Genomic DNA, 115045 nt, shown 5'->3' on the forward strand with positions numbered 1-115045 from the left:
CCTTCATGATTTGCCCAAATCAACCTGGGGACTTTTTCATTCACTTTTCAAGTTATCCATCTGAAACTTTGCACATACACCGCTGCCATCTTGTGGACACTATCAGAATTACAACCAGAGTGATGGCCAGAATGACGACTGATCTCTTGCATTTCAAAGATGGTGGTATAAAAAGACCGGTTGTTTTTCTTCTTTGTATTTTCTTCTACCAGATCTATTGTGTTATTTTCTCCTACATTCAATTCACATTTATACAAACTTCAAAGTGTTTCCTTTCAAATGGTACCAAGGAAATATCCTTGCTACAGGCAGTTAGATTTGGGTCATTTAGGGGAACATTTTTAAAAAAGGAGCCTATCCCTAAGAAGTTTAAGCATGTCCCAGTTTAGTGTAAGGGTCTAGGAGAGAGGTTAGGGCAGGTAGGGTACAGGCTGGTGCTGATGGAGGACGATAGCACTCAGCAACAGTCAACAAAACATTTTAAAGTTTAATGATTAAAACCAGCAAATCAAATTGTTTGGGGACAGACTCAGTTGGGACAACCGAGCACTGAAGGTGATCCTTGGTAAGGATTGCCACTCCACCACCTTTGGAAAATCTGTCTAGCTGAAAAAGGTTTTAAACAAAGGTTAACATCAGTATTCAAAACACTCTTCCTTAACCAAGTCTCAGTAATGACCAACACATCTGGATTGGAGCTGTGAACCCACACTTTAAATTTATCAATTTTAGGTAATAATCTTCTAGTGTTAACGCGCCATGCTGACATGCTAATTAGCCTCTAATGTGGCCATCATACAGAACCACACATCCTGTCGCACGCTGTGATGTCATCACTCAAGGCCGGAAAAACCTTTCTCCATGCAAACGCTCATTGACAAGTAGCAAGTAACCTAGCGAGTAGATATTATAGACTTTTTACTTTGTTGTGTAAATAAATTATATAATGAATTAGTACCTTAGCATTTTTTAATTGCTATAATTTTTTGAATGACCCTGGCCTTTGTAGCTAACGTTAACCTTAGCTCTCTCCGTCGATCAGAAGCAAGGATGTTTCTGTGCTATGTACCGGCATGTATCCACTACTCCGATAAGCACACATGCATTTAATAGTTTTCCGACGTCTGTAAGCGAGAGGCGTCGCTGGAGCTGTGTGATGAGGTAAACCTTGTTTGCTAGCTGCTAACAAGCTATTGTGGTGAAGTCATAGTGTTTAACATGATGACATGCTAGCTAATGTTAGCCCACAAGGGCAGAGATATAGCCAGCTAAATATTGCCTGGTGTGCTAGCAAGTTAGGCACCTTAGTTGGCTACATTAGCTTACGTTAACTAGATAACGTTGCGGAGTATCTCACTTTGGTGTAGTCAGACTATCCCAATAGGCTGTGATATGCCTAACGTTAGCCATATTAGCTTAGGTTCCATCCCTGCATGTCAGTCCCTATCACTGTTGGTCCTCCTCAGTGACTTCACAGCTGAGGGTTTTAATTTTCTTCTTGAGAATTAAAATCAGAAGTACAGTCGTGTAGCTCATCACAATACTTCACCTTTTCAGACAAATAGTACCCTTGACACAATGCTGCTTAACCCAGAATCCAGCCACACCAATGTCAGAGGAAACACTGTACACCTGGTGACCGCTAGGGCGTGATGGGACAAGGACATCCCTGCCGGCCAAACCCTCCTCTAACCCGGATGACGCTGGGTCAATTGTGCGCTGCCCCATGGGTCTCACAGGAGCGGCCAGCTGCGACAGAGCCTGGACTCGAATCAGGATCTCTAGTGGCACGGCTAGCAACTGCGATGCAGTCAGTGCCTTAGACCACTGCACCACTCGGGAGGCCTGAATCTAGTTGATGATCCCTCTCCTAGACTGTCCTGATCATCTAGTTGATGATCCCTGTCCTAGACTGTCCTGTTCACCTAGTTGATCCCTGTCCTGATCTAGACTGTCCTGATCCAATGGATGAACCCTGTCCTAGACTGTCCTGATCCAATGGATGAACCCTGTGCAAGACTGTTCTGATCATCTAGTTGATGATCCCTGTTCTAGACTATCCTGTTCACCTAGTTGATCCCTGTCCTGATCTAGACTGTCCTGATCCAATGGATGAACCCTGTCCAAGACTGTCCTGATCTAATGGATGAACCCTGTGCAAGACTGTCCTGATCTAATGGATGATCCCTGTCCTAGACTATCCTGATCTATTGGATGATCCCTGTCCTAGACTGTCCTGATCTAATGGATGATCCCTGTCCTAGACTGTCCTGATCTATTGGATGATCCCTGTCCTAGACTGTCCTGATCTATTGGATGATCCCTGTCCTAGACTGTTCTGATCTAGTTAAGTGGAAAAGAGAAATGGTCCTGTATTTACCAGAAAGGGTAGCTCATCCACCGTGACAGAAGAGGATCCAGACTCATCCATCGTGACAGAAGAGGATCCAGACTCTTCCACCGTGACAGAAGAGGAGGATCCAGACTCCTCCACCGTGACAGAAGAGGAGGATCCAGACTCCTCCACCGTGACAGAAGAGGAGGACCCAGACTCCTCCACCGTGACAGAAGAGGATCAAGACTCCTCCACCGTGACAGAAGAGGATCCAGACTCCTCCACCGTGACAGAAGAGGAGGATCCAGACTCCTCCACCGTGACAGAAGAGGAGGATCCAGACTCCTCCACCGTGACAGAAGAGGAGGATCCAGACTCCTCCACCGTGACAGAAGAGGAGGATCCAGACTCCTCCACCGTGACAGAAGAGGAGGATCCAGACTCCTCCACCGTGACAGAAGAGGAGGATCCAGACTCCTCCACCGTGACAGAAGAGGAGGATCCAGACTCCTCCACCGTGACAGAAGAGGAGGATCCAGACTCCTCCACCGTGACAGAAGAGGAGGATCCAGACTCCTCCACCGTGACAGAAGAGGAGGATCCAGACTCCTCCACCGTGACAGAAGAGGAGGATCCAGACTCCTCCACCGTGACAGAAGAGGAGGATCCAGACTCCTCCACCGTGACAGAAGAGGAGGATCCAGACTCCTCCACCGTGACAGAAGAGGAGGATCCAGACTCCTCCACCGTGACAGAAGAGGAGGATCCAGTGTTTTCTGTCCTGATAATGATGTTGATACGGCATTGAAAAATACTTACCGCTGACCAAATGTGTCTGTTTTCCAGTCCAACAGGACTGAACCCCTCAGGACATCCTGTGCATGGACATCCTGTGCATGGACATCCTGTGCCAGTGGGATCCGAGCGCATAAAGACCCTGTGGATGGACGGTCAGTAACTCATGAAATACAATAGTGTAAAACATTGAATTTCTAGATGTCCAGTTTTCCCCCATGTTTTAGGCATGATGTATTTATTAGGATGCCAAGGCAGCAGCTACTCTTCCTGGGGTCCAAACATATTAAAGCACTTACATTACTTCTAAAACAGTACATCATACTGTATATTATTACACCACTACAGATCCAATACCACCATTACAACAATATGCACGTGTCTGTACCTTTGTGTTACGTTACATTGAGTTGCATTCACGAGAAGCAGTGGTGATCATCCCTCTGCAAGGAGATCTGCTGGAAGCGATGTCCTCACTGGGGGTAAGACCTCATTTAGACATCGCAGATAGAAATTCCCCCCAGCACAAGGTGCACCTGTGTAATGATCATGCAGTTTAATCATCTTCTTGATATGCCACACCTGTCCGGTGGATGGATTATCTTGGCGAAGGAGAAATGCTCACTAACAGATTTGTCAGAAATAAGCTTTTTGTGCCTATGGAACATTTCTGGGATCATCCGGTGAGCCACCCAGGATCCCAGACCCAAAGCCCTGACTCCTGCTTGCCCCAGGTGCCCTTGTTTTTTAACAATGCCCGGTACAGACAGGGATGACTGGGAGGGTAGGGGATTTTCTGACTCAGGTTCAAGGAGACGGGGCGGCAGGTAGCCTAGTAGTTAGAGCGTTGGACTAGTAACCGAAAGGTTACAAGATCAAATCCCCGAGCTGACAAGGTCAAATCTGTCGTTCTGCCCCTGAACAAGGCAGTTAACCCACTGTTCCTAAGCTGTCATTGAAAATAATAATTTGTTCTTAACTGACTTGCCTTGTTAACCTCTTACATCTATGGGGGCGCTATTTCATTTTTGGATGAAAAACGTTCCCGTTTTAAACAAGATATTTTGTCACAAAAAGATGCTCGACTATGCATATAATTGATAGCTTTCGAAAGAAAACACTCTGACGTGTCCAAAACTACCAAGATATTCTCTGTGCGTGCCCTAGAACGTGAGCTTCAGGCAAAACCAAGATGAGATGGCATCCAGGAAATGAGCAGGATTTTTGAGGCTCTGTTTTCCATTGTCTCCTTATATGGCTGTGAATGCGAGAGGAATGAGCCTGCCCTTTCTGTCGTTTCCCAAGGTGTCTGCAGCATTGTGACGTATTTGTAGGCAGATCATTGGAAGATTGACCATAAGAGACCACATTTACCAGGTGTCCGCCCGGTGTCCTGCGCCGAAATTGGTGCGCAAAAGTCACCTGCCAGTATTTTTCCATGCGATACAGAGAGGAAAGCAAGCTTCCACGAACTGCATATCAATGAAGAGATATGTGAAAAAACACCTTGAGGATTGATTCCAAACAACGGTGCACCTTTGCCATGTTTCGGTCGATATTATGTAGTTAATCCAGAAAAAGTTTTACGTTGTAGGTGACTGAATTTTCGGTTCGTTTCGGTAGCCAGACGCAATGTAGAAAACGGAACGATTTCTCCTACACACAGACGCTTTCAGGAAAAACTGCGCATTTGGTATGTAACTGAGAGTCTCCTCATTGAAAACATCAGAAGCTCTTCAAAGGTAAATGATTTTATTTATTTGGTTATCTGGTTTTTGTGAAAATGTTGCGTGCTAAATGCTACTCAAAATGCTATGCTAGCTTTGTATACTCTTACACAAATTAGTCAATTTCTATGGTTCAAAAGCATATTTTGAAAATCTGAGATGACAGTGTTGTTAAGAAAAGGCTAAGCTTGAGAGCAGACGCATTATTTTCATTTTATTTGTGATTTTCAGAAATCGTTAACGTTGCGTTATGCTAATGAGCCTGAGGCTTTAGTCACAAACCCGGATCCGGGGTGGGGAGTTTCAAGAAGTTAAATAAAGGTAAAATTAAAAAAAGACATGCCAATCCACTGAGCCTTCCCCAGAGACGGTTCCTTACCCTCTGAAGATCCTCCTCTGTGGGATCTCAGGACAGAGGATTGTAGTCTTCGCCAGGTACAGGTCCTCTACTGATGGCACCTGGTTGGGCACGGCTGGCTTCCTCCACATTCCACATCCATATGTCAGATATTATGAACCCCCAAAATAGGCTCCATGGCACCGCTAATGAGCACTATGGAGGCATTCACATGTGGTAGAGAGAATCCCCTGCCAACAGGAAGTGGTCACCTATAGAGACCTGCCAACAGGAAGGAGGATGACGGCCTACCCCAGTCAAACCCTAACCCGGACGACACTGGGCCAATTGTGAGCTGCCCTATGGGACTCCCAGTCACGGCCGGTTAGGATACATCCTGGAATCAAACCAGGGTCTGTAGTGATGCCTCTGAGATGCAGTGCCTTAGACCACTGCGCCGCTCGGGAACCCAGCTGTAGAATTTTTAAGCACATTTTCACATCAGGACAAGTGCAACTTTTCCATAACTTGTAATTTTATCAATTAAAAGTTTATCACTTAATCCTATAAATTCACTGTATGAATTAATGTACCACTCTGAATAAATAAACACTATGCTTTTGAAGATTTGTTTCTGCTCATGAAACTACAATACAGACTGGATGTCTAAACAAAGGCAATTCTGAATGTCAATAGACTTTTAGATTCATTCTCATTAATGACAACAATCTAGAACTGAGTTATCAGTCATCTAAGTCTGGTATCTGGGGTAATCTGGTTCATCATTATATCATTGATTAAGTGACTCTTTCCTTGTAGAATGTTGACAGCTGAAATGAACACATGGTATTGCTGAGATGCTCAAACTTAACTTAACAGCTACACTCACCGACACAGGATAAAAGTTATCCCTCATGCTGGCACAGACCAAACCCGCTCGATTGCCCCTCACTATAGCTGCACTTCTCCACATGGCCAGACTTCTGGTATCTTCTCCACATGGCCAGACTTCTGGTGGTCTTCTCTTCACATGGCCAGACTTCTGTTGGTCTTCTCCCCTTTTAATGCTCTTATGAAATAGACACAAGTCGACATACTGTACAAACATATCCAGACGAAGTCATACAAAAATATATTTTGCTCTCCGAACTAGCAAGCTAAAGTGTAGTCAGTGGCTAGCTAAGAGAGAGAAAGGGGATGGAAGAAGTTCAACACTTTAGTCAATTCATTTCAATACAGCTCATGGATTGGGCACATCTCTCTGATTGCGCTGGTGAACAGTAGCTGACTGTCAGCTAGAGATGATGTGCAGCACCTCCCTGCAGGAATTTGTAGTCTTGCTGAGGTCTTCTCTGTTGCTAGTTAACATTTCAATTGTTTTAGAGTAAATTGAGGCGAATATATTGACAAAACTCATATTGTCCGAGAGAGAATTACACTGTTATCAAAACATCACGCCAAGGTAAGCCCACACCAGACTCACAACTTTATCGGAGTTGTCCCTGTTGATATTCAAGACTGGCTATGCATATCATGAGGCTAGCATAACATCTCACTCTCCATTGAATACAGGTGGATGATGTCAGCACCCCTCAAGTATAAGGTTGAGACCAATCCAAAGAGAAGAATTGGTGGGAGCTTCTGAGTTAGAGGCTTTACAATCGTTTGTGTACAGTGTCTGTGAAAGTACGCAACCTTGAGGGGCTCCCGTATTCACCGTTCTAGATGCAGAGTTAGACTTCACTTGTTGAGTACTGTTCACAAGGAAACTATTTATCCACTTGCTCAGTTGAGAGTTCACACCCAAATTCACAAGCTTATCCACAAGTAGGTGGGGTTGGATGGTTTTAAACACACTCCAGAAGTCAATGAATACAATTTTCACTAGGCTATTTGCCTTTTCTAAATGTTGGTAGATATTGTTCAGCATGAACAGTAACTCATCATTAACACCTCTGGAGGCACGGTATGCGAATTGGTTTGACTCTAACTGGGATGAGAATTTAGAGAGAATTTGTTATTTAAATAATTTTTTCAAAACATTTCATAGGTACAGATGTCAGAGCTCCAGGACGTAAATTGTCGTCTGGACCATATGGTTTTCCTGATGACACGTTGAAAGGATTGCTTGACGTCATTCACAGAGATCTGTATATCAACAGCTGTCTATACTGTCTATACACTCTATACTGTCTAAGGCCACTTTCTGCTGACATGTAAAATCACACGTCAAACCTGCAAGTTAATTTTCGATGGTCTCTGGTTTGTAATCCTTGCCAGGCTTTCCTACCGTCTTTGTCCTTAAAAAGGTTTTCTGTCTTTGTATGCTGCCTTGCACTAATTCATTTTGCTTATGACATGCCTCTGAATGTGTCCTTTCCTCTTTACTACCACCTGATTTAAACACGCCTTTTCTCTGGTTGAGGAGCTCTTTTAATACCTGAGTTACCCACACTATATTACTGGGGATGATGTTGACTTTCTTTTTGGTAATAATGAGATCCTCACAGAAAGGGATGTACTTCCAGGTCATTGGTCCAGTCAGGCGCTTCAGGAGTCCAGCTTTAAATCTACACCTTTTTATCTTTCGCTCACAAACCCCATCTACACCCGTGCATCAATGTAAGTAACATAATAAAGGTGACACAGCCAGAGCGGTTTGTCAGACCATGAGACAGCCCATCTGCGGTGAAAGGTGACACAGCCAGAGCGGTTTGTCAGACCATGAGACAGCCCATCTGCGGTGAAAGGTGACACAGCCAGAGCGGTTTGTCAGACCATGAGACAGCCCATCTGCGGTGAAAGGTGACACAGCCAGAGCGGTTTGTCAGACCATGAGACAGCCCATCTGCGGTGAAAGGTGACACAGCCAGAGCGGTTTGTCAGACCATGAGACAGCCCATCTGCGGTGAAAGGTGACACAGCCAGAGCGGTTTGTCAGAACATGAGACAGCCTGAAAATTTGTCTTCTCATGAAAAAAAGTTTGTAGCTCCAGAACAGTTTGGCCTAAAAACTGTACTGAACAAAAAATATAAACGCAACATGTAAAGTGTTGATCCAATGTTCCATGAGCTGAAAGAAAATCACAGCAATGTGCCATACGCACAAAACGCTTATTTCTCTCAAATGTTTTGATGTGTTTCCATCCCTGTTAGTGACTTCATTGACATGGATTGAATAGCGCCTTATGAACACACTATTTCTGACATTACGCTCCTTGACCTTGTTTTGTAGCATCTGTGGAATATAGTTGACTATTTTGGCTTCTTAATGCCTTTTTTAATAACCTCATATTTTAACGGTTGGCCATTTAATAGTCTCCATCAATGTACTAGTGTGGTGACTGGACTTTATATTACAGTGATTCAATATAATTAATGTAATGTAACTGTGTGGGAGCAGTCATTTATGAACTAGCATCTAAATGAGTGGCAGGACTTCCAGTATCAAACCCTCCTGTAGAGGGAAGTATGTAGGACAGAAAAAACAAAACATGATATTTTTAGATAAAATATTTTATTGACTCCACACTAAAATAAGAAAGCTATAAAAACACATCATCTAGATCAGTGGTTCCCAAACTTGTTTTAGTCCCCTACCCCTTCAAACATTCAACCTCCAGCTGTACCCCCTCTAGCACCAGGGTCAGCGCACTCTCAAATGTTGTTTTTTGCCATCATTGTAAGCCTGCCACACACACACACTAGACTATACATTTATTAAACATAAGAATGAGTGAGAGTTTTTGTCACAACCCGGCTCGTGGGAAGCTCTTATAGGACCAGGGCACAAATAATCCTATAATAATAATCAATAATTTTGCTCTTTATTTAACTAACTTACAAATAAAACCTTATTTGTTCACAAAAATTGTGAATAACTCACCACAAGTTAATGAGAAGGGTGTGCTTGAAAGGATGCGCATACCTCTGCAATGTTGAGTTGTTTTGGTGAGTCTGTCTTAAATCATTTTCCACACAGTCTGTGCCTGTATTTAGTTTTCATGATAGTGAGGGCCGAGAATCCACTCTCCATAGGTATGTGGTTGCAAAGGGCATCAGAGTCTTAACAGCGCGATTTGCCATGGCAGGATACTCTGAGTGCAGCCCAATCCAAAAATCTGGAAGTGGCTTCTGATGAAATTCTGTTTTCATAGAACCGCTTGTTGCAATTTCGATGAGGCTCTCTTGTTCAGATATCGGTAAGTGGACTGGAGGCAGGGCATGAAAGGGATAACAAATCCAGTTTGTGTCTTCCATTTTGTACTGTACCTGCGTAACTGTGCACCCAACTCACTCAGGTGCTTTGATAAATCACATTTGACATTGTCCGTAAGCTTCAGTTCATTTGCACAGAAGAAAATCATATAATAATGGAAATAGAAGAGCTCTAACTTCTTAATCATAGTCTCAATTGTATCCCACACATTGAATATAGTCTGTATGTTATAAAAGCATTACATGCCCATATCATTGCATAGTGCAGAAAATACACGATAGTTCAGGGGCCTTGCTTTAACAAAGTTAACCATTGTCTTGTCCAAAATGTCTTTCAAGCGGTCAGGTATTCCCTTGGCAGCAAGAGCCTCTCGGTGGATGCTGCAGTGTACCCAAGTGGCGTAGGGAGAAATTGCTTGCATGCGCGTTACCACTCCACTGTGTCTCCCTGTCATAGCTTTTGCGCCATCAGTACAGATACCAACATGAGCAGCAGCTACGTTTGGCTCCATGCAGACCGTTAGTGGAATTCCCACGAGAGAGTAACGGTTAATGTGATTGGATGTTAATTATTTGACTCGGCTACCTGTATTTGACATTGTGTTGTTATTTCGCTGAACACTAGATGGTTTAATTTTATTTTTGGCAGTGAAACGAGGCTACTTAGGCGAGGAGAAAAAAACTCGCCCAAATGTATCGCCCCATTGGAAAATATAAATGGACTGTTTGAAAATGTGAAAAAAAAAGTGAATCACATTTTTATTTGGCGTACAGTGAGTACCCCAGTTATGGATTAGCTGATCTAAATGGTAAGGGCCTGTCTCTTTGACTTGCAGGTGTCATGTCCCCTGAATTACAGCACAATACAACATCCACATTCTGAAAGCATCCTTGTGTTTTTGGCTTAAGTGCAGGACATGTTAAGTTCTTGTCAGTGGCATGTCTACTGCAGAAGTCCCTGTATGTGTTTGCTGGTTCCTTTTCAGTCGGTTAACTTGGTACAACACAGCTATGGGGAGTTTGCGCACTAGATCCTTCTACTGAAAAACATTAGAATCACACCTGACAAGGTGAATGAACACCATGCCTCACCGGAAGCCCCGCCTTCCACAGGTGAAGAACATTAGAATCACACCTGACAAGGTGAATGAACACCATGCCTCACCGGAAGCCCCGCCTTCCACAGGTGAAGAACATTAGAATCACACCTGACAAGGCCAATTAACACCATGCCTCACCGGAAGCCCCGCCTTCCATAGGTGAAGAACATTAGAATCACGCCTGACAAGGCCAATTAACACCATGCCTCACCGGAAGCCCCGCCTTCCACAGGTGAAGAACATTAGAATCACACCTGACAAGGCCAATTAACACCATGCCTCACCAGAAGCCCCGCCTTCCATAGGTGAAGAACATTAGAATCACACCTGACAAGGCCAATTAACACCATGCCTCACCAGAAGCCCTGCCTCCACAGGTGAAAAACCAGAGGAACGTTCTTCACCTCCAGCTGAACAGAACAATTCACACATTTCTTTAAAATGCCTACAAGCTCTCTCTCTCTCCCGAGGAGCGTGTAGGCTTCCTTAGAAGGCTTTGTGGGACTGCATTTGTCTTTCCTCTCCTGGGTGCCTATAATTCGGCGGAGTCTGAGTTGCAGTATACGGGGTTGATCTGGACTCACTTTCGAATGATGATGCTGTTGTGTCTATGGTCTGTTCTAGGGGGGGTTCTTAAAAGAAGATTGAGGGTTTGTTTTCCGGGCAGCCACACGTCCTACTGAATCCCTTGCTTCTAGTGCACCGCTAATTTATTTAATGTCTCAGAGCGGCTGTCAACGGAGGGGCTGTCCTCACCCCGCGGTGGAAGGCGTCAAGGTTTGGTGAAATTCCTGCTACTGGTGTTATCCACAGTACAGCTACTGGTGCTATCCACAGTCCTGCACCGCAACTGGTGCAATCCTCAGTCCTGCACTGGTGCTATCCACAGTCCTGCACCGCTACTGGTGCAATCCTCAGTCCTGCACTGGTGCTATCCACAGTCCTGCTACTGATGCTATCCACAGTCCTGCTATGGATGCTTTCCACAGTCTTGCACCGCTACTGGTGCTACCCACAGTCCTGCTTCTGGTGCTATCCACAGTCCTGCTACTGGTGCTATCCACAGTCCTGCTACTGGTGCTATCCACAGTCCTGCTACTGGTGCTATCCACAGTCCTGCTTCTGGTGCTATCCACAGTCCTGCTACTGGTGCTATCCACAGTCCTGCTACTGGTGCTATCCACAGTCCTGCTACTGGTGCTATCCACAGTCCTGCTACTGGTGCTATCCAGAGTCCTGCTACTGGTGCTATCCTCAATACTGCTTCGGGTGCTATCCTCAGTCCAGCTACTGGCGCTATCCACAGTCCTGCTACTGGTGCTATCCACAGTCCTGCTACTTGTGCTATCCACAGTCCTGCACCGCTACTGGTGCTATCCACAGTCCTGCACCGCTACTGGTGCTATCCACAGTCCTGCACCGCTACTGGTGCTATCCACAGTACCGCTACTGGTGCTATCCACAGTCCTGCTACTGGTGCCATCCAGAGTACTGCTACTGGTGCTATCCTCAGTACTGCTTCGGGTGCTATCCTCAGTCCAGCTACTGGTGCTATCCACAGTCCTGCTACTGGTGCTATCCACAGTCCTGCTACTTGTGCTATCCACAGTCCTGCACCGCTACTGGTGCTATCCACAGTCCTGCACCGCTACTGGTGCTATCCACAGTACCGCTACTGGTGCTATCCACAGTCCTGCTACCGGCGCTATCCACAGTCCTGCTACTGGTGCTATCCACAGACCTGCTACTGGTGCTATCCACAGTCCTGCTACTGGTGCTATCCACAGTCCTGCTACTGGTGCTGTCAGCAGTCCTGCACCGCTACTGGTGCTATCCACAGTCCTGCTACTGGTGCTATCCACAGTCCTGCTACTGGTGCTATCCACATTCCTGCTACTGGTGCTATCCACAGTCCTGCTACTGGTGCTTTCCACAGTCCTGCTACTGGTGCTTTCCACAGTCCCGCTACTGGTGCTATCCACAGTCCCGCTACTGGTGCTATCCACAGTCCCGCTACTGGTGCTATCCACAGTCCCGCTACTGGTGCTATCCACAGTCCCGCTACTCTGTGCTATCCACAGTCCCGCTACTGGTGCTATCCACAGTCCCGCTACTGGTGCTATCCACAGTCCTGCTACTGGTGCTGTCAGCAGTCCTGCACCGCTACTGGTGCTATCCACAGTCCTGCTACTGGTGCTATCCACAGTCCTGCTACTGGTGCTATCCACAGTCCTGCTACTGGTGCTATCCACAGTCCTGCTACTGGTGCTATTCACAGTCCTGCTACTGGTGCTTTCCACAGTCCTGCTACTGGTGCTATCCACTACTGGTGCTATCCACAGTCCTGCTACTGGTGCTATCCACAGTCCCACAGTCCTGCTACTGGTGCTATCCACAGTCCTGCTACTGGTGCTATCCACAGTCCTGCTGCTGTGCTGCCATCCGCAGTCCTGCTACTGGTGCTATCCACAGTCCTGCATCCGCTACTGGTGCTATCCGCAGTCCTGCTACTGGTGCTATCCGCAGTGCCTGCTACTGGTGCTATCCACAGTCCTGCTACTGGTGCTATCCACAGTCCTGCTACTGGTGCTATCCGCAGTCCTGCCTGCTATCCGCAGTCCTGTGCTATCCACAGTCCTGCTACTGGTGCTATCCACAGTCCTGCTACTGGTGCTATCCACAGTCCTGTCTGCAACTGGTGCTATCCACAGTCCTGCACCACTACTGGTGCTATCCACAGTCCTGCTTGCTACTGGTGCTATCCACAGTCCTGCCTGCTACTGGTGCTATCCGCAGTCCTGCTACTGGTGCTATCCGCAGTCCTGCCTACTGGTGCTATCCGCAGTCCTGCCTGCTACTGGTGCTATCCGCAGTCCTGCCTGCTACTGGTGCTATCCGCAGTCCTGCCTGCTAGTCCTGCTTGCTACTGGTGCTATCCACAGTCCTGTCTGCAACTGGTGCTATCCACAGTCCTGTCTGCAACTGGTGCTATCCACAGTCCTACACTGCTACTGGTGCTATCCTCAGTCCAGCTACTGGTGCTATCCACAGTCCTGCCTGCTAATGGCACTATCCACAGTCATGCACCGCGACTGGTGCTATCCGCAGTCCTGCTGCTGGTGCCATCCACAGTCCTGCTGGTGCTATCCACAGTCCTGCTACTGGTGCTATCCACATTCCTGCTGTTGGTGCTATCCACAGTCCTGCTACTGGTGCCATCCACAGCTGTTGGTGCCATCCGCACCTGCTACTGGTGCTATCCTCAGTCCTGCAGCTGGTGCTATCCACAGTCCTGCTACTGGTGCTATCCACAGTCCTGCTACCACAGTCCTGCTGTTGGTGCCATCCACATCCTGCTGTTGGTGCCATCCGCATTCCTGCTCCTATCCGCAGTCCTGCTACTGGTGCTATCCACAGTCCTGCCTGCTACTGGTGCTATCCGCAGTCCTGCCTGCTACTGGTGCTATCCACAGTCCTGCCTGCTACTGGTGCTATCCGCAGTCCTGCTACTGGTGCTATCCACAGCCTGCTACTGGTGCTATCCGCAGTCCTGCTACTGGTGCTATCCACAGTCCTGCCTGCTACTGGTGCTATCCACAGTCCTGCCTGCTACTGGTGCTATCCACCTGCCTGCTAGTCCCGCAGTCCTGCTACTGGTGCTATCCACAGTCCTGCTTGCTACTGGTGCTATCCAGTCCTACTGGTGCTATCCACAGTCCTGCTTGCTACTGGTGCTATCCACAGTCCTGCTTGCTACTGGTGCTATCCACAGTCCTGCTACTGGTGCTATCCACAGTCCTGCTTGCTACTGGTGCTATCCACAGTCCTGCCTGCTACTGGTGCTATCCGGTCCTGCCTGCTATGGTGCTATCCACAGTCCTGCTACTGGTGCTATCCACAGTGCTGCTACTGGTGCTATCCACAGTCTACTGGTGCTATCCACAGTGCTGCTACTGCTGCTGCTACTGGTGCTATCCACAGTCCTGCTGCTACTGGTGCTATCCACAGTGCTGCTACTGGTGCTATCCACAGTGCTGCTACTGGTGCTATCCACAGTCCTGCTACTGGTGCTATCCACAGTCCTGCTACTGGTGCTATCCACAGTCCTGCACCGCTACTGGCGCTATCCACAGTCCTGCACCGCTACTGGTGCTATCCACAGTCCTGCACCGCTACTGGTGCTATCCACAGTCCTGCACCGCTACTGGTGCTATCCACAGTCCTGCACCGCTACTGGCGCTATCCACAGTCCTGCACCGCTACTGGTGCTATCCACAGTCCTGCACCGCTACTGGTGCTATCCACAGTCCTGCACCGCTACTGGTGCTATCCACAGTCCTGCACTGCTACTGGTGCTATCCACAGTCCTGCTACTGGTGCTATCCACAGTCCTGCACCGCTACTGGTGCTATCCACAGTCCTGCACCGCTACTGGTGCTATCCACAGTCCTGCACCGCTACTGGTGCTATCCACAGTCCTGCACCGCTACTAGTGCTATCCACAGTCCTGCTACTGGTGCTATCCACAGTCATGCACCGCTACTGGTGCTATCCACAGTCCTGCTATTGGTGCTATCCACAGTCCTGCTTACTGGTGCTATCCACAGTCCTGCTTACTGGTGCTATCCACAGTCCTGCTACTGGTGCTATCCACAGTGCTGCTACTGGTGCTATCCACAGTCCTGCTACTGGTGCTATCCACAGTCCTGCTACTGGTGCTATCCACAGTCCTGCTACTGGTGCTATCCACAGTCCTGCTACTGGTGCTATCCACTGGCGGTGCTATCCACAGTCCGCTACTGGTGCTATCCACAGTACCGCTACTGGTGCTATCCAGGCGGTCTTCTGGTCACTTCCTAGCACAGTACCGCTACTGGTGCTATCCACAGTCCTGCTACTGGTGCTATCCACAGTCCTGCTACTGGTGCTATCCACAGTCCTGCTACTGGTGCTATCCACAGTCCTGCTACTGGTGCTATCCACAGTCCTGCTACTGGTGCTATCCACAGTGCTGCTACTGGTGCTATCCACAGTGCTGCTACTGGTGCTATCCACAGTCCTGCTACTGGCGCTATCCACAGTCCTGCTACTGGTGCTATCCACAGGTGCTATCCACAGTCCTGCCCGCTACTGGTGCTATCCACAGTCCTGCACCGCTACTGGTGCTATCCACAGTCCTGCACTGCTACTGGTGCTATCCACAGTCCTGCACCGCTACTGGTGCTATCCACAGTCCTGCTATTGGTGCTATCCACAGTACCACAGTGCTGCCTGGTGCTATCCACAGTCCTGCTACTGGTGCTATCCACAGTCCTGCTACTGGTGCTATCCACAGTCCTGCACCGCTTCTGGTGCTATCCACAGTCCTGCTATTGCTATCTGTACCGCGGTGCTATCCACAGTCCTGCTACTGGTGCTATCCACAGTGGCGGTGCTATCCACAGTCCTACTGCCCACAGTGCTACTGGTGCTATCCACAGTGCTGCTACTGGTGCTATCCACAGTCCTGCCTGCTACCACAGTGGCTACTGGTGCTATCCACAGTCCTGCTACTGCTGGTGCTGTCCTGCTACTGGCGCTATCCACAGTCATGCCTGCTACTGGCGCTATCCACAGTCCTGCCTGCTACTTTTGCTATCCACAGTCATGCACCGCTACTTTTGCTATCCACAGTCCTGCCTGCTACTGGCGCTATCCACAGTCCTGCCTGCTACTGGCGCTATCCACAGTCCTGCTACTGGCGCTATCCACAGTCCTGCTACTGGTGCTATCCACAGTCCTGCTACTGGTGCTATCCACAGCCGCTATCCACAGTCCTGCCTGCTACTGGCGCTATCCACAGTCATGCACCGCTACTCGCATCCACAGTCCTGCTACTGGCGCTACCACAGTCCTGCTACTGGTGCTATCCACAGTCCTGGTGCTATCCACAGTCCTGCCTGTGCTATCCACAGTCCTGCCTGCTACTGGCGCTATCCACAGTCCTGCTACTGGTGCTATCCACAGTCCTGCTACTGGTGCTATCCACAGTCCTGCTACTGGTGCTATCCACAGTCCCGCTACTGGTGCTATCCACAGTCCTGCTACTGGGTGCTATCCACAGTCCTGCCTGCTACTGGTGCTATCCACAGTCCTGCCTGCTACTGGTGCTATCCACAGTCCTGCACCGCTACTGGTGCTATCCGGCCTGCTACTGGTGCTATCCGCAGTCCTGCTACTGGTACTATCCTGGTGCTAACTGTCTTCCGGCGCCGACAGAGATGGCCACCTCGCTTCGCGTTCCTAGGAAACTATGCAGTTTTTTGTTTTTTTACGTGTTATTTCTTACATTAGTACCCCAGGTCATCTTAGGTTTCATTACATACAGTCGAGAAGAACTACTGTATATAAGATCAGCGTCAACTCACCATCAGTACGACCAAGAATATGTTTTTCGTGATGCCGATCCTGTGTTCTACCTTACAAACAGGACAACGGAATGGATCGCATGCAGCGACCCAAAAAAACGACTCCGAAAAAGAGGGAAACGAGGCGGTCTTCTGGTCAGACTCCGGAAACGGGCACACCGTGCACCACTCCCTAGCATTCTTCTTGCCAATGTCCAGTCTCTTGACAACAAGGTTGATGAAATCCGAGCAAGGGTAGCATTCCAGAGGGACATCAGAGACTGTAACGTTCTGTGCTTCACGGAAACATGGCTCACTGGAGACACGCTATCCGAAGCGGTCCAGCCAACGGGTTTCTCCACGCATCGCGCCGACAGAAACAAAGACCTTTCTGGTAAGAAGAGGGGTGGGGGCGTATGCCTTATGGCTAACGAGACATGGTGCGATGAAAGAAACATACAGGAACTCAAATCCTTCTGTTCACCTGATTTAGAATTCCTCACAATCAAATGTAGACCGCATTATCTACCAAGAGAATTCTCTTCAATTATAATCACAGCCGTATATATCCCCCCCCAAGCAGACACATCGAAGGCTCTGAACGAACTTTATTTAACTCTTTGCAAACTGGAAACCATTTATCCGGAGGCTGCATTCATTGTTGCTGGGGATTATAACAAGGCTAATCTGAAAACAAGACTCCCTAAATTTTATCAGCATATCGATTGCGCAACCAGGGGTGGAAAAACCTTGGATCACTGTTACTCTAACTTCCGCGACACATATAAGGCCCTGCCCCGCCCCCCTTTCGGAAAAGCTGACCACGACTCCATTTTGCTGATACCTGCCTACAGACAAAAACTAAAACAAGAAGCTCCCATGCTGAGGTCTGTCCAACGCTGGTCCGACCAAGCTGACTCCACACTCCAAGACTGCTTCCATCACGTGGACTGGGACATGTTTCGTATTGTGTCAGATAACAACATTGATGAATACGCTGAATTGTTGTGCGATTTCATTAGAACGTGTGTTGAAGATGTCGTTCCCACAGCAACGATTTAAACATTCCCTAACCAGAAACCGTGGATTGATGGCAGCATTCGCGTGAAACTGAAAGCGCGAACCACTGCTTTTAATCAGGGCAAAGGTGTCTGGTAACATGACCGAGTACAAACAGTGCAGCTATTCCCTCCGCAAGGCTATCAAACAAGCTAAGCGTCTACAAAGTAGAATCTCAATTCAACGGCTCAGACACAAGAGGCATGTGGCAGGGTCTACAGTCAATCACGGACTACAGGAAGAAATCCAGCCCAGTCACGGACCAGGATGTCTTGCTCCCAGGCAGACTAAATAACTTTTTGGCCCGCTTTGAGGACAATACAGTGCCACTGACACGGCCTGCAACGGAAACATGCGGTCTCTCCTTCACTGCAGCCAAGGTGGGTAAAACATTTAAACGTATTAACCCTCGTAAGGCTGCAGGCCCAGACGGCATCCCCAGCCGCGCCCTCAGAGCATGCGCAGACCAGCTGGCTGGTGTGTTTACGGACATATTCAATCAATCCGTATACCAGTCTGCTGTTCCCACATGCTTCAAGAGGGCCACCATTGTTCCTGTTCCCAAGAAAGCTAGGATAACTGAGCTAAACGACTACCGCCCCATAGCACTCACTTCCGTCATCATGAAGTGCTTTGAGAGACTAGTCAAGGAACATATCGCCTCCACCCTACCTGACACCCTAGACCCACTCCAATTTGCTTACCGCCCAAATAGGTCCACAGACGATGCAATCTCAACCACACTGCACACTGCCCTAACCCATCTGGACAAGAGGAATACCTATGTGAGAATGCTGTTCATCGACTACAGCTCGGCATTCAACACCATAGTACCCTCCAAGCTCGAGACCCTGGGTCTCGACCCCGCCCTGTGCAACTGGGTACTGGACTTCCTGACGGGCTGCCTCCAGGTGGTGAGGGTAGGTAACAACATCTCCTCACCGCTGATCCTCAACACTGGGGCCCCACAAGGGTGCGTTCTGAGCCCTCTCCTGTACTCCCTGTTCACCCACGACTGTGTGGCCATGCATGCCTCTAACTCAATCATCAAGTTTGCGGATGACACAACAGTGGTAGGCTTGATTACCAACAACGACGAGACGGCCTACAGGGAGGAGGTGAGGGCCCTCGGAGTGTGGTGTCAGGAAAATAACCTCACACTCAACGTCAACAAAACTAAGGAGATGATTGTGGACTTCAGGAAACAGCAGAGGGAACACCCCCCTATCCACATCGATGGAACAGTAGTGGAGAGAGTAGCAAGTTTTAAGTTCCTCGGCATACACATCACAGACAAACTGAATTGGTCCACTCACACAGACAGCATCGTGAAGGCGGCGCAGCAGCGCCTCTTCAACCTCAGGAGGCTGAAGAAATTCGGCTTGTCACCAAAAGCACTCACAAACTTCTACAGATGCACAATCGAGAGCATCCTGGCAGGCTGTATCACCGCCTGGTACGGCAACTGCTCCGCCCACAACCATAAGGCTCTCCAGAGGGTAGTGAGGTCTGCACAACGCATCACCGGGGGCAAACTACCTGCCCTCCAGGACAGCTACACCACCCGATGTTACAGGAAGGCCATAAAGATCATCAAGGACATCAACCACCCGAGCCACTGCCTGTTCACCCCGCTATCATCCAGAAGGCGAGGTCAGTACAGGTGCATCAAAGCTGGGACCGAGAGACTGAAAAACAGCTTCTATCTCAAGGCCATCAGACTGTTAAACAGCCACCACTAACATTGAGTGGCTGCTGCCACACACTGACACTGACTCAACTCCAGCCACTTTAATAATGGGAATTGATGGGAAATGATGTAAATATATCACTAGCCACTTTAAACAATGCTACCTTATATAATGTTACTTACCCTACATTATTCATCTCATATGCATACGTATATACTGTACTCTATATCATCGACTGCATCCTTATGTAATACATGTATCACTAGCCACTTTAACTATGCCACTTTGTTTACATACTCATCTCATATGTATATACTGTACTCGATACCATCTACTGTATCTTGCCTATGCTGCTCTGCACCATCACTCATTCATATATTTATGTACATATTCTTTATCCCCTTACACTGTGTATAAGATATTAGTTTTGGAATTGTTAGTTAGATTACTTGTTGGTTATTGCTGCATTGTCGGAACTGGAAGCACAAGCATTTCGCTACACTCACATTAACATCTGCTAACCATGTGTATGTGACAAATAAAATTTGATTTGATTTGCATGGATAATTCCCACTTCACGGATATGGAGGGGGCGGGGATGGATGAGAAGCTAGCTGGCTACCTTGACCCGTTGGCTAACAAAGGGATGACTAACCCCAGCACTGTCATTTTTTTTTAGGACGCAGCTGGACAAGGTGTACTGGGCCCAGGGGGTGGTGTACTGATCAGTAGAGGGCGGGAACTCCCCATAGCTGTGTTGTACCTGGTTTCCCTCTCTCAGGGAACAGAATATACAGTAATGAGTACATGTTCTTCTGAGTCCTGGTGGTACTTGGAAAGAAGGCAGGAAGGACATCAATGCAGCAGCTGAAACCAGTTTCTTAAAACTTGTGTGTTATCGTGTGTTGTGTGTGTTACTCTGTGTGGTGTGTGTGTTACTCTGTGTGGTGTGTGTGTGTTACTCTGTGTGGTGTGTGTGTGTGTGTTACTCTGTGTGTGTGTGTGTTACTCTGTGTGGTGTGTGTGTTACTCTGTGTGGTGTGTGTGTGTGTGTTACTCTGTGTGGTGTGTGTGTGTGTGTGTGTGTTACTCTGTGTGTGTTACTCTGTGTGGTGTGTGTGTGTGTGTGTTACTCTGTGTGGTGTGTTACTCTGTGTGGTGTGTGTACTCTGTGTGGTGTGTGTGTGTGTTACTCTGTGTGTGTGTGTGTGTGTGTGTGTGTGTGTGGTGTGTGTGTTACTCTGTGTGGTGTGTGTGTGTGTGTCTGTGTGGTGTGTGTGTGTGTGTGTGACTCTGTGTGGTGTGTGACTGTGTGTGTGTGACTCTGTGTGTGTGTGTGTGTGTGACTCTGTGTGGTGTGTGTGTTATTGTGTGTTACTCTGTGTGTGTGTCTGTGTGTGTGTGTGTGTGTGTGTGTGTGTGTGACTCTGTGTGGTGTGTGTGTGTGTGTGACTCTGTGTGGTGTGTGGTGTGACTCTGTGTGTGTGTGTGTGACTCTGTGTGGTGTGTGTGTGTGTTACTCTGTGTGGTGTGTGTGTGTGTGTTACTCTGTGTGGTGTGTGTGTGTTACTCTGTGTGGTGTGTGTGTGTTACTCTGTGTGTTCCTCTGTGTGTGTGTCTGTGTGTGTGTGTGTGTGTTACTCTGTGTGGTGTGTGTGTGTTACTCTGTGTGGTGTTTGTGTGTGTGTGTGTGTTACTGTGTGTGTGACTCTGTGTGGTGTGTGTGTCTGTGTGGTGTGTGTGTGTGACTCTGTGTGGTGTGTGTGTGTGTGTGTCTGTGTGTGTGTGTGTGTGTGTGTGTGGTCTGTGTGTGTTACTGTGTGTGTGTGTGTGTGTTCCTCTGTGTGGTGTGTGTGTGTGTGTGTGTGTGTGTGTGTTACTCTGTGTGGTGTGTGTGTGTGTGTGTGTGTGTGTGTGTTACTCTGTGTGGTGTGTGTGTGTGTGTGTGTGTGTGTCTGTGTGTGTGTGTGTGTGTGTGTGTGTGACTCTGTGTGGTGTGTGTGTGTGTGTGTGTGTGTGTGTGACTCTGTGTGGTGTGTGTGTGACTCTGTGTGGTGTGTGTGTGTGTGTGTGTGTGTTATCTGTGTGGTGTGTGTGTGTGACTGTGTGTGGTGTGTGTGTGTTACTCTGTGTGGTGTGTGGTGTGTGTTACTCTGTGTGGTGTGGTGTGTGTGTGTTACTCTGTGTGGTGTGTGTGTGTTACTCTGTGTGGTGTGTGTGTGTTACTCTGTGTGGTGTGTGGTGTGTGTGTTACTCTGTGTGGTGTGTGTGTGTGTGTGTGTGTGTTACTCTGTGTGGTGTGTGTGTGTTACTCTGTGTGGTGTGTGTGTGTGACTCTGTGTGGTGTGTGTGTGTTACTCTGTGTGGTGTGTGTGTGTGTGTGTGTGTGTTACTCTGTGTGGTGTGTGTGTGTGTGTGTGTGTGTTCTGTGTGTGTGTGTGTGTGACTCTGTGTGGTGTGTGTGTGTGTGTGTGTGTGTGTGTGTTCTCTGTGTGGTGTGTGTGTGTGTGGTGTGTGTGTGACTCTGTGTGGTGTGTGTGTGTGACTCTGTGTGTTATTGTGTGTGTTCCTCTGTGTGGTGTGTGTTGTAAGTCTCTCTCAGCCTCCCCAGAAGCTCCTGCAGCTCCTCCATGTTGTGATTCTTGTCCTCCAGCAGCTCATAACGCAGACTGGAGATATCCTGCTTGATCTCTTTGGTGTGCTCACCTACACACACACACAGACCACACTGTTTGCGTTGAGTAAAGTTTCAAAACTACTCGGCATTTCTTATGACTGAAGTGTGTGTGTGTGTGTGTGTGTGTCACCTTGTTGATCTCGTCATTTTCTTTGTCCGTCTGGGCTTTGATGATGTAACGTTTTATAAGGCGCTTCATGATCTTCTGCAACACACACACACACACACACACAAACTGAACAGATAAACTTACAAAATATACATTCATTATTGTAACCTGTAAGTGAGTGAGTGGCGATTCCTCAGAGGAGGAAGGGGAGGACCATCCTCTTCAGTGATTTTCATAAAATGTAAATAGTGAAACATATATATATATATATATATACTAAATACTGCATATTCACGTCACCAAATAATTGATTAAAACACACTGTTTTGCAACGAAGGTCTACAGTAGTCTCAACAGCACTCTGTAGGGTAGCACCATGGTGTAGCCAGAGGACAGCTGGCTTCCATCCTTCTCTGGGTACATTGACTACAATACAAAACCTAGGAGGCTCATTGTTATCACCCCCCTTCCATAATTATGACAACTTCCGGAAGACGTCCTCTAACTTATCAGAGCTTTTGCAGCATGAACTGACATGTTGTCCACCCAATCAAAGGATCAGAGAATGAATCTCGTACTGAAAGCATAAGCTACAGCTCTCTAGCACTGCAGTGCATTACATGTGGTGAGTAGTTGACTCAAAGCGAGAGAATGGAAATAGTTGAACAGTTTTGAACAAATACATTTCTTAAATTATTGAGAGGCAAGAGAAAGGGAGAGAGTGAGCTAGCTATATTTCGTAGTATTTTTTTCTCACTTTTACTTAGTTAGCTACTTTATCTGTGCTAGCTTGTTTAGCCTAATCAAAAACCCAGCTCAAAACAGAGAGGAATGTTACGTTAGCTAACTGGCTATGGCTATCTGTGTGTGGTGGAACTCTTAAGTCAAGGTAAGCTTTTGGTTGTATTCATTTATTGCCACCAGGGCACTCTGTGTGTGTGTGATAAAATGCTTGCTGACTGTACTACATGATTATTGCAAGTTTGACTCTGTGTGTGTTACTAGTGCATTAGTTATGTTAGCTATGTTGACTATGACGTTAGATAATATGGTGACAACAATGTAGGCTGTGTGTAGCATTTAGAGGGTATGATATCTTTGGCTTGGAAAGGTTTTTTGTGTGACTCTGTGTACCTGGTGTTACTCTGTGTGGTGATGTGTTGTGCACTGAAGTCCACAAGCGAAGGGAAAAGGTGAGAGGATGAGAGCAAGTAGATCAGAGAAGGATTTACAACGTGAAAAGTGATAATGCTGTTTGTATGTGGCTGTGTGTGTTATTGAAATGAACTGTGTTTGTGTGTGATTAGGGGTGTATTCATTCTCTATATTCTGTTGAAAAATGTTTCTTAAATGTTTCTTCTTTGTGTTAAACGGAATGAAATGGGGATAAACATAGCTGAATTGGTCCAATAGAAACTCTCATTTGCAACTGTTGTACTAATGCTTGCATTTTAGATGGGGTGGCAGGTTGCCTCTGTGGTTAGAGAGTTGGGCCAGGAACTGAAAGGTGGCTCGATTGTATCTGTGTGGTGTGTGTGACTCTGTGTGGTGTGTGTGTGTTACTCTGTGTGGTGTTGTGTGTGTGTTATTGTGTGTGTTCCTCTGTTGGTGTGTGTTGTAAGTCCCGCCTCCCCAGCTGTCCTGTTCTGCCCCTGAACAAGGCAGTTAACCTCTTGAAAAACTCTGGGGGCGCTATTTCATTTTGGATGAAAAACGTTCCCGTTTTAAACAAGATATTTTGTCATTTTCTTTGTCCGTCTGGGCTTTGATATAATTGATAGCTTTGGAAAGAAAACACTCTGAATTTTCCAAAAACTGCAAAGATTATTGTCTGTGGGTGCCCAGAGGAGGAAGGGAGGACCATCCTCTTCAGTGATTTTCAAAAATGTAAATAGTGAAACATATATATAAATATATAACCAAAAATCAGCAGGATTTTTAAAACACACTGTTTTGCCATTGTCTCCTTATCTGGCTGTGAATGGTGAGAGGACAGCTGGCCTCCCTTTCTGTCATTTCCCAATACAAAACCTGCAGCATTGTGACGTATTTGTAGGCATATCATTGGAAGATTGACCAAGAGACTACATTTTCCAGGTGTCAACCTCCGTTGAAATTGGTGCGTCATTTTCAGCTGTTGGTATTTTTCCATGCGATTCTGAGGGGAACTTAGCAGGCTTCCAGCATGAACTGCATATCAATGAAGAGATATGTGAAAAAACACCTTGAGGATTGATTCTAAACAACGGAAATTTGCCATTTTGTTTTCTTGATATTATGGAGTTAGGCAAGAGAAAAAGTTTGACGTTTTGGTGACTTTTTTCTCATTTTACTTAGTTAGCTATTTATCTAGCTAAATGTGATGTAATCAAAAACCCATTTCTCAAAACAAAGGAATGATTCTTTCAGGAAAAACTGAACATTTGTCAAGGTAAGCTTTTGGTTGTAATTTATTGCCACAGAGCACTCCTCATTGAAAACATCCTGACTGCTTCAAATTGTAAATTTATTTTATTTATTTGTTATCTGGTTTTTGTGAAAAATGTTGTGTGTAGCATTTAAATGGTATGATCAAAATGCTAAGCTTGGAAAGGTTTTTTCATACTCTTATACAAATTAGTGATTTGCTATGGTTCAAAAGCATATTTTGAAAATCTGAGATGACAGTGCTGTTAAGAAAAGGATAATGCTGTTTGTATGTGGCGCATTATTTTTTTTTATTTGTATTCATTCTCTATATTCTGAAAAATCTTAAATGTTTCTTAACGGAATGAAATGGGGATAAACATAGCTGAATTGGTCCAATAGAAACTTATGTTGTACTAATGCTTGCATCTTAGATGGGGCGGCAGCCTGGTTAGAGAGTTGGGCCAGGAACTTTATTCACGATCCCGATCCGGGATGGGGTTCTGCCCCTGAACAAGGTTTTTAACCTCTTGAAACTCTAGGGGCAGTATTTCATTTTTGGATGAAAAACGTTCCCGTTTTAAACAAGATATTTTGTCACAAAAAGATGCTCGACTATGCATATAATTGACAGCTTTGGAAAGAAAACACTCTGAATTTTCCAAACTGCAAAGATATTATCTGTGAGTGCCACAGAACTGATGCTACAGGCAAAACCAAGATGAAACTTCGAACAGGAAGTGAGCAAATTTTTGAGGCTCCGCTTTCCATTGTCTCCTTATATGGCTGTGAATGGGCCAGGAATGAGCCTACACTTTCTGTCGTTTCCCCAAGGTGTCTGCAGCATTGTGACGTATTTGTAGGCATATCATTGGAAGATTGACCAATAGAGACTACATTTTCCAAGTGTCCGCCCGGTGTCCTCCGTCGAAATTGGTGCGTAATTTCCAGCTGCTGGTATTTTCCATGTGATTCAGAGGAGAAAGCAAACTTCCACGAACTGATATATCAATCGAAGAGATATGTGAAAAACACCTTGAGGATTGATTCTAAACAAGGTTTGCCATGTTTCAGTCAATATTATGGAGTTAATTTGGAAAAAAGTTTGACGTTTTGATTACTGAATTTTCTGGGGTTTTTTGTAGCCAAATGTGATGTACAAAACAGAGCGATTTCTGATAACACAAAGAATCTTTTTTGAAAAACTGAACATTTGCTATCTGAGAGTCTCCTCATTGAAAACATCCGAAGTTCTTCAAAGGTAAATGATTTTATTTGAATGCTTTTCTTGTTTTTGTGAAAATGTTGCCCGCTGAATGCTAGGCTAAATGCTATGCTAGCTATCAATACTCTTACACAAATATTTGTTTTGCTATGGTTGAAAAGCATATTTTGAAAATCTGAGATGACAGTGTTGTTAACAAACGGCTAAGCTTGAGAGCTAGCATATTTATTTCATTTCATTTGCGATTTTCATGAATAGTTAACGTTGCGTTATGGTAATGAGCTTGAGGCTGTATTTACGATCCCGGATCCGGGATGGCTAGTATCAAGATGAACTGACTTGCCTCGTTAAATAAAGGTTAAATAAATAAAAATATATACTATCAGCTAGATGCAGACAAGATGGTATTGAATATGTTACTGTCTGTGACCTTGATTGTTAAGAATTCTCTTGACCTGTGAACCTACATTGTAAACTTTCATTCATAGGTTAGGTTCTATCAACGTCATGATAGGTTTAGGGAAAATTACAGTATCATGTAGTAGCCTAAACCTATCGTTGTTACATTGAGCGTTGTCCATGGAATATGAATGACAGTCATCCAATATGCTGTAATATAAATAAGGCCATGCTCATTAAAATAATAAAATAATCCTGGTGTACCTGGTATCTGGTGGGTCTCGGAGAGTTGCTGTATCCTGAAGCTGTACTGTCTCCCAGCTGGAACACACAGAGACACAGTAGAAAATACTTATTACGATTGCTATATTAATACTGTTTACATACCTATATAAATACGTATTACCGTTAACACTTTACAGTAAGTTTTATAATTATGTTTTTAATGGTTATTTAATCATTTGTAAATGCATTATAATCCAGTGAAAAACAGGTTACAATGCATTGGTCAAAATAGTGTGATCGGCAGTCAGTGCTTGCCTCCAGTTAACCATTTATAAATGCACTTACAAATGCAATAATAGGAACCCTTATGTAGCATCATGCAACATTATTTTCTATAGTTGCACAGTTGAACGTTATCTTTTCAAATTTGGGTGTGGTGCATTGTTGCTCTGCCCCAGGAAAAGAAATGATTGGTTTTTAGACCAGTGGTCAACTCCTATGTTGTGTTTTGCCCCACGTTTGAAACCCTGATGATGATGATGATGAATTGGTGCGCTTTATCCCAGTCTAATACCCTCATAAAACCATGTATTATAAACATTACCCTTTACTACAGCCTTTGTTGATGAGCATATGATGTTTTCTATTGCATCAAACACTTGTTACTTTCATGTGCAAACGTAGAAGAAACAACATTTCAGGGTCAATGTTAAATTTTCTATTGTACCATTCACTTAAATATTTTGACCTTTTATGCTGTAGTCAACTAAAGTAACCTATTTTGTTTTAGCCAATTAGAAGCCTTGCTAAGTCATCATTGCTTCAATAATTAGCCTAGCTTCTTCAGAGGAAGAGTTGGAGAGGACAGCTTTGTTCCAAGATGACTTTTTTTGTGACCTGGACTTCTCTTCTGTTGCACGCAAGGTATTTTCCTCCATGGATTACAGCATGCAGGGCATTCTAGCATGTTGAGGACGCGGCTAGGGATGCCGTCTGGGCCAGCAGCCTTGCGAGGGTTAATACATTTAAATGTTTTTCTCACATTCTCTCAAATGGAGAAGGAAGGAGGGGGGGCGCAGTCCTTGTTAGTGGGGCGCGACGGAGGCACTGTATCCTCAAAGCGGGCAAAGAAGGTGTTTAGTTTGTCTGGAGGCGTGAGGTTGGTGTCTGTGACGTGGCTTTTTTTTGTAGTCCATTATTTCCTGTAGACCCTGCCACATACGTCTCGTGTCTGAGCCGTTGAATTGCGTCTCCACCTTGTCCCTGTACTGGCATTTCGCTTGTTTGATTGCCTTGCGGAGGGAATAACTACACTGTTTATATTCAGCCATATTCCTGGACATCTTTCCATGGTTAAATTGAGTTTCTGCCTATAAGACGGTAGGAGCAAGATGGCGTCGTATTCTGATTTGCTGAAAGGAGGGTGGGGGAGGGCTTTGTATGCATCGCAGAAGTTAGAGTAGCAGTGGTCAAGTGTATTACCCCTGCGCGTAGTGCAGTAAAGAAGCTGATAGAATTTAGGTAGCCTTGTTCTCAAATTTTCTTGTTAAAATCCCCAGCTACGAGTCCAGTGATGTTCCTTGAAGGCCGTCTTGGTGTCTGCTTGAGGGGGAATGTACACCGCTGTTACAACAACTGATGAGAATTCTCTTGGTAGGTAAAATGGCCTGCATTTGATTGCAAGGAATTCTAGGTCGGGTGAGCAAAAATACTTCAGTTCCTGTATGTTATGATTACACCATGAGTCGTTAATCATGAAGCATACACCCCCGCCCTTCCTCTTCCAAGAGAAGTGTTTATCTCTGTCGGCGCATGGAGTAGGCTGGTGGCTGAAACGATTCCAACTACATACCCCGAGAGAGTCATGTTTCCATGAAACAGAGAATGCTACAATCTCTGAGTTCTCTCTGGAAGGCAACCCTTGCTCGAATTCCGTACTGTATACAGCTGTGGCCAAAGGTTTTGAGAATGACACAAGTATTCATTTCCACAAAGTTTGCTGCTTCAGTGTCTTTAGATATTTTTGTCAGATGTTACTATGGAATACTGAAGTATAAGCATTTCATAAGTATCAAAGGCTCTTATTGACAATTTCAATCAATGAAGTTGATGCAAAGAGTCAATATTTGCAGTGTTGACCCTTCTTTTTCAAGACCTCTGCAATCTGCCCTGGCATGCTGTCAATTAACTTCTGGGTCACATCCTGACTGATGGCAGCCCATTCTTGCATAATCCATGCTTGGAGTTTGTCAGAATTTGTGGGTTTTTGTTTGTCCACCCGCCCCTTGAGGATTGACCACAAGTTCTCAGTGGGATTAAGGTCTGGGGAGTTTCCTGGCCATGGACCCAAAATATTGATGTTTTGTTCCCCGAGCCACTTAGTTATCACTTTTGCCTTATGGCAAGGTGCTCCATCATGCTGGAAAAGGCATTGTTCGTCACCAAACTGTTCCTGGATGGTTGGGAGAAGTTGCTCTCAGAGGATGTGTTGGTACCATTCTTTATTCATGGCTGTGCTCTTCGGGCAAAATTGTCAGTGAGCCCACTCCCTTGGCTGAGAAGCAACCCCACACAAGAATGGTCTCAGGATGCTTTACTGTTGGCATGACACAGGACAGATGGCAGCGCTCACCTTGTCTTCTCTGGACAAGCTTTTTTCTGGATGCCCCAAACAATCGGAAAGGGGATTCAGCAGAGAAAATTACTTTACCCCAGTCCTCAGCAGTCCAATCCCTGTACCGTTTGCAGAATATCAGTCTGTCCCTGATGTCTTTCCTGGAGTGAAGTGGCTTCTTTGCTGCCCTTCTTGACATCAGGCCATCCTCCAAAAGTCTTCGCCTCACTGTGCATGCAGATGCACTCACACCTGCCTGCTCCATTCCTGAGCAAGCTCTGTATTGGTGGTGCCCCGATCCCGCAGCTAAATCAACTTTAGGAGACGGTCCTGGCACTTGCTGGACTTTCTTGGGCGTCCTGAACCCTTCTTCACAACAATTGAACCGCTCTCCTTGAAGATCTTGATGATTCGATAAATGGTTGATTTTGGTGCAATCTTACTGGCAGCAATATCTTTGCCCGTGAAGCCCTGCTTCCTTGCAGGTAACCATGGTTGACAGAGGAAGAACAATTATTCCAAGCACCACCCTCCTTTTGAAGCTTCCAGTCTGGTATTCGAACTCAATCAGCATGACAGAGTGATCTCCAGCCTTGTCCTCGTCAACACTCACACCTGTGTTAATGAGAGAATAACTGACATGATGTCAGCTGGTCATTTTGTGGCATGGCTGAAATGCAGTGGACATGTTTTTGGGGGTTTCAGTTTTTTTGGGGGGGTTTCATGCAAATGAAGCATGGCTAAAAGGGACTTTGCAATTAATTGCAATTCATCTGATCACTCTTCATAACATTCTGGAGTATATGCAAATTGCCATCATAAAACTGAGGCAGCAGACCTTGTGAAAATGTATATTTGTGTAATTCTCAACTTTCGGCCACGACTGCAGTTTCCTAAGAATTCGAAGCAAGGCGACCGTCTCTGTCGGCATCATCTTACACTACGTCTACCATAACTAGAGGCAGATACAGGACCAAGGTCTACCATGGTTCATAACTACAGACAGATACAGGATCAAAGTCTACCATAACTAGAGGCAGATACAGGACCAAGGTCTACCATGGTTCATAACTACAGACAGATACAGGACCAAGGTCTACCATAACTACAGACAGATACAGGACCAAGGTCTACCATAACAGAGGCAGATACAGAACCAAGGTCTACCATGGTTCATAACTACAGACAGATACAGGACCAAGGTCTACCATAACTAGAGGCAGATACAGGACCAAGGTCTACCATAACTAGAGGTAGATACAGGACCAAGGTCTACCATGGTTCATAACTACAGACAGATACAGGACCAAGATCTACCATAACTAGAGACAGATACAGGACCAAGGTCTACCATAACTAGAGACAGATACAGGACCAAGGCCTACCATAACTAGAGACAGATACAGGACCAAGGTCTACCATAATTAGAGACCGATACAGGACCAAGGTCTACCATGGTTCATAACGAGACACACATACAGGACCAAGGTCTACCATGGTTCATAACTACAGACAGATACAGGACCAAGGTCTACCATAACTAGAGACAGATACAGGACCAAGGTCTACCATAACTAGAGGCAGATACAGGACCAAGGTCTACCATAACTAGAGACAGATACAGGACCAAGGTCTACCATAACTAGAGACAGATACAGGACCAAGGTCTACCATAACTAGAGACAGATACAGGACCAAGGTCTACCATAACTAGAGACAGATACAGGACCAAGGTATACCATAACTAGAGGCAGATACAGGACCAAGGTCTACCATGGTTCATAACTACAGACAGATACAGGACCAAGGTCTACCATAACTAGAGACAGATAGAGAACCAAGGTCTACCATGGTTCATAACTAGAGACAGATACAGGACCAAGGTCTACCATAACTACATACAGATACAGGACCAAGGTCTACCATAACTAGAGGCAGATACAGAACCAAGGTCTACCATGGTTCATAACTACAGACAGATACAGGACCAAGGTCTATCATAACTAGAGACAGATACAGGAACAAGGTCTACCATGGTTCATAACTAGAGACAGATACAGGACCAAGGTCTACCATAACTAGAGACAGATACAGGACCAAGGTCTACCATAACTAGAGACAGATATAGGACCAAGGTATACCATAACTAGAGGCAGATACAGGACCGAGGTCTACCATGGATCATAACTACAGACAGATACAGGACCAAGGTCTACCATAACTAGAGACAGATACAGGACCAAGGTCTACCATGGTTCATAACTACAGACAGATACAGGACCAAGGTCTACCATGGTTCATAACTTGAGGCTGAAACAGGACCAAGGTCTACCATGGTTCATAACTAGATACAGATACAGGACCAAGGTCTACCATAACTAGAGGCAGATACAGGACCAAGGTCTACCATAACTAGATACAGATACAGGACCAAGGTCTACCATAACTAGAGGCTGATACAGGACCAAGGTCTACCATAACTACAGACAGATACAGGACCAAGGTCTACCATAACTAGAGGCAGATACAGGACCAAGGTCTCCCATGGTTCATAACTACAGACAGATACAGGACCAAGGTCTACCATAACTAGAGGCAGATACAGGACCAAGGTCTACCATGGTTCATAACTAGAGACAGATACAGGACCAAGGTCTACCATGGTTCATAACTAGAGGCTGAAACAGGACCAAGGTCTATGGTTCCATGATTCATAACTACAGGCTGATACAGAGCCTAAGTCTACCATATCTAGAGACAGATACAGGACCAAGGTCTACCATAACTAGAGGCAGATACAGGACCAAGGTCTACCATAACTAGAGATACAGACCAAGGTCTAGGACCAAGGTCTCATAACTAGAGACAGATACAGGACCAAGGTCTACCATGGTTCATAACTAGAGACAGATACAGGACCAAGGTCTACCATAACTAGAGGCTGATACAGGACCAAGGTCTACCATGGTTCATAACTACAGACAGATACAGATCCAAGGTCTACCATGGTTCAAACTAGAGGCAGATACAGGACCAAGGTCTTCCATGGTTCATAACTAGAGACAGATACAGGACCAAGGTCTACCATAGCTAGAGACTGATACAGGACCAAGGTCTACCATGGTTCATAACTAGAGACAGATACAGGACCAAGGCCTACCATGGTTCATAACTACAGACAGATACAGGACCAAGGTCTACCATAGCTAGAGACAGATACAGGACCAAGGTCTACCATAACTAGAGACAGATACAGAACCAAGGTCTACCATGGTTCATAACTACAGACTGATAAAGAGCCTAAGGTCTACCATAACTAGAGGCTGATACAGGAACAAGGTCTACCATGGTTCATAACTAGAGACAGATACAGGACCAAGGTCTACCATAACTAGAGGCAGATACAGGACCAAGGTCTACCATGGTTCATAACTACAGACAGATACAGGACCAAGGTCTACCATAACTAGAGGCAGATACAGGACCAAGGTTCTAACCCATGGTTCATAACTACAGACAGATACAGGACCAAGGTCTACCATAACTAGAGGCAGATACAGGACCAAGGTCTACCATGGTTCATAACTAGAGGCAGATACAGATCCAAGGTCTACCATGGTTCATAACTAGAGGCAGATACAGGACCAAGGTCTACCATAACTAGAGACAGATACAGGACCAAGGTCTACCATGGTTCATAACTAGAGACAGATACAGGACCAAGGTCTACCATAACTAGAGACAGATACAGGACCAAGGTCTACCATGGTTCATAACTAGAGGCAGATACAGATCCAAGGTCTACCATGGTTCATTACTAGAGGCAGATACAGGACCAAGGTCTACCATAACTAGAGACAGATACAGGACCAAGGTCTACCATGGTTCATAACTAGAGACAGATACAGGACCAAGGTCTACCGTAACTAGAGGCTGAAACAGGACCTAACCATGATTCATAACTACAGGCTGATACAGAGACCAAGTCTACCATATCTAGAGACAGATACAGGACCAAGGTCTACCATAACTAGAGGCAGATACAGGACCAAGGTCTACCATAGCTAGAGGCTGATACAGGACCAAGGTCTACCATGGTTCATAACTAGAGACAGATACAGGACCAAGGTCTACCATGGTTCATAACTAGAGACAGATACAGGACCAAGGTCTACCATAGCTAGAGGCTGATACAGGACTAAGGTCTACCATAACTACAGACAGATACAGGACCAAGGTCTACCATGGTTCATAACTAGAGGCAGATACAGATCCAAGGTCTACCATGGTTCATTACTAGAGGCAGATACAGGACCAAGGTCTACCATAACTAGAGACAGATACAGGACCAAGGTCTACCATGGTTCATAACTAGAGACAGATACAGGACCAAGGTCTACCATAACTAGAGGCTGAAACAGGACCTACGTCTACCATGATTCATAACTACAGGCTGATACAGAGCCTAAGTCTACCATATCTAGAGACAGATACAGGACCAAGGTCTACCATAACTAGAGGCAGATACAGGACCAAGGTCTACCATAGCTAGAGGCTGATACAGGACCAAGGTCTACCATGGTTCATAACTAGAGACAGATACAGGACCAAGGTCTACCATGGTTCATAACTAGAGACAGATACAGGACCAAGGTCTACCATAGCTAGAGGCTGATACAGGACTAAGGTCTACCATAACATACAGACAGATACAGGACCAAGGTCTACCATAACTAGAGGCAGATACAGGACCAAGGTCTTCCATGGTTCATAACTAGAGACAGATACAGGACCAAGGTCTACCATAGCTAGAGGCTGATACAGGACCAAGGTCTACCATGGTTCATAACTAGAGACAGATACAGGACCAAGGCCTACCATGGTTCATAACTAGAGACAGATACAGGACCAAGGTCTACCATAACTAGAGACAGATACAGGACCAAGGTCTACCATAACTAGAGACAGATACAGAACCAAGGTCTACCATGGTTCATAACTACAGGCTGATAAAGAGCCTAAGTCTACCATAACTAGAGGCTGATACAGGACCAAGGTCTCCCATGGTTCATAACTAGAGACAGATACAGGACCAAGGTCTACCATAACTAGAGGCAGATACAGGACCAAGGTCTACCATAACTACAGACAGATACAGCACCAAGGTCTACCATAACTAGAGGCAGATACAGGACCAAGGTCTCCCATGGTTCATAACTACAGACAGATACAGGACCAAGGTCTACCATAACTAGAGGCAGATACAGGACCAAGGTCTACCATGGTTCATAACTAGAGGCAGATACAGATCCAAGGTCTACCATGGTTCATAACTAGAGGCAGATACAGGACCAAGGTCTACCATAACTAGAGACAGATACAGGACCAAGGTCTACCATGGTTCATAACTAGAGACAGATACAGGACCAAGGTCTACCATAACTAGAGACAGATACAGGACCAAGGTCTACCATGGTTCATAACTAGAGACAGATACAGGACCAAGGTCTACCGTAACTAGAGACAGATACAGGACTAAGGTCTACCATGGTTCATAACTAGAGACAGATACAGGACCAAGGTCTACCGTAACTAGAGGCTGAAACAGGACCTACGTCTACCATGATTCATAACTACAGGCTGATACAGAGCCTAAGTCTACCATATCTAGAGACAGATACAGGACCAAGGTCTACCATAACTAGAGGCAGATCCAGGACCAAGGTCTACCATAGCTAGAGGCTGATACAGGACCAAGGTCTACCATGGTTCATAACTAGAGACAGATACAGGACCAAGGTCTACCATAGCTAGAGGCTGATACAGGACTAAGGTCTACCATAACTACAGACAGATACAGGACCAAGGTCTACCATAACTAGAGGCAGATACAGGACCAAGGTCTTCCATGGTTCATAACTAGAGACAGATACAGGACCAAGGTCTACCATAGCTAGAGGCTGATACAGGACTAAGGTCTACCATAACTACAGACAGAGACAGGACCAAGGTCTACCATAACTAGAGGCAGATACAGGACCAAGGTCTTCCATGGTTCATAACTAGAGACAGATACAGGACCAAGGTCTACCATAACTAGAGGCAGATACAGGACCAAGGTCTTCCATGGTTCATAACTAGAGACAGATACAGGACCAAGGTCTACCATAACTAGAGGCTGATACAGGACCAAGGTCTACCATGGTTCATAACTACAAACAGATACAGTACCATGGTCTACCATAACTACAGACAGATACAGGACCAAGGTCTACCATGGTTCATAACTAGAGACAGATACAGGACCAAGGTCTACCATGGTTCATAACTAGAGACAGATACAGGACCAAGGTCTACCATAGCTAGAGGCTGATACAGTGGATGAACAGAGGGTGTGTTTGTATGTGTACCTGGTTGAGCTGCGCCCGATCAGGTGGCTGTGTGTGGCTGTGTAGCAGCAGCTCTCTAACAGCAGTGGCCAGGCCCAGCACTGCTTTAGGACTAGGAACCAGGTTAAATGGGACGGGCAGGGTCCTGCCTTCCTCAAAGTAGGAGAACCACAGCTTGGCACGGGCAAACTTCCACTCCACATCAGCATCATCCTGTAAACAGGTAGAGAGAGAAAGAGAGAAGGAAGGAGAGAGAGAGCGAGAAGGAAGGTAAGAGAATGAAAGAGAGAGAGAGAGGAGAGAACAGGGAGAGAGAGAGAGAAGAGAACAGGGAGAGAGAGAGAGAAGAAGAGGGGACAGAGAGAGGGAGAGAAGAACAGAAGAGAGAGAGAAGAACAGAGAAGGAAGGAGAGAGTATTAAACAGGTTTAGGAGAGTCTGACTGATGAGACCTTACAATGCCAGGGCCTCGATCCTGTGTGTGTGTCAGGCATTTATTTAAGTGTGCGTATGTGTGTGCTTGCATGGGTGCGTTTCAAGTTTTATTTATCGTACGGGATACACATGGTATACATCGTCCAATGAAATGCTTACTTCCGGGTTCCTTCTCAACAATAAGAAATAACAAAAGATAAGAATATGAACACAAAGTAAATGGCTCAGTAGAATAGAATAAACATTTTAACATCAGTATAATACAGGAAGGTACAATTAATAGTCCAATATTTACACGTTTTGGACAGGGGGATTGGGGGGCAAGTTCTTAAATGTTACAGTATTTACCAATCATATTAAGCGTCTGGTAGCATCAGTAGTGGGGTGTGTACCTCTATCTCCTGGAAAGAGCTGTTTATCATCGCGATCAGCATGTTGAGAAGAACGATCACCATGGTAACATTGTAAACACCATACAGCACGTAGCCGATGTTCTCAATGAACTTGTGATCGTTGTTAATGACTACCGACTTCACCTCCGACAGGCCGAAGATCGCCCAAAACAGAGTCTTAAAGCTCTCCTCGAGACTGGAGGGAGGGAAGGGGGAGGGGAAATAGAAGGGAGAATGGTGGAGTTATTTGAAGCACCACTGGAAATAAAATATCAATAGAATGAAAATAAAGCCCTATGTAATGGACTGGGTTGAAACCATCTGAGTTAGCCTGCTGAGCTAAAGGCTGCACGGAAGTTGTTACTGTGTGTGAATGTAATGCGTGATAAAGGAGTCATTCTGCTTGGCCCCCAGGTAGTAGGACTGTGTGTGTGTGAATGTTTTACGTGGTAAAGGCATCGTTCTGCTTGGCCCCCAGGTAGTAGGAGTAGAGGTTGAACATTCCGATCATAAACGCCAGGAACACCAGGATAAAGATCACCATGAACTTCAAGATGTCTGCAACACACACACACACACACACGGGACGGGTGAGAAAGTGATATCATCAGGTATGTTAACAGAGTGGTTACTGTTGTGTTTGGGTGATGAGATTATCAGGTAGAGTAACAGAGAGGTTATTGTGGTGTTGGGGTTATATAAGAGATAATCAGGTAGAGTAACAGAGAGGTTATTGTGGTGTTGGGGTTATATATGGGATAATCATGTAGAGTAACAGAGAGGTCATTGTGGTGTTGGGGTTATATATGGGATAATCCGGTGTGAATGTTAATACAGTAGACAAATAATTAGTAGTAAACAACTTTGCCATCATTATGATGTCGGCAATTTTATTTTAGAAAGATGGCAATGTTGTTATTAGCTATCAAGGTTTGTCAAAAGTACTTAGCAATGCTTAAGTTAGCGAGCTAAAATCCTGTGCTCTCCCCTCAGTCTTGGCTAAATAGTTAACGCTAAACTACGTCTAAAGACATTTCGACGACATCACAATGACGACAAGGTTTTCCTACTAATGATTTGACTCCTGTAGAAATGTTATTGTTTTTCCAAGCCACTACAATGCACTTTAGACTAATTCTTTATCAACTCCAATTGAGAAGGCATTGTGTAGAACATTTTGTCTGAAGTCAGCCTTCAAAACAATATTGTGACGAAACATGCAACCCATTAACCTACCAGGTCTCACAGTCTCACGTCAGAATTAGACGTTCGTCCACGTTTCTCAAATGTCAAATTTCAATTTTTTTCCAAGAATAACACTTGGAAGTGTTTAAGGCTAAGTTTAGGCATTAAATCTGCATTTTTAATGTTGGAGTTCAGTTTAGGCATTAACTCAAAAGTCTTAGGCATTAACTCTGGTTGGTTAAGGTAAGAGAAGGTTTGGGATAGGCTTAAAACAAAAATACCAAAAACAACTTTATATCACTGGACTCAAACTTGCAAACTTCGGAATAAGAGGCAGATGCTTACGCCCATCCGCAATCCCTGTCCACAACACCCTAGCAAAACCAAAAACCTTGAAGGTAACACCGCTCACTGTTGCCTCTAGCAGCCGTTTTCCACGCCATCTCCCGACATCCTTAGACATGGATGGACGTCAAATATTGACTTGTGTCACTGGGGACCTGCCTGCATAAATAGCAGTTAGTTTGGTGTGTGTGTGTACCTTTAACAGTGCGTCCCAGTGATATCTGCAGTGGTCCGAAGCTTTCATTGGCTGGCAGGATGTAGGCGATGCGGCTGAAACTGAGCACCACGGCAACCGCATAGACCCTCAGATATCAGCTGGGGGTCAGAGGGCAACCAGGATAGACGAGCTGGGGGGATTGATTGATTGGTTGGTTGGTTGATTGATTAAGTGAATGATTGACTCAAGTCCAAGCTCTGTGTATGTGTGTGGTGTGGTGTGAGTATACTCACCCAGTGTGTAGTAGTGTACGTGTGGTGGAAGGGTGATGTTGTCCAGGGTAGAGAGGTGAGTGTAGTGTGTGTGGACGTATAGCTGGGCTGAGTGGGTGTGGTTATACGCAGAGAAGCGGGAACTGAAGGACGCCAGGAAGATGGCCAACATTCCGAAGTCCAGGAAGTTCCATGGTTCTAAGAGGTATTCTCCCGCTCCCTGGGACCAGATCTCCTTTACCTCTGCCCAAATCATACCTGAGGGAGGGAGTTAGAAGTTCATAGATGCTCCTTTCACCCCAGTTCAGATCATTCTGCTGGACTTACTTTACATTTAGTTGTGTTACAGCCTGAATTCAATGTAGATTAAATAGATTACAGTACACCATAATGACAAAGTGAAAACATGTTTTTAGAAATGTTTGCTAATTTATTGAAAATTAAATTAAGAAATGTGTCATTTACGTAAGTATTCACACCCCCGAGTCAATAGATGTTAGAATCACCTTTGCCAGCGATTACAGCTGTAAATCTTTCTGGGTAAGTCTTTAAGAGCTTTTCACACCTGGATTGTACAATATTTGCAGATGTTTATTTGTAAAATTATTCAAGCTCTGTCAAATTGGTTGTTGATCATTACTAGACAGCCATTTTCAAGTCTTGCCATAGCTTTTCAAGACGACTTAAGTCAAAACTGTAACTCGGTGTTATGTACTTGAGTGAAGACCCAAAAGCGGTTTTAACAGAAAACAGAGTTCTTTAATGAAAAACAGGAATGGCATAAATCCTCTTCCAACGTTGACAATGGAACAAAAAGAACGTAGTATAGTGCAGGATGCACCTGCCAGGCAGACTCCGACAGGATAGGACAAGGTGGAAGCAAACGAGACGACAGCTTGCTTCTGGCATCAAAAACACAAACAAGAATCAGACACTGAAAGTAGCAGGAACAGAGAGAGAAATAGAGCCCTAATCAGAGGGGGAAGAGAGAACAGGTGTGAAAGAGTGAATGAGCTAGTTAGGGGAGATGTAGAACAGCTGAAGAATGAGAGACAGAGAAGGTAACCTAAAAGACCAGCAGAGAGAGACAGAGTGAAGAGAAAGGACAGGAACAGACATAACAAGACATGACAGTACCCCCCACTCACCGAGCGCCTCCTGGCGCACTCGAGGAGAAACCTGGCGGCAACGGAGGAAATCATCGATCAGCGAACGGTCCAGCACGTCCCGAGAGGGAACCCAACTCCTCTCCTCAGGACCGTACCCCTCCCAATCCACTAGGTACTGATGACCCACGGCCCGAGGGCGCATGTCCAAAATCTTACGAACCCTGTAGATGGGTGCGCCCTCGACAAGGATGGGGGGAGGGACGAGCGGGGGCGCAAGAAGGGCTTAACACAGGAGACATGGAAGACCGGGTGAACGTGACGAAGATAGCGCGGGAGAAGAAGTCGCACTGCGACAGGATTAATGACCTGGGAAATACGGAACGGACCAATGAACCGCGGGGCCAACTTGCGTGAAGCTGTCTTAAGGGGAAGGTTCTGAGTGGAGAGCCATACTCTCTGACCGCAACAATATCTAGGACTCTTGGTCCTACGCTTATTAGCGGCCCTCACAGTCTGCGCCCTATTACGGCAAAGTGCCGACCTGACCCCCTTCCAGGTGCGCTCGCAACGCTGGACAAAAGCCTGAGCGGAGGGGACGAGGACTCGGGAGCTGAGATGAGAACAGCGGAGGCTGGTACCCGATCTCTGAAAAGGAGATAGACCGGTAGCAGACGAGGTTAGCGAGTTGTGGGCGTACTCTGCCCAGGGAGCTGTTCTGACCAAGACGCAGGGTTACGAAAAGAAAGACTGCGTAAAATGTGACCAACAGTCTGATTGGCCCGTTAAACTTATTAGACTGGGGATGAAAGCCGGACGAGAGACTGACGGAAGCCCCAATCAAACGGCAAAACTCCCTCCAAAATTGAGGTGAACTGCGGGCCTCTGTCGGAAACGACGTCAGACGGAAGGCCATGAATTCGGAAAACATTCTCGATAATGATCTGAGCCGTCTCCTTAGCAGAAGGGAGCTTAGCGAGAGGAATGAAATGAGCCGCCTTAGAGAATCTATGACAACCGTAAGAATAACTGTCTTCCCGCTGATGAAGGCAGTCCGGTGATGAAATCTAAGCGATGTGAGACCACGGTCGAGAGGGAATGGGAAGCGGTCTGATATATGGCAGGAGGAGAGTTCCCAGATTTAGTCTGCGCGCAGACCGAACAAGCGGCGACAAATCGTGGCGCGTCACGTTCCCGAGTGGGCCACCAGAAACGCTGGCGAATGGAAGCGATACCCCGAACGCCGGGGTGGCCGGCTAACTTGGCAGAGTGGGCCCACTGAAGAACGGCCGGACGAGTAGGAATGGGAACGAACAGAAGGTTCCTAGGACAAGCTTTGGCGACGGAGTGTGAGCGAAATGCTTGCTTTACCTGCCTCTCAATTCCCCAGACAGTCAACCCGACAACACGCCCTTCAGGGAGAATCCCCTCGGGGTCGGTGGAGACCTCAGAAGAACTGAAGAGACGAGATAAAGCATCAGGCTTGGTGTTCTTTGAGCCCGGACGATAAGAAATAACAAACTCGAAACGAGCGAAAAACAGAGCCCAACGAGCCTGACGCGCATTAAGTCGTTTGGCTGAACGGATGTACTCAAGGTTCCTATGGTCAGTCCAAACGACAAAAGGAACGTTCGCCCCTCCAACCACTGTCGCCATTCGCCTAGGGCTAAATGGCGAGTTCGCGATTACCAACATCATAGTTACGTTCTGAATAGCGATGAGAGAAAAACGCGCAAGGATGGACCTTGCCGTCAGAGAGAAGCGCTGAGAAAGAATGGCTCCCACGCCCACCTCTGACGCGTCAACCTCAACAACAAACTGACTAGAGATGTCAGGTGTAACAAGAATGTTGCGGATGTAAAACGATTCTTAAGAAGATCAAAAGCTCCCTGGGCGGAAACGGACCACTTAAAGCACGTCTTAACAGAAGTAAGGGCTGTGAGGGGAGCTGCCACCTGACCGAAATTACGGATGAAACGACGATAGAAATTAGCGAAGCCCAGAAAGCGCTGCAGCTCGAGCGTGACTTAAAACAATCAATGACAGCCTGGACCTTAGCGGGATCCATCTTAATGCCCTCAGCGGAAATAACGGAACCGAGAAAAGGGACAGAGGCGGCATGAAAAGTGCACTTCTCAGCCTTCACATAAAGACAGTTCTCCAAAAGGCGCTGGAGGATGCGTCGCACGTGCTGAACATGAATCAAGAGAGACGGTGAAAAAAATCAGGATATCGTCCATGTAAACGAAAACAAAAATGTTCAGCATGTCTCTCAGGACGTCGTTAACTAGTGCCTGAAAGACAGCTGGAGCGTTAACGAGGCCGAAAGGAAGAACCCGGTATTCAAAGTGCCCTAACGGAGTGTTAAACGCCGTCTTCCACTCGTCCCCCTCCCTGATGCGCACGAGATGGTAGGCGTTACGAAGGTCCAATTTGGTGAAAAACCTGGCTCCCTGCAGGATCTCGAAGGCTGAAGACATAAGAGGAAGCGGATAACGATTCTTAACTGTTATGTCATTCAGCCCTCGATAATCCACGCATGGGCGCAGGGACCCGTCCTTCTTCTGAACAAAAAAACCCCCGCTCCGGCGGGAGAGGAGGAGGAGACTATGGTACCGGCGTCGAGCGAAACCGACAAATAATCCTCGAGAGCCTTACGTTCGGGAGCCGACAGAGAGTATAATCTACCCCGGGGGGAGTAGTTCCCGGAAGGAGATCAATACTACAGTCATACGACCGGTGTGGAGGGAGAGAAGTGGCCTTGGAACGACTGAACACCGTGCGCAGATCGTGATACTCCTCCGGCACCCCTGTCAAATCGCCAGGCTCCTCCTGTGAAGAAGAGACAGAGGAAACAGGAGGGATAGCAGACATTAAACAGGTCACATGACAAGAACTTGTGTCACATTCCAGGATAGGATAGTATTACTAGACCAATTAATAGAAGGGTTATGGCGCACTAGCCAGGGATGACCCAAAACAACAGGTGTAAAAGGTGAACGAAAAATTAAAAAAGAAATGGTTTCGCTATGATTACCAGAGACAGTGAGGGTTAAAGGCAGCGTCTCACGCTGAATCTTGGGGAGAGAACTACCATCTAAAGCGAACAAGGCCGTTGGCTCCCCTAACTGTCTGAGAGGAATGTCATGTTCCCGAGCCCAGGTCTCGTCCATAAAACAGCCCTCCGCCCCAGAGTCTATCAAGGCACTGCAGGAAGCAGATGAACCGGGCCAGCGGAGATGGACCGGAAAGGTAGTGCGTGATCCAGAAGGAGAGGCCTGAGTAGTTGCGCTCACCAGTAGCCCTCCTCTTACTGATGAGCTCTGGCTTTTACTGGACATGAGGTGACAAAATGACCAGCGGAGCCGCAGTAGAGACAGAGCGATTGGTGATTCTCCGTTCATTCTCCTTGGCCGAGATGCGGATACCCCCAGCTGCATAGGCTCAGCATCCGAGCCGGCGGGGAGGGTGGCAGTGATGCGGCAGGTGGCAGTGATGTGGAGAGGGGAGCAACGGAGAACGCGAACTCCTTTCCACGTGCTCGGCGACGAAGATCAAACCGTCGCTCTATGCGAATAGCGAGAGCTATTAAGGAGTCCAGACTGGAAGGAACCTCCCTGGAGAGGATCTCATCCTTAACCTCGACGAGGAGACCCTCCAGAAAACGAGCGAGCAAAGCCGGCTCGTTCCCAGTCACTAGAGGCAGCGAGAGTGCGAAACTCAATAGAATAATCCGTTATGGATCGATTCCCCTGACATAGGGAAGACAGGGCCCTGGAAGCCTCCTCCCCAAAAACAGAACGGTCAAAAACCCGTATCATCTCCTCCTTAAAGTCCTGAAACTGGTTAATACACTCAGCCCTCGCCTCCCAGATTGCCGTGCCCCACTCACGCGCCCGTCCGGTGAGGAGAGAAATGGCGTAGGCGATGCGGGCTGCGCTCCTGGAGTAAGTGTTGGGCTGGAGAGAGAACACCACATCACACTGAGTGAGGAATGAGCGGCACTCAGTGGGCTCCCCTGAGTAACAGGGCGGGTTGTTGATCCTGGGCTCCGGAGACTCGGAAACCCTGGAAGTGGGCGGTGGATCGAGGTGGAGTTGGTGAACCTGTCTTGTGAGGTCGGAGACTTGGACGGCCAGGGTCTCAACGGCATGTCGAGCAGCAGACAATTCCTCCTCGTGTCTGCCTAGCATCGCTCCCTGGATCTCGATGGCGGAGTGAAAAGGGTCCGGAGCCGCTGGGTCCATTCTTGGTCTGATTCTTCTGTTATGTACTTGAGTGAAGACCCAAAAGCGGTTTTAACAGAAAACAGAGTTCTTTAATGAAAAACAGGAATGGCATAAATCCTCTTCCAACGTTGACAATGGAACAAAAAGAACGTAGTATAGTGCAGGATGCACCTGCCAGGCAGACTCCGACAGGATAGGACAAGGTGGAAGCAAACGAGACGACAGCTTGCTTCTGGCATCAAAAACACAAACAAGAATCAGACACTGAAAGTAGCAGGAACAGAGAGAGAAATAGAGACCTAATCAGAGGGGGAAGAGAGAACAGGTGTGAAAGAGTGAATGAGCTAGTTAGGGGAGATGTAGAACAGCTGAAGAATGAGAGACAGAGAAGGTAACCTAAAAAGACCAGCAGAGAGAGACAGAGTGAAGAGAAAGGACAGGAACAGACATAACAAGACATGACACTCGGTCACTCAGGAGCATTCAATGTCATCTTGGTAAGCAACTCATATATATTTGGCCTTGTGTTTTAGGTTATTGTCCTGCTGAAAGGTGAATTTTCCTCCCAGTGACTGTTGGAAAGCAGACTGAAACAAGTTTACCTGTAGGATTTTGCCTGTGCTTAGCTCTATTCTGTTTTTTTATCCCAAAAATCTCCCTAGTCCTTGCCGATGACAAGCATACCCCTAACACGATGCAGCCACCACCATGCTTGAAAATATGAAGAGTGGTACTCAGTGATGTTGGATTTGCCCCAAACATAACACTTTGTATTCAAGACATAAAGTGAATTTCTTCAACACATTTTTTGCAGTTTTACTTTAGTGTCTTTTTGCAAACAGGATGCATATTTTGGAATAGTTTTATTCTGTACGAGTTTCCTTCTTTTCACTTTGACATTTCAGTTAGTATTGTGTAGTAATGGTAGACTTCCGGTCAGGCGATGTAAGAAGACGTGTTTGAGAAAGGTACCCAATTAAACATTTATTTTTAAGTTTTTACACTGTCAGTTTTTATGTTGATGTATCAGTTTGTTATATTCTTTTGATCACTTTTTATGGTAGCTTGAACAAGACCAACCCAAAGAGAACTGCTACAACCAACACACCGAACCAACTACTGTAAATGGCTGCCAGCCCTGCTGCAGAGTTGGAGGCCTTGTATATGACCACGCTTGTAGCTGAGGTAGCTAAACAAATAAGTAGCCTAAAAGAGGATATGGCTTGTCTCCTCAGCACTTGGCTTGCACCTCTCCAAACTTCCATTGACGCCTTTTGCGAAACAGTCAACACGTTTGGGCGATGCTTCACTAGCAGGTTTCTCCATTGACAACACCGAGCGGATTGCTGAGCTGTATCTCATATGGAAACAGCCAACACAGCTCTACTTTCCAAGGTAGATTCGCTGGTGAATTATGCCAGAAGGGAAAACATCCGATTGTTGGCGTCATGGAGAGAATTAAGACTGGCGTCAACCCTGTGAAATTTGTCTCCAACATGCTGGTGGAAGTGATGGGTAAAGTTGCCTTTGACAAGCCATCAGAGCTCGACCGAGTGCACAGATCCCTCTCCCCTAAACCCAACTCAGGGGAGCAACCTAGGTTAATCATAGCCCGCTTTCATTATTACCAAGACAAGGAATGTGCAATGTGCTGGGCAAGGTAACATGAACCAAAATTCTGTGGCCAAGATATATGATTCTACCCGGACCTGAGTGCCAACCTTGTGAAGAAATTAGTTGAATTCAAGGACATCAAAACCGGTCTCAACAAGAAGGGGATCAAGTTTCAGCTCCGACACCCTCCCCGTCTTCTATGCGCATAGAGTAAAGTTGATCGAGGAAGGCTAGCAGTCAGGCTGGAGGAATTTATGGCTGGCTGGCTGGCTAATTTGCTAGCTGACAACGGACTGATTTTCATGACATCGACTTGGATATTACTTTTCACATGAAAGCAATGTTGTTTTATCTTCTCATTGCAGGAGCACATACTTATTTGTTTGTTATATTTGACTGAGACTAATGGCAACTAATACAACACACTCAAGCGGGAGCTGGCTGGAGACACTTGACTGTTTACTATCTAGCTACGTTTATTTTGGGATGTGTTTCTACATGGCTCAACTCCAGGAGCACCGAGGGATATCTTGGGGCGGCAGGGTAGCCTAGTGGCTAGAGTGTTGGACTAGTAACAGAAAGGTTGCAAGTTCAAATCCCCAAGCTGACAAGGTACAAATCTGTTGTTCTGCCCCTGAACAGGCAGTTAACCCACTGTTCCTAGGCCGTCATTGAAAATAAGAATTTGTTCTTAACTGACTTGCCTAGTTAAATAAAGGTAAAAAAAGAAAAAATAATCTTCACTACGTCTATACTTGGCTGAGAAGATTTCAGACAACAGGGACATTCGTCTGACTTGCTAGCATTGCTAGCTATGCACAGCAAAAACAGGAGTGCTCAAGCACTGACTGGGCTATTTGAATGTGGCGGTGGATTTAGTTAAGCACTTCTCCTCCATTTCTAGCGGTTAGCAAGCTGAGATATAGCTTGACATATGGACAACTACCGAGCTAGCTACATTGACAATCAACTGAACATGACCTGTATCCATATACGATGCTGGCACTAGTAACACATGTTAAATATCCAACATGGGTTTTTTATGTTTCAGCGATACTTAAATACTAATTTCTACCAGCATGGTAAATGTGCAACCAGAGGGAAAAAACCTCTAGACCACCTTTACTCCACAAACAGAGACTCGTACAAAGCTCTCCCTCGCCCACCATTTGGCAAATCCTGATTCCTGCTTACGAGAAAAAACGAAACCAGGGACTCACTCCAATAAGGAAGTGATCATATGACGCAGATGCTAAGCTACAGGACTGTTATGCAGGCACAGACTGGAATATGTTCTGGGATTCTTCCGATGGCATTGAGGAATACAACACATTAGTCACTGGCTTCATCAATAAGTGTATCGATGACGTCATCCCCACAGTGACCGTACATACATACCCCAATCAGAAACCATAGATTACAGGCAAAATCCGCACTGAGATAAAAGGTAGAGCTGCCACTTTCAAGGAGCGGGACTCTAACCCAGACGCTTATAAGAAATCCCGCTATGCCCTCCAACGAACCATCAAACAGGCAAAGCGTCAATACAGGAATAAGATTGAATAGTACTAAACCAGCTCCGATGCTTTTTGGATGTGGCAGGGCATGCAAACTATTATGGACTACAAAGGGAAGCACAGCTGCCAGCTGCCCAGTGGCACGGGCCTACCAGATGAGCAAAATGGCTTCTATGCTTGCTTTGAGGCAGGCAACACTGAAACATACATGAGAGCATGTTCCGGATGACTGTGTGATCACGCTCTCCGTAGCCTTTAAACAGGTCAACATTCACAAGGCTGTAGGGCCAGACGGATTACAAGGACTTGTAGTCCGAGCATGCGCTGGCAAGTATCTTCACTGACATTTTCAACCTATCCCTGACCAAGTCTGTAATGCTAACATGTTTCAAGCAGACCACCATAGTGCCTGTGCCCAAGGAAGCAAAGGTAACCTGCTTAAATGACTACCGACACGTAGCACTCACGTCTGAGGTCATGAAGTGCTTTGAAAGGCTGTTCATGGCTCACATCAACACCATTATCCCAGAAACCCTAGACCCACTCCAATTTGCATACCGCCCCAACAGATCCACAGATGATGCAATCTAGTATTGCACTCCTCACTACTTTCTCACCTGGACAAAAAGAACACCTACGTAAGAATGCTATTCATTGACTAGAGCTCATCGTTCAACACCATAGTGCCTTCAAAGCTCATCGCTAAGCTAAGGACCCTAGGACAAAACACCTCCCTCTGCAACTGGATCCCGGACTTCCTAACGGGCCACCCCCAGGTGGTAAGGGTAACAACACATCTGCCACACTGATCCTCAACAAGGGGGGACCTTCAAGAGTGCGTGCTCAGTCCACTCCTGTACTCCCTGTTCACCCATGATTGCATGGCCAAGCACAATTCCAAAACCATCATTAAGTTTGCCGACGACACAACAGTGATTGTCCTGATCACCTACAACGATGAGACAGCCTATAGGGAGGAGGTCAGAGACCTGGCCGTGTGGTGCCAGGATAACAACCTCTCCCTCAACGTGAGAAAGAACAAAAAGAAAGAAAGAAACAAAAAAAATGATCGTGGACTACAGAAAAAGGTGGACTGAGCACGCCCTCATTCTCATTGACGGGGCTGTAGTGGAGCAGGTTTTATGAGCTTCAAGTTCCTTGGTGTCCACACCACCAACAAACTATCGTGGTCCAAACACACCAAGACATTTGTAAAGAGGGCACGATAACGCCTATTCCCTCTCAGGAGACTGAAAGTATTTTGTATGGGTCCTCAGATCCTCAAAAGGTTCTATGGCTGCACCATCGAGAGCATCCTGACTGGTTACATCACCGCCTGGCATGACAACTGCTCGGCCTCCGAACGCAAGTGCGTACGGCCCAGTACATCATCGGGGCCAAGCTTCCTGCCATCAAGGACCTCTATACCAGGCGGTGGCAGAGGAAGGCCCATAAAATGATCAAAGCATCCATATATACAGTGCCTTGCGAAAGTATTCGGCACCCTTGAACTTTGCGACCTTTTGCCACATTTCAGGCTTCAAACATAAAGATATAAAACGGTATTTTTTTGTGAAGAATCAACAACAAGTGGGACACAATCATGAAGTGGAACGACATTTATTGGATATTTCAAACTTTTTTAACAAATCAAAAACTGAAAAATTGGGCGTGCAAAATTATTCAGCCTCAAGTTAATACTTTGTAGCGCCACCTTTTGTTGCGATTACAGCTGTAAGTCACTTGGGGTATGTCTCTATCAGTTTTGCACATAGAGAGACTGAATTTTTTTCCCATTCCTCCTTGCAAAACAGCTCGAGCTCAGTGAGATTGGATGGAGAGCATTTGTGAACAGCAGTTTTCAGTTCTTTCCACAGATTCTCGATTGAATTCAGGTCTGGACTTTGACTTGGCCATTCTAACACCTGGATATGTTTATTTTTGAACCATTCCATTGTAGATTTTGCTTTATGTTTTGGATCATTGTCTTGTTGGAAGACAAATCTCCGTCCCAGTCTCAGGTCTTTTACAGACTCCATCAGGTTTTCTTCCAGAATGGTCCTGTATTTGGCTCCATACATCTTCCCATCAATTTTAACCATCTTCCCTGTCCCTGCTGAAGAAAAGCAGGCCCAAACCATGATGCTGCCACCACCATGTTTGACAGTGGGGATGGTGTGTTCAGGGTGATGAGCTGTGTTGCTTTTACGCCAAACATAACGTTTTGCATTGTTGCCAAAAAGTTCAATTTTAGTTTCATCTGACCAGAGCACCTTCTTCCACATGTTTGGTGTGTCTCCCAGGTGGCTTGTGGCAAACTTTAAACAACACTTTTTATGGATATCTTTAAGAAATGGCTTTCTTCTTGCCACTCTTCCATAAAGGCCAGATTTGTGCAATATACGACTGATTGTCCATAGGACAACAGTCTCCCACCTCAGCTGTAGATCTCTAGATCTCTGTATGAGCTGAAAGTTTAGAGGGACGGCCAGGTCTTGGTAGATTTGCAGTGGTCTGATACTCCTTCCATTTCAATATTATCGCTTGCACAGTGCTCCTTGGGATGTTTAAAGCTTGGGAAATCTTTTTGTATCCAAATCTGGCTTTAAACTTCTTCACAACAGTATCTCGGACCTGCCTGGTGTGTTCCTTGTTCTTCATGATGCTCTCTGCGCTTTTAACGGACCTCTGAGACTATCACAGTGCAGGTGCATTTATACGGACACTTGATTACACACAGGTGGATTGTATTTATCATCCTTAGTCATTTAGGTCAACATTGGATCATTCAGAGATCCTCACTGAACTTCTGGAGAGAGTTTGCTGCACTGAAAGTAAAGGGGCTGAATAATTTTGCACGCCCAATCTTTCAGTTTTTGATTTGTAAAAAAGGTTTGAAATATCCAATAAATGTCGTTCCACTTCATGATTGTGTCACACTTGTTGTTGATTCTTCACAAAAAAATACAGTTTTATATCTTTATGTTTGAAGCCTGAAATGTGGCAAAAGGTCGCAAAGTTCAAGGGGGCCGAATACCTTCGCAAGGCACTGTATATATGTATGTGTATACGTTTCACTTCAGTTTATTTTAGTAAATAATTTCTTAACCAACAACGCAGTTTTAAGAAAAAAGTGTTTAGGGCTTGTAGGTAAGCATTTCACGGTGCTTGTGACAAATAACAATTGATTTGATTGTTACACATTCTACTTCAACAGTATGTTGCCTAATGTTGTTTTTTTTGTCAGTGGTCTTATACAGGGCTTTCATCTCTATTCCAGTTTTCTTTTGATAACTGACAATTCAGATATTGGGGTGGGAGTTGGGGTCAGCTATTAGGTTTGCAAGCCGGAACGTCAAGCAAATGAACGGCCCAGTTAAACAGGTTAGAGTTTTTGCTCATCTTAATTTAAAACCAGATATAGCATTCTAACATGAAACACATCTGTGTAAGGCAGATCATGTTAGACTCCGTAAAGCTTGGGGATGACAAATATTCCATTCAAAATGCTAAGGCAACATAACAGAACAGGGGAACAGCAATACTTATTCATAGGAAAGTACAATTTATAGCTGCTGACATCATCTCGGATACACAGGGGTGTTTTGTTATGGTGTCAGGTTCTCTTTCACACCTCTGTTTTGCTTGTAAATGTTTCTGCTCCCAATTGGGATGATGTTGATTTTATTAACAAATATATTTCTTTGCTGCCCAATCTCAACTCACACTATATCATTTTTGAAGGTGACTTGAATTGTGTGATCAACCCTGTCTTCCACCATTCAAACTCTAGATCATTATCTGCCTCTAAAATGTTCAGAGCTTTGTCTGCGCAGGATGTGTAGATCCATGGAGATTCCTTTTTCCCAGTAACAAAGATGTTCTTTCTTTTCACGTGTACCACTCCTATTCCAGAATATACTACATTTTGTAGATAAAGCTCTTCTCCCCACTGTTAAGAAAGTAGAATTCTCTGCCACTGTTGTTGGTGACAATGTTCCTCTGTCACTCAACCTCTCGTTGAACTTTACAGATCGCCCCCCATGGAGACTTAACTCATCTTTACTTTCAAACAATTAATTCTGCACCGTTCTATCGAATGCAAATTATGTCATTATTGAGACAAATAAAACAGATTCGATCTCTCCAACTACACTTTGGGAAACACTTGAAGTTGTTCTTAAAGGCTAAATCATTTCCTATTTCTCTCTAATAATTTATTTTATTTTATTTATTTTTTATTTATTTTACCTTTATTTAACCATGTAGGCTAATTGAGAACAAGTTCTCATTTGCAACTGCCACCTGGCCAAGATAAAGCAAAGCAGTGTGACACAAATAACAACACAGAGTTACACATGGAACAAACAAACATACAGTCAATAATAAAATACAAAAAGTCTATATACAGTATGTGCAAATGAGGTAGGATAAGAGAGGTAAAGCAATAAATAGGCCATAGTTTCGAAATAATTACAATTTAGCAATTTAAACAATGGAGGGATAGATGTACAGAGGTACAGCTCTTTCAGAACATCAGCAATCTGGATTTGGGTGAAGGAGAAATGGGGGAGGCGTTCGCAAGTTGCTGTGGGTGCACGGCAGTTCACCAGGGTAGGGGTATACACGTGGAAAGCATGGGCAGCCGTAGAAAAATGCTATTTGAAATTCTCAATTATCGCAGATTTATCGGTGGTGACAGTGTTTCCTAGCCTCAGTGCAGTGGGCAGCTGGGAGGAGGTGCTCTTATTCTCTATTGACTTTACAGTGGCCCAGAACTTTATGGTGTTTGTGCTGCAGGATGCAACATTTGTGTTAGGAAAGCCAAGGCTAGCTTTTTCAAACTGCCTGTGTATATTGATTCCTAACTTCCCTGAAAGTTGCATATCGCGGGGGCTATTCGAATGTAAAATGCCACAGGATGTTTTTGTGCTGGTCAACGGCAGTCAGGTCTGGAGTGAATCACGGGCTATATCTGTTCCTGGTTCTACATTTTTTGAGTGGGGCATGCTTATTTAAGATTGTGAGAAAGCACTTCTAAAGAATAACCAGGCATCTTCTACTGACGGCATGAGGTCAGTATCCTTCCAGGATACCCGGGCCAGGTCGATTAGAAAGGCCTGATCGCTGAAGTGTTTTAGGGAGCATTTGACAGTGATGAGGGGTGGTCGTTTGACCACAGACCCATTACGGACGCAAGCAATGTGGCAGTGATCTCTGAGATCCTGGTTGAAGACAGCAGAGGTGTATTTGTAGGGCAGGTTGGTTAGGATGATATCTATGAGGGTGCCTGTGTTTACGGATTTGAGGTTGTTCCGGGTAGGTTCATTGAAAATTTGTGTGAGATTGAGGGCATCAAGCTTAGATTGTAGGATGGCCGGAGTGTTAAGCATGTCCCAGTTTAGGTCACCTAACAGCCGAGCTCTGAAGATAGATGGGGGGCAATCAATTCACATATGGAGTCCAGGGCACAGCTGGAGGCAGAAGGTGGTCTATTAGCAAGCGGCAACGGTGAGAGACTTGTTTAATAAACAATGACAAATTAAACAACATTCTGGGATTAGGACAACAGTACTACACCTCTCCATCACCAGAAATGTATAAATAAAGGCTTAGTCTTCAAACATCGCTTTGCCTTCCTGTTGGCCCGCAGAAGGATTTTATTGGATTGGAAATCTATCTATCCTCCCTTAACCTCTCTTTGGCTCAAAGATATGATGCTGTTCCTAAAATTAGAAGATATTAAGTATACTATCTGAGCGTCAAGCAACTCATTTTATTCCACCTGGGACCCGATAATATCCTATTTTGAACAGCTCCAAACACTTCCTTCAGATTAGTACTCTTGGCCTCACCCCCACCAATTAAGATATATAGTCCTATAAAATCACCTAATCATCTAAAATTGTTAGGCTATTATGTTTTCGCTTGTTTTGAAGTAGCGTTGTATCATTTTGTTTTCTGACATGTAACTCAATGACTAGCCTTTCTTTTTAAATGTGTTTGGAGGAGGTTTGAAGGGGGCCAAAAAGGGGACAATGTGTCTTTACATTGTATCTTTCATTCAGTGTGAACAAAAATATTATACCAATATTTGGAGTAACTACACTGTTGTTTATCCAGCCTCAGTTCTCTTTTATTACAGCCATAGGCTGAAATCCTTGAGAGGTTTTCTTCCTCTCCTGCAACTGAGTTGCTGTAACAAAGGGGTTGAATCCTTATTGACTGAAGACATTTCAGCTTTTCATTTTTTATAAATTAGTTTTTTTTTAAATCTAAAAGCATAATTTCACTTTGACATGATGGCGTATTGTGACACAAAATCTACATTTAATATTTTTTTATTTAGGCTGGAACGACGAAATGTGGAAAAAGTCAATGGATGAGATGACTTTCTGAAGGCACTGTACTTATTGCAGGGAGAGAGAGGGAGCGAAGGATAGAGGGAGCGAAGGATAGAGGGAGGGAGTTAGTAGCCAGGAAATTATGTTATAGCAGCAGGATATGATGTCAGACTGACCAATGACCCAGGATATGATGAGAATCTCCATCCAGGTGAAGGGGGTGGTGGTCATACGATACAGCATGGTGGGGTCTTCCTCTGGAGAGGAGAAGGAGGAGGAGATGAAGAACAATTAAAGTTGCAAGCAGCAATGCTGGGATTCAAGCTGTGGGCCCACTGTTCCACCATCAGGTGTAATTGGCCACATCGCCCTAGAATGGGGTCAGTCTGTTATATCTGGTGTAAATCTCCTGTCTTATCTGGTGTCCTGTGTGAATTTAAGTATGCTTCCTCTAATTCTCTCTCTCCTGGAATAACTGAGCACTAGGACCTGGCCTGATGACTCCTGGCTGTCACAAATCCATCTGGTCGTGCGGCTGCTTCAGTTTCAACCCTGACCTGTTCACTGGATGTGTTACCTTGTCCCGGACCTGCTGTTTTTGACTATGTCTCTCTCTCTCTCTCTATCACTCACGCACCTGCACCTGCTGTCTCAACCTCTGAATGCTCGGCTTTGAAAAGCAAACTGGCATTTACTCCTGAGGTGCTGATCTGTTGCACCCTCTACAACCACTGTGATTATTATTTGCTGGTCATCTATGAACGTTTGGACATCTTGAATAAGAATCTGGCCTGAATGGACATGTACTGTTATAATCTCCACCCGGCACAGCCAGAAGAGGACTGGCAAACCCTCAGAGACTGGTTCCTCTCTAGGTTTCTTCCTAGGTTCTTGCCTTTCTAGGGAGTTTTTCCTAACTACCGTGCTTCTACACAAAATCAAATCAAATCAAATGTATTTGTCACATACACATGGTTAGCAGATGTTAATGCGAGTGTAGCGAAATGCTTGTGCTTCTAGTTCCGACAATGCAGTAATAACCAACAAGTAATCTAGCTAACAATTCCAAAACTACTACCTTAGACACAAGAGTAAGGGGATAAAGAATATGTACATAAAGATATATGAATGAGTGATGGTACAGAGCGGCATAGGCAAGATACAGTAGATGGTATCGAGTACAGTATATACATATGAGATGAGTATGTAAACAAAGTGGCATAGTTAAAGTGGCTAGTGATACATGTATTACATAAAGATGCAGTAGATGATATAGAGTACAGTATATACGTATACATATGAGATGAATGATGTAGGGTATGTAAACATTATATTAGGTAGCATTGTTTAAAGTGGCTAGTGATATATTTTTTCATTTCCCATCAATTCCCATTATTAAAGTGGCTGGAGTTGAGTCAGTGTGTTGGCAGCAGCCACTCAATGTTAGTGGTGGCTGTTTAACAGTCTGATGGCCTTGAGATAGAAGCTGTTTTTCAGTCTCTCGGTCCCAGCTTTGATGCACCTGTACTGACCTCGCCTTCTGGATGATAGCGGGGTGAACAGGCAGTGGCTCGGGTGGTTGTTGTCCTTGATGATCTTTATGGCCTTCCTGTGACATCGGGTGGTGTAGGTGTCCTGGAGGGCAGGTAGTTTGCCACCGGTGATGAGTTGTGCAGACCTCACTACCCTCTGGAGAGCCTTACGGTTGTGGGCGGAGCAGTTGTCGTACCAGGCTTTGATACAGCCCGCCAGGATGCCCTCGATTGTGCATCTGTAGAAGTTTGTGAGTGCTTTTGGTGACAAGCCGAATTTCTTCAGCCTCCTGAGGTTGAAGAGGCGCTGCTGTGCCTTCTTCACGATGCTGTCTGTGTGGGTGGACCAATTCAGTTTGTCTGTGATGTGTACACCGAGGAACTTAAAACTTACTACCCTCTCCACTACGGTTCCATCGATGTGGATAGGGGGGTGTTCCCTCTGCTGTTTCCTGAAGTCCACAATCATCTACTTAGTTTTGTTGAAGTTGAGTGTGAGGTTATTTTCCTGACACCACACTACGAGGGCCCTCACCTCCACCCTGTACGCCGTCTCGTCGTTGTTGGTAATCAAGCCTACCACTGTTGTGTCGTCCGCAAACTTGATGATTGAGTTGGAGGCGTGCGTGGCCACGCAGTCATGGGTGAACAGGGAGTACAGGAGAGGGCTCAGAACGCACCCTTGTGGGGCCCCAGTGTTGAGGATCAGCGGGGTGGAGATGTTGCCTTCCCTCACCACCTGGGGGCGGCCGTCAGGAAGTCCAGTACCCAGTTGCACAGGGCGGGGTCGAGACCCAGGGTCTCAAGCTTGATGACGAGCTTGGAGGGTACTATGGTGTTAAATGCCGAGCTGTAGTCGATGAACAGCATTCTCACATAGGTATTCCTCTTGTCCAGATGGGTTAGGGCAGTGTGCAGTGTGGTTGAGAATGCATCGTCTGTGGACCTATTTGGGCGGTAAGCAAATTGGAGTGTGTCTAGGGTGTCAGGTAGGGTGGAGGTGATATGGTCCTTGACTAGTCTCTCAAAGCACTTCATGATGACGGAAGTGAGTGCTACGGGGCGGTAGTCGTTTAGCTCAGTTACCTTAGCTTTCTTGGGAACAGAAACAATGGTGGCCCTCTTGAAGCATGTGGGAACAGCAGACTGGGATAGGGATTGATTAAATATGTCCGTAAACACACCAGCCAGCTGGTCTGCGCATGCTCTGAGGGCGCGGCTGGGGATGCCGTCTGGGCCTGCAGCCTTGCGAGGGACACGTTTAAATGTTTTCCTCACGTCGGCTGCAGTGAAGGAGAGTCCGCATGTTTTGGTTGCGGGCCGTGCCAGTAGCACTGAATTGTCCTCAAAGCGGGCCAAAAACGTATTTTGTCTGCCTGGGAGCAAGACATCCTGGTCCGTGACGGGGCTGGTTTTCTTTTTGTAATCCGTGATTGACTGTAGACCCTGCCACATACCTCTTGTGTCTGAGCCGTTGAATTGAGATTCTACTTTGTCTCTATACTGACGCTTAGTTTGTTTGATTGCCTTGCGGAGGGAATAGCTACACTGTTTGTATTTGGTCATGGTTCCGGTCACCTTGACCTGATTAAAAGCAATGGTTTGCGCTTTCAGTTTCACGCGAATGCTGCCATCAATCCACGGTTTCTGGTTTGGGAATGTTTTAATCGTTGCTATGGGAACGACATCTTCAACGCACGTTCTAATGAACTCGCACACCGAATCAGCGTATTCGTCAATGTTGTTGTTTGACGCAATACGAAACATATCCCAGTCCACGTGATGGAAGCAGTCTTGTGTGGAATCAGATTGGTCGGACCAGCGTTGAACAGACCTCAGCGTGGGAGCTTCTTGCTTTAGTTTCCGTCTGTACGCAGGGAGCAACATTGCATTGCTTGCTGCTTGGGGTTTTAGGCTGGGTTTCTGTACAGCACTTTGAGATATCAGCTGATGTAAAAAGGGCTTAATAAAAACATTTGATTTGATCTAATCCTTACCATACTTGGCCAAACATCAGAACTCAACATCAAACAAATCATGCAATATGCCTTTGACATGTTATTTTCAGAACAGCTGGGCTGATCGAACCCAAATGTTTAAATGAAACATTTTCCATTGGTCGATCTGAATGTACTTACATATGTCGAGTCTTGGCAATGTTTGGAACCAAGTTTTGTTACAATACAAAAATATCTGTGTGTGATTTATGTATTCTGATTTACGACAGAATAATAATAATGAACCCAAACAAATACAATAGGTTTCACCAGCTTCGCTGCTGATCCCCTAATAATAGTAATAATTATAGCCACAAGCTGTGTTGTCGGGGTTTAAGCTAGGTACTGTTATTCATTGTTGGTAAATGTTGAAGTGAGCTGAGCAGTTGTAATAAGATGGCAAGAGTTAGTGGTACCTGAAGAGGGGCATTAGGAGTATTGATAATGTTTTGCAAGCAAACATTTCACATAGTCAAACACACCAACATTATATTGCAGTATTCCAATGTTAGGATTATTTGGCTGAAATATGGCACGATTCCACAATTGAAATCAATTAGCATCAGTTTCACTGAGGGACTTTTATTTTTAAGGCAAACCGCAAAATTAACTATTATGGCTGACTAGTGGTTATTGTGGTTAGCATCACATAGCTCAGTTCTCAGTTTAACAACAGTCTCTTTTAACCCACTGTAAATGTTGTGTAATCTGAGCCTTAGTGAAAACTGTACCCTCGTGTCTAATCTTCAATTCAATTAGCACCCTATGCCTACATGAAGTTTGGTGTTCTGTTACAAATACATTTAAAACAGACTGTAGGCCTGAGCAACGTGAAGTAACGTTCGGCAGCTAACGTTACTACACATGTAGAAACTGATGAGGGGAACCGGGAGTAGACGTGACACAATCACGTGTCTATGAACCAGAATTGTGCTGCTAGGACTGAGGCGGTGTGCCCTAGTAGGAAGTCCACTGTGTGCAGCTCACTGTGCACTAACATAAAAAAACACGAACATATCTACTTCTGCTAAGCTTCCCAGTAAAGCAATGAAAACAAACAAACATTTCAGAAAAGTGCTCAAAATAGCCTAAGCTAACATATGTAGCTTAAGAAACAAGGTTCATGAATTGCCACTTCTATTTCCCATATCTTTAATTTAAGCCTACTAGAAAGTGTGTGCCCTCTGGCCTGGAGGAAAGCTAAAGTCATTCCGCTACCTGAGAATAGTAAAGCCCCCTTTACTGGCTCAAATAGCCGACCAGTCAACTTGTTACCAACCCTTAGTAAACATCTGGGAGAAAATTGTGTTTGACCAGATACAATGCTATTTTACAGTAAACAAATTGACAATAGACTTTCAGCACACTTATAGGGAAGGACATTCAACAAGCACTGCACTTACACAAATTAATGATGATTGACTGAGAGAAATTGATGATAAGATTGTGGGGGCTGTTAGATTTCAGTGCGGCTTTTGACATTATCGATCATAGTCTGCTGCTGGAAAAATGTGTTGTGGATAAATAGTTAACTATCAAATAGAACACAGAGGGTGTTCTTTAATGGAAGCCTCTACAACATAATCCAGGTAGAATCAGGAATTCCCCAGGGCAGCTGTCTAGGCCCCTTACTTTTTAAAATCTTTACTAACTACATGCCAGTGTATCTATGTATGTGGATGACTCAACACCATACACAGTATTCCACAGCACTACATAGAGCCATGACTACATGGAACTCTATTCCACAGTACTACATAGAGCCATGACTACATGGAACTATTCCACAGTACTACATGGAACTCTATTCCACAGTACTACATAGAGACATGACTACATAGAACTCTATTCCACATTAGGTAACTGATGCAGCAGCATCAGAATCCGATTTTTTTTAAACAGGTAAAAATACACCTTATGGAAAGCGGGGACTGTGAAGCAAGACAAACAGGCTCAGACACATGCATACACACACATGATAACATACACGCTAAACACACGTACACATGGATTTTGTGTTGTACATATGTGGGTGTGGAGTATGGGCCTGAGGGCCAACAATGTGTTGTGGATTCTGTAATGAATGTATTGTAATGTTTAAAAAAATGTATAACTGCCTTAATTTTAGCCTTGTTAGCATCTAATGGGGATCCATAATAAATAGAAATACAAACACTATGGCTGCCATATTGGACACATTGCTGTAGTGTAATCCTTACCAGACCTTGTTGTTGGTTGTGATTGGGTTGGGGTCATGTGGGGAGAATTAAGGTTAAGGTTAAACAGACCTTGTTGTTGGTTCTGTTGCGGTCGTGTGGGGAGATGTGTGGTCATGTTGGGTAGCAGTGTGGTCCCAGCGAAGCGGTCGGCAGCGTTCAAGACCAGCAGACACAGAAAGATGGAGAAAGAGGAAGCGTGGGCCACGAACTTCATGAAGGGACTTCTCATCACCTTCCCTACCTGTGGGAGACAGGTGACCACAAGTAGTTTAACAGCTGTAGGGTGGAGGGGTTAGGCTGTAGTGTGCGTAGTGGAATGTGTAGGGTACCTACCCTACTGCAGGGGGCCACCAGGTAAGCCACAGCTAGTCCTGGTAGTCCAACAGCCACTCCCAGGACCACTAGTAGTTTAACAGCTGTAGTCTGCTGTCTCAGACCTGGTAGGTTCTCATACCAGATAGACAACAACTGCTGTTGACAGTTAGGATGGGCTACAAACTGGAGAGATGAAGGGAGTTAAATTAGACTGATATCCATACGCACATGCAAGTGTGTGTGTGTGTGTACTGACCTTCTTGAGTTCATATTTGATGGCCAGTTTGAGTCGCATGAGTGAGGGTCGGCCAGGTGGATGGTACTTCTCCTCTGAGTCAGTATCTCCACTAAGTATAGCCTCCACCTCCTCAGTGCTGCGACAGAGATCCAACAGACCTACCACATAGTCTTTACACTGCCCAGACAGACGCCGGTAGTCATTCTACAGGGAGGGAGGGAGGGAGGGAGGGAGGGAGGGAGGGAGGGAGGTGCGGAAGTAGAGTGGGAGATAGTGAGAGAGAGTTGGGGTAGGGAGAGTGGGAGAGTGGGAGAGAGACAGAAAGGGGGAGAGTGAGAGGGGGGAGAGAAGGTGGAGAGAAAGAGAGGGAGACATTAATGTCGTTTATGCAAGTTCTTTCACTTGTCTGTGCATAATTATATGTGTGTGTGTGCATGTGCATGTGCATGTATGTGTGGTATGTACATTTTTACCTTCATAAATGCATGGTTGTGTGTATAGAGCACAGGTGTGTATAGTACCCGTGTGTGTGTGTTAGTTAGAGCCTGTGAGTGCTCCTCTGTGTGCACCTTGAACTCCTTCTCGATGTTGGCCAGGACAGCTAACTCGTTACTGAGCTCCAGGGCGGCTAATACTGGATCCTCATTGGACAGCGAGAGGTAGGCGGGGCTAGCCAGGCCACGGTAAGCGTTAATCCTGGACCGTGAGTGGCTGAAGGAGTCATATTGCTGCTGGTAGTTGCACGAATCACAGCAACAAAAGTAGTCGTGGGGCGGGTCTATACGAGCTCCTTTACCCAATAGGTTGTGGACAATCTCATATTCATGACAATGGGCAGCAAGAATCACTGGAGTCACATCATGGGAGAAACTATAGAGAGAGACAAAGAGAGAGACAGTATCAATAAATTGGCGAGGGCACTAGAACAGTCTGCAGCACCCGGCCTCACCCTACTCGCATCTGATGTCAAATGACTCCTGTTTGCTGACGATGTGGTGCTTCTGTCCCCAACCAAGGAGGGCCTACAGCAGCACGTAGATCTTCTACACATATTCTGTCAGACCTGGGCCCTGACAGTATATCTCAGTAAGACAAAAAAAATGCTGGTCCAGTTGCCAGAACCACAAATACAAATTTCATCTAGACATCTCTACCCTTGAGCACACAAACTATACATACCTTGGCATAAACATCAGCGTCAGAGGTAACATCCACAAAGCTGTGAACGATGTGAGAGACAAGACAAGAAGGGCCTAATATACCATCAAAAGGAACATAAAATTCAACATACCAATTAGGATCTGACTAGAAAATACTTTAATTAGTTATAAAAACCCATGGCTCTTTCCGGTTGTGAGGTCTGGGGTCCGCTCATCAACCAAAAATTCACAAAATGGGACAAACACCAAATTGAGAATTCTGCTGAAATATTCTCCGTGTACAATGTAAAACACCAAATAATGAATGCAGAGCAGAATTAGGCCGATACCCATTAATTGTCAAAATCCAGAAAAGAGACATTATATTCTACAACCATCAAAAACAAAGCGATTCACAAACCTTCCATAACAAAGCAATCACCTACAGAGACATGAACATGGAGAAGAGTCCCATAAGCAAGCTGGTCCTGTGGCTCTGTTAACACAACAGACCCCACAGAGCAACACAATTAAAACCCAAAAAATCATTAGAAAACCAAAAGATAATTACTTGACACATTTGAAAGAATGAATTAAAAAAACAGAGCAAACTAAAATGCTATTTGGCCCTAAACAGAGAGTACACAGTGGCAGAATATCTGACCACTGTTAGTGACCCAAACTTAAGGAAAGCTTTGACTACAGTTGAAGTCAGAAGTTTACATACACCTTAGCCAAATACATTTATAAACTCAGTTTTTCACAATTCCTGACGTTTAATCCCAGTTAGGATCACCACTTTATTTTAAGAATGTGAAATGTCAGAATAATAGTAGAGAGAATGATTTATTTCAGCTTTAACTTATTTCATCACATTCCCAGTGGGGCAGAAGTTTACATATACTCAATTAGCATTTGGTAGCTTTGCCTTTAAATTGTTTATCTTGGGTCAAACTTTTTGGGTAGCCTTCTACAAGCTTCCCACAATAAGTTGGGTGAATTTTGGACCCTTCCTCCTGACAGAGTTGGTGTAACTGAATCAGGTTTGTAGTCCTCCTTGCTTACACATGCTTTTTAAGTTCAGCCCACAAAATGTATACAGGGTTGAGGTCAGGGCTTTGTGATGGCCACTCCTTGACTTTGTTGTACTTATTAAGCCATTTTACCACAACTTTGGAAGTATGCTTGGGGTCATTGGCCATTTGGAAGACCCATTAACAACCAAGCTTTAACTCCATTACTGATGTTTTTAGATGTTGCTTCAATATATCCACATCATTTCCCTACCTCATGATGCCATCTATTTTGTGAAGTGCACCAGTCCCTCATGCAGCAAAGCACCCCCCCAAACATGCTGCCCCCGTGCTTCATGGTTGGGATGGTGTTCTACGGCATGCAAGCCTCCCCCTTTTTCCTCCAAACATAAGGATGGTCAGTATGGCCAAACAGTTCTATTTTTCTTTCATCAGACCAGAGGACATTTCTCCAAAAAGTACAATCTTTGTGCCCATGTGGAGTTGCAAACCGTAGTATGGCATTTTTATGGCGGTTTTGGAGCAGTGACTTCTTCCTTGCTGAGCGGACTTTCAGGTTATGTCGATATAGGACTTGTTTTACTGTGGACATACAGTGAGGGAAAAAAGTATTTGATCCCCTGCTGATTTTGTACGTTTGCCCACACAAAGAAATGATCAGTCTATAATTTTAATGGTAGATTTATTTGAATAGTGAGAGACAGAATAACAACAAAAAAATCCTGAAAAACGCAAGTCAAAAATGTTATAAATTGATTTGCAAGGGCCTCCCAGGTGGTGCAGTGGTCTAGGGCACTGCATCGCAGCGCTAGCTGTGACACCAGAGACTCTGGGTTTGCGCCCAGGCTTTGTCGCAGCCGGCCGCGACTGGGAGGTCCGTGGGGCGACGCACAATTGGCCTAGCATCGTGCAGGTTAGGGAGGGTTTGCCCGGTAGGGATATCCTTGTCTCATCGCGCACCAGTGACTCCTGTGGCAGGCCGGGCGCAGTGCACGCTAACCAAGGTCGCCAGGTGCACAGTGTTTCCTCCGACACATTGGTGCGGCTGGCTCCCGGGTTGGATGCGCTCTGTGTTAAGAAGCAGTGCGGCTTGGTTGGGTTGTGTTTCGGAGGATGCACTCTCGACCTTCGTCTCTCCTGAGCCCGTACAGGAGTTGTAGCAATGAGACAAGATAGGAACTACTAATAATTGGATAGTACGAAATCGGGGCGAAAAAGGGGGTAAAATTCAAAAAAATAATAATAAGTAAATACAATAAAATTTGATTTGCATTTTAATGAGGGAAATAAGTATTTGACCCCTCTGCAAATCAAGACTTAGTACTTGGTGGAAAAACCCTTGTTGGCAATCACAACCCTTTGTTGCAATCACAGAGTTCAGACGTTTCTTGTCATTAGCCACCAGGTTTGCACACATCTCAGGAGGGATTTTGTCCCACTTCTCTTTGCAGATCTTCTCCAAGTCATTAAGGTTTCGCGGCTGACTTTTGGTAACTCGAACCTTCAGCTCCCTCCACAGATTTTCAATGGGATCAAGGTCTGGAGACTGGCTAGCCCACTCCAGGACTTTAATGTGCTTCTTCTTGAGCCACTCCTTTGTTGCCTTGGCCGTGTGTTTTGGGTCATTGTCATGCTGGAATACCCATCCACGACCCATTTTCAATACCCTGGCTGAGGGAAGGAGGTTCTCACCCAAGATTTGATGGTACATGGCCCTGTCCATCGTCCCTTTGATGCAGTGAAGTTGTCCTGTCTCCTTAGCAGAAAAACACCCCCAAAACATAATGTTTCCACCTCCATGTTTGACGGTGGGGATGGTGTTCTTGGGGTCATAGGCAGCATTCCTCCTCCTCCAAACACAGAGAGTTGAGTTGATGCCAAAGAGCTCCATTTTGGTCTCATTTGACCACAACACTTTCATCCAGTTGTCCTCTGAATCATTCAGATGTTCATTGGCAAACTTCAGACGGGCATGTATATGTGCTTTCTTGAGAAGGGGGACCCTGCGGGCACAACAGGATTTCAGTCCTTCACGGCGTAGTGAGTTACCATTTGTTTTCTTGGTGACTATGGTCCCAGCTGCCGTGAGATCATTGACAAGATCCTCCCGTGTAGTTCTGGGCTGATTCCTCACCGTTCTCATGATCATTGCAACTTCACGAGGTGAGATCTTGCATGGAACCCCAGGCTGAGGGAGATTGACAGTTCTTTGGTGTTTCTTCCATTTGCGAATAATCGTCCCAACTGTTGTCACCTTCCCACCAAGCTGCTTGGCGATGGTCTTGTAGCCCATTTCAGCCTTGTGTAGGTCTACAATCTTGTCACTGACATCCTTGGAGAGCTCTTTGGTCTTGGTCATGGTGGAGAGTTTGGAATCTGATTGATTGATTGCTTCTGTGGACAGTTGTCTTTTATACAGGTAACAAGCTGAGATCAGGAGCACTCCCTTTAAGAGTGTGCTCCTAATCTCAGCTCGTTACCTGTATAAAAGACACCTGGGAGCCAGAAATCTTTCTGATTGAGAGGGGGTCAACTACTCTCATTAAAATGCAAATCAATTTATAACTTTTTTCACATGCATTTTTCTGGATTTCTTTGTTGTTATTCTGTCCCTCACTGTTAAAATAAACCTACCATTAAAATTATAGACTGATAATTTCTTTGTCAGTGGGCAAATGTACAAAATCAGCAGGGGATCAAATACTTTTTTCCCTCACTGTAGATGCTTTTATACCTGTTTCCCCCAGCATCTTCACAAGGTCCTTTGCTGTTGTTCTGGGGTTGATTTGCACTTTTCACACCAAAGTACGATCATCTCAAGGAGACAGAACGCATCTCCTTCCTGAGTGGTATGATAGCTGAATTGTCCCATGGTGTTTATACTTGCGTACTATTGTTTGTACAGATGAACGTGGTACCTTCAGACGTTTGGAAATTGCTCCCAAGGATGAACCAGACTTGTGGAGGTCTACAATTTTTTTCTGAGGTCTTGATTTCTATTGATTTTCCCATGATGTCAAGCAAAGAGGCACTGTGTTTGAAGGTAGGCCTTGAAATACATCCACAGGTACACCTCCAATTGACTCAAATGATGTCAATTAGCCTATCAGAAGCTTCTAAAGCCAGGACATCATTTTCTGGAGTATTCCAAGCTGTTTAATAAAGGTACAGTCAATTTAGTGTATGTAAACTTCTGACCCACTGGAATTGTGATACGAAGAATTCTAAGTGAAATAATCTGTTTGTAAACAATTGTTGGAAAAATGACTTGTCATGCACAAAGTAGATGTCTAAACCGACTTGCCAAAACTATAGTTTGTTAACAAGAAATTTGTGGAGAGGTTGAAAAACTAGTTTTAATGAGTCCAACCTAAGTGTATGTAAACTTCCGACTTCAACTGTATGCTGAAGAGGGTGGGGCTTAAGCAAAATCCCTGTCTTAACAATCATAAAGCGTGGATTCCGATTGGTCAGACCAGCATTGAATAGTCCTTAGCACGGGTACCTCCTGTTTGAGTTTCTGCCTATAGGAAGGAAGGAGCAAAATGGAGTCATGGTCAGATTTGCCGAAGGATGGCAGTGGAGGGCCTTACAGGCATCCCGGAAGTTGGAGTAACAGTTGTTGAGTGTTTTGGCAGCACGAATCTATGTGTTGATAGAACTTCGGCATCTTTTTTCTCAAATTTGCTTTGATAAAATCCCCAGCTACAATAAATGCATCCTCAGGATATGTGGTTTCCTGTTTGCATAAAGTTCAGTGAAGTTCTTTGAGGGCCGTCGTGGTATCAGCTTGAGGGGAATATACACGGCCGTGGCTATAACCGATGAGAAATCTCTTGGGAGATAATACAACATTTGATTGTGAGGTATTTTAGATCGGGTGAACGAAAACATACAGGAACTCAAGTCCTATCACAATTACACCATGAGCCATTAATCATGAAACATGCACCCCTGCCCTTCTTCTTACCAGAGATATTTATTCCTTTCTGCGCAAAGAACTGAGAATCCAGCTTGCTGACCGATTCTAACAGTATATTCCGAAAGAGCCATGTCTCCATGAAGCAGAGTATGTCACAATCCCTGATATCTCTCTGGCTCTTTCCAGACTCGGGCTCTGAGCACGTCAACTTTGTTATCCAGAGACTAAATATTTGCGAGTAATATACTCGGAGGTGGTGGGTGGTGTTTTCGCCTCCTAAATCAGACTAGAACCCCACTCCTTCGCCGGCGATGTTTTGGGTCAGCTTCTGGAATCCTTTCAATTGCCCTGGTGGTTGCAAACAAAGGATCTGCTTCAGAAAAGTCATCCCTGCTCGTGATGCTGGTAGTTCTGGTAGTGCTGGTGAGTTACCAGCACTCTGATATCCAATAGTTCTCCCCGGCTGTATGTAATAACACAAAAATATTCTGGGCCAATAACGTAAAATATAATACATTGTCTAATTTATGTCTAGGTAATCCTGTTTAATGCAGTTTTTAAATGTATCATGTAGTAAAACTGCATAAGTGTTGCTCTCCACTTTCTGGAGGACCAACAGGTCAATCTTAGGAAAGTTTTCTTAATGTTTTGTACAATCAGTGTTAGCTGGTAGAATTTTTTATTTGACTTTTTTATTTAACTAGGCAAGTTAGTTAAGATCAAATTCTTATTTACAATGATGGCCTTGGAACGGTGTGTGAACTGCCTTGTTCAGGGGCAGATTGATAGATTTTTACCTTGTCAGCTCGGGGATCGAGCTAGCAACCTTTAGGTTACTGGCCCAACGCTAGGCCTAGAATCCCTGGGGTCACGTCACGGGAGAAACTAGAGAGAGTTAGACATACACGTACATAGACACACACACACAAACACACAGACAGACAAGCATTACACACACACACACACCCCTCTCACCGTGTCCCATCCTCATCATAAGCGTAGAAGTCATCCAACATGTCCACCTGGGCAGGGCTTGCTGTCAGGCGCTGCGCGTCACTGAACGAACGGTGGCCTAGCAACACCTCCGTTATACGCACATAACCTTTACCTAGGATACACACAGAGAGTAATGGAGTAAGTGTATCTCTCTCTCTTTCTCTCTCTCTCTATCAATCATCAATCAATCAATCACTCACTGATGGCCAGTAGCAGAGCGTCTCCCACCCTGGATAGCTCCACTCTCCCAAGCAGCAGCTCAGTCACCTCTAGATGCTCATTGGCCACCGCCAGCTGCAATGCATTCTGGCCCATGTAGTCTACTGCGTTCACGTTGAGACTGGGCATGTGTAGGACCATGCGTCGTACCTCGTGGGAGAAGTAAATGCTGGTTAAAAAACAGCGATATAACGCACTGTGGTGAATTTAAGCCTGGTCCCAATGTCTGAAACAGATACACAACGCACTGTGGTGACATTAAACTAAAGTCCCCTGTATAATTTGGCCTTATAAAGAGTTTTATGGTAAAGGTCTGTAATATCATGTAAAGGTCAATGTCCGAGCACCCATGGAAAATCTATTTGGCAAAATAAAAAATTCCCTATACAAATCTGTCAGTTTAAACGAGAGAGATATCGCTTGTTTCGCATTGGAATGCGTCTCAATCCACTGCATCTGCCGATGTAACACTTCCGCATCTGCAGTGAAACGTGATATAGAGCTACAGCAGTGTTTGTGAGACCATGAGACATCCCGAAAATCAGTCTTCTCACAAAATCGTCTGTAGCTTCCGAACTGCCTTCAAACTATTATGACCTGTCATGACGTGACTATCATTAATGTGATGACATGCTATTTATCGAATAATTAACAATGTTGAATTATTATGTGATTAAATTAATCATATAACAATCAACCCATTAGTATCTTGGGGCACCATGGAAAAAGTTTGTTTAATGAGTTACCGTTTCCCGAATTAACTCAAGACTACAGTGGGACAAAAAAGTATTTAGTCAGCCACCAATTGTGCAAGTTCTCCCACTTAAAAAGATGAGAGTGGCCTGTAATTTTCATCATAGGTACACTACAACTATGATAGACGAAATTAGAAAAAAAATCCAGAAAATCACATTGTAGGATTGTTAATGAATTTATTTGCAAATTATGGTGGAAAAAAGTATTTGGTAAATAACAAAAGTTTGTTATATACCCTTTTTTGGCAATGACAGAGGTCAAACGTTTTCTGTAAGTCAATCAGTCAACCAATTTCTAAAGACTGTTGACATCTAGTGGAAGCCATATAAACTGCAACCAGATACCTCAGAAATCTAGATTCCCATAGAAAACCAATTGAAAACACAGTCACCTCAAAAAAGAAAATTCCTGGACAGTTTGTCCTCGGGGTTTCGCCTGCCAAATAAGTTCTGTTAAACTGACATACATAATTTTAACAGTTTTATACATTTTAGAGTGTTTTCTATCCAAATCGACCAATTGCGTTCATATCCTAGCTTCTGGGCCTAAGAAGCAGGCAGCTTACTTTGGGCACACTGTTCATCCGGACGTGAAAATAGTGCCCCCTAGACCGAAGAGGTTTTAAAACATGTTGGCATTACAGACTCAAACAGAGAGAGGTTGAAAATGTCAGTGAAGACACTTGCCACTTTGTCAACGCGTGTTCGCAGTAACACGTCCTGGTAATCTATCTGGCCCTGCGGCCTTGTGAATGTTGACCTGTTTAAAGGTCTTACTCACATCGACTGCAGAGAGTGTGATCACCCAGTCTTTCCCAAAACAGCTGATGCTCTCATGCATGTTTCAGCGAAGGTTTACCTTCTAACAGGACAACGACCCTAAGCCAAACCTACACAGGAGTGGCTTTGGGACACGCCTCTGAATGTCCTTTAGTGGCCCAGCCAGAGATTGGACTTGAACCCGATCGAACATCTCCAGAGAGACTTGAAAATAGCTGTGCAGGGACGCTCCCCATCCGACCTGACAGAGCTTGAGAGGATCTGCAGAGAAGAATGGGAGAAACTCCCCAAATACAGGTGTGCCAAGCTTGTAGCGCCACACCCAAGAAGACTCAAGGCTTTAATCACTGTCAAGGTGCTTCAACAAAGGATTTGAATATCTCTTTTTTATTTTGAATAAATTAGCTACATTTTCTAAAAAACGTTTTTTTGCTTACGGGGTATTGTGTGTAGATTGATGACGGAAAAACACAATTTAATAAATTTTAGAATAAGTCTGTAACGTAGAAAAAGTCAACTGAAAAAGGACTGAATACCTTCCGATTAACTGTATATGACCCCTCTGTGGAAATGTGAGACTCTACTGTACATTTTGGTGTTTTGCTCGAGAATGCCCACAGGACTCACAAGACTCATCTGAATGTCCCCCGTGCCAGTTGAAAAAATTACATGTTTCCTGATCTTTCTTATCTCTCAGATATAGTACAGACATTTCATAACAAACTTCCTTTAGATTTTTTTTGGGGGGGGACTGTATCTGTTGTTTTATGTGGTGAATCTGTTATTCAATGAGTTTGTATGGGCTAATTTGGGATATAAGGAGTCTTCTTAATCAAAATTATCCTTGGTATGACCTTCTTAAAACAATTCCATATAGCTTAGTAGAACCCCTCCCCAGCTTAGACAGGGCTTAGACTTAACTGACAGGGGTGTAACATTTTCATGGTAACAGTTCCTTATTGTGGATCCTTATTCTTGAACTGCATTGTTGAGTAGATTTAGCAAGTAAGCATTTCACTGTACCCTTTACACCTGTATTTTGTGCACGTGACCAATAAACATGTATTTTATTTGACAGGGCTGTAATGCTGTCATGGTAACTGACCTCTGGGATATTGCCATACTCTGCCGCCTCCAGGAAGCGCTGTTCTGCATCCGAGAGGCTGATGGGCGGATCCGAGAACATGTAGGCGGGGCCTCGCAGGACCTGTCGTCGCTTAGCAACCGCCTGACGTGCCAGGAGCTGTCGCTCTGCACTGCTGCGACTGACAATTGAAACACAAATATACAAATGTAAATACACACACACACACACACACACACACACACACACACACACACACACACACATACATATACAAACTGAAACCCCTACCTATATGTACAAATTACCTTGACTAACCTGTACCCCTGCACATTGACTCGGTGCCGGTACCCCCTGTATATAACCTCCACATTGACTCTGTACCGGTACCCCTTGTATATAGCCTCCATATTGACTCGGTGCCGGTACCCCATGTATATAGCCTCCACATTGACTCTGTACCGGTACCCCCTGTATATAGCCTCCACACTGACTCTGTACCGGTACCCCTGTATATAGTCTCCATATTGACTCTGTACCGGTACCCCCTGTATATAGCCTCCACATTGACTCTGTACCGGTACCCCCTGTATATAGCCTCCACATTGACTCTGTACCGGTACCCCCTGTATATAGCCTCCACATTGACTCTGTACCGGTACCCCCTGTATATAGTCTCCATATTGACTCTGTACCGGTACCCCCTGTATATAGCCTCCACATTGACTCTGTACCGGTACCCCCTGTATATAGCCTCCACATTGACTCTGTACCGGTACCCACTGTATATAACCTCCACACTGACTCTGTACCGGTACCCCCTGTATATAGTCTCCATATTGACTCGGTGCCGGTACACCCTGTATATAGTCTCCACATTGACTCTGTACCGGCACCCCTGTATATAGTCTCCATATTGACTCTGTACCGGTACCCCTGTATATAGTCTCCATATTGACTCGGTGCCGGTACCCCCTGTTTATAGCCTCGTTATTATTATTTTAGTGTTACTTCTCTCTTTTTTTAACTTAAATTTATTTAGTACATTTTTTTGAACCGCATTGTTGGTTAATACGGGCTTGTAATTAAGCATTCACGGTAAGGTCTACTACACTTGTTGTATTCGGCGCATGTGACAAATAAAATTTGATATGACAAACACACACACAATATAAACAAACAAACAAACATGGGTCGATCTATGGCTGGGATAGAGGGAATAGGTGTTTGTTTGGGAGTGGTAGGGTGAGTGAGTGTATGCATCCCACATCTGTTGACAAAAATGTAGAATTCCTACTGCCGGTCCTTGTTATCGACAACAATCCTTCATAGAAGTGCTTATATTATTACGCATATTATTCGTCAATTGTGGGAATAAATAAAGATATGCAAGATTTTTTTATATATTTTTTAAAGGCCCTAGGACCCATCTGTACTTTTAAAGGATGGGCCCCCATCCCTTAAAGGCCCTAGGATATATCTGCTATTTTAAAGGATGGGCCTCCATCCCTTAAAGGCTCTAGGATCCATCTGCTCTTTTAAAGTATGGGCCCCCATCCCTTAAAGGTCCTAGGACCCATCTGCTCTTTTAAAGGATGGCCCTCATCCCTTAAGGGCCCTAGGACCCATCTGCTATTTTAAAGGATGGGCCCCCATCCCTTAAAGGCCCTAGGATTCATTTGCTCTTTTAAAGGATGGGCCCCATCCCTTAAGGGCCCTAGGATCCATCTGCTCTCTTAAGGGCCCTAGGATCCATCGGCTCTCTTAATGGCCCTAGGACCCATCTGCTCTTTTAAAGGATGGGCCCCCATCTCTTAAGGGCCCTAGGATCCATGTGCTCATTTTAAAGGATTGATCCCTATCTCTTAAAGGTCATAGGATCCATGTGTACAGGGATGGTCAGCCAGTCACTGGGAGGACAACCCAACTTGGGATGAGGGGATGTTTTAGCGGGTGGAATATTGGAGGACAAATAGTTTTACTTAGTTGCAGCTACAGCGTAACAGTGCAACCAGCTCGATTCGGGTTTATGTACCAATATTTGAAACTTTGTTTTATACATTGGAAAAAAGTAGAGACTCAGAGCAAAAAAATGGTATATCACACAACTACAGTTGAGGAAACAATGGGAAAGTAATTTTGCTTTGAAAGTTGATAAACGTGTAACTTCACTGAGAAAATGGCCTTGAATGTTTAGGTACACCTACTGGAGAGCTCTTCTTTGTCTACACCCATTCAGCATTGTTCTCAACCTCTAAAGCCATCTCTTTAAGGATTCACATGTGAGGCCAAGTACTAAATAACCAAAGATTTCAAGACTAAAGGCTGGTTTATACTACGGGTGTATTCATAAATTTAATCTGGAGTGGCAGAGTGTGTTCAGAGTGCGCTCAGTATGTGTTGTCAGATTGTCCATTTGTAAACTCAGAGCGTTTCACTCTGGAGCATTCAAAGCCACACTGGACGCTCTGGCCGAGGAGTAGAGTTGATGAGCCTTCTGACCTAACAATAGCAGTCAAGCTAACTGGCTAACGTTGGCTAGATTGCTAACTACTTCCAGACACAAATGAGAGAACTGCTCACTGACCGTTTTACTCACCCTAGCAGAGCTGGTTAGGCTGTTTTTATGTTATCGAGAGCATTGGTGACTGCAACTGTGCTGCTGGAAACAAATTATTTACACTTTTTTGCCAACGTTATCTGACACCGGCCATATTCAACGGGTGTTGAGCGTTCGTAAATGCATCAGTTATTATGCCTTCTGACACACTTAGACAAGAATTCTCTGAAATCGGAGTAGATAGCCAGAGCGAATTTACCAGCTATGCCTATCGACACTTGTCGCAGTGATATCATGAAAGTTGCACTGAAATGGTTACTTTTTAACCTCTTACATCTATGGGGGCGCTATTTCATTTTTGGATGAAAAACGTTCCCGTTTTAAACAAGATATTTTGTCACAAAAAGATGCTCGACTATGCATATAATTGATAGCTTTCGAAAGAAAACACTCTGACATGTCCAAAACTACCAAGATATTCTCTGTGCGTGCCCTAGAACGTGAGCTTCAGGCAAAACCAAGATGAGATGGCATCCAGGAAATGAGCAGGATTTTTGAGGCTCTGTTTTCCATTGTCTCCTTATATGGCTGTGAATGCGAGAGGAATGAGCCTACCCTTTCTGTCGTTTCCCCAAGGTGTCTGCAGCATTGTGACGTATTTGTAGGCAGATCATTGGAAGATTGACCATAAGAGACCACATTTACCAGGTGTCCGCCCGGTGTCCTGCGCCGAAATTGGTGCGCAAAAGTCACCTGCCAGTATTTTTCCATGGGATACAGAGAGGAAAGCAAGCTTCCACGAACTGCATACCAATGAAGAGATATGTGAAAAAACACCTTGAGGATTGATTCCAAACAACGTTTGCCATGTTTCGGTCAATATTATGTAGTTAATCCGGAAAAAGTTTTACGTTGTAGGTGACTGAATTTTCGGTTCGTTTCGGTAGCCAGACGCAATGTAGAAAACGGAACGATTTCTCCTACACACAGACGCTTTCAGGAAAAACTGCGCATTTGGTATGTAACTGAGAGTCTCCTCATTGAAAACATCAGAAGCTCTTCAAAGGTAAATGATTTTATTTATTTGGTTATCTGGTTTTTGTGAAAATGTTGCGTGCTAAATGCTACTCAAAATGCTATGCTAGCTTTGCATACTCTTACACAAATTAGTCAATTTCTATGGTTCAAAAGCATATTTTGAAAATCTGAGATGACAGTGTGGTTAAGAAAAGGCTAAGCTTGAGAGCAGACGCATTATTTTAATTTTATTTGCGTTTTTCAGAAATCGTTAATGTTGCGTTATGCTAATGAGCCTGAGGCTTTAGTCACAAACCCGGATCAGGGGTGGGGAGTTTCAAGAAGTTAATTTATTTTTATTTTTTATTTCACCTTTATTTAACCAGGTAGGCTAGTTGAAAACAAGTTCTCATTTGAGACTGCGACCTGTCCAAGATAAAGCATAGCAATTTGACGCATACAACAACACAGAGTTACACATGGAATAAACAAAACATAGGCAATAATACAGTAGAACAAAAGAAAACAAAAAGTCTATATACAGTGAGTGCAAATGAGGTAAGATAAGGAGTTAAGACAATACATAGGCCATAGTGGCAAAGTAATTACAATGTAGCAATTAAACACTGGAATGGTAGATGCAGAAGAGGAATGTGTAAGTAGAGATACTGGGGAGCAAAGGAACAAGACAAATAAATACAGTATGGGGATGAGGTAGGTAGATAGATGGGATGTTTACAGATGGGCTATGTGCAGGTGCAGTGATCTGTGAGCTGCTCTGACAACTGGTACTTAAAGATAGTGAGGGAGATATGAGTCTCCAACTTCAGTGATTATTGCAGTTCGTTCCAGTCATTGGCAGCAGAGAACTGGAAGGAAAGACGACCAAAGGAGGAATTGGCTTTCGGGTTGACCAGTGAGATCTACCTGCTGGAGCGCATGCTACGAGTGGGTGCTGCTATGGTGACCAGTGAGCTGAAATAAGGCATGGCTTTACCTAGCAGGGACTTGTAGATAACCTGTAGCCAGTGGGTTTGGCGATGAGTATGAAGCGAAGGCCAACCAACGAGAGCGTACAGGTCGCAATGGTGAGTAGTGTTTGGGGCTTTGGTGACAAAACGGATGGCACTGTGATAGACTGAATCCAGTTTGTTGAGTAGAGTGTTGGAGGCTATTTTATAGATGACATCACCGAAGTCGAGGTTCGGTAGGATGGTCAGTTTTACGAGGGTATGTTTGGCAGCATGAGTGAAGGATGCTTTGTTGCGAAATAGGAAGCCGATTCTAGATTTAATTTTGGATTGGAGATGCTTAATGTGAGTCTGGAAGGAGAGTTTACAGTCTAACCAGACACCTAGGTATTTGTAGTTGTCCACGTATTCTAAGTCAGAGCCGTCCAGAGTAGTGATGCTGGATGGGCGAGCAGGTGCGGGCAGTGATCGGTTGAATAGCATGCATTTAGTTTTACTTGCATTTAACAGCAGTTGGAGGCCACGGAAGGAGAGTTGTATGTCATTGAAGCTCGTCTGGACAGTGTCCAAAGAGGGGCCAGAAGTATACAGAATGGTTTGTCTGCGTAGAGGTGTATCAGAGAATCACCAGCAGCAAGAGCAACATCATTGATGTATACAGAGAAGAGAGTCGGCCCGAGGATTGAACCCTGTGGCACCCCCATAGAGACAGCCAGAGGTCTGGACAATAGGCCCTCCGATTCGACACACTGAACTCGATCAGAGAAGTAGTTGGTAAACCAGGCGAGACAATCATTTGAGAAACCAAGGCTGTCGAGTCTGCCAATAAGAATGTGGTGATTGACTCAGTCGAAAGCCTTGGCCAGGTCGATGAATATGCCTGCACAGTAATGTCTCTTATCGATTGCGGTTATGATATCGTTTAGAACCTTGAGCGTGGCTGAGGTGTACCCATGACCAACTCTGAAACCAGATTGCATAGCGGAGAAGGTACGGTGGGATTCGAAATGGTCAGTAATCTATTTGTTAACTTGGCTTTCGAAGACCTTAGAAAGACAGGGTAGGAGAGATATAGGTCTGTAGCAGTTTGGGTCTAGAGTGTCACCCACTTTGAAGAGGGGGGTGACCACAGCAGCTTTCCAATCTTTGGGAATCTCAGACGATATGAGAGGTTGAACAGGATAGTAATAGGGGTTGCAACAATTTCGGCAGATAATTTTAGAAAGAGAGGGTCCAGATTGTCTAGCCCGGCTGATTTGTAGGGGTCCAGATTTTTGCAGCTCTTTCAGAACATCTGCTATCTGGATTTTGGGTGAAGGAGGAATGGGGGAGGCTTTGGCAAGTTTGCTGTGGAGGGTGCCGGACAGTTGACCTGGGTCAGGGTAGCCAGGTGGAAAGCATGGCCAGCCGTAGAGAAATGCTTATTGAAATTCTCAATTATAGTGGATTTATCGGTGGTGACATTGTTTCCTAGCCTCAGAGCAGTGTGCAACTTGTAGGAGGTGCTCTAATTCTCCATGGACTTTACAGTGTCCCAGAGTTAGTACTACAGGATGCAAATATCTGTTTGAAAAAGCTAGTCTTAGTTTTCCTAACTGCCTGTGTATATTTGTTCCTAACTTCCCTGAAAAGTTGCATATCACTGGGGCTATTCGATGCTAATGCAGTACGCCACAAGATGTTTTTGTGCTGGTCAAGGGCAGACAGGTCTGGAATAAACCAAGGACTATATCTATTCCTGGTTCTACATTTTTTTAATGGGGCATGCTTATTTAAGATGGTGAGGAAGGCACATTTAAAGAATAGCCAGGCATCATCTACTGACGGGATGAGGTCAATGTCATTCCAGGATATCCCGGCCAGGTCGATTACAAATGCCTGCTCGCAGAAGTGTTTTAGGGAGTGTTTGACAGTGATGAGGGGTGGTCGTTTGTTCGCAGACCCATTACGGACAAAGGCAATGAGGCAGTGATTGCTGAGATCTTGATTGAAAACAGCAGAGGTGTATTTGGAGGGCGAGTTAGTTTGGATGACATCTATGAGGGTGCCCGTGTTTACGGATTTGGAGTTGTTCCTGGTAGGTTCATTGATAATTTGTGTGAGATTGAGGGCATCAAGCTTGGATTGTAGGATGGCCGGGGTGTTAAGCATGTCCCAGTTTAGGTCACCTAGTAGCACGAGCTCAGAAGATAGATGGGGGGCAATCAATTCACATATGGTATCGAGTGCACAGCTGGGGGCAGAGGGAGGTCTATAGCAAGCGGCAACAATGAGAGACTTGTTTCTGGAAAGGTGCATTTGTAGAAGTAGAAGCTCGAATTGTTTGGATACAGACTTGGATAGTAATACAGAACTCTGCAGGCTATCTTTGCAGTAGATTGCAACTCTGTCCCCTTTGGCAGTTCTATCTTGGCGTAAAATATTATAGTTAACAATGGAGATTTCAGACACAGCGCAGACATCTGGGTTGGCAGAGTGTGCTAAAGCAGTGAGTAAAACAAACTTAGGGAGGAGGCTTCTAATGTAAACATGCATGAAACCAAGGCTTTTATGGTTACAGAAGTCAACAAATGAGAGCACCTGGGAGTGGGAGTGGAGCTAGGCACTACAGTACCTGGATTAACCTCTACATCACCAGAGGAACAGAGGAGAAGTAGGATAAGGGTACGGCTAACGGCTATACGAACTGGCCGTCGAGCACGTTCGGAACAGAGAGTAAAAGGAGCAGGTTTCTGGGCACGATAGCATAGATTCAAGGCAGAGTATACAGACAAAGGTAAGGTAGGATGTGAGTACATTGGAGGTAAACCTAGGCATTGAGTAATGATGAGAGAGATATATTCTCTAGAGACGTTTAAACCAGGTAATGTCATCGCATATGTAGGAGGTGGAACCACATGCTTGGTTAAGGCATATTGAGCAGAGCAGGGGCTCTACAATGAAATAAGACAGTAATCACTAACCAGGACAGTAATGGACAAGGCATATTGATATTAGAGAGAGGCATGCGTAGCCAAGTGAACATATGGGTCCAGTGAGTGGTTGGGCTGACTGGGGACACGGCGATTCAGACCGTTAGCAGGCCAATGCTAACAGTTAGTAGCCCGGGGCTAAACAAGCTAGCAGTTAGCAGACCGGGTTAGCAAGCAAGCATAGTGGAATCTTCTGTTTTGACATGTATCTAGCTAGCTACACAAAGAACCATAATCCCAACTCATGGTTACTAGCCTGCATGAAGGTACAGTTAGCTAACCAACCAGGTTCAATGTTAGCTAGCTAACATTAGGCTATAACTATCAATTTAAATGGCTCTGAGATACAAAAAATAGAACTACACAGATCTCACACGTGTAACGTCAGCTAGCTAGCAACCAGTACACTAACTTGAAATGAAAATGACTTTGACAAAATTAGAAATGTGTAATATCTGAAAATGGTAGCTAGCTAGACTATCTTACTAATGTACATGGATGAACGCTTCTCCCTCTCTGTCACGGATGCCATGGTTGCCCTTTGTTTGAAGATGTAATCCGGAGACAGGTGTTTCATACAACAGCCTTCTGTGTGTTCCCTTTTCGACTCCCTCGGCATGTTTGCAATCAAACGCCAGACGTTTCTCCATCTCCTTAGCTATCATACTCTAATTCCACTGATTTCCAAACTCGGTCCTCCAGAAAGTGGAGAGCAACACATGCAGTTTTACTACATGATATCTTTCAAAAAAGCCACGTTGGAAATGAGTACCTACACATACTGACCAGCTCATGTTATAGACAGAAGCATGTTACATGGCAGACCAATCCGAACTCATCTCTCGGCATGTCTAGCCCACTCATTATCTCAGCCAATCATGGTTTAGAGGGAAGGTTGCTTATTTTTTCTGTGACTAAACCAACCAGGCTCATAATTTTACAATTGTATTAGTATTTACAGATGGCATACACGTTTGTTATTAAGGCTTATGAGAGTTCACATTTTCCAGAATGCATTTCTTCCCAAAAAACGACACGCAACATATGAACCCTAGTTTCCTGAAACGAGACACTAATGGACACTCAATTATCATGGTACTTCTTAATGGTAAGTTTACAAACATATATTATGTTAAGTATAATAAAAACATGTATCTCATTATGTTATGTAGAATCAGAACTTGTATCTCATTATGGTAAGTGGTGAAATCAATATAGCTAGTTATAATTGTAATGGCTTAGCAGATAATAAGAAAAGACGATCAGTATATATCAGTATTCAGACCCCCTGACATTCCACATTTTGTTACCTTACAGCCTTATTCTAAAATGGATTAAATTATAAAATTATTTTTTCCCCCTCAATCTACACACAATATCCCATAATGACAAAGCATAAACAGGTTTTGTAAATGTATATATATTTGTTAAATATCACATTTGCATAAGAATTCAGACCCTTTACTCAGTACTTTGTTGAAGCACCTTTGGCAGCGATTACAGCTTGGAGTCTTCTTAGGTATGATACAAGCGAGGCACACCTGTATTTGGGTTGTTTCTCCCATTCTCTCTGCAGATCATGTCTAACTCTGTCAGATTGGATGGGGAGCATCGCTACATAGCTATTTTCAAGTCTCTCCAGAGACTTCGATCAGGTTCAAGTCTGCCTTCTGGCTGGGCCACTCAAGGACATTCAGAGAAGCCACTCCTGTGTTGTCTTGGCTGTGTTCTTAGGGTTGTTGTCCTGTTGGATGGTGAACCTTCTCCCCAGTCTGAGGTCCTGAGCAGGTTTTCGTCAAGGATCTCTGTACTTTGCTCCGTTCATCTTTCCCTCGATCCTGACAAGTCTCCTAGTCCCTCCCGCTGATAAACATCCCCACAGCATGATGCTGCCACCACCATGCTTCACTGTAGGGATGGTGCCAGGTTTCCTCCAGATGTGACACTTGGTATTCAGGCCAAAGAGTTCAATCTTGGTTTCATCAGCAATCTTGTTGTTGTCTTTTAGGTGACTTTTGGCAAACTCCAAGCGGGCTGTCATGTGCCTTTTATTGAGGACTGGCTTCTGTCTGTCCACTCTACCATAAAGGCCTGATTGGTGGAGTACTACAGAGATGGTTTTACTTCTGGAAGGTTATTCCATTACCATAGGGGAAGTTGAGAGCTCTGTCAGAGTGACCATTGGGTTCTTGGTCACCTCCCTGACCAAGGCCCTTCTCCCCCGATTGCTCAGTTTGGCCAGGCAGCCAGCTGTAGGAAACGTCTTGGTGGTTCCAAACTTCTTCCATTTAAGAATAATGGAGGCCACTGTGATCTTGGGGACCTTCAATGTTACTCAAATGCTTTGGTACTCTTCCCCAGATCTGTGCCTCGGCACAATCCTGTCTTGGAGCTCTACGGACAATTCCTTCGACCTCAATGCTTAGTTTTAGCTCTGACATGCACTGTCAACTGTGGGACCTTACATGGACAAGTGTGTGCCTTTCCAAATCATGTCCAATCAATTGAATTTACCTCTGGTGGACTCCAATCAAGTTGTAGAAACATCTCAAGGATGCTCAATGGAAACAGGATGCACCTGAGCTCAATTTCGAGGCTCATAGCAAAGAGTCAGCGTAGAGTGGAAAGCTTTCCCAGAAGAGTGGAGGCTGTTACAGCAGTAGAGGTTTGACCAACTCCCTATTAATGCCCGTGATTTTGGAATGAGATGTTCTTTTTTTCATACTTTTGTTCATGTGGTGTATATTTACAGGAAAAACTATACGTGGGATTGGAAATGATGCAGACATTTAAATTGATAGAAACCACAAACTTCCTGCAAGATTAAAGCTGATCTACCCCCAAAAGATAAACAAAAACATCTATAATGGGTCTTTGCCGGTATAAGGAAAAGTACTGAGCTGTTACTGTAATTTTCAACAGCTGTTACTGTAAGCTTCAACAACTATTTTTGTAACCTTCAACAGCTGTTACTATAACCTTCAACAACTATTACTGTAACCTTCAACAGCTGTTACTATAACTGTTACGAGAGGTGCTCTCATCTTATCTATAAACATAGACAGGGCTCTAACCCCTCTCGCTCCACAATGAGATAGGGTGCAGGCCAAGCAGCTGTTAGCCAGCCTGCCAGCATAGTGGAGTCTGCCACTAGCACAGTCAGTGTAGTCAGCTCAGCTGTCCCCATGGAGACCGTGTCTGTGCCTCGATCTAGGTTGGGAAAACTAAACATGGCGGTGTTTGCCTTAGCAATCTCACTGGAATAAAGACCGATATTCCTGTCATGATTGAAAGAGATTGTGATACTACATCTCAAAATGGGGCTACTTAATGTTAGGTCCCTCACTTCCAAGGCAGTTATAGTCAATGAACTAATCACTGATCATAATCTTGATGGGATTGGCCTGACTGACACATGGCTTAAGCCTGATGAATTTACTGTGTTAAATGAGGCCTCTCCTCCTGGTTACACTAGTGACCATATCCCCTGTGCATCCCGCAAAGGCGGAGGTGTTGCTAACATTTACGATTGCAAATTTCAATTTACAAAAAATGACTGTGTTTTTGTCTTTTGAGCTTCTAGTCATGAAATCTATGCAGCCTACTCAGTAACTTTTTATAGCTACTGTTTCCAGGCCTCCTGGGCCATATACAGCGTTCCTCACTGAGTTCCCTGAATTCCTATAGGACCTTGTAGTTATGGCAGATAATATTCTAATTTTTTGTGACTTTAGTATTCACAAGGAAAAGTCCACAGACCCACTCCAAAAGGCTTTCGGAGCCATCATCGACTCAGTGGGTTTTGTCCAACATGTCTCCGGACCTACTCACTGCCACGGTCAAACTCTGGACATAGTTTGGTCCCTTGGAATAAATGTTGTGGATCTTAATGTTTTTCCTCATAATCCTGGACTATCGGACCACCATTTTATTATGCTTGCAAATAATATTTTTAGACCCCAACCAAGGATCATCAAAAGCTGTGCCATAAATTCTCAGACAACACAAAGATTCCTAGATGCCCTTTCAGACTCCCTCCACCTACCCAAGGACGTCAGAGTACAAACATCGGTTAACCACCTAACTGAGGAACTACATTTAACCTTGCGCAATACCCTAGATGCAGTTGCACCCCTAAAAACTAAAAACATTTGTCATACGTAACTAGCTCCCTGGTATATAGAAAATACCCGAGCCCTGAAGCAAGCGTACAGAAAATTGGAACAGAATTGGCACTACACCAAACTGGATATCGTCTGACTCTCTTGGAAAGACAGCAACGTGCAATATCGAAGAGCCCCCACTGCTGCTCGATCATCCTATTTTTCCAAATGAATTGAGGAGAATAAGAACAATCCTAGTGTATTTTTGATCCTGTAGCAAAGCTAACTAAAAAGCAGCATTCTGTAAGAGAGATAGATGGCTTTCACTTCAGCAGTGAAATTCATGAACTTCTTATCATAATCATTAGAAAGCAAATTATGGACTCCTCTTTAAATTTGTGTATTTCTCCAAAGCTCAGTTGTCCTGAGTCAGCACAACACAACCAGGACCTAGGATCAAGGGAGACACTCAAGTTTTTTTAATCATATATCTCTTGAAACTTTCATGAAAATAGTAATGGCCTCTGAACCTTCAAGCTGCATAATGGACCCTATTCCAACTAAACTACTGAAAGAGCTGCTTCCTGTGCTTGGCCTCCTATGTTGGACATAATAAACACTCTCTATCCACCGGATGTGTACCAACCTCACTAAAAGTGGCAGTAATAAAGCCTCTTGAAAAAGCCAAACCTTGACCCAGACAATATAAAAAAATACCGGCCTATATCGAATCTCCCATTCCTCTCAAAACATTTTGAAAAAGCTGTTGCGCTGCAACTCACTGCCTTCTTGAAGAAAAACAATGTATATGAAAAAATACGACAAATATTTTACTTTTAAACTCGGACAAACCAGAGATGCTAGTTCTAGGCCCCATCAAACAAAGAGATCTTCTGTTGGATCTGTCAATTAATCTTGATGGTTGTACATTCGTCTCAAATAAAACTGTTTAGGACCTCGGCGTTACTCTGGACACTGATGTCTCTTTTGACGAACATATCAAGACTGTTTCAAGGACAGCTTTTTTCCATCTATGTAACATCTGGAACTTCCTGTCCAGAAATTATGCAGAAAAGTTAATCCATGCTTTTGTCACTTCTAGATTAGACTACTGCAATGCACGACTTTCCGGCTACCTGGATAAAGCACTAAATAAACTTCAGTTAGTGCTAAATACGGCTGCTAGAATCCTGACTAGATCCAAAAATGTGATCATATTACTCCAGTGCTAGCCTCTCTACAATGGTTTCCTGTTAAGGCTCGGGCTGATTTCAACCTACAACCTACAAAGTATTACATGGGCTTGCTCCTACCTATCTCTCCGATTTGGTCCTGCCGTACATACCTACACGTACGCTACGGTTACAAGACGCAGGGCTCTTTATTGTCCCTAGAATTTCTAAGGTGGTCTGCCTATCCATGTGAGAGACGCAGACTCGGTCTCTGCCTTTATTGAAGGCTCATTTCTTCAGTAGGTCCTATGATTGAGTGTAGTCTGGCCCAGGAGTGTGAAGGTGAATGGAAAGGCACTGGAGTAATCTACATCTGCATTGCTTGCTGTTTGGGGTTTTAGGCTGGGTTTCTGTACAGCACTTTGAGATATCAGCTGATGTACGAAGGGCTATATAAATAAATTTGATTTGATTTGTGTACGGAGTGGTGTACGGTGTGTGGTGTATGGTGTGGTGTATGGTGTGGGTGTATGGTATGTGTGGTGCATGGTGTATGTGTGGTGCATGGTGAATTTGTGGTGTATGTTGGGGTGTATGTTGTACTGTATGTTGGGGTGTATGGTGTCTGTATACCTGACCAGATCCCTATAAATGGTTCTGGTGGTGTCTATGTAGGGGTTGATGGTATCTTCATACTGACACAGCTTGACTGGTGTAAAAAGGGCTTTACAATTACAGTTGATTCATTGATTGATTGACCGACTATAACCTTCAACAGCTGTTACTATAACCTTCAACAGCTGCTTAAAGACACAATCAGTCATTCACTTTTCAGCCAAATATCAGCCCAGCCACTTGGTTTACTATAAAGGTGAAGGATGGGGCTTTAGCCTAGGTGGAAGATACCCAGGTGTCACGCTCTGAACTTTAATATCTCTGTTTTCTTTATATTTTGGTTAGGTTGGGGTGTGACTTGGGTGGGTATGCTAGTTTTTGTATTGTCTAGGGTTTTTGTTTATCTACGGGTTTTGTAGGTCTAGGTATTTATATGTCTATGGTGGCCTGATATGGTTCCCAATCAGAGGCAGATGTTTATCGTTGTCTCTGATTGGGGATTATATTTAGGTGGCCATTTACCCTTTTGTGTTTGTGGGTTCTTGTTCTATGTTTAGTTGCCTGTCTGCACTACTCATGTTAGCTTCACGGTTAGTTTTGTTATTTTGTTTGATTGTTCAGTGTTCATTCGTAAATAAAGAAGAATTTATGCATACCACGCTGCACCTTGGTCTGATTCATGCGACGAACGTGACACCAGGTTAGGACAAGAGGATTCCAATATCCCATAACTCTGTATAAATTCATTAGAATTCTAAACAATGGTGCTAGTCCCATGAATTGTAAACAATGGTGCTAGTCCCATGAATTCTAAACAATGGTGCATGTCCCATGAATTCTAAACAATGGTGCATGTCCCATGAATTCTAAACAATGGTGCTAGTCCCATGAATTCTAAACAATGGTGCATGTCCCATGAATTCTAAACAATGGTGCTAGTCCCATGAATTGTAAACAATGGTGCTAGTCCCATGAATTCTAAACAATGGTGCATGTCCCATGAATTCTAAACAATGGTGCATGTCCCATGAATTCTAAACAATGGTGCATGTCCCATGAATTCTAAACAATGGTGCTAGTCCCATGAATTCTAAACAATGGTGCATGTCCCATGAATTCTAAACAATGGTGCATGTCCCATGAATTCTAAACAATGGTGCATGTCCCATGAATTCTAAACAATGGTGCATGTCCCATGAATTGTAAACAATGGTGCTAGTCCCATGAATTCTAAACAATGGTGCATGTCCCATGAATTCTAAACAATGGTGCTAGTCCCATGAATTCTAAACAATGGTGCTAGTCCCATGAATTCTAAACAATGGTGCATGTCCCATGAATTCTAAACAATGGTGCTAGTCCCATGAATTCTAAACAATGGTGCATGTCCCATGAATTCTAAACAATGGTGCATGTCCCATGAATTCTAAACAATGGTGCTAGTCCCATGAATTCTAAACAATGGTGCATGTCCCATGAATTCTAAACAATGGTGCTAGTCCCATGAATTCTAAACAATGGTGCTAGTCCCATGAATTCTAAACAATGGTGCATGTCCCATGAATTCTAAACAATGGTGCTAGTCCCATGAATTCTAAACAATGGTGCATGTCCCATGAATTCTAAACAATGGTGCTAGTCCCATGAATTCTAAACAATGGTGCTAGTCCCATGAATTCTAAACAATGGTGCATGTCCCATGAATTCTAAACAATGGTGCTAGTCCCATGAATTCTAAACAATGGTGCATGTCCCATGAATTCTAAACAATGGTGCTAGTCCCATGAATTCTAAACAATGGTGCATGTCCCATGAATTCTAAACAATGGTGCATGTCCCATGAATTCTAAACAATGGTGCTAGTCCCATGAATTCTAAACAATGGTGCATGTCCCATGAATTCTAAACAATGGTGCTAGTCCCATGAATTCTAAACAATGGTGCTAGTCCCATTCATCTGTTTGTTTTTCAAATGTTCTGTACGTGAATACAACTTGTCCTAACCTTTATTATCTTCATCTTAGGGGTTAGTCCCATCATCTCTGCCAACTCAGTTTGTTGTCGTATCAAGTGCTATGTCATGATATGAAACCATAATCAGAGTGGGCTACAACACCTTATCCCCTATCTAAATCAATCTGTTTTTGTCTACAACCTGCAATTTAGCTCTTAATTGCTAATGTGTACAAGATCAAAATAAACCTCACTATAATACACCTTTCTCTACACAGACAGTTTAAAAGCATAAAGACTACACTAAAGTGTAATACAGACCTACAGAAAGTCTGTTCCATTTGTCTATTTTTCTTGCCTTGTATTCTGTTGTTCTGAACATAAAGGGTGCTTAGTAAATCTATTACACATTACTCAGGAAATCAGATTAGTTTAGGCCTACGTTATCAGACACTATTTGAAACAACTTAAAAATGCAAGTCAGAAGGATAACGTATTATTTTAGGCTGAATCAGAGCCATGTCACTCACCCTGGGTAGTATCCATGGTAACTGGAACAGTTGTCATCTCCAAAGTCTGCATTGATGAGCAGGTTGTCACGACTCCTGACCCTCCGCTCGATCACATGGTTCTGTTCCGACACAGACCGGCGCTGGTTCATCTTCTGACCGCTCCACAACTGCTAAACAACCGCTTCAGACCACTAAAGACTAATGCAGAATACTATAGATAACTACAGACCCGGACAGATAACTACTGACATCTACAGACTACTACAGACCACTAGACTACTACAGACCACTAAAGAGAACTACAGACCACAATCCACAACGGCCGCTCTTACTGCTGGTTGCCGATCTAGTGTTCTGACATCTCACACACACGGAGTAGCCAATACAGCAACGCGTGGCCTCTGTCATTCGTTCTCACTCTCTCTTTCTCTACTTTCTCTCTCGCTCTCTCTCTCTCCAACTGCCTCTCCTCCCTTCTCTCTCTCTCACCTCTTTCTCCCTTAATTTATATTTAAATTGGCTTTATTGGCTTAGAAACATATGATTATATTGCCAAACAAATTAAATAAACAATATACACAAGTGAGAAGAAACACATGTAACAGCAGTAAAACATTGCACTGCAAAAGGTTTTATAAAAAGACATTTCAAGTGTTAACTTATCAGCTATGTACAGTGTTTATCTCTCTCTCTCTCTCTCCACCCCCTTCTCTCTCTACCCCCCTCTCTCTCTACCCCCTCTCTCAACCCCCTTCTCTCTCTCTCCACCCCTTCTCCCTCTCTACCCCCTCTCTCTATCTCTCAACCCCCTTCTCTCTCTACCCCCCTCTCTCTCTCTCCACCCCCTTCTCTCTCTCTACCCCCTCTCTCCACACCCTTCTCTGTCTAACCCCTCTCTATCCCCACCCCCTTCTCTCTCTCTCTCCACCCCTTCTTTCACCACCCCCTCTCTACCCCCTCCACCCCCTCTCTCCACCCCCTTCTCTCTCCCACCCCCTTCTCTCTCCACCCCCTCTCTCTAACCCCCTCTCTCTCTCCACCCCCTTCTCTCTTTAACCTCCTCTCTCCACCCCACCCCCCACCCCTCCTCTCTCTCTACCTACCCCCTCTATCTCAATTAATTTTTCCATTTAAGGGGCTTTATTGGCATGGTTAACATATGTTAACATTGCCAAAGCAAGTGAAATAGATAAACAAAACAATAAAAAATCAACAGTAAACATTACACTCACAGAAGTTCCAAAATATTAAAGACATTTCAAATGTCATATTATGTCTATATACAGGCCCTACACCCAAACAAGGGCACTGCGTTCATCCACCTCTGGCCTGCTCGCCTCCCTACCACTGAGGAAGTACAGTTCCCGCTCAGCCCAGTCAAAACTGTTCGCTGCTCTGGCCCCCCAATGGTGGAACAAACTCCCTCACGACGCCAGGACAGCGGAGTCAATCACCACCTTCCGGAGACACCTGAAACCCCACCTCTTTAAGGAATACCTAGGATAGGATAAAGTTATCCTTCTCACCCCCCCCTTAAATGATTTAGATGCACTATTGTAAAGTGGCTGTTCCACTGGATGTCATTAGGTGAATTCACCAATTTGTAAGTTGCTCTGGATAAGAGCGTCTGCCAAATGACTTAAATGTAATGTAAATGTACAGTGTTGTAACGATGTGCAAATACTTACTTAAATAAATAATCATAAATATGGGTTGTATTTACAATGTTGTTTGTTCTTCACTGGTTGACCTTTTCTTGTGGTAACAGGTCACAAATCTTGCTTCTGTGATGGAACGCTGTGGTATTTCACCCAGTAGATATGGGAGTTTATCAAAATTGGATTTGATTTCAAATTCTTTGTGGATCTGTGTAATCTGAATATGTGTACATCTATAAGTACCCAGGTGTCTGGCTAGACCGTAAACTCTCCTTCCAGACTCATATCAAACATCTCCAATCGAAAATCAAATCTAGAGTCGGCTTTCTATTCCGCAACAAAGCCTCCTTCACTCACGCTGCCAAACTTACCCTATTAAAACTGATTATCCTACCGATCCTCGACTTCCACGATGTCATCTACAAAATAGCTTCCAACACTCTACTCAGCAAACTGGATGCAGTTTATCACAGTGCCATCTGTTTTGTCACTAAAGCACCTTATACCACCCACCACTGCAACCTGTATGCTCTAGTCGGCTGGCCCTCGCTACATATTCGTCGCCAGACCCACTGGCTCTAGGTCATCTACAAGTCCATGCTAGGTAAAGCTCCGCCTTATCTCAGTTCACTGGTCACGATGGCAACACCCAACCGTAGCACGCGCTCCAACAGGTGTATCTCACTAATCATCCCTAAAGCCAACACCTCATTTGGCCGCCTTTTGTTCCAGTTCTCTGCTGCCTGTGACTGGAACGAGTTGCAAAAATCGCTGACGTTGGAGACTTATATCTCCCTCACCAACTTCAAACATCAGCTATCTGAGCAGCTAACCGATCGCTGCAGCTGTACATAGTCTATCGGTAAATAGCCCACCCATTTTTACCTACCTCATCCCCATACTGTTTTTATTCATTTACTTTTCTGCTCTTTTGCACACCAGTATCTCTACCTGCAAATGACCATCTGATCATTTATCACTCCAGTGTTAATCTGCAAAATTGTAATTATTCGCCTACCTCCTCATGCCTTTTGCACACAATGTATATAGACTCTCTTTTTTGTTTTTGTTTTTTTCTACTGTGTTATTGACTTGTTAATTGTTTACTCCATGTGTAACTCTGTGTTGTCTGTTCACACTGCTATGCTTTATCTTGGCCAGGTCGCAGTTGCAAATGAGAACTTGTTCTCAACTAGCCTACCTAGTTAAATAAAGGTGAAATAAAAATAAATAAATAAAAATATGTCTTTAATATGTGCATACATTTGGCAGGAGGTTAGGAAGTGCAACTCAGTTTCCACCTCATTTTGGAAAGAATTAACAAAAAAACAGAGCAAACTATAATGCTATTTGTCTCTAAACAGAGAGTACACAATGGCAGAATACCTGACCACTGTGACTGACCCAAACTTAAGGAAAGATTTGACTATGTACAGACTCAGTGTGCACATAGCCTGTCTTCTCTTGAGAGCCAGTCTGCTTTCGGCGGCCTTTCTCAATAGCAAGGCTAAGCTCACTGAGTCTGTACATAGTCAAAGCTTTCCTTAAGTTTGGGTCAGTCACAGTGGTCAGGTATTCTGCCACTGTGTACTCTCTGTTTAGGGCCGAATAGCATTCTAGTTTGCTGTTTTTTTGTTAATTCTTTCCAATGTGTCAAGTAATTATCTTTTTGTTTTTTGTCCTGGGGCTCTGTGGGGTCTGTTTGTGTTTGTGAACAGAACCCCAGGACCAGCTTGCGTAGGGGACTCTTCTCCATGTTCATATCTCTGTAGGTGATGGCTTTGTTATGGAAGGTTTGGGAATCGATTCCTTTTAGATGGTTGTTAAATTTAACGTCTCTTTTCTGGATTTTGATCATTAGTGGGTATCGGCCTAATTCTGCTCTGCATCATTTGGTATTTTACGTTGTACACAGATGATATTTTTGCTGAATTCTGCATGCAGAGTCTCAATTTGGTGTTTGTCCCATTTTATGAATTGTTGGTTGGCTGGTGAGCGGACCCCAGGCCTCACAACCATCTAATTTTATGTTCCTTTTGGTGGTATAGAAGGCCCTTTTTGCCTTCTCTCAGATCATTCACAGCTTTGTTGAAGTTACCTGTGGCGCGGATTTTTAGGCAATCTAACATTTTAGCAGAAAACTATGAATTTGCAGCTAGCTACCTAGCTAGCATGCACACGAGCTGGCATCACTCAAACCAAAAGATTTATGCATTAGGAACTAGTTGGAATTCTAAGAAAGGTTGGGGGGAAAAGGTAAAGACTCAACTAGTAACGGGTTACGATCTAGGCCTAGTAGTACAAGTAACTATTCCACAGGTGAAATTCTAAATAAAACATGATGGGATGGATATTGCCTAAACATCAGCGTGTCTAGATTCCCCTCTGTCTCTCTAGACTCACCTCTCTGTCTACTCTCCATCCTCTCTACCCCCCTCTCTCTAGACTCCCCCATCTCTCTAGACTCCCCCCTCTCTCTCTAGATTCCCCTCTGTCTTTCTAGACTCACCTCTCTGTCTACCCTCCCCTCTCTCTACCCCCCCCTCTCTCTAGACTCCCCCCTATCTCTCTATATTCCCCGCTGTCTCTCTAGACTCACCTCTCTGACTACCCTCCCCTCTCTCCCTCTACACCCCTCTCTCTAGACTCCCCCATCTCTCTAGACTCCCCCTCTCTCTAGATTCCCCCCCTCTCTCTCTACCGCCCTCTCTATAGACTCCCCCCTCATTCTCCACCCCTCTCTCTAGACTCCTCTCTCTCTAGATTCCCCCCTCTCTCTAGATTCCCCCCTCTCTCTCTAGACTCCCCTTCTCTCTCTACACCCCTTCTCTCTTTCTCTACACCCCCTTCTCTCTCTACCCGCCTCTCTCTCCTCACACCCTTCCTCCTCCACCCTTCTCTCTGGTTTCTCTCATACTTGCCAAACAGTGGTAACGTTTTTTCATCCGATGACAAGTTGTTAAGTTGTTTAGCATTCTAGATTCCTCTCCTTGTTTAACTTCAGTCGGGTCTATAGAGGCCAGTTGGTTCCCTACAGTTCAATGTGTTTCACTTTAGACATAGATGGCACTCTATTCCCTAGTGACAGACAGACAGACAGACAGACAGACAGCATTACCAGTATCATCCAGGTATCTAGAGGGCTTCAGATATACTTTTAAAAACATTTTTTAGTCAGTCAAGTCAGTTAAGAACAAATTCTTATTTACAATGACCGGCCTAACCCGGCCGACACTGGGCCAATTGTGTGCCGCCCTATGAGACTCCCAATCACGGCCGGATGTGATTCAGCCTAGAAACCAAGGACTGTAGTGACACCTCTTGTACTGACAGGCGGTGCCTTAGACCGATGCGCCACTCGGGATCTCCACTACCATCACCAGTATCATCCAGGTATCTAGACGGCTTCAGACAGACAGACTATTACCATCAGCAGTATCATCCAGGTAACAAATCAAATCAAACTTTATTTGTCACGTGTGACCTTCCTGGTCCGGTCCGTCAAGTCAGTGAGTCAACACAGGAATGAGTAAGGATGGATAGTTCATTCATTTCCAAAGCTGCAATTGTGGGACACACACAGTATGGATGAATGGTCAGCAGTGACAGGATAGAAATAGCACCTCTTCTGCTGTATAATATACTAACAAAAGAACAATTGAAATGTCTATCAAAGTCATTGTGATCGTATAGTAGATTTAACAATTTCTACTAATTCCTAATTTACTACAATAAGAATACATTGTTTCCCAGTGTCTCATATTCACATCAGAATAAACTAACAATGTCAAATGAACCTGAACAATGACTCAACGTCACTCTCTTATGACGAAGAAATATAATACACCTAGAATATACCAGATATTTTCCAAAGCTAACAAAACCAGGCTAATACGCTGCTAGCTGGTGCTCATAAATGTATAAAACATATACTTTATACATTTGTCATACATTACCTGCAATCGTGGGACACACAGAGTGTGGATGAATGGTCAGTAATGACGGGATAGAAATAGCACTCCTAAAGAAGATGCATTTTCCAGTTAGCTACCGACTTCAAAGAGGGAACTTTAGCATAAAACCCACATGGAAAACTGAGATTCAGCAAATAACAGATAAAGAGAGGCTTATTTGACACCAAACCAACAACAGTAGTTACTAATAAGATAAATGGCTAATGTTGATGTAAAAGGTTATTCTAACATGAATTAAATAAAAAATGTTCCTCAATCTACACAGAGAAGTACCTTATTTACATACATATTCAGACCCTTTGCTATGAGACTCGAAATTGAGCTCAGGTGCATCCTGTTTCCATTGATCATCCTTGAGATGTTTCTACAACTTGATTGGAGTCCACCTGTGGTAAATGAAATTGATTGGACATGATTTTGAAAGGCACACACCAGTCTATATAAGTAAACCTAGCCATGAGGTTGAAGGAATTGTCCGTAGAGCTCCAAGACAGGATTGTGTGGAGGCACAGGAAAGGTACCAAAACATTTCTGCACTATTGTAGGTCCCCAAGAACACAGTGTCCTCCATTTTTTAATGGAAGAAGTTTAGAACCACCTTGATTCTTCCTAGAGCTGGCTGTCCAGCCAAACTGAGCAATCCGGTGAGGAGGACCTTGGTCCGGGAGGTGACCATGAACCCGATGGTCACGCTGACAGAGCTCCAGAGTTCCTCTGTGGGGATGGGAGAACTTTCCAGAAGGGCAACCATCACTGCAGCACTCCACCAATCAGGCCGTTATAGTAGAATGGCCAGACGGGAGCCACTCCTCAGTAAAAGGCACATGACAGCCCGCTTGGAGTTAGCAAAAAGGCAGCTAATGGACTCTCAGACCATGAGATACAAGATTATCTGGTCTGATGAAGATAAGATTGAAAAAAAACAATTGAATCAATTTTAGAATAAAGCTGTAACGTAACAAAATGTTGAAAAAGCCATGGGGTCTGAATACTTTCCAAATGCACTGAAAGTTAACACGTACTTAATTCTTAAACTGCTCAAGTACCACCAGATCAGAAAATTCCTCCAATGTATCTACCTCTGAGGCAGAACACCAATGATTAAACTGAGACACTAAATTACGTGCAAATTCTACATTGTTTTTCTTGTCACTTTTCCAATTGTGAAAAGGCTGCCTTTAAGCCTCTGGGACCAATTTGTAGGCTTTTAACACTGTCGTTTTCACCATTTCACAATTTCACTTTAAAAGTGCTTTCCTCACCAACTTAAATAAGCATGCCCCTTTCAAAAAATGTAGAACAAAGAACAGATATACAGTGGGGCAAAAAATATTTAGTCAGCCACCAACTGTGCAAGTTCTCCCACTTAAAAAGATGAGAGAGGCCTGTAATTTTCATCATATGTACACTTCAACTATGACAGCAAAAATCCAGAAAATCACATTGTAGGATTTTTAATGAATTTATTTGCAAATTATGGTGGAAAATAAGTATTTGGTCACCTAAAACAAGCAAGATTTCTGGCTCTCACAGACCTGTAACTTCTTCTTTAAGATGCTCCTCTGTCCTCCACTTGTTACCTGTATTAATGGCACCTGTTTGAACTTGTTATCAGTATAAAAGACACCTGTCCACAACCTCAAACAGTCACACTCCAGACTCCACTATGGCCAAGAACAAAGAGCTATCAAAGGACACCAGAAACAAAATTGTAGACCTGCACCAGGCTGGGAAGACTGAATCTTCAATAGGTAAGCAGCTTGGTTTGAAGAAATCAACTGTGGGAGCAATTATTAGGAAATGGAAGACATACAAGACCACTGATAACCTCCCTCGATCTGGGGCTCCACGCAAGATCTCACCCCGTGGGGTTAAAATGATCACAAGAACGGTGAGCAAAAATCCCAGAACCACACGGGGGGACCTAGTGAATGACCTGCAGAGAGCTGGGACCAAAGTTACAAAGCCTACCATCAGTGACACACCACGCCGCCAGGGACTCAAATCTTGCAGTGCCAGACGTGTCCCCCTGCTTAAGCCAGTACATGTCCAGGCCCGTCTGAAGTTTGCTAGAGAGCATTTTGATGATCCAGAAGAAGATTGGGAGAATGTCATATGGTCAGATGAAACCAAAGTAGAACGTTTTGGTAAAAACTCAACTCGTCGTGTTTGGAGGACAAAGAATGCTGAGTTGCATCCAAAGAACACCATACCGTGAAGCATGGGGGTGGAAACATCATGCTTTGGGGCTGTTTTTCTGCAAAGGGAGCAGGACGACTGATCCGTGTAAAGGAAAGCATGAATGGGGCCATGTATCGTGAGATTTTGAGTGAAAACCTCCATCAGCAAGGGCATTCAAGATGAAACATGGCTGGGTCTTTCAGCATGACAATGATCCCAAACGAAGGAGTGGCTTCGGGCAACGAAGGAGTGGCTTCGTAAGAAGCATTTCAAGGTCCTGGAGTGGCCTAGCCAGTCTCCAGATCTCAAACCCATAGAAAATCTTTGGAGTGAGTTGAAAGTCCGTGTTGCCCAGCAACAGCCCCAAAACATCACTGCTCTAGAGGAGATCTGCATGGAGGAATGGGCCAAAATACCAGCAACGGTGTGTGAAAACCTTGTGAAGACTTACAGAAAACGTTTGACCTCTGTCATTGCCAACAAAGGGTATACAACAGTATTGAGATAAACTTTTGTTATTGACCAAATACTTATTTTCCACCATAATTTGCAAATAAATTCATTAAAAATCCTACAATGTGATTTTCTGGATTTTTTTTCTCATTTTGTCTGTCATAGTTGAAGTGTACCTATGATGAAAATTACAGGCCTCTCTCATCTTTTTAAGTGGGAGAACTTGCACAATTGGTGGCTGACTAAATACTTTTTTGCCCCACTGTGGCCCTTGGTTCACTCCAGACCTGACTGCCCTTGACCAGCACAAAAACATCCTGTGGAGGACAGCAATAGCATCGAATAGTCCCCGCGATATGCAGCTGTTCAGGGAAGTCAGGACCCAATACACGCAGTCAGTCAGGAAAGCAAAGGCTAGCTTTTTCAAACAGAAATTTGCATCCTGTAGCTCTAACTCCAAAAAGTTCTGGGACACTGTAAAGTCCATGGAGAACAAGAGCACCTCCTCCCAGCTGCCCACTGCACTGAGGCTAGAAAACACTATCACTACCGATAAATCGATGACAATCAAAAATTTCAATAATCATTTCTCTACGGCTGGCCATGCTTTCCTCCTGGCTACCCCTTCCCCGGCCAACAGCTCCGCACCCCCCGCAGCTACATTCCCAAGCCTCCCCAGCTTATCCTTCACTCAAATCCAGATAACAGATGTTCTGAAAAAGCTGCAAAACCTGGACCCGTACGAATGAGCTGGGCTAGACAAAGTAGTCGGCTGTACATAGTCCATCTGTAAATAGCCCACCCAATCTACCTACCTCATCCCCATATTGTTTTATTTACTTTTCTGCTCTTTTGCACACCAGTATCACTACTTGCACATCATCATCTGCTCATCTATCACTCCAGTGTTAATATGCTAAATTGTAATTACTTCGCTACCATGGCCTATTTATTGCCTTACCTCCTCATGCCATTTGTACACACTGTATATAGACTTTCTTTTTTCTATTGTGTTATTGACTGTACGCTTGTTTATTCCATGTGTAACTCTGTGTTGTTGTTTGTGTCGCACTGCTTTGCTTTAACTTGGCCAGGTCGCAGTTGTAAATGAGAACTTGTTCTCAACTAGCGTACCAGGTTAAATAAAGGTGAAATATATATATAATTTTTTATTTCATAGACATGACTCTCAGCTAAACTTAACGCTGAATATGCCTCTTGAGCTTTAGTACGATCTGCATCAGACCAAACTCTAAATTCTGCTACTCGCTCAAACAAAAAGAAAAATGTTTCTGGGTCCTTTTCATTAAACTTCAGTTAGATACAGGCAAGTTTGTTACAGCCAAAACTGATGACTCTTCTCTGATTAGGAGTAGTTTATTCTGTTGTCTAAGCTTACCCTCTCTGATTAGGAGTAGTTTATACAGTTGACTAAGCTTACCCTCTCTGATTAGGAGTAGTTTATTCTGTTGTCTAAGCTTACCCTCTCTGATTAGGAGTAGTTTATACTGTTGTCTAAGCTTACCCTATCTGATTAGGTCGTATAATGTTGTCTAAGCTTACCCTCTCTGATTAGGAGTAGTTTAGTATGTTGTCTAAGCTTACCCTCTCTGATTAGGTCTTTGTAATGCAGTCTGTGTGTAGCTGGTTAGGAGTCAGAAGCAGGACAGCAGATATGAGTAAATGAACACTCTTTACTCAACATAAATCAAATGCAATACAAAAGAGAGCCCACATAAATGGACCTCACTACGTACAAAACAATCACTCACAAAAAAACGTGGGGGAACAGAGAGTTAGATAATGAACAAGTAATTGGGGGATTGAAACCAGGTGTGAAAAACAAAGACAAAACAAATGGAAAATGAAAAGTGGATCGGCGATGGCTAGAAGGCCGGTGACGTCGACCGACGAACTCCACCCGAACAAGGAGAGGGACCGACTTCAGCGGAAGTTGTGACAGTACCCCCCCATGATGCGCGGCTCCAGCAGCATGCACAGGGCGATCCGGGTGGAGACAGTGGAAGTCCCGCAGCAACAAAGGGTCCAGGATGTCCTCCACCGACACCCAGCATCTCTCTTCCGGACCGTACCCCTCCCACTCCACGAGGTACTGAAGGCCACTTGCCCAACGCCTCGAGTCCAGGATGGCTCGAACAGCATATGCCGGGGGCCCCTTGATGTACAGAGGGGGGCGGAGGAACCTCCCGCACCTCAGGTTCCTGGAGTGGACCAGCCACCACCGGCCTGAGGAGAGACACATGAAATGAGGGGTTAATATAGTAAACCATTCGTCCACCGCAGGAGCTTCGATCTGGCTCTGATGCCAAGGTGCCAGAACCGGCTGATACCCCAGTACGCACTGGAAGGGAGAGAGGTTAGTGGAGGAGTGACGGAGTGAGTTTTGGGCCATCTCTGCCCAGGGGATGAACGCCACCCACTCCTCCGGCCGGTCCTGGCAATATGACCGCAGAAGCCTACCCACATTCTGGTTTACTCTCTCCACCTGCCCTTTACTCTTAGGGTGAAAACCTGAGGTGAGGTTGACCGTGACCCCCAGACATTCCATGAACGCTCTCCAGACCCTGGATGCGAACTGGGGACCCCGATCAGAGACTATATACTCAGGCAAGTCCACCGACAGGTGCGACCACGGCCGTTGTGGAATGGGTAGGGGTTGTAACTTGCCTCTGGGCAGGTGATTGGGAGCATTGCACTGGGCGCACACCCAGCAAGAGGAAACATAAACCCTCACGTCCTTGGCCAAGGTGGACCACCTGTACTTCCCACTAAGGCAACGCACCGTCCTACCAAAACCAGGATGGCCAGAGGAGGGTGATGTGTGGGCCCAATAGATCAAACGGTCGTGGACAGCAGGTGGAACATACAGGTGCCCAGCTGGACACTGGGGGGAGTGGGCTCTGTGCGTAATGCCCGCTCGATGTCCGCGTCCAGCTCCCACACCACCGGTGCCACCATGCAAGAGGCCGGATGTATGGGTGTGTGGTCCATGGACCGCTCCTCTGTGTCATACATCCGGGACAGTGTCTTAGCGTTCTGGGAACCTGGTCTGTAGGACAAAGTGAAAACCAAACCGGTAAAGATCATGGCACACCTTGCCTGGCGAGGGTTCAGTCTCCTCGCCGCCCGGATATACTACATATTGGGGTGGTAAGTCCAGATGAGAAAATGGTGTTAAGCCCCCTCAAGGCAATGTCTCTAAGCTTACCCTCTCTGATTAGTAGTAGTTGATTATGTTGTCTAAGCTTACCCTCTCTGATTAGGAGTAGTTTATTATGTTGTCTAAGCTTAGCCTCTTTGATTAGGAGTAGTTTATTATGTTGTTGAAGCTTACCCTCTCTGTTTATGAGTAGTTTATACAGTTGACTAAGCTTACCCTCTCTGATTAGGAGTAGTTTATTATGTTGTATAGTTTATTATGTTGTCTAAGCTTACCCTCTCTGATTAGGAGTAGTTTATTATGTTGTATAAGCTTACCCTCTCCGATTAGGAGTAGTTTATTCTGTTGTCGAAGCTTACCCTCTCTGTTTAGGAGTAGTTTATTATGTTGTCTAAGCTTACCCTCTCTGGTTAGGAGTAGTTTATTATGTTGCCTAAGCTTACCCTCTCTGATTAGGGGTAGTTTATTATGTTGTCTAAGCTTAGCCTCTTTGATTAGGAGTAGTTTATTATGTTGTTGAAGCTTGCCCTCTCTGTTTATGAGTAGTTTATTATGTTGTCTAAGCTTACCCTCTCTGATTAGGGGTAGTTTATTATGTTGTCTAAGCTTAACCTCTCTGTTTATGAGTAGTTTATTATGTTGTCTAAGCTTACCCTCTCTGATTAGGAGTAGTTTATTCTCTTGTCTAAGCTTACCCTCTCTGATTAGGAGTCGTTTATTATGTTGTCTAAGCTTACCCTCTCTGTTTATGAGTAGTTTATTATGTTGTCTAAGCTTACCCTCTCTGTTTATGAGTAGTTTATTATGTTGTCTAAGCTTACCCTCTCTGATTAGGAGTAGTTTATTATGTTGTCTAAGCTTACCCTCTCTGTTTAGGAGTAGTTTATTATGTTGTCTAAGCTTACCCTCTCTGATTAGGAGTAGTTTATTATGTTGTCTAAGCTTACACTCTCTGATTAGGAGTAGTTTATTCTCTTGTCTAAGCTTACCTTCTCTGATTATGTCTTATTCTGTTCCATCTGGAACTCAGTTTGTTGTTTAATCTGCTCTTTTTCTAGTTGTAGCATTAAAACTCTTTGTTGCTCAGCAATACCTTCGTAATGCAACTGGAGTCCCAAACTGTGTTTCTCGAACAGTTAGGGTTCCTTCCTCAACTAGTTCAGCTTTTTATTTTTTATTTCACCTTTATTTAACCAGGTAGGCTAGTTGAGAACAAGTTGTCATTTGCAACTGCGACCTGGCCAAGATAAAGCAAAGCAGTGTGACACATACAACAACACAGAGTTACACATGGAATAAACAAACATACAATCAATAATACAGTAGAAAAATCTATATACAGTGAGTGCAAATGAGGTAGGATAAGAGAGGTAAGGCAATAAATAGACCATGGTGGTGAAGTATTTACAACAAAGCAAATAAAAAACTGGAATGATAGAATATGCAGAAGATGAATGTGCAAGTAGAGATACTGGGGTGCAAAGGAGCAAGATAAATAAATAAATACAGTATGGGGATGAGGTAGATTGGATGGGCTATTTACAGACGAGCTATGTACAGGTGCAGTGATCTGTGAGCTGCTCTGACAGCTGGTGCTTAAAGCTAGTGAGGGAGGTAAGAGTCTCCAGCTTTAGTGATTTTTGCAGTTCGTTCCAGTCATTGACAGCAGAGAACTGGAAGTAGAGGCGGCCAAAGGAAGAATTGGCATTGGGGGTGACCAGTGAGATATACCTGCTGGAGCGCGTGCTATGGGTGGGTGCTGCTATGGTGACCAGTGAGCTGAGATAAGGCGGGGCTTTACCTAGCAGAGACTTATAGATGACCTGGAGCCAGTGGGTTTGGCGACGAGTATGAAGCGAGGGCCAACCAACGAGAGTGTACAGGTCGCAGTGGTGGGTAGTATATGGGGCTTTGGTGACAAAACGGATGGCACTGTGATAGACTGCATCCAATTTGTTGGATGTTTGGCAGCGTGAGTGAAGGAGGCTTTGTTGCAAAATAGGAAGCCGATTCTAGGATTAATTTTGGATTGGAGATGTTTAATGTGAGTCTGGAAGGAGAGTTTACAGTCTAACCAGACACCTAGGTATTTGTAGTTGTCCAGAGTAGTGATGCTAGACAGGCGGGCAGGTGCGGGCAACGATCGGTTGAAGAGCATGTATTTAGTTTTACTTGCATTTAAGAGCAGTTGGAGGCCACGGAAGGAGAGTTGTATGCATTGAAGCTCATCTGGATGTTAGTTAACACAGTGTCCAAAGAAGGGCCAGAGGTATACAGAATGGGGTCGTCTGCATAGAGGTGGTAAAAAGAATCACCAGCAGTAAGACCGACATTATTGATATATACAGAGAAGAGAGTCGGCCCGAGAAGGCACCCCCATAAAGACTGCCAGAGGTCCGGACAACAGGCCCTCCGATTTGACATACTGAACTCTATCAGAGAAGTAGTTGGTGAACCAGGCGAGGCGATTATTTGAGAAACCAATGGAGTTGAGTCTGCCAATAAGAATGTTGGGATTGACAGAGTTGAAAGTCTGAATACGGCTGCACAGTAATGTCTCTTATCGATGGCAGTTATTATATAGCTTAGGACCTTGAGCGTGGCTGAGGTGCACCCATGACAAGCTCTGAAACGAGATTGCATAGCGGAGAAGGTACGGTGGGATTTGAAATGGTCAGTAATCTGTTTGTCAACCTGTCTGACATGGCACCAGTGGGACTGTAGCATCCCACCGCGACAACAGCAAGTGAAATTACAGGGCGCCAAATTCAAAACAACAGAAATCCCATAATTGAAATTCCTCAAATGCACAAGTATTATACACCATTTTAAAGATACACTTCTTGTAAATCCAACCACAGTGTCCGATTTCAAAAAGGCTTTACGGCGATAGCACACCAAACGATTATGTTAGGTCAGTGCCTAGTCACAGAAAACCCTATACAGCCATTTTCCAGCCAAGGAGAGGGCTCACAAAAGTCAGAAATAGCAATTAACCTGTTACATCTATGGGGGCGCTATTTCATTATTGGATAAAAAAACGTGCCCGTTTTAAGCGCAATATTTTGTCACAAAAAGATGCTCGACTATGCATATAATTGACAGCTTTGGAAAGAGGACACTCTATTGTTTCCAAAACTGCAAAGATATTGTCTGTGAGTGCCCCAGAACTGATGCTACAGGCGAAACCAAGATGAAACTTCAAACAGGAAATGAGCAGCATTTTTGAGGCTCTGTTTTTCATTGTCTCCTTATATGGCTGTGAATGTGACAGGAATGAGCCTGCCCGATCTATCGTTTCCCCAAGGTGTCTGCAGCATTGTGACGTATTTGTAGGCATATCATTGGAAGATTGACCATAAGAGACTACATTTGCCAGGTGTCCGCCCGGTGTCCTCCGTCGAAATTGGTGCGTCATCTTCAACTGCACGTCTTTTTCCAAGCAATTCACCGGAGAAAGTAGACTACCACGAACGATATATCAATGAAGAGATATGTGAAAAACACATTGAGGATTGATTCTAAACAGCGTTTGCCGTGTTTCAGTCGATATTATGGAGTTAATTTGGAAAACAGTTCGCCGTTTTGATGACTGAATTTTCGGGATTTTTTGGTACCCAAACGTGATGTACAAAACGGAGCGATTTCTCCTACACAAAGAATCTTTCAGGAAAAACTGAACATTTGCTATCTAACTGAGAGTCTCCTCATTGAAAACATCCGAAGTTCTTCAAAGGTAAATGATTTTATTTGAATCCTTTTCTGGTTTTTGTGCAAATGTTGCCCGCTAAATGCTACGCTAAATGCTACGCTAGCTATCAATACTCTTACACAAATGCTTGTTTTGCTATGGTTCAAAAGCATATTTTGAAAATCTGAGATGACAGTGTTGTTAAGAAAAGGCTAAGCTTGAGAGCTAGCACATTAATTTCATTTCATTTGCGATTTTCATAAATAGTTAACGTTACGTTATGCTAATGAGCTTGAGGCTATAACTGGATACAGGTTTTTTTCATAGCCAAACGTGAACAAAACGGAGCGATTTGTCCTACACAAATAATATTTTTTTGAAAAACTGAACATTTGCTATCTAACTGAGAGTCTCCTCATTGAAAACATCTGAAGTTCTTCAAAGGTAAATGATTTTATTTCAATGATTTTCTTGTTTTTGTGAAAATGTTGCTGGCTGAATTCTAGGCTTATAGCTATGCTAGCTATCAATACTCTTACACAAATGCTTGTTTAGCTATGGTTGAAAAGCATATTTTGAAAATCTGAGATGACAGTGTTGTTAACAAAAGTCGAAGCTTGAGAGCAAATATATTTATTTCATTTCATTTGCGATTTTCATGAATAGTTAACGTTGCGTTATGCTAATGAGCTTGAGGTTATAAATAGGATCCCGGATCCGGGATTGCTCGATGCAAGAAGTTAAATTAATCAATAATCTTTGATGATCTTCATCAGATGGCACTCACAGGACTAACCCTAACACAACACAGGATTAACCCTAACACAATAAATGTGTGTTTATAGAGATAATAGAGATAAAATAGAGATAAAATGAATCACTAACCTTTGATGATCTTCATCAGATGGCACACATAGGACTTCATGTTACACAGTACATGTATGTTTTGTTCGATAAAGTTCATATTTATATCCAAAAATCTCAGTTTACATTGGTCGCATTATGTTCAGTAATGTTTTGCTTTAAAAACATCTGGTGATTTTTCAGAGACACATCAATTTACAGAAATACTCATCATAAAAGTTGAGGTAGGTTCATGCTCTACAACATCCGCAGAGTACGACCCTGCCTCACACAGGAAGCGGCGCAGGTCCTAATCCAGGCACTTGTCATCTCCCGTCTGGATTACTGCAACTCGCTGTTGGCTGGGCTCCCTGCCTGTGCCATTAAACCCCTACAACTCATCCAGAACGCCGCAGCCCGTCTGGTGTTCAACCTTCCCAAGTTCTCTCACGTCACCCCGCTCCTCCGCTCTCTCCACTGGCTTCCAGTTGAAGCTCGCATCCGCTACAAGACCATGGTGCTTGCCTACGGAGCTGTGAGGGGAACGGCACCGCAGTACCTCCAGGCTCTGATCAGGCCCTACACCCAAGCAAGGGCACTGCGTTCATCCACCTCTGGCCTGCTCGCCTCCCTACCACTGAGGAAGTACAGTTCCCGCTCAGCCCAGTCAAAACTGTTCGCTGCTCTGGCCCCCCAATGGTGGAACAAACTCCCTCACGACGCCAGGACAGCGGAGTCAATCACCACCTTCCGGAGACACCTGAAACCCCACCTCTTCAAGGAATACCTAGGATAGGATAAGTAATCCTTCTCACCCCCCCCCTTAATGATTTAGATGCACTATTGTAAAGTGGCTGTTCCACTGGATGTCAGAAGGTGAATTCACCAATTTGTAAGTCGCTCTGGATAAGAGCGTCTGCTAAATGACTTAAATGTAATGTAATGTAAAATGTAAAGATACAAGTGTTATGCATAGAATTAAAATGTACTTCTCCTCAATGCAACTGCTGTGTGAGATTTCAAAAAAGCTTTACAATGTTTGTTTTGTTCGATCAAGTCCATATTTATGTCCAAATACCTCCTTTTTGTTTGTGCGTTTAGTACACTAATCCAAATGCACATGGCGCGGACACTAAGTCCAGACGAAAAGTCCAAAAAGTTTCATTACAGTTTGTAGAAACATGTCAAACGATGTATAGAATCAATCTTTAGGACGTTTTTATCATAAATCTTCAATAATATTCCAACCTGACAATTCCTTTGTCTTTAGAAAGGAAAGGGAACTGAGCTTGTGCTCACGGCCGTGCGCGTGACTAAACTCAAGGCTTTCAGCTGAGCCACTACTGTGACTGGTGTTATTCGCTCCCCTTTCACAATAGAAGCCTGAAACAATGTTCTAAAACTGTTGACATCTAGTGGAAGCCTTAGGAAGTGCAATCTGACCGAATTTACACTGTATATTGGACAGGCAATCACTTGAAAAACTACAAACCTCAGATCTCCCACTTCCTGGTTGGATATTTCTCCGGTTTTTGCCTGCCATATGAGTTCTGTTATACTCACAGACATCAATCAAACAGTTTTAGAAACTTAAGAGTGGTTCCTATCCAAATCTACTAATAATATGCATATATTAGCTTCTGGGACTGAGTAGCAGGCAGTTCACTCTGGGCACGCTTTTCATCCGAAAGTGAAAATACTGTCCCCAAGCCCAAAGAGGTTTTAAGATGGTGAGGAAGGCACTTTTAAAGAATAACCAGGCATCCTCTACTGACAGGATGAGGTCAATATCCTTCCAGGATACCCGGGCCAGGTTGATTAGAAAGGCCTGCTTTTAGACTGACCTTCATAATGTCTTTCCATTGTTGTAGTACTCAGAAATCTGTGCTGCTTTTTAGTGCACTGCTCCAAAAGTGCTACAGACGGACACTCAATAAACTTGTCTACATTACTATCCATGATAAACTCAACTAAAACACCAACATAGACGGAAACCAAAGACAAATGCCTACACAACTAGTGTTGGTACATAGTGTACAACGACAACATGAAGGACAACCAAGACTAAATGGAACCTCCCTCTAACTAATACAACTATCTAACTAACTAACTAGTCTAATCCCTAGTCTTTGTGCAGATACTGGCAGTGGGTGTTATGCACTGGTTCCATCGGAAACAGAAAGCTAACATGAAATCCAGTGACTGATCTGAATCCTGTGGCAATTTATCACAATCATACAATGTGATTTTCTGGATTTTTGTTTTTGATTCCGCCTCTCACAGTTGAAGTGTACCTATAAAAAATGACAGACCTCTAAATGCTTTTTAAGTAGGAAAACCTGCTAAATCGGCAGTGTATCAAATAATTGTTCTCCCCACTGTATATGGGTAAGATAGTCTAGCTAGCTACATTTTAAGATATTATACGTTTATAATTTTTCTACGTTGTTTTCATTTCAAGTTAAAGCGTACTGTTAACTAGCTAGCTAAAATTAGCTGGCATGATCTGTGTGTCACGCCTTGGTCTTAGTATTTTGTGTTTTTAGTTAATTAGTTGGTCAGGCCAGGGTGTGACATGGGTTTATGTTATTGTGTTGTCGTATTGTTTTTTTTGTAGGCATTGGGATTGTGGTTGATTAGGGGTGTGTTTAGTTTAGGTTTGGCTGCCTGAGGCGGTTCTCAATCAGAGTCAGGTGATTCTTGCTGTCTCTGATGGGGAACCGTATTTAGGTAGCCTGGGTTTCACTGTGTATTTTGTGGGTGATTGTTCCTGTCTCTGTGTAGTTTCCCAAGGAGGAACTAGAGGCGGATAAAGCGGAGAGGCGCTGGTATGAGGAGGCAGCATGGCGACGTGGATGGAAGCCCGGGAATCAGCCCCAAAAATATCTTGGGGGGGGGCACTCCCTGTGCTTACCGGGGGGCTAGAGAGACCGGGCAGGCACCGTGTTATGCAGTGGTGCGCACGGTGACCCCAGTGCGGGTGCATAGCCCGGTGCGGTATATTTCAGCTCCGCGTATCGGCCGGGCTAGATTGAGCGTCGAGCCAAATGCCATGAAGCCGGCTCTACGCATCTGGTCCCCAGTGCGTCTCCTTGGGCCGGCTTACATGGCACCAGCCTTGCGCTCGGTGTCTCCGGTTCACCTACATAGCCCAGTGCGGGCTATTCCACCTCGCCGCACTGGCAGGGCGACCGAGAGTATTCAACCGGGTAAGGTTGGGCAGGCTCGGTGCTCAAGAGCTCCAGTGCGCCTGCACGGTCCGGTCTATCCAGTGCCAGCACCACGCATCAGGCCTACAGTGCGCCTCGCCTCACCTGCGCTGTCGGAGCCTTTCTTCTCTCCTGCGCTGTCGGAGTCTCCCGCCTGTTCAGCTCTTCTAGAGCCTTCCTCCTCTACAGCGCTGCTGGAGTCTCCTGTCTGTTCAGCGCTATCAGAGCCTTTCTCCTCTCCAGCGCTGCCGGAGCCTCCTGCCTGTTCGGAACGGCCTGAGCTACCGGTCTGCATGGAGCAGCCAGAGCTGCCAGTCTGCATGGAGCAGCTAGAGATGCCAGTCTGCATGGAGCAGCTAGAGCTGCTAGTCTGCATGGAGCAGCTAGAGCTGCCAGTCTGCATGGAGCTGCCAGTCTGCAAGAAGCTGCCAGTCTGCATGGAGCTGCATGTTTGCAAGGAGCTGCCAGTCTGCAAGGAGCTGCCAGTCTGCATGGAGCGGCCAGAGCTGCCAGTCTGCATGGAGCAGCTAGAGCTGCCAGTCTGCAAGGAGCAGCCAAAGCTGTCAGTCTGCTTGGAGCAGCCAGAACTGCCAGTCTGCATGGAGCTGCCAGTCTGCATGGAGCTGCCAGTCTGCATGGAGCTGCCAGTCTGTAAAGGAGCTGCCAGTCTGCAAGGAGTTGCCAGTCTGCATGGAGTTGCCAGTCTGCATGGAGTTGCCAGTCTGCATGGAGCTGCCAGTCTGCAAGGAGCTGCCAGCCTGCAAGGAGCTGCCAGTCTGCAAGGAGCTGCCAAAGCTGTTAGTCTGCATGGAACAGTCAGAGCTGTCAGTCTGCAAGAAGCCGCCAGAGCTGTCAATCTGCATGGAGCAGCCAGAGCCGCCAGTCAGCATGGAGCAGCCAGAGCCGTCAGTCTGCGAGGATCCGCCAGTCAGCCAGACTCTTCCAGATCTGCCAGTCAGCCAGACTCTTCCAGATCGGCCAGTCAACCAGACTCTTCCAGATCTGCCAGTCAGCCAGACTCTTCAAGATCTGCCAGTCAGCCAGACTCTTCCAGATCTGCCAGTCAACCAGACTCTTCCAGATCTGCCAGTCAGCCAGACTCTTCCAGATCTGCCAGTCAGCCAGACTCTTCCAGATCTGCCAGTCAATCAGACTCTTCCAGATCCGCCAGTCAGCCAGACTCTTCCAGATCTGCCAGTCAGCCAGACTCTTCCAGATCTGCCAGTCAGCCAGACTCTTCCAGATCTGCCAGTCAGCCAGACTCTTCCAGATCAGCCAGTCAGCCAGACTCTTCCAGATCTGCCAGTCAGCCAGACTCTTCCAGATCTGCCAGTCAGCCAGACTCTTCCAGATCTGCCAGTCAACCAGACTCTTCCAGATCCGCCAGTCAGCCAGGATCTGCCAGAACTGCCAGCCAGCCAGGATCTGCCGGATTCAACTGCAGTAAGGTGATTCTTGTTGTCTCTGATGGGGAACCGTATTTAGGTAGCCTGGGTTTCACTGTGTATTTCGTGGGTGATTGTTCCTGTCTCTGTGTAGTTTAACCAGATAGGCTGTAATTAGGTTTAACGTTCCGTTTTGTTGTTATTTATTTATATCAGTTATTTCATGTACCGCGATTTCATTCATTAAAAATCATGAGTAACCAACACGCTGCCTTTCGGTCCGACTCTCTTTCGACAAACGAAGAACGTTACACTGTGTAGTAAAACATTCATATCTCAGAGCCATTTGCATTGCTAGTTAAAGCCTGGCTAACATTGAACCTGGTTGGTTAGCTACCTGCAGAATCATGCAGGGTAGTAACGTTATGAGTTGAGATTATGGTTCATTGTTTAGCTAGCTACATGTTTTAACAAAATACTCAACTATGCAAGTAACCATTTCAATAGACTGTTCATGATGTCACTGCAACAACTGTCGATAGATGTAGCTGGTAAATTCCCTCTGGCTATCTACTCCGATTTCAGAGCACTCTCGTCTGTGAGCCAGAGCGTAGAATAACTGATGAATTTACAAATGCTCAACGTCCATTGAATATGGCCGGTGTCAGTAAACATGGGGGGGAAAGCGTAATTCAAATGTTGGCAGCAGCACACTTAGAGTCACCAACACTCTGGATAACATAAAAACAGCCTAACAAGCTCTGCTAGGAAGGGTAAAATGGTCAAAGTGAGCTGTTCTCTCATTTGTGTCTGGAAGTAGCTAGCCAATGTTAGACAGTTAGCTTGGGTGCTTGACTGCTGTTGTTAGGTCTGAATGCTCTGAATGCTCTGAATGCTCTGAATGCTCCGAGAGCAAAACACTCTGAATTTAAGAACGAGCAATCTTACAAAGCTCTGAGTTTACGGACGCTCTGAGTTTACGGATGCTCTGAGTTTACGAACACCCAGAGCTCACTCTGGCACTCCAGAATGAATTTACGAATTCACCAATAGTATAAACCAGCCTTTAGTCTTGAAATCTTTGGTTGTTTAGCACATGGCCTCACATGTGAATCCTTAAAGATATGGCCTAAGGCTTAAGAGGGTGTGAACTATGTTGAATGGGTGTAGACAAAGAAGAGCTCTCCATTAGGTTTACCAAAACATTCAAGAGCCATTTTCTCAAGTGAGGTTACAAGTGTATCAACTTTCAAAGCAGAATTACTTTCCCATTGTTCCTCAACTCTAGTGTATGATATACCCTTTTCTAGTCTCTACTTATTCAATGTAAACAAATTAAAAAACAATTTCAAATGTTGCTACATAAGACCGAATCAAGTCGGTCGGTCACATATGTGGTTCCTACCAACTCAAGTGGTTATCCTTTACCAAATCAATGTAACACATGAACCAGCACCTAAAACTCCAATGATGAGGAAATAGGCACAAACAAATGGCTTTGTAGACCAACACATAGGGGAGAAAGTTCTTCCCTTCCAGAATCCACCAAAACATTACCCCCTAAAGCCTCCAAGGATAAACCCTGGGAAGAAATTATGCGTGACACTCCCAAAGTTTGGCTTTAGCGAAGACTGCCAAACATATAGTACCTCATTGCATTCTAAGAACTGCAGCAACACAGCTGAACCCAATTTGGCACCAATTACTACCCCTACATGGTGCTCCAATCTGACCACAGAACAGAGAGTCTAAACCAATGTCAACCTAACAAAACAGCCAAATTTACAAATAATGTGCTACCAAAACTACCATATAACCAAAATCCCCAATAGGATTAGCCACCACTGTGTTACAACCTGGCTCATAGTTCATAACAACAAGGGGGAGACCACACATGACTTAAATGGAATGCATTTATTCAACTAAATAATAAACACAAAACTGTAACATAAGCTGTGGACGTCTATAAGATCATTAGTATATGCAGTGTGTAGATAAGTGGAGAGAGTGTTATCTGCTGGAAACAGACCAACAACCAAAAGGTGGAGGAAGCCAGCCTGCCAGTCAGGGAAGAGAGACAGTGTTGTCTGCTAGAAACAGACCAACAACCAAAAGGTGGAGGAAGCCAGCCTGCCAGTCAGGGAAGAGAGACAGTGTTGTCTGCTGGAAACAGACCAACAACCAAAAGGTGGAGGAAGCCAGCCTGCCAGTCAGGGAAGAGAGACAGTGTTGTCTGCTGGAAACAGACCAACAACCAAAAGGTGGAGGAAGCCAGCCTGCCAGTCAGGGAAGAGAGACAGTGTTGTCTGCTGGAAACAGACCAACAACCAAAAGGTGGAGGAAGCCAGCCTGCCAGTCAGGGAAGAGAGACAGTGTTGTATGGTGAAAAGAAAGTATTGGCATTTGTGGTAACCCTTTATAGCCTGCCAGCGAAGCCTGCCCAGGTGCTCCACATCAGCTTACAATCCTCCCATTTCTGCCCACTGGCCTCCTGTAACAAGCAGACTACCAAACAGGATATCTGAGAGAACAGAGTGGGAGGGACGTCACAATAACACTGTTTATACAACATACAGTACAGTTTAGTGATGAATACTACTGTTAACACAACATTCAGTACAGTTTAGTAATTAATAACAGTTAATACAACACAGTACAGTTTAGTAATTAATAACTCTGTTAATACAACATTCAGTACAGTTTAGTAATTAGTAACTCCGTTAATTCAACATTCAGTATAGTTTAGTCATTAATAACAGTTAATACAACATTCAGTACAGTTTAGTAATTAGTAACTCTGTTAATTCAACATTCAGTATAGTTTAGTCATTAATAACAGTTAATACAACATTCAGTACAGTTTAGTAATTAGTAACTCCGTTAATTCAACATTCAGTACAGTTTAGTAATTAGTAACTCTGTTAATTCAACATTCAGTACAGTTTAGTAATTAGTAACTCTGTTAATTCAACATTCAGTACAGTTTAGTAATTAGTAACTCTGTTAATTCAACATTCAGTACAGTTTAGTAATTAATAAATCGTAATACAACATTCTGTACAGTTTAGTAATTAATAACTCTGTTAATTCAACATTCAGTACAGTTTAGTAATTAATAAATCTTAACACAACATTCAGTACAGTTTAGTAATTAGTAACTCTGTTAATTCAACATTCAGTACAGTTTAGTCATTAATAACAGTTAATACAACATTCAGTACAGTTTAGTAATTAATAACTCCGTTAATTCAACATTCAGTATAGTTTAGTCATTAATAACAGTTAACACAACATTCAGTACAGTTTAGTAATTAATAAATCTTAACACAACATTCAGTACAGTTTAGTAATTAGTAACTCTGTTAATTCAACATTCAGTACAGTTTAGTCATTAATAACAGTTAATACAACATTCAGTACAGTTTAGTAATTAATAACTCCGTTAATTCAACATTCAGTATAGTTTAGTCATTAATAACAGTTAATTCAACATTCAGTACAGTTTAGTAATTAATAACAGTTAATACAACATACAGTACAGTTTAGTAATTAATAACAGTTAATACAACATACAGTACAGTTTAGTGATGAATACTACTGTTAACACAACATTCAGTACAGTTTAGTAATTAATAACAGTTAATACAACATTCAGTACAGTTTAGTAATTAATAACAGTTAATACAACATACAGTACAGTTTAGTAATTAATAAATCTTAATACAACATTCAGTCCAGTTTACTGATGAATAACTGTTACTACAACATATTAAGCCTTTATTTAACTAGGCAAGTCTGTTAAGAACAAATTATTATATACAATGAAGGCCAAAGCCTAATCCAGACGATGCAGGGCCAATTGTGCGCCGCCCTATGGGACAACCCAATCACGGCCGGTTGTGATACAGCCTGGAATCAAACCAGGATCTGTAGTGACGCCTCTAGCACTGAGATGCAGTGCTTTAGATTGCTGCGCCACTCGGGAGCCCGGGTTAATTACTCTGTTAATACAACATACAGTTCCGTGATGAATATCACTGTTAATACAACAGTCAGTAGTTGCTGGTCATTCGTCCTGAAGCCTCATGGGAATATCGCTAACTCTAACCCGTCTGTCACAACACTTTAACTCCTCCAGTGGCCAGGCCTCAAACTATTAAACCTGCTCTCTGTGTGTGTGTGTGTGTGTGTGTGTGTGTGTGTGTGTGTGTGTGTGTGTGTGTGTGTGTGTGTGTGTGTGTGTGTGTGTGTGTGTGTGTGTGTGTGTGTGTGTGTGTGTGTGTGTGTGTGTGTGCGTTTGCGTGTGTGTGTGTGTGTGTGTGAGTGTGTGTGTGTGATGAACAGCAGATGAGATTCCTCAGGGTCTGTTTTCCCAGAAGACTGTGCTTCCTGCTCCGCTCCAATGATCCCTTTCCACTGTGGGAAAACTGCTGCACACACACACACACACACACACACACACACACACACACACACACACACACACACACACACACACACACACACACACACACACACACACACACACACACAGACACAGACACAGACATAGACACACTCACAGCACCCCCATTCCAGACTGACAAATAGTTACTCTTAATTTTTGTTTCATCCAGTAACAGTCAGTGTGTGTGTCTGAGTGAGAGAGAGAGACATGAGGCTAGTTGGGGGTCAAGGTAAGCCAGAGAGGGTCATGGGAAGACAGTTTCTCCTCATGTCTGTTTATACACACACAGCAACAAAGTCAGGCAGTATTTGTAGCCTTATCCGGTGGCCTAGGGTTGTACTCCAGTGCCCTTAAAGGTATTCTCTGCTGCTCTCACTTGTTTCACACAGAGCTATCATAGTGAGCACTAACCCATCATACCCATCGTAGCTAGCTAGTGAACGCTAACACATCAAACCCAGCAAAGCTAGCTAGTGAGTGCTAGTGGGATTTGACCCATCGTAGCAAGCTAATGAGTGCTAGTCACTGCTAACCAATCTAGCTACTGAGCGCTAACCCACCATCGAAGCTAGCAAGTGTTAGCTAGTGACTGCTATCCCATGGTAGCTAGCTAGTAACTCATCATAGCTAGATAGCTACTGCTAACCTGTCATAGCTAACTAGTTACTGCTAACCCAGTTAGTTGGTGAGTGATGTATTTTTAGCCATGGTTTTGGTAACGGTTGATAATAGTTATGAGGAAGGAATGGAGGGAGGATAGGGTGGAGGGAGGGCAGAGTGGAGAGGGGGGGTTGATGTCATGCCAGCTGTAATTCTGTTTAGTCTTCCTCAGAACAGAACAACCCCTGCAATCTAAATATAAACACTGCTGTGTCACACAAACACACCCCCCACACACACATATTCACACAAAGACTCTGTGAAAAGTAGTATATAAAATTCACTGCTCACTCCTGTGAATTGCACTTGTTGAAGTACGCTATGCTGCAGTGTTGTCTGTCTGACTGTCCCAAACTTTAAATGGCTCCTAGCAGTCACACCACGATTGGATTGAATGCCAGGCTAAATGTCCTTTTATACACAGTTATGTCAACACCTCTCTGCTTTCTCTTGGCTGGTAACAACACACATTCTACTGGAGTGTTAACATATTGACTCTGTGTGTGGAGATCCATCCATCAGTCCAGTCATACACACAATAGACCACCCAGAGAGACACTCAGCACTGTCAACACCCTGACACTGAGCAGACACACACACACATACTCAACACACCCCTGGGTTTTAAAGGTCCTTTGTAGCTCTGTTGGTAAAGCTTGTAACGTCAAGGTAGTGGGTTCAAATCCCGGGACCACCCATATGTAAAATGTATAAAATAATGACTATAAATTGCTAAAGATAAAATAATCTGCTCAGTGCCATATATTACAGTGATTTCGGGAAAGAATTCAGACCCTTGACTTTTTACACATTTTGTTATTTTCCAATCTGCACACAATTCCCCATAATGACAAAGCAAAAACAGGTTTTTACATATTCAGACCCTTCACTCAGTACTTTGATGAAGCACCTTTGGCAGTGATTACTTCTTGGGCTACAAGCTTGGCATACCTGTATATGGGGAGTTTCTCCCATTCTTCTCTGCAGATCCTGTCCAGCTTTGTCAGTTTGGATGGGGAGCGTTGCTGCACAGCTATTTTCAAGTATCTCCAGAGATGTTCGATCGGGTTCAAGTCCAGGCTCTCGCTGGGCCACTCAAGGACATTCAGAGACTTGTCCCAAAACCACTCCAGCGTTGTCTTGGCTGTGTGCTTCGGTTTGTTATCCCGTTGGAAGGTGAACCTTCGCCCCAGTCTGAGGTCCTGAGCACTCTGGAGCAGGTTTCTCTGTGCTTTGCTCCGTTAATCATTCCCTCAAACTTGACGTGTCTCCCAGTCCCTGCCGCTGAAAAACATCCCCACAGCATGATGCTGCCACCACCATGCTTCACCGTAGGAATGGTGCCAGGTTTCCTCCAGACGTGAAGCATGACATTCAGGCCAACGAGTTCAATCTTGGTTTCATCAGACCATCCCTATGGCCATGGTCTGACAGTCTTTAGGTGCCTTTTGGCAAACTCCAAGCGGGCTGTCATGTTCCTTTTACTGAAGAGTGGCTTCCGTCTGGCCACTCTACCATAAAGGCCTGATTGGTGGAGTGCTGCAGAGATGGTTGTCCTTCTGGAAGGTTCTCCCATCTCCACAGAGGAACTCTGGAGCTCTGTCAGAGAATGACCATCGTTTTCTTGGTCCCTTCCCTGATCAAACCCCTCCTCCCCCGATTGCTCAGTTTGGCCAGCTCTAGGAAAAGTTTTGGTGGTTCCAAACTTCTTCCATTTAAGAATTATGGAGGCCACTGTGTTCTTGGGGTCCTTCAATGCTGCAGACATTTTTTAGTACCCTTTCCCAGATCTGTGCATCAACACAATCCTTTCTTGGAGCTCTACGGACAATTCCTACGACCTCATGGCTTGGTATTTGCTCTGACGTGCTAACTGTGGGCATTATGTAGACAGTGTTATATATCATGGCTTGATTGGCATTATATATCTTTCCAAATCATGTCCAATCAATTGAATTTAACACAGGTGGATGCCAATCAAGATGTAGAAACATCTCAAGGACGATCAATGCAAACAGGATGCACCTGAGCTCAATTTTGAGTCTCAAATCAAATCAAATTTTATTGGTCACATACAAGTGTTGAGCAGAAGTTTTTGCGGGTGTAACGAAATGCTTGTGCTTTTAGCTCTGACAGTGCAGTAATATCTAACAAGTAATATCTAATATTTATATAGGCGCAGTTACGTTCCATATGAAAACACACACCGTTTCCTACTGCTAGTCACAAGACTGATCAACTCGTTGTTAGCTGGCTAGCTAGCATCACTACCTACCTCGATGACTGAAGGCAAAGAAATCTTCTATTCCACTGCCATGGCAGCGAACATTCCGCCACTAAATCCTATGGTTCTCGCAGGGGACTGGAATACTAATTGGGACAACTTCAGGGATGAATTCGAGGACTCTGCGCTGGCAACCGGTCTACATGAGAAACCCAACGAGGTACAAGCGGCAACTCTGAGGAGTTTAATGGGCAGCGAATACAGACATATCTACCGGCACAATCTCACCCTCACAGCACGGCAACAGTGTGATGCAAAGGCTATATTGGATGCATGGTAGAATTACTTTAAACCCTCCAGAAACGTCATTTACGAGCGGTTCGTTTTCGGAAGCTACAAACAGGAAGAGGGTGAGTCAGTACACAACTTTGTAACCCGTTTGAGAGAAAAATCTGCCACTTGTGAATACGGGGGATTTAAAGATTAACTGATTCTGTCAGGACCCGGTTACGAACCTGGGTCTCCGGAGTGAGAAACAGTCACTTAACCAACTGAGCCACGAATAGTCAGCAGAACCCAGAAGATGAGGCAGACACAGCAGTACTTAAGACGGTGTATTTAATAAAGTAAAAAAGAGAAGTCCTTCAATACAAAATGGCAAATCCAAAAGGTGGTAGGTATAGCACAAAAAAGCCTCAAGAGATACTCAAAAACAAAAACAGAATTCCACAATAGCGTCCACCGGAATCGACAAGAGTACACAGCACACTAGGGCTGGGTGCTAACATACAAACACAGAGCACAGAACTGAGGGAAACAAAGGGTTTAAATACAATCAGGGAAAACGAGGCACAGGTGCAAATAATAATGGGGATCAAGGGAAAAAACATAAGGTCAAAAAGCACAATGGGGGCATCTAGTGACCAAAACCCGGAACAACCCTGGCCAAATCCTGACAGAATCCCCCTAGGAACGGCTCCTGACGTTCCTACCAGCTCTCTCAGGGTGGAGGGCCCTGAACTGACGAATGAGGTCAGGGTCCAGGATGTCTTTGGCAGGAACCCAGGAGCGCTCCTCGGGACCGTAGCCTTCCCAGTCCACCAGATACTGCCAGGACCGCTGCACCCGGCGGGAATCCAGTATCCGATGGACGGTATAAGCCGGCTGGCCTCCAATGACACGAGGCGGAGGGGGAGGTCTGTCTGCCGGGACAAGGGGAGAAAAAACAACAGGTTTTAACAATGAAATGTGAAATGTGGGATTAATCTTAAGGGATCTGGGTAAGTGTAGGCGATAAGAAACTGGGTTAACTCTCCTGGCAACCATGAAGGGACCGATGTATTTTTGGGACAGCTTGCGAGACTCCACCCGTAGTGGTAAGTCTCTTGTGGAGAGCCAGACTCTCTGGCCGGGGCGCAGGGTAGGCCCGGGACGGCGACGTCTGTTGGCTTGTTGTTGGTACCTCTGTGAGGAACGCATAAGATTAAGACGGGTCTTCCTCCACATAAGCCGACAGCGTCTGACGAACTTCAAGGCTGAAGGTACTCTGACTTCTGCCTCCTGGTCCGGGAACAATGGAGGAGCATAGCCAAACTGACACTCGTGCGGGGACATACCAGTGGAGGAGGAGCGCAAGGTGTTGTGCGCGTATTCGGCCCAAACAATAAAGGATGACCATGTGGACGGGTTGTCACGAGTCATACATCGGAGGGTGGTTTCCAGCTCTTGATTCATCCTCTCTGTTTGG

General features: G+C 44.6%; 1 pseudogene; it reads right to left on the reverse strand.

Annotated features, from left to right (window-relative positions):
- Nucleotides 1-22202: 22202 nt before the first annotated feature.
- Nucleotides 22203-85611, reverse strand: LOC135549439 (short transient receptor potential channel 6-like; annotated as a pseudogene).
- Nucleotides 85612-115045: the final 29434 nt, after the last annotated feature.

This window comes from Oncorhynchus masou, chromosome 12 (genome assembly GCF_036934945.1).
Source record: "Oncorhynchus masou masou isolate Uvic2021 chromosome 12, UVic_Omas_1.1, whole genome shotgun sequence".
In the NCBI taxonomy this organism is placed as follows: domain Eukaryota; kingdom Metazoa; phylum Chordata; class Actinopteri; order Salmoniformes; family Salmonidae; genus Oncorhynchus; species Oncorhynchus masou.